At 36.9% G+C, this 110,189-nt stretch overlaps 9 protein-coding genes and 2 long non-coding RNA genes across 22 annotated transcripts in view; 10 read left to right on the top strand and 1 right to left on the bottom strand.

Annotated features, from left to right (window-relative positions):
* Nucleotides 1-5,472: 5,472 nt before the first annotated feature.
* On the top strand, nucleotides 5,473-7,290 carry LOC107560265 (beta-2-microglobulin). The gene is made up of 4 exons (XM_016244768.1): nucleotides 5,473-5,632; nucleotides 6,285-6,557; nucleotides 6,640-6,684; nucleotides 6,820-7,290. The coding sequence occupies exons 1-3, from the start codon at nucleotides 5,569-5,571 to the stop codon at nucleotides 6,651-6,653; spliced, it is 351 nt and encodes a 116-aa protein (XP_016100254.1). The 5' UTR covers nucleotides 5,473-5,568; the 3' UTR covers nucleotides 6,654-6,684; nucleotides 6,820-7,290.
* A 1,676-nt stretch (nucleotides 7,291-8,966) lies between these two features.
* Nucleotides 8,967-19,422, top strand: LOC107590877 (uncharacterized). The gene is made up of 24 exons (XM_016279852.1): nucleotides 8,967-9,144; nucleotides 10,020-10,202; nucleotides 11,267-11,310; nucleotides 11,525-11,591; nucleotides 11,777-11,928; nucleotides 12,611-12,675; nucleotides 12,768-12,879; nucleotides 12,970-13,088; nucleotides 13,176-13,374; nucleotides 13,611-13,673; nucleotides 14,192-14,359; nucleotides 14,436-14,889; nucleotides 15,015-15,086; nucleotides 15,473-15,516; nucleotides 15,731-15,797; nucleotides 15,983-16,134; nucleotides 16,817-16,881; nucleotides 16,974-17,085; nucleotides 17,176-17,294; nucleotides 17,382-17,580; nucleotides 17,817-17,879; nucleotides 18,398-18,565; nucleotides 18,642-19,095; nucleotides 19,221-19,422. The coding sequence occupies exons 1-24, from the start codon at nucleotides 9,030-9,032 to the stop codon at nucleotides 19,346-19,348; spliced, it is 3,384 nt and encodes a 1,127-aa protein (XP_016135338.1). The 5' UTR covers nucleotides 8,967-9,029; the 3' UTR covers nucleotides 19,349-19,422.
* A 2,507-nt stretch (nucleotides 19,423-21,929) lies between these two features.
* LOC107590792 (DNA helicase B-like) lies at nucleotides 21,930-23,113 on the top strand. The gene is made up of 2 exons (XM_016279734.1): nucleotides 21,930-22,356; nucleotides 22,909-23,113. Exons 1-2 carry the CDS (start codon nucleotides 21,930-21,932, stop codon nucleotides 23,094-23,096), a joined length of 615 nt encoding a protein of 204 aa, XP_016135220.1. The 3' UTR covers nucleotides 23,097-23,113.
* On the top strand, nucleotides 23,099-25,379 carry LOC107590698 (DNA helicase B-like). Its single transcript, XM_016279636.1, has 7 exons — nucleotides 23,099-23,127; nucleotides 23,205-23,400; nucleotides 23,619-23,879; nucleotides 24,362-24,771; nucleotides 24,824-24,878; nucleotides 24,978-25,155; nucleotides 25,234-25,379. The coding sequence occupies exons 1-7, from the start codon at nucleotides 23,099-23,101 to the stop codon at nucleotides 25,377-25,379; spliced, it is 1,275 nt and encodes a 424-aa protein (XP_016135122.1).
* Nucleotides 25,380-27,967: 2,588 nt separating this feature from the next.
* LOC107594815 (uncharacterized) lies at nucleotides 27,968-28,887 on the top strand. The gene is made up of 3 exons (XR_001610200.1): nucleotides 27,968-28,093; nucleotides 28,410-28,494; nucleotides 28,827-28,887. It is a non-coding gene; the product is annotated as an uncharacterized lncRNA (long non-coding RNA).
* Nucleotides 28,888-30,983: 2,096 nt separating this feature from the next.
* On the top strand, nucleotides 30,984-40,172 carry LOC107558247 (DNA helicase B-like). Of its 3 annotated transcripts, none has more exons than XM_016243640.1 (13): nucleotides 30,984-31,257; nucleotides 32,119-32,225; nucleotides 32,347-32,472; nucleotides 33,076-34,122; nucleotides 36,451-36,628; nucleotides 36,764-36,905; nucleotides 37,086-37,222; nucleotides 37,762-37,846; nucleotides 37,942-38,001; nucleotides 38,164-38,395; nucleotides 38,568-38,714; nucleotides 38,808-39,428; nucleotides 39,880-40,172. In XM_016243640.1, the coding sequence occupies exons 1-13, from the start codon at nucleotides 31,047-31,049 to the stop codon at nucleotides 40,006-40,008; spliced, it is 3,222 nt and encodes a 1,073-aa protein (XP_016099126.1). In that variant the 5' UTR covers nucleotides 30,984-31,046; the 3' UTR covers nucleotides 40,009-40,172. The 3 variants fall into 3 exon arrangements, with proteins under 3 accessions (XP_016099126.1, XP_016097705.1, XP_016098398.1); XM_016242219.1 differs by adding an exon at nucleotides 32,734-32,963 and having other exon boundaries at nucleotides 32,119-32,472; XM_016242912.1 differs by having other exon boundaries at nucleotides 32,119-32,472; nucleotides 33,194-34,122.
* Nucleotides 40,173-41,132: 960 nt separating this feature from the next.
* Nucleotides 41,133-47,693, top strand: LOC107594694 (deoxyribose-phosphate aldolase-like). 2 transcript variants are annotated; one of them, XM_016284872.1, is made up of 9 exons: nucleotides 41,133-41,268; nucleotides 41,716-41,813; nucleotides 41,891-42,038; nucleotides 43,025-43,120; nucleotides 43,244-43,378; nucleotides 43,576-43,704; nucleotides 46,992-47,104; nucleotides 47,185-47,334; nucleotides 47,575-47,693. In XM_016284872.1, exons 1-9 carry the CDS (start codon nucleotides 41,238-41,240, stop codon nucleotides 47,629-47,631), a joined length of 957 nt encoding a protein of 318 aa, XP_016140358.1. In that variant the 5' UTR covers nucleotides 41,133-41,237; the 3' UTR covers nucleotides 47,632-47,693. The 2 variants fall into 2 exon arrangements, with proteins under 2 accessions (XP_016140358.1, XP_016140426.1); XM_016284940.1 differs by lacking the exons at nucleotides 46,992-47,104; nucleotides 47,185-47,334; nucleotides 47,575-47,693 and adding an exon at nucleotides 45,090-45,511.
* A 9,507-nt stretch (nucleotides 47,694-57,200) lies between these two features.
* On the top strand, nucleotides 57,201-64,254 carry LOC107594635 (uncharacterized). Its single transcript, XR_001610182.1, has 3 exons — nucleotides 57,201-57,319; nucleotides 60,376-60,509; nucleotides 64,221-64,254. It is a non-coding gene; the product is annotated as an uncharacterized lncRNA (long non-coding RNA).
* Nucleotides 64,255-69,834: 5,580 nt separating this feature from the next.
* On the top strand, nucleotides 69,835-71,926 carry mgst1.2 (microsomal glutathione S-transferase 1.2). The gene is made up of 4 exons (XM_016284675.1): nucleotides 69,835-69,929; nucleotides 70,742-70,871; nucleotides 71,384-71,481; nucleotides 71,564-71,926. The coding sequence occupies exons 2-4, from the start codon at nucleotides 70,755-70,757 to the stop codon at nucleotides 71,808-71,810; spliced, it is 462 nt and encodes a 153-aa protein (XP_016140161.1). The 5' UTR covers nucleotides 69,835-69,929; nucleotides 70,742-70,754; the 3' UTR covers nucleotides 71,811-71,926.
* A 632-nt stretch (nucleotides 71,927-72,558) lies between these two features.
* On the top strand, nucleotides 72,559-75,155 carry LOC107555141 (microsomal glutathione S-transferase 1-like). Of its 3 annotated transcripts, none has more exons than XM_016239682.1 (4): nucleotides 72,559-72,712; nucleotides 73,916-74,052; nucleotides 74,172-74,266; nucleotides 74,364-75,155. In XM_016239682.1, exons 2-4 carry the CDS (start codon nucleotides 73,927-73,929, stop codon nucleotides 74,608-74,610), a joined length of 468 nt encoding a protein of 155 aa, XP_016095168.1. In that variant the 5' UTR covers nucleotides 72,559-72,712; nucleotides 73,916-73,926; the 3' UTR covers nucleotides 74,611-75,155. The 3 variants fall into 3 exon arrangements, with proteins under 3 accessions (XP_016095168.1, XP_016094429.1, XP_016093700.1); XM_016238943.1 differs by lacking the exon at nucleotides 72,559-72,712 and adding an exon at nucleotides 72,898-73,141 and having other exon boundaries at nucleotides 73,927-74,052; XM_016238214.1 differs by lacking the exon at nucleotides 72,559-72,712 and adding an exon at nucleotides 72,900-73,142.
* Nucleotides 75,156-95,608: 20,453 nt separating this feature from the next.
* Nucleotides 95,609-110,189, bottom strand: part of lmo3 (LIM domain only 3) — a 52,281-nt gene continuing 37,700 nt past the window's right edge. For 4 of the 7 annotated variants that reach the window (XM_016237134.1, XM_016236380.1, XM_016235655.1 and 1 more), the window contains exons 3-4: nucleotides 106,552-106,677; nucleotides 95,610-97,097 (exon numbers count right to left, since the gene is read on the bottom strand). In XM_016237134.1, coding sequence (XP_016092620.1) covers nucleotides 96,992-97,097; nucleotides 106,552-106,677 — 232 coding nt within the window. In that variant the 3' untranslated portion in view covers nucleotides 95,610-96,991. Of the gene's footprint in view, nucleotides 97,098-106,551; nucleotides 106,678-110,189 lie in introns of all 7 variants that reach the window. The other 3 variants (XM_016233476.1, XM_016232732.1, XM_016234927.1) reach the window with 2 other exon arrangements.

The raw sequence follows: 110,189 nt of genomic DNA, 5'->3' as shown, positions 1-110,189 counted from the left end.
TGTGTGTGAGCACATCTTCGTGTAGCCTATACTATGAAAAGATAAAACAGAGCATTTGAAAAGAATAGCTTGCAGGTTACAAAAGCCTAAATATGATTAGATCTGTGCACAATGTCATGATACATTACATAATCTAAGTACCAGTTACGTAGAGGTTTTAGATGCCGTAAGCAGTTTATTTATTTGTTTTTAATTTGCTGTGATTAATTTTTTAATATATGTTTTTATATAATTCATTAATCATGATTTAACTTTTTTAACTTATTGAAACTGTCATGGTTTTAATAATTTATCATATTTATTTATTCTTAAGATAATGAATAGCGTGTCCAGAATTGTAAACTTAGATAGATAGATAGATAGATAGATAGATAGATAGATAGATAGATAGATAGATAGATAGATAGATAGATAGATAGATAATTAAGAAATATGGTTTTAATTATAATTTAGTTTTTAATTTACTTGACTGAATTTTTATAATTTATTATAAAATGTATAATCATGATAATTCTTCATGACTTTACTATTAATATTTGTTATGTCACTATTTTTATAATTTATTAATTAAATTACTGTACTTTTAAAAATTGTTTTATAAATTTTTTTGTTATTTGTATTTATTAGTAGTAGTAGTAGTAGTAGTAGTAGTAGTAGTATATGTTTTGTATTTATTTATTTATTTTTGCAACAGATGGCTTTTATGTAAGGGATTATGTTCAGTCAGTCAGGGGTCTTATTTCATCCAGAAGGGGGTTATTTTGTAGTAACTGGCCAATTATACAGCTAATTACCAAATAAGTAAATATGAAATAGTGATTTAAGTTGAAATTATTTTATGTCATAAGAAAAAGAGTGTAGAGTGATACAGGAGTCATGAAACTATAGGAGATAAATACATAGTTCAGTGGTCACTGTATAAAAATATTGGCTGTGACTTACCAATCAGAATCAAGCTTTCCGCTGCATTTATATCAAAGACCGAAACACAAGGTCTTTTTTTTAGGCTAATATTCCCTTTCCTCCTCTCCCTCTTTCTTTCTTGTTCTTGGTCTCTGTGACTCATCTTGGTTTCATTTTGCCGCTCCCCTCCTCCACCCGCCACCCAACTCGCCTCCATTACAGCCTCCTCCTCAATGGGTCTATCTCTCTATTCACTCGCCTGTCTCATTCCTTCGCTCCCTCTCCTTTTCTTTCCTTCCTGGCTCTGTAAATGACCTCATTTTAATGAAGCACAGTCTTGGCGGGGAGACCAAACCACATGGCTGGAACCTCCCTCTCTCCGTCTCTCTAAACCACCCTGTACTCCAGAATCTGGCTTTCCTTCTCAACGTTAATAGAACCGAACGGGAAGTCTGGGAATTCTAGAGTAACTCCAAGAATTCCACGACAAATGTTTGATTGCTTTCCATCACTTATAGCAACAACACCACATGTAATAAAACTTTTTTGCGTGGCTCTAGCTACAACATTGTCCCATAAATTTGGAGACAATGTACACAGTCTGAGAATGAAAATCTGATTTAAACAACAGAAGGTTTTAGGATTTTGTAACCTTTAAAACAAGGAAACATAAAATAAAGAAGAGATATTTAAGACACACTAAGCAAATTTGTGACACCTATGCTCTTAAAAGTAACATTTCTTTGTTCTTATGCATTGATGATTCCACAAAAAAACCTTTAACATCCATGGAAACTTTCCATTGCATAAAAAGTTCTTAATAGTGGAATAAGAAAGGTTCAGAAAGGTTCTTTAGGGAACTCAAAATGGTTATTCTATTATATTGCTACAAACCCCCTTTTTTGAACCTTTAGTTTAAAAAGTGTAGAAACCCTGAAAATCTGATTTAAACAACAGAAGGTTTTAGGATTTTGTAACCTTTAAAACAAGGAAACATAAAATAAAGAAGAGATATTTAAGACACACTAAGCAAATTTGTGACACCTATGCTCTTAAAAGTAACATTTCTTTGTTCTTATGCATTGATGATTCCACAAAAAAACCTTTAACATCCATGGAAACTTTCCATTGCATAAAAAGTTCTTAATAGTGGAATAAGATTCTTCAGATTATTAAAATATTCTTCACACTAAGACAAAACGGTTCTTTTAAGAACTGCTCAGTGAAAGGTTCTTTAGGGAACTCAAAATGGTTATTCTATTATATTGCTACAAACCCCCTTTTTTGAACCTTTAGTTTAAAAAGTGTAGAAACCCTTTTTTTGTGGCTCTAGCTGCAACATTGTACCAGGTGACAGTGTATGATGGTGGGGTCTAAAATCTGAGAATGCAAAATCTATTATTCAAAACCTGAAAATTAGCAAAGTTTTGGGATTTTTTTTAACAAGGAAACACCATGACGTAAAATAAAGTTTGTGATAGCTACATTCTTAAAAATATAGTTTCTTTATTGGCAGGATAGTTCCACAAAAGATTCTTTATATTGGAAAAAGGTTCTTTAGTATGAATTAGGTTCTTTTAGAATATTCTTGACACTACAAAAAAAAGCTACTTTTAAGAAAGGTTCTTTGAAGAACCCAAAATGGTTCTTCTATTACATCGCTGCAAAAACTCCCTTTTAGAGCCTTTATTTTAAATAGTGCAAGAAGCCTAGATTACTTTTTTTTTGCACAGACAGACTGAAAGTACGCCTCTATTGTCAGTGCAAAGAGTAAAATCCCTCCTATAAAACCTGATGGTTTTGTTATGGTCTCTGTCTGCAGCCTTTATGAGGTTGTGAACGCTACCACATGCTTGCACAGCCGTCTCAGTAGGTTACACTGCAAACTCTCAAGATTTGTAGCGCACTCTAGATAGAGACATGAAAAATGAGACAGGTGCAAAATGAGTCAAAACAAGGTGGTGTTACGTTTGAGTGAACGTCTATCTGAGCATAGAGCCCTGACTTCCTCTGTTTGACAACAACTGAAGGTTGCTAATTGATCTTCAATTACAATTTAAGCGTTGTGTTGTATAGGAACATTAACTGAACATTGGACAGAGACTTTGATGGAGAAAAAAAAAAACTTTTATGATATTTATTATAGGAACATATGTCATATGACCAAGTCAGCCATTAGATTTTATAGCTTATGGTGAACTTGTTTTTAAGTTCTGGTGGTTCAAATCATATAAAAGTCTGTGATACCATGAGATAAATCAGTCTAAACATAAGGTATGTTCAGTAGCTGGCCCAAACCTCGAACTTTAGTTTTCACTGCCTGACTCAAGATTTAATTCTGTGCACGATTTTAGTTTCACCTTCAATGCTGGTACAATGCTGACAGCTAGTGGGAAAAAGTGTCCCATTGCAGGTTGCCCTATATTTTAAGATCTACAAAAGTACCAGTTTGAGGGTTTGACCACGGGGGAAAAAAACCTCACCAGATAATCAGATGAGGTTTGTATACAGTATTTCATTTTCGGTTTTAGATATAGAGGCAATATTGGGTAATAGTCATTGTTCTTGAGATTTACTTCCGTATATGTAATATGACGTACAATAAAAAATAAAAAAAATCCCAGGGCTTATCACATGATTTCCCAGAGATGTTGTTCAAGCCTTGGAATCTACTTTCGCTTTTTGTTTATACAGTGGCCCCAAATGTATGTAGACACTTAAGCCACAATCAAACAAAGATGAATTTAATTACATTAGATATAAGATATAAAACAATTGGCAAATTCACATAGGTGTCCTGTAGGGTAGCAGCCATATAATATAATGCTATAGTGGGGTAACCACAAGTATAATTCATCAAATCAGTTATGGACATGTTAAGTTTAGTTTAGCCACTAAGAAACTTGTGCTCTTGTGCTATTTTTCCTTAACATGAATGTCAGTTGATTTATGCATGATTTATCTGATGCAATGAGATATTTTTTGACTCACTGTATGCTAATTATTTATAAGAAGACTAAGTATCATTTGCAAAGATGACAAGTCATCTGAAATGTGCCCAGACTAGTCAATCTGCTTTGGTTTCATTCAAATGCACAAACAAATGAATGCACTGGGAAACATCCTTCATGTTTGAACTTAAAGTGAAAGCGCTTTCAAAGCAAACAGGACAAAAAGTGCATAAAGTAGAGTTTTATATTTTTTCCCAGCAGTTTAATACATTGGATTACAGATCTACACAAAGCACAGTGTCATAATATTGTGCTTAGTATCCATAGAGACTGAGATGAAGAATGTTGTGGCAGGGAATCCAGGCCAAGCCACAATTCATATAGCTTTAACGTTCCTATGGCTGATGCTTTATTTAGCTCTTTGTGTTTTTTACCAGGCTTTTACCACACTTTGCACCCCAAAAAGAAACTATTAATTGTTTTTGTTTACGTTGTCATGATGTCCACTGGTATGGAAACAGATTTCACACAGAAATTGCTAGGAAATGTCACAAATAATTAGAAACAAACTGCAAGCAACACATTAAATTAATGTGAAATGTGAAATTTTGAAGTAGAAAGACTGAATTTGTATTTTCTTGCAATCCAGTGCTGTAGTAATCTTTGTTTGAAAAATATGTTTACAGTGTATTGGGGAAAAGGCATCTGGAGCCCTTTGGAACATTAAAAGATATAGTTAAGTGATACAGTATAGCTTTTAATGTTCCAAGTGTTTTTTTTTTTTAATTGACCTATACCTTTAGTCTCGTTTGCTATATCTATGATGATTTCTGTACTATGCAGTTAATTTAAATAGCCCTGTGGTGTGAGAAATGTATTTTTAAAACTACGAATATATATATTAAAGTTAAAATGTTGCTTTTTGCGAGTATAGCATGTCACACTGCTATTTAACACAGTCCACTACCGCTAAAATAAATTTGACATATATTTGCCCATTTGCAAATTACATTACCTAATCTTTACTATTATGATAACAATTTACAATAATGTTCCATTTCCATTTGTTAACATTAGGTAACTACATTTGTTAACCTGAACTAACAATGAAAAATAATTGTAACGCATATATTAATCTTAGTTAGGCTAATATTAATTTCAACATTTACTTGTGCATTAAAAGTTAATATCTGTTAACATTATTTAATGGACCTGAGCTGACATGAACTAACAGTTGTATTTTTATTTACTAATGTTTAAAAAGATGAATAAATACTGTAACAAATGTATTGCTCGTTGTTAGATTATGTTAGTTAAATGTTAACTGATGGGACCTTATGGTAAAGTGTTACCACTATTATAAATATTGTTTTTCAATACTTTTGGTGATGTCAGTTTGCATACTGGTGGATTATGTTTATGAGAACAAAGATGAGGGAGGAGTCTTATTATTGTTTAGGTAATTTGGGGTATTTGCAAAGGGATTGTTTTCCACCAGACCTATGCCACAGTCTCCATAACCTCCCTATATCAAATCCACCTAGTAACAACTTGTAGCAATTTTGCTATTGGCTGCCTGTTATTTTGGAGGCTGTGCTGGTGTCTGTGGTGACAGTGCATTTAAGGTTACTGGTCGTTTTCTTTCGATATTAAACGCATTGGACCTGAGAGCCGAAGCATACTCTTCTTAAAACTCTGGACTAAATCATCAAAAATGAGAGCACTCATCACTTTTGCCCTGTTCTGTGTGCTGTACGTCACTGTACAAGGGAAAACATGTAAGTAATTCATAATGAATATGTAAATACTGTATGGTTTGTTTACTGTGTTGTGTTACTCTGTTGATTATTTCTGGTATGCATGAGAAGTTTCCCTCAGGAATTATCTAAGTACATAGATTTAAGTGCTAGCCTGTGTCTGTATCTATAGTAAAGTGATTTAATCAATATTTTTAAGGGTTGTTTCCTAGCATAAATTTGAAATTGTTTAAAAACAGTGCGTCATGTCACTTAAAGTAGTTTAATTTGTATTTAGAACCAAAGTTAGGTCTTATTGTAATTGAAAAGCCACAGTTTAAACATATTAATAGTCTTTATTTCATGGGCTTACAACTACAGTGACTAACATTGAGAAACATAATAAATCATCATTTGTATGTTACCTGCTGCTAAACACATTGTTTTTCTTTTTTATTAATTGCATAATCTGTTTTTCTGCGTGTGAGTGAGGAATTCTGATGCTATTTGTCTTTTGTTGGGGAAAATTCATGAATCGGAAAGCATTTCCCTCCCAGTTTCCTTTGTCTAGAGTCAAAAAGGATGAAATGCATTTTTATTTTTGTTATGTTTATCATATTTGAAATGTGTGTTACGATAATATTGATTTCCATGTTATCTTTGTAAACCAATATTTTCAATTCTATACTTTCAGCCAGTCCCAAGGTCCAGGTGTACAGCCATTTTCCTGGAGAGTATGGAAAGGAGAACACCCTAATCTGCCATGTCAGTGGCTTCCACCCTCCTGATATCACCATTGAACTGCTGAAGGATGGCGAGATTCTCCCAAATACCCAGCAGACTGACCTGGCCTTCGAAAAGGGCTGGCAGTTTCACCTTACCAAGAGCGTCACTTTCAAACCAGAGAGAGGACAGAACTACGCCTGCAGTGTTCGACACATGGCCAATAAAAATGTCTACTCTTGGGGTGAGTGCAATGTGTGTGTTTCTAGAAGATACCTTGTGGTTTGACACGGCATGTTTATTGAAGATCTCATGACTTTCCGCAGAGCCCAACATGTAAAGCTAAAACAGTCAAAGGCGGAGAAAGGATGGTAAGTGTTACCTTGTTTATTATTAATGGAAAAATATAGCCAAATACAAAAAAAAATGTTCTACCATTAAAATGTGGCATTTCAGAATGGTAAAGATGAATAAATGTGTTTTTTTCTTTCTTTCTTTTTCCTTAGGATAATTTCACATGTTTTGGAAATTTTCTATCATCTACAGAAACAAAAAAAATCCTGCTGTTCAATATTACAAACCTGATGTTGCTCAAGAAGCACTATTCATACAGCAATTCCGCAATTCATCGATTTGGGCTTTTTCTTGAGTTACCATCTTTTTCTTCATGAGTGTAAGGATAATTTAACCAAAATAGCTGCTACATGTTTTTGAATAAGTTTTGATCAGTTTCCGGGGTTCTTACACTGTTTCATTCCTCTCTGTGTAACTTCTGTGTAGTTTTCAGTAGTGGGCAATATCTCTGCCTATTTTGGGGCTTTATTTTGTAATTAAATACAAATTTCACAATCAATTCTCTCTTTAAAACAAATAAGACTATTGCAAACTGGGTATTTAATTAATATGGATCATTCAAATTTGACACCTTTCAGAGAAATGTCATTCTAAGTGTCGAAAATAAAGTTTAGAAAACCTAATGGAACAGTTGTGTTTATTTGCTTCAAATAGTCTGTACTAATATGCCTGCATTTTGAAGTTAAATCAACGTTATAGTGAGTTTCAGTTATTTGCCTAACCTAAAACATAAATGTCTGCCTAGCAACTGAGCAACTAAGGTGGTGATTGGATAAAAAAAAAAACAGGCGACAAGTAAGAGTTTCGCTTTTCTATGAGGCCATTAAAAAGGTAAAGTCCTCGAATTTTGCGTTATGTGGCGTTTTTTCCTTTTAGTATATTTCTTTTATGGCCTGAAGTACCAGAAAATATAAGCAGTTTGTTTCGCGCGCTGAGATAAAGTCACATGACTTCCCGAAAACGCTGTGACGGTGACACGCCTCTGATCATGCGCACAAGAGCACAATCTCTGGCACAACTGACATCAAGCGGTCATATTAATAACACAGATCATGCAACCATGAAGCTGAAATACCGTGAATCATACTGCTGAAAATCACCAGCTTTTGTCATTTTAGAGACATTTTGTAAATACATATATGTGTTTAATATCTGAGTGAATTAACTTTTATTGATGCACAGCTGTAGATTGTGTGAATGCACAGTATTAAAAATTAAAATGTATTTGTTTAGAGAATAGGGCGATCATCTACAGTTTGTCAAGTTAAAATATTAATTACATTTCTGTGTCATTGTCTTACTAAAAAGGTATATTAAGACTGATATTGACATTTTTAACAATTTCTGTTTAATTTATATTTTTATTTCCACTGGCTCTTTTAGATAAGCTACTAGCCTAATTATTTTTCACATTTTTTTTGCATTGAAGTCTTCTCTATTGCACATTGTAGAGCTGTAAATGAACTTGATCTCTGATTACAGTGAGAAGGATCGCCAGACCCTTAAAACATCTTTTACAGTTTACAGAGAATTGTCAATCACATATCAACTGTATCAATGTCGATACAACTGTATCATTGTATCAAAAGTCTCTTCACATATCAATTGCTTTTTTAGATTTTATGTTTACTTGTATGTATACTTAATTTTATTATTGCCTTTTATTTTACTATCCATTGTTATATACTAAATTAATAATACAAATGTATAATAAAATAGTTATTAAATAGGTTATTACATTAGTAATAAAATAGTAAATGATACAAGGATGTAATAATTATTTATTAATAAATTATTATTATTATTATTATTAAGTATATAATGTATTAATTTGCTAAATTAATAGCTGGATTGTGTGTGTGTGTGTGCCTACTTAACCATATTTTGGGGACAATTTTGTACCCAAAAGTGAGCAAAACCTGACAAAATCGCCAAAAAAACTCCATTTGGGGACGTCCTCATTTGTAAAACTCGTATAAAAATAAAGTAAACAAAGTTTTTTGAAATTGTAAGAATGCAGAACGTTTACTGTGAGGGGTAGGGGTGGGTTTAGGTTAAAAAGTGTATAACTATCTGTATATAAAAACAAGTCTATGTAATGTTCCCATTTAGATAGCTAAGTAAACGTGTGTGTGTGTTGTTTTGTTTTGTTGTATGGGCTGCAACCTTTCTCACACGAGCAAATACTCTGTTGAGGGTATTAGCCAAATAGTTAAGAGGAAGTAGGTGGGGTTTGGTCATTTCCGTGTTGTAGCAAGAGTTATCAACACAAGAGAGCACTGTAGAGTCATCAGTTCGAGAGGAATGAACCATATAAATCTAGTCCAACTTCACACACCTGTGTCGTCAAGACTAGCGAAACATGTCAGGTAAAATAGACACGCCGACGTTGCTCTTCGACGTCCCGCCGGTGCTGATGGAGTCTTTCTGTAGACTGATTGACAGCGGGGTCGACGGTCTAGGATGGAGAGCTTTAGGTAAAAAAACAAAACGCACTTTACCGTCATAACTGTACGACCGTTACCTGTGTAATGTCCCCATTTAGATAGCTAAGTAAACGTGTGTGTGTGTTGTTGTTTTGTTGTATGGGCTGCAACCTTTCTCACACGAGCAAATACTCTGTTGAGGGTATTAGCCAAATAGTTAAGAGGAAGTATGTGGGGTTTGGTCATTTCCGTGTTGTAGCAAGAGTTATCAACACAAGAGAGCACTGTAGAGTCATCAGTTCGAGAGGAATGAACCATATAAATCTAGTCCAACTTCACACACCTGTGTCGTCAAGACTAGCGAAACATGTCAGGTAAAATAGACACGCCGACGTTGCTCTTCGACGTCCCGCCGGTGCTGATGGAGTCTTTCTGTAGACTGATTGACAGCGGGGTCGACGGTCTAGGATGGAGAGCTTTAGGTAAAAAAACAAAACGCACTTTACCGTCATAACTGTACGACCGTTACCTGTTAAGTAAGTACCTCAACTGTGACTGTCTTATCAATTTGTCTATATTTATTCTCTTTGGGAATGTGTCAAACTTAAATAGCCGCCGGAAAATGCTGTTCAAGCGTCTTTTTTTTACATTGTAGTAATTAGCTGGTCCTGCCAGTACAATATGGTCATTAGTTGGTCCAGACTAGTAATTATCTGATCCAAGATGGTCTACCACCAACAAACCAGCTTCTAGTTTGTTAAGTACACCAAAGGTTGGTTTTCAGAACAAACTAATGATCAGCTTGGACCAGCTAGAAATCCAGGCAGCTTAAGATGGATTTTTTATTATTATTATTATTTATTTTTTTCTCTGTATTGGATCTTATGAGAAACATCGGATATTCATCCCCGTCTGATTCATTACAGCTACTCACATCCTTCCCAGTCAGCTGGAAGTGAGATGTACTGAAATGTATGTGGCTGCTGGGAAAAGTCCGACACAAGAGCTCATGTGGTTGTGGGCCCAGCAGAATAAAACAGTAGGGGATCTTTTGAAGGTTCTGGATGAGATGGGTCACACTCGAGCCAGGAGTCTTTTCCAATCGCAAGGTAACATCTTCATCTTAATCATAAGACTACTACAGTTATTGTAGTCTATAGTGGACAATCATTTGCTTAAGAAAAATAATTTGAAATGGCAAAAAAAATGTATAGTATAATTTATAGTTTTATTAGCGATAGTGTTAAGTAACTAATATATTGGCGGAATGTCTTGTAGGGATTGTTTAGATTTTACTGCCTACACAGCTTCCTCTTTTAAGTCATAGAAGCTTTCTATAGTATATAGCATTATTATAGTTGGAATATATATTTTATTTTAAAGAGGAACCTCTTAAACATAAATATGAAGTGAACTGTAAACTGAAGCAAAACAAAACATGCGATTTAAATAACCACAGCGGTGCATGTAAACCACACTGCAATTTTAACAATCATATCACCCACAAAACCGCAATCCATCAAAAGACAACATATTGTAACGGGGCTGACAAGACGTGTGGACAACAGATGTCCGGATCCATGTGCAAGCTTTTATTAAAGCAGAAGAGGCCAGAAACACAGGCAGGGTCGAACAATGGCAAACAGGTATATGGCGGGCAAGACAAGAATAATCCTAGGGCTAGCGTAGGTCAACGATCGGCGAACAGAATCAAAAGGGCAAGACTAGAGGGGATAAATCCAGGAAAACAGTCAAAGATCAGAAACCGGGAAAACAGACAAGGCAAGGCTGGGCTGGACTGGGCTGGGCTGGGCTGGGAAACTAACGAGGGCTCTGTAAAGTAGCTATCACTGCTTGCGATAAGCGCATACAATACTCGGCAGAGAATGGTTGTTTGAGTGAGTGTTAAATAGTGAGTGAGTAATATGAAACAGCTGTGTGCAATCAGTGCTGTGTGCAATCAGTGCAATGAATGATGGGATATGTAGTCCGGGATGATATGCAACAGTTTGTGTAGTGCGAGAGTCAATGTAATGGAAAGGGTGACCTCTGATGGTAAGCAGACGGAAGTTCATGGACCGGATTCATGACACGTATAATGAAACTGCTAGTGATGTTGCTTTGAAAGCACTGTATAACAAACCGTAACCAAACATATTTGATTTTTTTCTAGACTCATGCAAACTGAAGTCATCCTCACCCCCTCTCTTTGCCACGGTAATGTCTTTTTTGCTGCTGTTATCAACCTGCAGATTTTTAAAGCAGATGCTGGTCAGATGCTTGACTTTATTCTGGTTTAGGTGTGTTAGAAAGCAAGAAGAATGTGCACCCACAAACTGAGCAGTTTTGTTTTTGCTTATTTAGTCACATTGTGTTTATATATTATGTTTTCACATTTCAACTCTATCTGTATTTTTCATTTTCCAATCAGTATCTGCCAAACACTGAGAAGTCCTGTCAAATTTCAGCTCTTTATCCAGAGTCTGTGTCTGTTAAAGGTAATTCGTACAAGCGCATTTAAAATCGACCTTTCTTTGTCTTTGTGTCAGTTGGCATTATTGTACATGTAGCTGTAATTCAGTACTAACCATGTCTTTCTTTGTAGATATTAGGTAGAAAGTTTCATTTCTGTTTTGAGTGGTTTCATAAGGATTTGAGATTAAACCTTTTTTGTCCATTTCAGGTGAAAAACAGAAGTATTTCATCACATATTCTGACGTCAGAGAGGGAACGAGACATTTCCACCAGGACTTAAAAATAGGATCGAGCGTGTGCGCCGAGGTCTACTGCGGAAAATGGGGAAACAGGTCTTTTGTGGTGAAAGTTTTCAAACAGGTCATAATCTATTAATATCTCAAACTATTCCTCAAATCATCTTTTACAACTTGTGTACAGAGCAAGTATTGGCCTAGTGTTAATTTTCACACACCAGTTGGTTTTTTGTTGTTGTTGTTTTTTAGTATTTGTATTTGTATCTGATTACATTTAGTCCACAAGAAAAAAAATAGCTAAAATTATTGTGGATTATTTTAATAATAGGAGCTATTTTTTTCCTGTGGTCTAAATGTAAACATCTTTTATGTAAAATATCTTACTCAGGACAGTACTAAATAAAAAATAACAGGCATTTTGTATGATCTCTCTTATTTTGTTAAAATTATTCACATTTTCACAGATTCTGCAACTTTTGCATGCCACTGTATTATTATTATTATTACATTAATCTGCCATTCTATTATCGTGTGTTCTTTTCTGGCAATTGTTCTATTTTAAATTAATAATAAAATAATTTAATAAAAAATACAAGACAATAATAATAATGTACTAATCATTTACTAAATTGCTGGAAATTATTTTCACTATTTTTAAATTTAAATAATACAATTTTATTTGAATTATTTTAACAGATCTTTTGCTGTGAAAGTTTTTCAACAGGTCCGAACTAATTAATATCTGATTTCACATACACATATCATGATGTTTTGAAAAACACTGATCACATTTTTTATCTTAACAGGAAAACAAAGCTAATTGGAAGGCGTTGTGGGGAAAATTCACCAAAGAAATTGAAGTTCTACAACTGTAGGTTCAGTCTGTGCATGCTTTATCATAATCCAGTGACTTTTCGAATGGTGTTTGTCATTTTGTAATGGCTCTCATTTTTGTCTGCTTAGCTACCAGCATCCTAATATCTTGGAGTTATGGGGCAGCTTTTCAGAGGCAGATCGCTTCTGTTTAGTTTATCCGTACCTTCATAACGGATCATTGTTCCACAGGCTTCATGAGGTAAATCATCTGACAGCAGACTGTAACTTGTTTCATCATAGCAATCTAAAGTTGAAGTTTTCATAGTGCTTACTCTTGCTTTTGTTACAGGAAGTTCAGAGTTCTCTATCATGGCAGGAAAGGCTGAACATCATCAAAGGCACCGCAAAGGCAATCCACCATCTACACACTGCACAACCATGCGTAGTTATTTGTGGAAACATTACGAGGTGCCAGTGTGAAGCCAAATCTACAGATTATAGGTGCCCAGTGAAGATGGTGCATTGAAATGAGCTTGTTTTGTGTTGTGTTCACAGTTCAAACATACTCTTGGATGAGCACCTGCAGCCCAAGTTATCAGATTTTGGATTAGCTCATCTCAGACCGCACTCTGTCGATCAGAGCTGCACTATCGTCATTGATACAGCCTCCCATAGCAACCTTGGCTATCTCTCAGAGGAGTACATCCGCGATGGCAAGCTATCAATCAAACTTGACGTTTATAGCCTTGGGATGGTGAGTGCAGCATCCTGTTTAAAAAAATTATATTCCAGAGCCAGGTACAATTTAAGCTTTATGTCAGCATTTTAATGCCAATGATTCAATTCATTGATTCAGTTAAGTTCAAGCTGCAGATTACTGGCCATTAAAATTTATTTCTCATTTATTACTGGCCTGTCATGAATGGCCCAACATAATTCAAGTTCAATTTTTTTATTAAATTTCTTTACATTTTCCTTTTATGCTTGAAGGTTATATTAGAGACCTGTACAGGACAAAAGGTGAAACAGGAGTCAGCAAAAAATCTGTTTTTGGTAAGAATCATCTTAAGGGAAAAAAAAAAGTTTACTTTAGTAATTAGTTTGTAATTTTTGCTTTTGAAAGCCATACATGCTGTTCTTTCTATCCATCAAATAATGCTAAAAAGAATCTGCCACAGTTCCCACAGAAATATTTTGTGGCAGTACTGTTTTCAAAATGTATATCAAAGTAAAGATTTTACTCAAGCACCAAATCAGTATTAGAATGATTTCTGAAGGATGGTGTGACACTGAAGAATACAGGAGTAATGATGCTGAAAATTCAGCTTTGTTGTCACAGGAATAAATGACATTTTAAATGTATTAAAATAGAAATTGTTTTTAAAACTACTTGTTTTAAATTGTAATATAATTTAATTATCAATATTATCATTATTATTATTATTTATTTTCATTTGTATTTTGTAATTTTATTAATATTTGTGAAATTTTGAGTTCTGTGAATCTGTTAATATGATTCATATTTTAGATTACTATAATTGACTGACTAATGCCATTGCATTTTTTTTTAGAGAGACGTACTGCATTCAGAGTTTGAGGAAAAAAGCTCTGTGGATGCCTGTCTGCGGTTTTTAGATCCCAAAGTTGAGCACTGGCCTACTGCGGTGGCACTTTGTCTGCTTCGAATCGGACTAGAGTGCACAGGCAGCAAAATGCGAGTCAGGCCGAGCATGGAAATGGTTAGTAAATATTCTCATTTATGTAAACATAAATAGACATATCAACTGATAAAAACTTTATTTTATTCCTCTTCAGGTGCTTCAGAGACTAAACCAACTTCTTCCCATGCCTGCACTGCCCGAGGACCAGCCACACACTCTAGATGATACGATCCCTCTTCAGCGGCCATATAATGGCCTTAGTCAGCGTCTAAGCTTTCCCATTGAATTTGATGAAATGTACAGCCCACTGGAGGAACCGCTACCTCCCAGAGTTCCCAATCTGGCAGAGCCCTGCGAGTGCAGCCAGTCTGAGGTCACTTTCTTGAGTGTTGGAGATCCCAACTTGTCGCATTCCCTCAGGGAATGTCTTCAGGAAAATGACAGAGTGGTTTCAGCATCACAAAGTCTGCAGTCAGACTCTGCAGCTTGCCTGGACTTATATGGGAGCTGGCCTGTGGAGTGCAGCTGTAGCACTGGAACCGAAGTGCTGGGATGTGAGGACTGCTGTGCGAATGGCTTCAGTCAGTCTGTTTTATATGTAACTCTAGGCAAGTAGATTCAAGGCAGCATTCACAGCGAAATCTGTCTCGGAAGTGTCAAACGTCATTGTCAGCACAAACTAATTTATGTCCTAGCAGGTTCAGAATTAATATCCAGTATTTTTCTTTTTCAGACGTTGATGACCAGCCCTCTCAGAATAGCATCACGAATCCAGCAAAAGAACCGGGAAAACAGACAAGGCAAGGCTGGGCTGGACTGGGCTGGGCTGGGCTGGGAAACTAACGAGGGCTCTGTAAAGTAGCTATCACTGCTTGCGATAAGCGCATACAATACTCGGCAGAGAATGGTTGTTTGAGTGAGTGTTAAATAGTGAGTGAGTAATATGAAACAGCTGTGTGCAATCAGTGCTGTGTGCAATCAGTGCAATGAATGATGGGATATGTAGTCCGGGATGATATGCAACAGTTTGTGTAGTGCGAGAGTCAATGTAATGGAAAGGGTGACCTCTGATGGTAAGCAGACGGAAGTTCATGGACCGGATTCATGACACGTATAATGAAACTGCTAGTGATGTTGCTTTGAAAGCACTGTATAACAAACCGTAACCAAACATATTTGATTTTTTTCTAGACTCATGCAAACTGAAGTCATCCTCACCCCCTCTCTTTGCCACGGTAATGTCTTTTTTGCTGCTGTTATCAACCTGCAGATTTTTAAAGCAGATGCTGGTCAGATGCTTGACTTTATTCTGGTTTAGGTGTGTTAGAAAGCAAGAAGAATGTGCACCCACAAACTGAGCAGTTTTGTTTTTGCTTATTTAGTCACATTGTGTTTATATATTATGTTTTCACATTTCAACTCTATCTGTATTTTTCATTTTCCAATCAGTATCTGCCAAACACTGAGAAGTCCTGTCAAATTTCAGCTCTTTATCCAGAGTCTGTGTCTGTTAAAGGTAATTCGTACAAGCGCATTTAAAATCGACCTTTCTTTGTCTTTGTGTCAGTTGGCATTATTGTACATGTAGCTGTAATTCAGTACTAACCATGTCTTTCTTTGTAGATATTAGGTAGAAAGTTTCATTTCTGTTTTGAGTGGTTTCATAAGGATTTGAGATTAAACCTTTTTTGTCCATTTCAGGTGAAAAACAGAAGTATTTCATCACATATTCTGACGTCAGAGAGGGAACGAGACATTTCCACCAGGACTTAAAAATAGGATCGAGCGTGTGCGCCGAGGTCTACTGCGGAAAATGGGGAAACAGGTCTTTTGTGGTGAAAGTTTTCAAACAGGTCATAATCTATTAATATCTCAAACTATTCCTCAAATCATCTTTTACAACTTGTGTACAGAGCAAGTATTGGCCTAGTGTTAATTTTCACACACCAGTTGGTTTTTTGTTGTTGTTGTTTTTTAGTATTTGTATTTGTATCTGATTACATTTAGTCCACAAGAAAAAAAATAGCTAAAATTATTGTGGATTATTTTAATAATAGGAGCTATTTTTTTCCTGTGGTCTAAATGTAAACATCTTTTATGTAAAATATCTTACTCAGGACAGTACTAAATAAAAAATAACAGGCATTTTGTATGATCTCTCTTATTTTGTTAAAATTATTCACATTTTCACAGATTCTGCAACTTTTGCATGCCACTGTATTATTATTATTATTACATTAATCTGCCATTCTATTATCGTGTGTTCTTTTCTGGCAATTGTTCTATTTTAAATTAATAATAAAATAATTTAATAAAAAATACAAGACAATAATAATAATGTACTAATCATTTACTAAATTGCTGGAAATTATTTTCACTATTTTTAAATTTAAATAATACAATTTTATTTGAATTATTTTAACAGATCTTTTGCTGTGAAAGTTTTTCAACAGGTCCGAACTAATTAATATCTGATTTCACATACACATATCATGATGTTTTGAAAAACACTGATCACATTTTTTATCTTAACAGGAAAACAAAGCTAATTGGAAGGCGTTGTGGGGAAAATTCACCAAAGAAATTGAAGTTCTACAACTGTAGGTTCAGTCTGTGCATGCTTTATCATAATCCAGTGACTTTTCGAATGGTGTTTGTCATTTTGTAATGGCTCTCATTTTTGTCTGCTTAGCTACCAGCATCCTAATATCTTGGAGTTATGGGGCAGCTTTTCAGAGGCAGATCGCTTCTGTTTAGTTTATCCGTACCTTCATAACGGATCATTGTTCCACAGGCTTCATGAGGTAAATCATCTGACAGCAGACTGTAACTTGTTTCATCATAGCAATCTAAAGTTGAAGTTTTCATAGTGCTTACTCTTGCTTTTGTTACAGGAAGTTCAGAGTTCTCTATCATGGCAGGAAAGGCTGAACATCATCAAAGGCACCGCAAAGGCAATCCACCATCTACACACTGCACAACCATGCGTAGTTATTTGTGGAAACATTACGAGGTGCCAGTGTGAAGCCAAATCTACAGATTATAGGTGCCCAGTGAAGATGGTGCATTGAAATGAGCTTGTTTTGTGTTGTGTTCACAGTTCAAACATACTCTTGGATGAGCACCTGCAGCCCAAGTTATCAGATTTTGGATTAGCTCATCTCAGACCGCACTCTGTCGATCAGAGCTGCACTATCGTCATTGATACAGCCTCCCATAGCAACCTTGGCTATCTCTCAGAGGAGTACATCCGCGATGGCAAGCTATCAATCAAACTTGACGTTTATAGCCTTGGGATGGTGAGTGCAGCATCCTGTTTAAAAAAATTATATTCCAGAGCCAGGTACAATTTAAGCTTTATGTCAGCATTTTAATGCCAATGATTCAATTCATTGATTCAGTTAAGTTCAAGCTGCAGATTACTGGCCATTAAAATTTATTTCTCATTTATTACTGGCCTGTCATGAATGGCCCAACATAATTCAAGTTCAATTTTTTTATTAAATTTCTTTACATTTTCCTTTTATGCTTGAAGGTTATATTAGAGACCTGTACAGGACAAAAGGTGAAACAGGAGTCAGCAAAAAATCTGTTTTTGGTAAGAATCATCTTAAGGGAAAAAAAAAAGTTTACTTTAGTAATTAGTTTGTAATTTTTGCTTTTGAAAGCCATACATGCTGTTCTTTCTATCCATCAAATAATGCTAAAAAGAATCTGCCACAGTTCCCACAGAAATATTTTGTGGCAGTACTGTTTTCAAAATGTATATCAAAGTAAAGATTTTACTCAAGCACCAAATCAGTATTAGAATGATTTCTGAAGGATGGTGTGACACTGAAGAATACAGGAGTAATGATGCTGAAAATTCAGCTTTGTTGTCACAGGAATAAATGACATTTTAAATGTATTAAAATAGAAATTGTTTTTAAAACTACTTGTTTTAAATTGTAATATAATTTAATTATCAATATTATCATTATTATTATTATTTATTTTCATTTGTATTTTGTAATTTTATTAATATTTGTGAAATTTTGAGTTCTGTGAATCTGTTAATATGATTCATATTTTAGATTACTATAATTGACTGACTAATGCCATTGCATTTTTTTTTAGAGAGACGTACTGCATTCAGAGTTTGAGGAAAAAAGCTCTGTGGATGCCTGTCTGCGGTTTTTAGATCCCAAAGTTGAGCACTGGCCTACTGCGGTGGCACTTTGTCTGCTTCGAATCGGACTAGAGTGCACAGGCAGCAAAATGCGAGTCAGGCCGAGCATGGAAATGGTTAGTAAATATTCTCATTTATGTAAACATAAATAGACATATCAACTGATAAAAACTTTATTTTATTCCTCTTCAGGTGCTTCAGAGACTAAACCAACTTCTTCCCATGCCTGCACTGCCCGAGGACCAGCCACACACTCTAGATGATACGATCCCTCTTCAGCGGCCATATAATGGCCTTAGTCAGCGTCTAAGCTTTCCCATTGAATTTGATGAAATGTACAGCCCACTGGAGGAACCGCTACCTCCCAGAGTTCCCAATCTGGCAGAGCCCTGCGAGTGCAGCCAGTCTGAGGTCACTTTCTTGAGTGTTGGAGATCCCAACTTGTCGCATTCCCTCAGGGAATGTCTTCAGGAAAATGACAGAGTGGTTTCAGCATCACAAAGTCTGCAGTCAGACTCTGCAGCTTGCCTGGACTTATATGGGAGCTGGCCTGTGGAGTGCAGCTGTAGCACTGGAACCGAAGTGCTGGGATGTGAGGACTGCTGTGCGAATGGCTTCAGTCAGTCTGTTTTATATGTAACTCTAGGCAAGTAGATTCAAGGCAGCATTCACAGCGAAATCTGTCTCGGAAGTGTCAAACGTCATTGTCAGCACAAACTAATTTATGTCCTAGCAGGTTCAGAATTAATATCCAGTATTTTTCTTTTTCAGACGTTGATGACCAGCCCTCTCAGAATAGCATCACGAATCCAGCAAAAGAGAAAATAAAGAATAAAATTAATCTGTACAACCAGGGGTTAATAAAAACTGAAGAACTTCTTTCGCTTAAATCAGAGTGAATCAGCAAGGTTGGACATCTCGATTAAAAAAAAAAAATCAGCAGTGGGTAGTGTTGATGCTCATTTTGTATAAATGTTTTTTTTTTCTTCTTTTAAACATATTTGAAGATATTTTAACAGTATTTTTTTTACATATTTCAAATGAAAGTAGTTTAGAAATATACATAACTTATTCCTAAACTGAGTTTTTTAAATAAAAAAAATTAAAAAGAAGATTAAAAGTGGATGTGGGTGATGTTACATAAAAATCGTTTCTAAAAGAATATTAAAAATAATATTTTTTTACGCAGACTTACTACTACTGTCACTTTAAGAGGGTGGTGGTCATTTATAGTAGTTCATTTTAACATTACATATTTATAATTCATTAAAAGAGTGATTTTAAAGTCTAAAGATGAGCAGACACCATGTTAAAACATTTCATGTCCTCGCTACCTTATAGTGTCTACAAATCTATCAAGATCTCTATGTTTTAGACAGTGTTGGGGAAAGTTACTTTTAAAAGTAATGCATTACAATATTGCGTTACACCATAAAAAAGTAACTAATTACAGTACTTAGTTACTTTTTATGGAAAGTAATGCGTTACGTTACTTTTGGATTACTTTTTAATTCTGGACGGGGTTTGCTTGTTTGATTTTAAAATAAAAAAGTTCTATTTTTGGCAAATATAAAAGCCTTTTCACACCAAAAGTGAAATGAATAAGCCTCAGGCTGAAGGGAAAGTACATTTACGTCCGTACAGTAGAATGCAGAAGAAGACATTTCAACACACTTCAGCAATAAAAAAAAGACACAAATGTTTGTCTAGAGTAATTTTTTCTTATTAGTACGGTTGAACTGGATCATCGAAGGTCAGAAGCAAAGGCATTGGTTAATAGAATGGGATTAAATACATAAAGGATATTTGTGTTGTTTAACATTTAATTATTGCAGGTTTGCGACATAATTCTGAATTGCATTATTTTTATTCATTTTGAGGAATAATTCATCTGTGTTTTTTTTTGTAAGAGTGAGATGAATTAATGCATATTCATATTTATTTTGAACTACAGTAACATCTTCTGATTTCTCTCAACATGGGGACAGGAGAGCTGTCAATCAATAAATTGAAAAAAAAAGTCACTTGCGTTACTTATTTGAAAAAGTAACTCAGATATTCTCTTGTAAATTAAAAAGTAATGCGTTACTTTACTAGTTACTAGTTTAAAAAGTAATCTGATTACGTAACTTGCGTTACTTGTAATATATTACCCCCCCAACACTGGTTTTAGACGACTCTAGCAAGTATAATTAATTTGTGGAAACAAAAGGGGCTTTTGATATAATTTATGTGCGTACATATTTTAACCACATGAAAATAATGTACAATGTTCGTGACAATAAAAGAACCGAAAGAAATCACAATTCGTGTCTAATTGACCGAGTCTTTTATTTTGGAAAAATCTGATTATTGGGTGATGCAGTAATATCGTCATCTATAATAACCGCGAAATTAAAATCGAAACCCTCCTTTTCTGTGATTAGAGTTCAGGTTAGAATGTCGCCGCGTGAACTTACCCGGACCTGGGTCCATCCATGCTTCAGCCTGTTGTCCTCCCGCTGTTCCTTCCCAAATGAGCCCCCAAATGAGGTGGGGACTCACCTTCTCTCTCACTATCCGAGGCCAGAAGCACGGGCCGCTGACGAGGTCCTGTCGTGGGCCTACTTCTTCGGCGGCCCCCTCCTGGGCTGGCAGGCTGCATAGCCGTGGCCAGCAGGCTGTCAAACCCTGGCCAGTATCTCCCGATCAGCACGGGGACGGGAAGATCCTTCATGACCCCGACTTCCACCGGCCAGGCGCCGGGACACGCTGCGGGACGCTGATGAAGCTTCAATATTTATATTGTCTGCATGTCATGTGCAGGGCTGGGTAAATTATTTTGTGCATTAACTGCATTTGTTATATTGCTGCTTTAGAACTGCTTCATTTTTTAAAACTATGTGCAAACGCTGCAGGTTCCCTGCTGAAAAAAACAGCATATGCTGGTTAGGTAGGTTTTGAAGCATGGTTGCTGGTTTGAGCTGGTTTAAAGCTGGTCCTTAGCTGGTCCTGAGCTGGTTTAAGCTGGTCATGTGCTGGTCCTAAGCTGGTCCTAAGTAACTTGCTCCTGCTCAGGACCAGCACATGACCAGCTAAGGACCAGCTTAAACCTGCTCAAACCAGCAGCCATGCTTCAAAACCTACCTAAAAAGCATATGCTGCTTTTTTCAACAGGGTTGCCACGACCAAATAAAATAATAATTCGTTATAGCTAGCTATCTAGTTGAAAAGACTATCACAACTGTATCACAGTTTTAATTCTCTTTCTTTCATTTTAATACACTTTTATCGAAAAACTATTGAAAGTAGCCATTCTTTCCGTTGAGGGGGGAAGGAGGGGGGGGGGGGGGGGGGGGGGGGGGCACAAGTGTTGTGGGTTAGTAAACGGGTTAATATTGAAAGTAACAATGTTTAGTGATTGTAACGTTAAGAGTTTAAACTGTACACTTTTACAGGTAAAAGTAACTTAAATTTTACGCTGTTACTTGTAAAAGTATCATGCTGTTTCATCTCCTGAAAGAGGGACTAAACTGTTGCAATTGTACGCCATTATTTTCTTCTTTTGCAGTGTTATTAGTGGCTGGTAGCAGGACGTACAAGGTCACAGGCCAATTTCACCTTTGTGATCCATGGTGGAAGGTAACCTGCAGAGTTAACCGTGGCAGGCACAGGTTTTTTACCCTCTGCTCCAGCTATCCCTCCTATAGTCTCCGCACCAATCTGAGATCAGAGGGCCGGTCACTATCTCTTTTTCTTAAAGAGTGTGAGGCAAACCCTCTGTTTGTTAACATGTTTATGGAGTGGTTGCCCAATGACACAGACGTGGAGCCTGTCAATATGCTGGACGTCCTGAAGGATTTTGAAGTTTCAGCACCAGAGCATAAAGCTGTGGCTGAACAGCTCAAATCAAATGTCATTAACTCAGGTTGAACCACACATATCACCTACTTTCATAGCCCTAAAAACTATTTATTTCTTCCATTCAATAATTTCCTGAAGAACCACTCCAACCAATTACAACTAGGCAAAGCAAGAGCTGAATAAACAATGTTTAATGTCCAAAAACACATTGATTCTACAGACATAAAAATATATATATTACATTTTTTTTAATGAAATTATTTAATTGTTAATTACATTTAATAATACATTATTTGAAAATGTTATCAAAATAACATTATAAAATATATTTTATTATTTTTTTTATCATATTTTAATATTATAAGTATTAATTTGTAGTAAATTAATATCTATTACATTTATTTCAAATGGTTGAAAGGTGTATTGTTCACTTGTCATATGAACATCCAGTCATTGATGATACTGAATTAAGTTTCGTACACTCTAGTTACACAAAACAACTCTTGGTTCATTTCATGCCTGACATGACTGTAAGTAATGAGTAATTAGTTACAGTAAGTGATTTTAAAAATTATGTTACTGTGCTTGTCCCTGTTAATTTTGTCCTAAAACACAGTTGCTTGGACACGTGTGAGAGTTGCCAGCATGTACCCTCAAATCATGAAATACTTCCCAACATTGCTGCCAGGCCAGTTTATGGACATAATAAGCACTGGAAAGATGAAAAACACACAGGACACCACTGAAGAAACTCCACAGCAGCAGAGTAACAGACTTATTGGAGAATCTAGAGAAGTTAATTGAGAATGATATTTGGAAGTTGGGCTTCAGCTATGTAAGCGCATAGCTGTAATTATTTTGTTAAAATTATGTTACTGTGCTTGTCCCTGTTAATTTTGTCCTAAAACACAGTTGCTTGGACACGTGTGAGAGTTGCCAGCATGTACCCTCAAATCATGAAATACTTCCCAACATTGCTGCCAGGCCAGTTTATGGTGATAATAAGGACACCACTGAAGAAACTCCACAGCAGCAGAGTAACACAGACTTATTGGAGAATCTAGAGAAGTTAATTGAGAATGATATTTGGAAGTTGGGCTTCAGCTATGTAAGCGCATAGCTGTAATTATTTTGTTGTACATCCTAGAGCTTTCAAGCTTAACTCACCTTGGCACAATCTTTTAGTCTGTTCAGTCTAGCCTGTCGGTCTATTCAATGGCTTTCTTTCTTTAGTCTTTTGCTATTGCTGAAACGTTTTTAATTTTATCCATTGTTTGATATCTTTTTGATTTGACTGGCACTTCAGTGTTATCATATTTTCAACAGATCATGTTTAAAGAATTCCGTATGATCAGATGTGAAGCAAAGATGAAGTCCTTTGAGCTTTGTAATTTGCTCAGAAGAATCCCAGAGGTGCAGCAAAATGCCTTGCAATTGTATGAGAAACTGAAACACCACTGCAGAGAAACTGGAAGCACATACATTGAACAGAAGATGCTGCTGGAGAAGATGCAACAGTGGAAAATTGCATTTGAAGGGGCCTTGTTCCTAACCGAGCAAGAGGTGCTGATAAAGGAGAACAACAATGTAAGCGCATAGCTGTAATTATTTTGTTATTGTACATCCTAGAGCTTTCAAGCTTAACTCACCTTGGCACAATCTTTTAGTCTGTTCAGTCTAGCCTGTCGGTCTATTCAATGGCTTTCTTTCTTTAGTCTTTTGCTATTGCTGAAACGTTTTTAATTTTATCCATTGTTTGATATCTTTTTGATTTGACTGGCACTTCAGTGTTATCATATTTTCAACAGATCATGTTTAAAGAATTCCGTATGATCAGATGTGAAGCAAAGATGAAGTCCTTTGAGTTTTGTAATTTGCTCAGAAGAATCCCAGAGGTGCAGCAAAATGCCTTGCAATTGTATGAGAAACTGAAACACCACTGCAGAGAAACTGGAAGCACAAACATTGAACAGAAGATGCTGCTGGAGAAGATGCAACAGTGGAAAATTGCATTTGAAGGGGCCTTGTTCCTAACCGAGCAAGAGGTGCTGATAAAGGAGAACAACCAGGTGGCACTTCACAGCCTCTTCAGCTACGAAATAGACATTGCTGAATGCTTGAGGGCCCTGGTTGAGGGAGACCCCTGGAAGATCCACTTGGATGTGAGGAAAGTTCTTCAAAGAGCTGCGATGGAGAGACTAACGGGGAAGGCTTGTGACGCAAGAACATCGACCTCAGAACAAAATGACATGGAGCAGGGGGTTGGGTGCAAGCAAAAAGATGAAGCTCAGCCAGGTTCCTCAAGCATGGACCACAATGGAGGAATGGCATCCCACTGCGATTCTTCCCAGTCCCCAGTTTCTGAGACCATCATAAAAGGAGACGACTCATATTTTGACTCAAATGACTCCACCTACTCGGACATTGATCCCTCTACTACAGAGTTAGACCCTTATCAAGTGCGAGCAGCAAAAATTATGTGCGCCATGCAATGATGTGCATGATGTGCTCCTTACTGCTCCTACAGGAAGAGCTGCTTCACTTCTTACTAAGAGAACCGGTTTCACTGCTTATATCGTGCACCAGGTATTGCCAAATTATACAGTATCCAGTACAGACAAATAACATGGATACAATGGACTCCTGCATGATGTTCCTCCTTGTTAATTTGTCTTCTTTGTTCAGGTTTTATGGAGTTTCATGAATGCAAAAAAGGATCAAAGTGGAAATCCACAAGAATGGATGTTCTCGAAGGTGCGGGTGCTGATGGTGGAGGAGGGAAGCCTGGTGTCTGTTCAGATCCTTCACTCCATTCTCAGCATGCTTACCAAACACTCAAAACTCCAGAAGTTCATCATTTTAGGTAAAGGCAAATTGCATGTATGACAGACGATAGAAATAAACAGCTATTGAACTTGATTCATTTGTTTTATGTCTGCAGGAGATGTGCGGCAACTGCCCAGCATCGGGCCTGGAAGCACGCTGTGCGATCTGTTTGAAGGACTCCAGAAGGTCCGTTGGGCCATTGAGATGCGGACCAACCATCGTGCAGAATCTGAGCTCATCGTCAGAAATGCTGTACTGTGAGCAGATAGTTTGTACTCTGAAACTTTAAAGAGCTTTCCAGAAATGTGTGTATATAGCCTCTCCCAGCTTTGGTTCCTTAGTGGTTTGCAGACTGTTGTGTGTGTGTATATGTTTTTATGCAATATGAAAAAATGTTAATGCTAATTCTTGTTTAATAACAATGACCATTATTATACAATTATTATACAGACGGTTTTTGTTATTTCCACAAACTTTCAGCATCTCAGAGATGGGTAAAAGAATGTCTTACCATCCACTGGAGTTTGATGTCATTATTAAAATGACAAATCCCTCCACAGTGCCGTCTGACAAAGGGTTCAGCTTTTGTCCAAATTAGTGAGAAAAATGATGGTAAGTGAGCCGTTTACAACACATTATTGCATGACATGTTATAATTGGAACCTCCTTGTTAATTTGTCTTCTTTGTTCAGGTTTTATGGAGTTTCATGAATGCAAAAAAGGATCAAAGTGGAAATCCACAAGAATGGATGTTCTCGAAGGTGCGGGTGCTGATGGTGGAGGAGGGAAGCCTGGTGTCTGTTCAGATCCTTCACTCCATTCTCAGCATGCTTACCAAACACTCATAACTCCAGAAGTTCATCATTTTAGGTAAAGGCAAATTGCATGTATGACAGACGATAGAAATAAACAGCTATTGAACTTGATTCATTTGTTTTATGTCTGCAGGAGATGTGCGGCAACTGCCCAGCATCTGGCCTGGAAGCACGCTGTGCGATCTGTTTGAAGGACTCCAGAAGGTCCGTTGGGCCATTGAGATGCGGACCAACCATCGTGCAGAATCTGAGCTCATCGTCAGAAATGCTGTACTGTGAGCAGATAGTTTGTACTCTGAAACTTTAAAGAGCTTTCCAGAAATGTGTGTATATAGCCTCTCCCAGCTTTGGTTCCTTAGTGGTTTGCAGACTGTTGTGTGTGTATATGTTTTTATGCAATATGAACAAATGTTAATGCTAATTCTTGTTTAATAACAATGACCATTATTATACAATTATTATACAGACGGTTTTTGTTATTTCCACAAACTTTCAGCATCTCAGAGATGGGTAAAAGAATGTCTTACCATCCACTGGAGTTTGATGCCATTATTAAAATGACAAATCCCTCCACAGTGCCGTCTGACAAAGGGTTCAGCTTTTGTCCAAATTAGTGAGAAAAATGATGGTAAGTGAGCCGTTTACAACACATTATTGCATGACATGTTATAATTGGAATGGCATGAAATGTTTTGCACTCAGGTCATATATGCTACATACTGAAGAATTGTATGTAATTGTTTCCTGATAGATTTATACATTGTGCCTCAGATGCAAAACTAGTTTAGCCAATTGGAAGAGCTTACGTTGCCCATGAAGGAATTACGAATTAAATTATTTGTTGATTACTGTTGGAAAATGTTAAAGTTGTCTCCGCTCTAATGAGCGAATCTGGAATTGAAATATTTATTTGATGTGCATTGTAAATATGTTTTTGTGCTTAGCTCTCGAGGAAGCCATTGAATTCTTACTCGAGAAAGCTCCTGGACTCAAAGATCATAGATCATCACAGATTGTGGCATTTATGAGGTAAGACCTCATTCAAAGATTTGTAAATATAGTGATATTGAGGTTAAGATATTGAGGAAATCTTAAATCACATTAGACAGAATTAATTATTACATTTAATTCATTTTTGTTGCTCAAAGGGAAACATAAAACGTGGAAACAACCATATGTAAACAGTATGTTGCTCACTGATGAGGATTTTTAACACTGATCATCACTGCTCCAATTTCAAACACCCAATTTGGCTCACTTTGTTATTGCCTACAACTAAAAACTTGCATCACAACTAAGTGTAATTGGTCCTAAATGAGTGAGCTGTATGGTAACCTAGAATTATTGCTTTTGCTTACAGGAAGGACTGTCATGATGTTCCTCCTTGTTAATTTGTCTTCTTTGTTCAGGTTTTATGGAGTTTCATGAATGCAAAAAAGGATCAAAGTGGAAATCCACAAGAATGGATGTACTTGAAGGTGCGGGTGCTGATGGTGGAGGAGGGAAGCCTGGTGTCTGTTCAGATCCTTCACTCCATTCTCAGCATGCTTACCAAACACTCAAAACTCCAGAAGTTCATCATTTTAGGTAAAGGCAAATTGCATGTATGACAGACGATAGAAATAAACAGCTATTGAACTTGATTCATTTGTTTTATGTCTGCAGGAGATGTGCGGCAACTGCCCAGCATCGGGCCTGGAAGCACGCTGTGCGATCTGTTTGAAGGACTCCAGAAGGTCCGTTGGGCCATTGAGATGCGGACCAACCATCGTGCAGAATCTGAGCTCATCGTCAGAAATGCTGTACTGTGAGCAGATAGTTTGTACTCTGAAACTTTAAAGAGCTTTCCAGAAATGTGTGTATATAGCCTCTCCCAGCTTTGGTTCCTTAGTGGTTTGCAGACTGTTGTGTGTGTATATGTTTTTATGCAATATGAAAAAATGTTAATGCTAATTCTTGTTTAATAACAATGACCATTATTATACAATTATTATACAGACGGTTTTTGTTATTTCCACAAACTTTCAGCATCTCAGAGATGGGTAAAAGAATGTCTTACCATCCACTGGAGTTTGATGCCATTATTAAAATGACAAATCCCTCCACAGTGCCGTCTGACAAAGGGTTCAGCTTTTGTCCAAATTAGTGAGAAAAATGATGGTAAGTGAGCCGTTTACAACACATTATTGCATGACATGTTATAATTGGAATGGCATGAAATGTTTTGCACTCAGGTCATATATGCTACATACTGAAGAATTGTATGTAATTGTTTCCTGATAGATTTATACATTGTGCCTCAGATGCAAAACTAGTTTAGCCAATTGGAAGAGCTTACGTTGCCCATGAAGGAATTACGAATTAAATTATTTGTTGATTACTGTTGGAAAATGTTAAAGTTGTCTCCGCTCTAATGAGCGAATCTGGAATTGAAATATTTATTTGATGTGCATTGTAAATATGTTTTTGTGCTTAGCTCTCGAGGAAGCCATTGAATTCTTACTCGAGAAAGCTCCTGGACTCAAAGATCATAGATCATCACAGATTGTGGCATTTATGAGGTAAGACCTCATTCAAAGATTTGTAAATATAGTGATATTGAGGTTAAGATATTGAGGAAATCTTAAATCACATTAGACAGAATTAATTATTACATTTAATTCATTTTTGTTGCTCAAAGGGAAACATAAAACGTGGAAACAACCATATGTAAACAGTATGTTGCTCACTGATGAGGATTTTTAACACTGATCATCACTGCTCCAATTTCAAACACCCAATTTGGCTCACTTTGTTATTGCCTACAACTAAAAAACTTGCATCACAACTAAGTGTAATTGGTCCTAAATGAGTGAGCTGTATGGTAACCTAGAATTATTGCTTTTGCTTACAGGAAGGACTGTCAGGAGATCAATGAGCTTTGCTGCAATCATTATTCGCATCATTCTACAATGCAAGTAAAAACCTAATACTTCCACTTTTACTACCTTCATTTGTTCTCTTTTTAACTATGTATTTGATTTCCTTTTAGGACTCGCGAAAAAAAATTCAGTTTTTAAATGGGGGATAAAGTTTGCTGCTCAAAGAATGGCTACATCTCAGATAAAGATGATGAGAACATGCAAGAAGAGCCTGCATATGATGCTGCTGGAACTTCCCAAGATATTCCAAGTACCCAAAGAAAAAATTAACGGATGAAAGAGAACAGAGAAAGAATGTGCAACAGGGAAATTTTCTTCATTATAGCGGTGAAGTGTTTTGTGAAAAATGTCTTGATTTGATGCTTTATTGTGGTTTTGCAATGCCAAAAAGCCTTTTAATCTGAAATATCTGATATTAAAGTAAACTGACATTTGCTAGGACTTGAACTTGTGAACATTTAGAGCAACTACTTGAATTTGGTTGGTGCATTTTTTTTAATGATATTTTATAACCAATCACAGGATGTAACTGAGGTGGATATGGGAGCAAGATGCAAAACAAGGTACTTGACACTAGATGATAAAAACAGCCGTGTGGTGACTTCTAACTACAGTGAGCTACAGAGAGCGTGTAAACTGCGCCATGCTTGGGCAAGAACCATTCACACCTTTCAGGTTGTTACGGGGCTGACAAGATGTGAGACGTGCGGATCCATATGCAAGCTTTATTCACATCAGAGGAGGTCAGAAACACAGGCAGGGTCAAACAGGTATATGACGGGCAAGACACAAGAATAGTCCTAGGGCTAGCGTAGGTCAACGATAAGCAAACAGAATCAAAAGGGGCACGACTAGATGCGAGAGGCAATGAAAATGGAAAGGGTGACCTCTGATGGCTAGCAGACGGAAGTTCATGGACCGGATTCGTGACACAGCTGGCAGCATGTATACACTGCAGTGACGGTCAGAAGCGCACGTATGTGGTGGGTAGAGAGCGTAAGCTAAAAAGAGCCATCGTGAAAAAGATCACCCCTCCCAACACACGATTGCGAGGCCGTGTCAAGGAGATAGTTGCTCAGCAAGGTCCTAAAGACTCTTTCGCTCAATCTGACTGCAGACAGAGTCAAGTGGAGACCCCTGTGAATCATGGGCCTTCACAGTCCACACCAGGGGCCTCAAAGCGGCCTACTCAGTCAGACCCCTGCACTACACCGAGCAAACTTATGAAGGTAACAGAGTAAAACATCTGTAAATAATGAAAAGTACACTGATAATTGCTTTTAACATTCTGTGACCTGCTCTTGCTCTAGCAAACCACTTCAGAAGAGCCTCTGTTAGACAGCGCAAGCCCCAAATCTCACAGCGAGGAGCTTCCTTGAGAAGATAAGCATTCTCACAAGGAACTTGTATGGAGTTAATTATGAATGATTTTCAATTACAAAGCAGACAGAAAGGGTAGTGGCATCAACCAAAATCTGAGACCACACTGATTCAAGATCTAATTTAAACCTGGAAATACAAATATTCAGGAATTTGAAAAGCTATTAAAACAAATATGCTGTAAATTGAACGGAAGCTGTTTAAGATTCTGCACTATTTCTAATTCATGTCATTATATAACAAGTTTTCTATTTAGTATTGTTAACTTTCTGAAACTAGTTAGACTTAACAATGTGTTTGTATAATTGGTTGTTATTGACATTAGCAGTGCCAAATATTAATCATGCGATCAATGTGCTTTCTGTGTTTTTTTTAAAGTTTGAATTATGCCTTATTTCCTTTTTATTATTCATCAAGAACATATTACAATATCATGTATTGTTCTCACTTCTGCATCCTCATCTATTCTACCTTTTGACTGTAGACACTAATTGTTTTTGATGGCCTGTTTTGTTTTATTGTTACTTTAAGCCTGAAGCGTGTAATGGCATGTGCACGTCTAACATTTTAACGCAATTATCAATCCATACTGATTAGGAGTAGTTAAAATAATTTCTGACATATTTGATCTATACACTGGTATTTCACGCAATCTTTGATGATAGGTCTGTTGACGCAGCACGCAAACTGCGTGACTTATATTTTGGCGTGATGTGATTGGCTGTTGTTGACAGTGTCATGGGTCAAGAAATGAACCTCGAACTGCCGAAACCTAACGTTAACTTAACTGACTTTAGTCAGCACGAGTCGACATGGCGCTGCAGAGTCCCACCGCTGGATTTAAAACCATAACTGGTTACATTTTACCAGAACGTCACGCTGTACAGTCAAACCAAGAAGACGTTTCAGAAAGTGAAGAGGAAGAGGAGGGAATACAGCCCGAGTTTCTGGACATGAAAGAGATGGACTGTGTCTCATCTGGGGGAAACATGTTTAAGTCTTCCGTGTCAGCGTCAAAAGAAGGTAGAACAACACATTTACTTACAAACGTTTGTTACTCTTTGGTTGTGTTTTGGTTTTTGAGCAGATGAAACCGTTTTTGCAGCAGTATCACTAACCTAACAAGTAAACATAGTTGTGTATAGAAAATACATAAAACATGTTTACAGTTTACTTTGCTGGACATAACCATGTTTACATTTTTCAGGGTTATTTTACATTGTCATAAGAAACAAAGTATCAATTTTCGCACTTTCGGTGGTAATTTGGGAGCAAAAGTATTCATAAGTTATAATACAAATTTTATACTTTTTGCATTTTATATGATCTATTCGCGTGGACTGTTGCCTTGTATGACATTTTGTTTGTCACTTTCAAGCATGTTTGCTTAAGTTGTAATTTATTCTCTAAAATTGTTATTATATTTTCCTATATTGTAAAATAATTGTATTTAAAAGCTATAAAGTTTTATATTTTGAATTACCTGTGAACGCCAAAATGAGTATGGCACATCACTGACCTGCAAGTAGTGATATATTTATTTTTCATTTACATCGTTACAAGTAACAAAGTAAACCTATTTTGCAAACATAATCATATTTACAGGTTACAAGCAAAAGAAGCCAGTTATCGTATTTAATTTACAGATTGTTGTTAGTAAAAACAACCATGTTTAGTACAATTCACACTGTTATGTCTAATCAGTTTACACTGTTTCAATTAAAATCAACTTATTGTGTCTCACAGAAGTGAAGCTTATATGAAACACACACACTCTCTCTCTCTTTCTCTCTCTCTCTCACACACACACACACACACACACACACATAGTCTTTGTTTAGAGACCTAAATGCTTCATGCATGTCTTATCCTCTTCTTTTGCAGTGCCATTCATGGCTGGTAATAAGATGTACCAGGTTGAGGGCCGTTTTCCCCTCCAGGATCCCTGGTGGGAAGTAACCTGTACAATTCGCCAAGGCCTGCACAAAAATGTAGTCAAAGGCTTCCCCTTCTACAGGCTCCGCACTGATCTAGGATCAGAGGGCCGGTCACTTGTGTCTCTTTTTCTTACAGCATGTAAGGCACAACCTGACTTTGTTAACATGTTTATAGAGTGGTTGCCCAATGACAGACACGTGGACCCTGCCAATGTGCTGGACGTCCTGCAGGATTTTGAAGATTCATCTCCTGAGAATAAAGCTGTGGCTGAACAGCTCAAGTCAAAAGTCAATCACTCAGGTTGGAAAATGTATACCATGTTTGCTTATATAATTTGCATAACACATAAAACAAAGCTGTCTTTGAAGTGATTTTTGGTAGAATATTACATTTTGCAATATGCAATTCGAAAAATATGTTTTATCATAAAACAAAGGCACCGAAGACCCTGGGCACAGCCAGATCTGAAGTAACTTCCTAGACCTTAAAATAAACTTCTGCATGCATATTTAAGTATGAAAAGGTGAAACTGAAGTCATAACCACATCCTTGTTCTTTAAGTTTCTTGGACACATGTGAGAGTTGCCAGCTTGTACCCTGAAATCATGAAATACTTACCAACATTGCTGCCAGGCCAGTTTATGGACATAATAAACAAAGGAAGGATAGAACACATGCCGGAAACTTCCAAAAAAGATGATCCTACTACACAAGAACAGAACAATACAAATGTATTGGCCAAACTTGAGGAGCTCATTAAGACTGATGTTTGGAAGTTGGGCTTCAGTTATGTAAGATTGCTTCCTGGGATCCTGGTTGTTTGGTTTTAAATCGTAAGCTCACATTATTTCCTTCACTGTTTGGTATTGTTTAATATGAATATTTGTCAAACTTTTTCAACAGATCATGTTTAAAGAATTACACCTGATCCGGTGTGAAGCACAAATGGAGGCCTTCAAGCATTGTCATTTATTTTGGAGTATCCCGGTGGTGCAACGTAACGCTTTGCTGTTGTATACAGAACTGAAGAGACACTGCAGAGCGACTGGCAGCACATACGCTGACCGCGAGAAGCTGGAGAAGAAGATATCGCGTGAGACGGGACATCAGGGTGCCTGGGAAGCTTTAGGTTTTCTTGTGGAGCAGGGGGTTCTGATAAGAGAGGGCGACAGGGTGGCACTTCGGAACCTCTTTGGCTACGAGAAAGGCATTGCTGAATTCTTAAGGGCCCTGGTTGAGGGAGACCCCTGGAAGATCCACTTGGATGTGAGAGAGGTTCTTCGCGAAGCTCACCTGGATAGATTAAGGGCGAAGGCCCGTGAAAAACACAGTATGACTCGTTTGAGGATATCTAAGGCTGATGCAAAAACATCAGTCTCAGAAGCACAAAATGACATTGTTCAGGAGGTTGGGTTTGAGCAGATAGATCCTGCTTTTGCCCAGCCTGGTACTTTAAGCATGGTCCACAGTGGAGGAATGCCAACATGTAATTCTCCTCAGTCCTATGAATTTACAAAGCTCACTATTAAAGAGGAAAGTATAATTTCAGACTCCTCAAATGACTCCACCTACTTTGATATTGATCCCTCTACTATAGAGTTAGACCCTGATCAATTGCGAGCAGCAGAAATGATGTGCGCCAACCCGGTGACGGTTATCAGTGGGAAAGGGGGTTGTGGGAAAACCACAGTGGTCAGCCTGGTGTTTAAGGCGGCCATGGAGCAACAGACAAGTGACAGGGAAGAGGTGCTGAAGGCCTGTGAGGACTTTCAGAATGACTCTCAGGGCTCCAGTAATGGGCTTCTGTCAGATGTTCACGAGGAGAAAAAAGAAAGTGAAGGGAGTGACAGTGATGAAAAGCCTGTTGAAGTTCTCCTCACTGCTCCTACGGGGAGAGCTGCTTCACTTCTTACCAAGAGAACAGGTTTCACTGCTTATACTATGCACCAGGTATAGTCCGCCTAACCTAACATAACCATGGCCGGACTTACCATTGGGCTTGAGTGGGCTGCAGCCCGTGGGCCCCGCCTTTTAGGGGGCCCCGCCTTTGCCCGTTTACGTTTGTTTGATTTGTTCGTTATATGCCAGTCAGAATTCAGAAATTATTAGCCGCATTTCCACTGCGCATGCAAGATCTAAACGGGCCAGCCGGGGGCACAGCTTACAACTACGACCTTCGAGGCCACAATCAAACAGCATAAACTGGTATTTATGATTATTTCACAAAGAAGGACACACGTATTGAATCGCGTCTGCACCGATTGGTTTGTTATCACATAGCTACTTTAACCCTCATCCGTCCCTCAGGTCATTTTGACCCGCCACTGGAAAAGCATGGAATTTACGAAAAAACTGTGGATTTTTTTAATTTAATTTTGTCACACTTGAGCATGGAGCGCACAAAAAAAATATAGTCGATTCGAGAATTCTAAAAAAAAGTATTACACCCACAAGTATTACATTCATTTTGACCCGGCCATAGGAATGAATGGAACGTCCGAAAAAAACAGAATTTTTTCGTTTATTAGATTTTTTTGACTATACAAAATCTGACACAATCCAGAAAAGATGCATACCCAAACAAAGAGCAGAGACTGCAGAATGTCCTCAATGCACAAAAAACTCACATATCCGCACACACACTCCCATTGAAACACATTATAGCTTGTATGATGTTTCTGCTGGGAAATGACTGTCATTGTGAATTTTTTTTTGACTTAATATGCAAATGTTCATAAAAATATCCAGAATGTAATGTGAATAAAATAAAAAATCACCAAAAAACAAAACCTGCATAATTTTTTTTTTTAAATGGACCTTTCTGTAAGCTTTCTGGACCAAAAATAAAATTAGGGTCATTTTTGGCCTTAGGATCATTTTGATATAACTTTTGTTATAGGTTCAGGAGGGACGGATGAGTTAAACAGCTCCATTAAGCCTTTAGCCCCAAAGAGCGCACATTTATATGTTCACACCTCTTTTCTTTACAGAGGAGGATTCTATATTACTATATTAATGTTCCGCTAAATTATGCGATCATCTGATGAGTTTTGAGCGCTCTCTCTTATCTTACTGCCATTACACATAGTGGGGAAGAAATGTCATCAAAATGATTTTAAATTTAAAAAAAAATAGCAATTTAATGAGTTTTTATAACAAAGCTATGCCTATGATATAGGACTTAGCCTATCACACAAACGAGAGTCTTGTTTTTTTTCGAATATCTGCACGATCGCAAATGTACAATAAGCAACAACTTACAGAGTAACTTTCAGACACAAAATTCAGTTTTGCTCCGTCAGAAAGAAAATGGAACAAACAGCAGAACCGCTGTATCTCTGAACAACAGTGTTTTGTTCCTCAGCGTTACACGGACCAGCACATGATTCAATCAGGCTATAAGTACAGTCCTTTGCAAAGTTAAATGAATCAGCTTTTTAAAGGAATCGGTTGATTCAACTCACTCATTAAGACAGTCACTTGCTGCCACCTACTGTCGGTTGTGGTTTCATAATTAAAAAAGTATCATTTCATTTTTGCAATCATTTAATATTTCTACATTAAAATGTTATATTTAAACTTAACATTTATGCACAATCCATCTATGAATTTTGTTGATAGTGATTTCATTTGATTCATTCGACTAAAAATGTTATACTAGATACAATTTGATGATAACCTTACCTGACTTAATACACATTACATTTCAACACTTACACTACATAACATTTCATAACTTAATTTTACATAACTTCACATGACTTAATACATAACATTACATTTCAACTTAACATTTTAAAACAACTTTACATACAACTTTGTATTTCACAACTTTGCATAACATTTTATAACAATGTCTTAAACTTAACTTAAACACAACAACTTTACAATACATAGTATTTCACAACATTGTATGACTTAAACTTTACATAACATTTCAGAACTTAATGTTAATTATTGTATTACATTTGTTTTTACAGTGGAACATTTTATACCATAATGTTACATAAACATAACTTTACACTACATATTTCATGACATTACATGATTTAAACCACATTTACATTTACTTAACACAACTTTAGAGTATATGACATAACATTACACTTGTATGGGCTTTGTCGCTTTTGCTGTTTTAACATATCTTCAAATAATATATATTGTGCAAATAATATAAATGTTAATTTAATTTTAGCATCTTGTAACAATTGCTATAATTATTTTGTATTAGTTACATATATCACACACACACAATAAAAAAAATCCCCCTTCTTTCAGGTTTTATGGAGTTTCATGAACACAAAAAAAGATCCAAGTGGAAATCCACAATCATGGAAGTTCTCAAATGTGCGGGTGCTGGTGGTGGACGAGGGAAGCCTGGTGTCTGTTCAGATCCTTCACTCCATTCTCAGCATGCTTACCAAACACTCAGAACTCCAGAAGTTCATCATTTTGGGTAAAGGCAAATTGCATGCATAATACTTTCTTATTTAGGGCTTATATGCAGTGTGTTTTATCGACAACATTATTCTACAGCTTAAGTAACTTTTTGTATTACTATTAAACTAAGAAAAATATTTTGTGTCTGCAGGAGATGTGAGGCAACTGCCCAGCATCGAGCCTGGAAACACACTGTGTGATCTGTTTGAAGGTCTCAGGAAGATCCAGTGGGCCATTGAGATGCAGACCAACCATCGCGCAGAATCTGAGCTCATCGTCAGAAACTCTGGACTGTGAGCAGATAGTTTGTACTCTTAAATGTTTTATGGGGTTATACAAATTTATACAAACTTCCTGGTTTTAGTTCCTTAGTGGTTTGCAGACTGTTGTGTGTGTTTATGTAATATAAACAAATGTTATTTCTCAAACCTTAGTTTATTAATTATACTGTTGTTATTTCCATAAACTTTCAGCATCTCAGAGTTGGCTAAAAAAAGGCATTACAGTCCTCTGGAGTTTGATGCCACCATAAACATGATGAGACCTTCCAAAGTGCCATCGGACAAAAGGTTTATTTTTGTCAAAATCTATGGTGAAAATGATAGATTTGGTAAGTGAGCAGTTATGAAATATGTGAATTTTTTGTTGGATTTATTATTTTTATAACACTTAATTAATATAAGCTAGGAGCTGTTGAATGATGTGTGGTATTTACACTGTGACTGTGCCTCAGAAGGACATCCACTGCATCTGCAGTAAAGGTGTGAACCTAACAGCCCATACAATTAGAATAACAAAAGAAACACACTTTGGTTTCTGTATGTCTAGCATATTGCAGGTTTTCAATGGAGAGTTCCTGAAAATACACTTCCTGTCGTCTGTGACACATTCGACACTTTGTTTGGGTCATGATCAATCAATCCAGAAGATACACAGCCATCTTCAGTACATTTCAACCCCCACAAGCACAATTAGAGTTTGAATACAATGTTGAAGTACCAAATTAAAAAAGGAAACGATCTACTACTGTCCAATAACAAAAGCTCTTACTTGACATCATTGCATGCTTTGACATTTTTTAGTATTCACTACAATAAGCAAAAATAATTTTTTGTTTGATGCATGTTTAATCATATTTTTGCTGCACAGACCTCCAGGACGCCATTACATTCTTACTTAATGAAGCTCCTGGACTAGAGGGTGATAAATTGTCACAATTTGTGGCTTTCAGGAGGTAAGACAGATTTAGCTTTGTCACACTATGCTGAGATGTCAGTCTTTTTCAGCAAATGTTGATCTTGAAGTTAAAGTTATTCTAATTGTTCACAGGATGGACTGCGAGTTGATCAATGAGCTTTGTTGCAAGCATTATTCTAAACATATCACAAGGTGTGTAAATCGAAAAATTAGTTGTCTTAGAACTAAATAAGCAGGACACTTAATTTGACTTATATTTTTATTAATATTAACATTATTTATTTTTCACTGTTTCTGTCGGTTACATTTGCAGCGGAATATTTTGGTTTTAATATTCAGTTTCATTCATTTCAGGACTCCCAAAAACAAATTGAACTTTCAACCAAAGGATAAAGTTTGCTGCACTAAGAATGGCTACGTCACAGAACATGAGAAGAAAGAAGAAGGGACTTCCTTTGATACTGCCAGAGCTGTACATGATAGCACTAGATCTTCCCATGATAATGCCGGAAACCAGAGTCAAAATGAACAGATAAAAGAGAAGAAAGAGCGACTGTGCAATGGGGAAATTTTCTTTATTAAAGATGTACTGATGTTTAATTTATCAATTTATATATGCATTTATTAATAATCCCAAAATAATGGCGTGAGAAAATAGTATTTTTATGTTTCTAAATTCTAAATGCTTGGTTCTGAGTAAGTGCATGAGTAATTATTGATTAATTTAAATTGTTCTTGTTATTCTACACCAATCACAGGATGTGACTGAGGAGGAAAGCTGGAAAAAGACACGCTACCTGACACTAGATGATGATAACGGGCGTGTGGTGACTTTTAGCTACAGGGAGCTACAGAGAGAGTGTAAACTGCGCCATGCTTGGGCAAGAACCATTCACACCTTTCAGGTACTGATGCTTTTTGTTCATCCACAGCCCCGTTCACACCTGACATTAGGATTTGTCTTAGCTTCATGCAGCTAATTGGTTTTCTCACTTTAGGGCTCAGAGGCTGAAACTATTGTGTACATTCTTGGAGACAGCAGAGCTCAAAACTGGCAGCACGTATACACTGCAGTGACACGCGGCCAGAAACGCGTGTATGTGGTGGGTAGAGAGCGTGATCTAGAAGGAGCCATCAAGAGATGGATCACCCCTCGTAACACACGGTTGTGCCATTTCGTCACAAACGTAGTTTCCCAGCAAGGTCCGGAAGACTCTTTGACTCAGTCTGCCTGCAGTCAGAGTCAAGTAGAAACTCCTGTGAACCACAATTTCGGGCCTTCACAGTCCACACCAGTGGCCTTGCAAACCCCCAGTCGCCCACAGAAGCACTCCAGACCTTCATGCGCACAAAACCTCTACGAAAGTGGACAAAGCCATCCAACTTCAAATAGCTCTTTACAAGAGGATGTGGCATTCAGTCAAACCTACTCTTGGTCGCCTATGGACAGTTGCGCTGAGCCAAGCAAAGTGCAGAATGAAAATGCATCCGAATCATCCAATCATGTTGAAGATGCAACGCTGTTAGCGGCAGTCAGCTGTTCCTCGAATGAATGCAGTAGGGGCTCTAAACGGTTAATTCTTGTGGACACCTGCAGTACGCCGACTAAACTACCAAAGGTAACAGATGCACTAGGACATCTGGAAATGATCAACAAAAAATGTGCCATTATGTAACTGTGATCAAAAATACAATTTTACTGGATGTTTGAAAGATGAAGATCTCAGATCACAGAGTTCAAAGCTTTATTTGCTATGTGCACATTGGTGCAGTGGCATGATTGTGCAGTGACAAAGAAAAATATCCAATGTATTTACACAAATAAATGATTAAATAAGCAAATAAATAAAAAGTGCAAAAAGTTGCCCGTGTAATACCAATTCAATGTGCAGAAATAACCATTTTAATGGGATGATGTGTCAGATCTTTATGTTCATAATTATAAAACTCATTGAGAATTAATTTCAAAATATGCAATATAGAAAGTCCATATGATATTATTGGAAATGTAAGTCCTATTCTAAAGATTTTTAGCTGAATGTGCATAACATTCTGTGATCTCCTCTCCAGCAAACCACTTCTGAAGAGTCTCCTCTGGGCAGCTCGAGGCTGAAGCTTCTGTCCATTACCAGTCCCAGCTCCAAATCCAGCAGGCAGCTTTTCCCAGACAGTACATGTTCTCACAGGGAACAGCCTTAAGAGTGGTCAGTGCCAGACCCAACATGCCAAAGCTGGAAATAACTTTAATTAATGCGGGTTGTTTGGTTTTTCAGGATTTGTATGAGTAAGAGTTAGCTTTTTACGTAAGGATTAATTATGAATATTTTGCTAATTTAACTCTTCTGTTATCTAAAATGGTACTTTATTGTATAACAATAATCATAAGAAAAAAAAGCTAAGAGTAACGATATCCTATTAATGAACTCTTTATAATTAAAGAATGATAAAATATGAAATCTGAAGGGCCATTTTACCATACCTATCCAAGAAAATGTTATCATATGTTGATCAGATTTGTAATTGAAGTCATAACTTGTCCTTGTTTATTACCATGTTATTTAAAAACATTTTTATGTATTTATCTCATATATTACTGGCAAGCATGTTAAGGTACAAACATGTTATGCGGGATAAAAAAAATAAAAAAAAATCCCTTCTGTGTTTATATAATGTAAATCACAAATCTATCAGGGCCAGGGTAATGTTTTGATTCTAGGCCGAAGAGTCCAGGAGGCCTTAATATCTGTTAGGGTGCACTTTAAAATCTCATTAAGGTTTGATCGGTCATTGTATTGTTATTGTTGGCATAATTTCACTTTTTATTGAAAGCCTGAAGCATGTGACAGGTTTATTTCAAAAGCTCACTTAACAATAACAATAAACCAGACTGAACAGTAGCATTTTTTGTTTGTTTCTTTATTCAAGTTCAAATGCATGCTTGATCTATGTATATGAACCATTCACTCATGTTTCTCATCTTGTCCTTTAAACTTCATCCTATCTATCTTCCATCCAGCTTCCATTTCTTTGTTGGATATTAAACGTTTAAAATGTAAGTTCATTTCAAGCTACATGGGTAAATCATGGAAATGTTAGTTACTTTAGGAGTGTAAAAACAGCATATATATATATATATATATATATATATATATATATATATATATATATTTATCTCTCTTTTTAAAGGAATATCCCACTGCTCTAGTGTGATTTTCGAGCTTTCACACAGTATATACAAAAAACGTCACCATTCTACTTCTTGCGTAGCTGTGAAATGATTGGCTGAAAGTGTTCTGCGGCGACGTATCAGTAACGAGCAATCCCGGAAGACGTGCAGTATCGTCAAAGCTGTCGGTGTGCGGTGCTATTACTTGTCAACTCAACTCTATTGTTTTCAATTCATTGCATTCAGTAATTTATATTTCATCATGTCCGCTAGGAATCCAGGAATGCATCTTGGTGAGTCGTTTTAGATTGAATTCTATCGTATTAACATATTTTCCAAACACGTGGAAGTTACCATGTGATAGTGGGAGCATTTAATTAAACGGGACGAATTGGCAACAGACATGGGTGTAATGTAGTCTATACGCTGAACACTGAACATGTCAAGTGCAAAGTATATTCTTAGTGTTATGTGTAGTTAATTTTTAACTCCATCTGACCAGCTATGAACTCACTCACTCACTCAAACTTCTAGTGGCCTTTGTAGTTAATTTGAAATCTTATTCTGGATTTCTTTCTTCCTTCCATATATACAGTTGATTTAAAACTATATACAGATGAAATGCACTTAATGAATCTCACATGACTTATGTGTCTCGTGACTAACATTGAGCAGAGGGAAAAAACAAGACACAACTGACTTTAAAACGTCTTTTATTATTTATTCTGGCCTTGTTTTAGATCTGGAATGGGTGTCAAAAGTCAGAGTCAACACTCAGGCTGTTCTTAAACGAGCTCAGCAGATTCAGGGACACAAAGTTGCTAAAAAACAGTGGCAGGTAAACAGTTTACAGTTTCCTGATTTTGCTTTATGCCAGCTCAGATACATCTTTATTGACCTGCATTGTTATTGTAGGCTGCCTGGATGCTGAAGGCCGTCACATGCATTGATCTGACGACCCTCGCTGGTGACGATACACCTTCCAATGTCCATCGACTCTGTATGAAGGCCACACAGCCGATCCGTCATGATCTGCTGAAGAGCATGGACATGCACGACAAAGGTCTGTCAGAAAGGTGCCTCTGTCTGGAGGATTTTTTCATAATTTTGTCACATCACCCCTCTTGGTGCACTTGAATGACTGATTTCACATCTCTGTTACCTTCTGTTACTAATCTTGCAGTTTGCAATGTAAAATTAGATTTTTTTTCTCCCTTAAATGTAACTAAAAATGCATTTTAAACCATTTAAATCTATTAAACAAATTACTGTTAGAAGCATTTTAGATCATAATAACTGACAAAGCAATTCAGAAATTTGGATCCATGCAGATTACTAGTACATTTAATGATACTATATGATACAGCTTAATGACAAATAAAAAGATTCTCTCTCTCTCTCTCTCTCTCTCTCTCTCTCTCTATATATATAATACACTACTGTTTAAAAGTTTTCAATTTCAATTTTCAAATGAATGTTATGAATAATTTAAATCCACATATTAGAATGATTTCCATTGGATCATGTGACACTGGAGTAATGGCCGCTGAAAATTCAGCTTTGCATCCCATGAATTAAATTTTTTTTAAATTAAAATAGAAAACAGTTATTTTAAATTGTTACAATATACAATATTACACTTTTTCTGTGTTTTTAAATCACTAACAGTCTTACCATGCCTCAAACCTCTGAATGGGTATATATTTTTTATTTATGATATTATTTTATTTAATATATTATATTTTTTGTATTTATGGTTTTCAGTGTAAATAACATAGGCTTGTCACTGTAGATCCGCCCACAAGAGGGAGACAAAGCTCTTTTCACAGAAGTTGATTGACTGAAGAGATCAGAGACTTCCAACAATTTAAATTCTACTGTTTGCTAAATAAAACAATAGTATACAACATAATAAACATTAGACATTAACAGGAATTTTACATTTTCATGCTGTATTTTTATGTATTTAAAAAAAAATTGTCTTTACGTTAAATTCAATTTAGTTTTCTCCGACTTGAACACTGTGTGTGTGTATGTGCATGATTTCAGGAATCACGACTGCAGCAGTCTGTGTGTACCCATCACGGGTGGCTGATGCTGTGAAGTCTCTTAAAGCAGCTAACTCTAGTCTTCCTGTTGCATCTGGTAAGACATTTGACACTGCTTATCTTAAAACACGTTTAATTTCTTCTTCAGACATCTTCCCAGAGAGGGTGCAACCGCATTGTCTCACCTCACGCGCTCTTTTTCTCATTCTCTTTGCTTCAGTGGCCACTGGCTTCCCTGCTGGACAGACGCCATTGAAAACCCGTCTCGCGGAGGTACAGATGGCCGTGGAGGATGGTGCTACGGAGATCGATATTGTCATAAACCGGACTTTGGCACTCACTGGGCAGTGGGCAGGTGTGTGTAACAAGGGTACTAAAGGAATTCAGATACTACTCATACTAAAAAAAACTCCTTTTGCTGTTGGTTTAAACTGGTCTCTTCCAGACTGACATTGGCCATAACCATCAGCATGATTTTCTTTAGTTCTAGTTTGATAGTTGGTGAACATACAACTGGATGACAGTTAATGTTAGTCTCTATGATCTCCTCAGCCCTCTATGATGAGATCCGGCAGTTCAGAGAGGCCTGTGCAGATGCCCATATGAAGACCATCCTGGCAGTGGGAGAGCTGGGAACCTTCACAAACGTCTACAAGGCCAGTTTGGTGTCAATGATGGCAGGTGAGAACGTTAAACGTAGATCTCAGAAGTGCAATTTAGTTGTAAATTGCAGAAATGGGATTTCTGTAGGAAACTGCTTGCAGACGTACAGCCTTTAAATTAGAAACCATAAAAGATAGATGAATAATTATTTTACGTTGTCATTTTTAGTAAGTCATTATCAAGAGTTTTTCAAAAGTTTGTTTATTAATAGAATGTTAGAGGCCTGTCACATCTCTTTCACCGTCTTGTACCATGAGCATTTCGCGCCATTGCGCTTTGAGCTTGATTTGCTTCAATTATATTAATATTCCTTACAAAATATACGTCAAGGTCAGGGATCATGATTCAATGCATTTATATTTATTTAATATATTTTTTTTGTAATTTATATAATTTAAATGACCATTGTCTATTATGATTTTCTTTCTTTCTTTCTTTCTTTCTTTCTTTATGCCAAACAACTTGATAAGGTTTTCTTTTTTTCTATATTATGATATCAGTACAGTTGTATCAATCTGACATTTTTAACTTCATGCCAAGAAATATATAAATTTTAATTTTAATTCAGAGATGAAAAACATATTTTTTCTATTTTTTGTAACATTATCCATTATTCTGTAATTAAGGCTTTAGTTTTTTATTATAAAATATAGTTTAGTTAAATATTTATTTTTAACATAATTGTCTAACATATCATTTATGTAATATATAATTGTTTAAGTGATCATTATCCATTACTGTGTAATTACGGCTTTTATTATTTATTAATTTATTTTTTACCATATTGTTTAAATTTCTACCTTTTGTCAGAAGAACACAAAAATTAAATCTGCAAAAATGTCAACAATTCTGTGTTTTTCTGTCAATATGGGGTGCTGTGTGTACATTAATGAGGAAAAAAATGAACTTAAATGATTTTAGCAAATGGCTGCAATATAACAAAGAGTGAAAAATTTAAGGGGGTCTGAATACTTTCCGTACCCACTGTATATAAATTTTAATTTTAATTCAGAGATGAAAAACATATTTTTTCTATTTTTTGTAACATTATCCATTATTCTGTAATTAAGGCTTTAGTTTTTTATTATAAAATATAGTTTAGTTAAATATTTATTTTTAACATAATTGTCTAACATATCATTTATGTAATATATAATTGTTTAAGTGATCATTATCCATTACTGTGCTTTTATTATTTATTAATTTATTTTTTACCATATTGTTTAAATTTCTACCTTTTGTCAGAAGAACACAAAAATGTTTTGTGTGTCTGTGCAGTAACCGCATTCACCAGCAGGGACTGACTTCACAAGCTAACCAGTTAAATCTGACCTCCTTGTATGATCAATTCTAAGAGTAAGGCTTGCCTTAGCAAGTTTGATAGTTTGATCTTTTGCCCACAGCGTGGCGCCATTGCTCATCCATTCTGCTCTCCGCATCCAGATGTCCAAACACACACACACACACACACACACACACACAGAGCAGGCCAGTGACTGTATGCTTAAATAGCCATTGCACATTAAGCCGATTACTGTACCCAATTGTCAGCGGCTCTGATAGGGATCGTTATTAAAATGCATTGCTTTTGTCGCTGTGCTCATTCCTTAATCTCCCCTTGTTCCTATGAATTGCGTATGAGGTTTCTGAAATTGAATGATAATTTCACCTATTAATCTGCTACGCCGGAGCTATTTTACTCCCACGCTCTCCGGCAGTGTCCCCCCGCTCCGCCGCAAATGAATAGAGCTTCATTACTGTCGCCTGCGTTTAATAACCGTTATCCATTATCTTGTAATTAAGACTCCCCAGAACGAATCTCAAGGATTATGTCAGTTTGAGAGAGAGGGTGAGATATAGAGTGTTGGAGGAAAGGGGAAGGGGTGGAAAAAAGAGTGGAAAACACATAGAACGTATCTTTAATGAACTGGAAAATGTTCATCTTGTTCTGTGCGGTAATGAACAGTCATTAGACATGAGGAAGGGCAGGCGGGACTTGGGTGCTGGGGGTTAGAGCTGGTCCACAGTTTGTGCTTCATCCATTAGAAGCGTCATTTTATCTTCTATTTTTATCGGAACGCTGATAAACCGTAATTGGCTATGAAGGAGAAATGAAAGCTCTTGATGAACGAACGCACACCCTCTGCGCCCTGCCGACGGGAACATATGTTCTTGTCTAGCCTCCCCTGCCCTCGCGACTAATGTCCTGTCGGGGTGCAAAGATCTGACGCCTCTCTTAAGTTCTTGAATGGAGATGCTAAAAATGTGCAGGACTTTCTATTTTCAGAGCTCGTTGGAGTGAACTTTGACCTGTCCGTCTGAACAAAACAAGTGTCAGATGGAAGGAATAATTCAATTAGAATTACTAACCAGTGGAGTATGCGGATGCATTTTGACAATTAAAAAACATGTCATGTTCTAAGAAATTAACTTTTCACACTCGCAGTTTTTAAAATCGTATGTATAATTTTCATGAATACTGTCAGCTTGATGAAAATGTCATGTGGTGTAATCCTCAAGTAAAAATTAATAGCATTTTTTTTTTTTTTTTTTTTACAACTTGAATACATGTGATTGTATGCATCTTAATGATTATGTTCAAAAAGGTTTTTAAAACTATAAGGTCAAAATGATTAGCAATATGGTTAGTTCAGGTTGCTAGATGTCATGTGGTGCGACTCCTAAAATACAATGATATTTATCTCGAGATATTTCAAGAAACATGACCTTGAAAAATATCAAATTATTTTAATTAGATATAATGTTTTTTTCTTCTCAAGGTTTTAATTGTTTGGTTTTGATTTGCTTAGATAAATAGAATATTTTCCTTACAACTGGAATACATGTGTGTATATCTTTTTGATTATGTTCAAAAAGTTTTTTAAAAATATTTTTTGAGGTCATATATCAAATTTCGAGGTAGATATCATTGTTTTTGGGAGATCCATCACATGACATTTAGCAACCTGAATTAACCATATTGTGACAGATTCATAAAAAGGTCAAATTATTTGATATTATAAGACTTGTTGACCATTGTACGATATTATGCATGTATACACACACATGCACACCTTTTGGATGATTTGGACAAAGCTATTCAAATAATAATATTTTAATTATTAAATGAATCAAGATTTTAATAATTTTAATAAAGCTTTTAAATATATATACATCAATATAAATTTAGAAATTAAAATAATTGTCTAAATCTGCTTTTTTTGGCCTAAATAAGCATTAAAGTGGACCAGACCTCATGCCAGTAGTCAAAAGGTTTTGTGTCTCCTGTACTTTCTAACCACTAGGATCTGATTTCATCAAAACTTCAACTGGCAAGGAGACTGTCAATGCCACTTACCCCGTTGCCATAGTAATGGTGCGGGCCATCCGTGACTACTTCTTACGGACAGGCTATAAGGTAAAGGTCCCATTGTACCTTCAAATCACCTTATTTTACATAAATCATCCAGCCTGTTGACTGATGCATTTGTTCCTCAGGTGGGTTTCAAGCCTGCGGGAGGCATCCGTACGGCGCAGGAGTCTGTGGTGTGGCTGACCCTGATGAAGGAAGAGCTTGGAGACGAGTGGCTAAATCCTCACCTTTTCCGACTGGGAGCGAGTAGCCTGTTAGCAGACATCGAACGGCAGGTAATTAAACCAACACAGTGTTTCACACTCTCAAAGCTGCTCTATTCTGGCTTCAGATGTGAGAAACTGATAATTACCACCCATTATGGATGGAAACAGTCACTATTCAGGGAGTATGTGTTATGACCCTGGTCTCCTGTGGTGAATAGGATATAGATTAGCCCTTTTATTTATGTATAAATGAGATTATAAATCAGATTGATTTACTGAAGCTGAAGCGGTTTTTTTTTATTATTACAGATTTACCACTACGTGACTGGACGCTATCCTGCATTTCATGAACTTCCCATGGCCTGAATCTGTGAAACCAATGAAAACTGTTCAGATCAGCCAGTGATGTAATGGAAAGATGTCACACCTGTTTATCATATATCTATTAAAATACTGATATTCTGGTCTATAACTCCTCCCTGAACTTCCCGCTGCCCTGTATCTTGTTCTCTCATTGGCTGTAGGTCATCGCCGATGTGTTTTTCAGTCAGAAATCATTGCACACAGCGTGATTGTGAATCGCAGACAGCTCCAGATATTTAGCATGCCAAATATTTCGCGGGGGTCGGCGACGCATCGGCGATTCCCTCAGATCACGTCTTTGATAATTCACACTGCGTGATTGTCACTCGCGGGAAGTAGCACCGATTTGCCTCCGATGTCGGGCATTTGTCGGCGATTTCGCAAAGCCTGTCGGCGAGTGAAAAATCGGCTAAAATCGTGCAGTGTGAACTCGGCATAAGAGGTCAATTATAAAGAAAAGTCATATTGTCTTAAAGGGATAGTTCATAGAAAAGTGAAAATTCTGTCATCATTTACTCACAAGTTGTTCCAAACTTTTAAAGCCCCGTTCACACCAAGAACGATAACTATAAAGATAACGATATTAGCGTCCACACCAGCGAATGATATCGTCTGTTTATTCTAAGCACACATGCGTCTGCCGCTTTAAATTCTTGAGCTCGTTACAGCAGGATGGATTCTGATTGGCTGTCAGTGTTTTATCGTTCATCAGCTGGAAAAAAAATTATTTGAAAGTGATCAGATCGATATCGTTCCTCTGTATCATTATCATTATAGTTGTGGTGTGAACTGTGCTATTCTTTAATATTGAGAATGATTTTTAGAACTATATCTTTATCGTTATCTTTATAGTTATCGTGCTTGGTGTGAACGGGCCTTAAGAATTTTTTTCTTCTGTTGAACACAAAATAAGATATTTTGAAAAATGCTGGTAATCAAACAGTTTACAGTAGCCATTGACTTCCATAGTATGGAGAAAAAAATACAATGGAAGTCAATAGCTACCGTCAATTGGCTACCAGCATTCTTCAAAATAACTTTTTTTTTGTGTGTGTGTGTGTGTGTGTGTGTGTGTGTGTGTTCAACAGAAGAAAGTAACTCATACAGGTTTGGAACAGGTGGAGAGTGAGTAACTGATGACAGAATTTTCATTTCTGGGTGAACTACCCCTTTAAATGAAGTCCAGTATCTATCATAAACTAAGAATATATTTTATTATAATGTAAAAACTTGAGATATGAATGTCTTTTTCAAGTTATATTGTATATTTCAAACCCAAGAACATTTCTGGATTTCTGGATGACATGGTGCAACCTGAACCATCAGAAGTAAAAGTGCTCACTTTACGTCAGTGCAAAGGGCTCTTGCATCACTTTCTCATATCTGCGATTCCCAGCAGTAGTTGTTCCTCAGACAAGCGTACAGATCTCGTAAGCTGCATCTGGGGTTACGCTATCACTGTCCGAGGCTGATGTTATTTGACTTCCTCTGAGCTAATTTCATTAATCAAGAGCTGGATGTCAGAAGTGTGTGTTTGGGATTAATTAAGAGGGGTTAAGAGAGTTTAAATGATCAGATAAAGCTGTGTGCCAGTTAGAGCTTCGTTTGAAGACCGAGAACTTTTTTTTTTCTTCTCCCTCTTTCTTCCTTAATTAAGAGATCTCGGGCCATGCCCTTCACGGGGATGGAGGATAAATGACTGAATTAATTGTGGAATGGGGAATGAGCCCGAGAGGTGCGAGTGGGCAGCGAGAAGGAAACTTCCGTAAATTCAGTCCGAAAACTGGAGCACAAATAGATTTGTATTCACAGAGAAGCGATAAAAGCTATTCTCACAAAAGCTTGATAATACCTGCATAAGCACTATTGTAGGGCTGGTATTAGCATTCCTAAAAGATCCACAAAGCAGCGGGATCCAGAAAGAATCAGCTAATTAATGCTCAGAAAGAATTATTTAGAACTTGATTAAAGCCCAGATTTGAAAGGGAAAAAAGGAAGAAAAAAAATCCTATATATCCTTCTGTCCATTTATCTGTCCTTCTTTTCTTTTGTGTATCCACCCATCCATCCGTCTGTTCATCTGTCCATTTAGTTCTTTCTGTCCACGTATCTCTCAGCTCATCTGTCTGTCTATCTATCTATCCTGCTGTCTATCTTTGTCCTTTCGTCCATCCATCAGTCTGTCCATATATCTGTCTATCTCTCCGTTTGTATATCTGTCTGTCCTTCTGATCATATATCTGTCTATCCTTTTATCCATTCATCTGTCTGTCCATCTGTCCATTTTTCTATCTGTCTGTCTGTCTGTGTCTCACATGTTGATTGGCTGTGCAGCTGATTGTCAGCTGTGTGTTGTGCCTGTGTTTCATTAGCAGTGACTCTGGTAGTTTATGAGGCCACACTGGCAGGGCTGAGTAAGAGTGATGGAGCCCCGGCGCTCCGTCTGGCTCTCCCCACCTCCCTCAGGCCATGACAGATTAGCTTCACTTACATAAAGGCATGTAGATCATCTGCAATCTGGACCCGTGGCCCGTGCCACCAAGCAAGATAACGCTGAGGGATTGAGTTAGCCTTCAGATTGATTCTCCCCTCCACAGACAAACACTTCCTCTCCTTAGCTTTCTTCCCTGTTTTCCTTCTGGCTCTCGCGTCTCTTTTACTCAGTCACGTTCTCTCCTTTAGGCATCGTATCAGCTCCGGTTGTGCTTTGTATTTCAAGCTCATATATAATGTGTGTATGTTTTTCATCTTCGTCCTCCTCTCTACTGGTCCAATACAAAACAGCCCTTTAATCATGCATTCTAAGTCAAAATAAACTAATTTGACTAAATATGTGAAGAAATATGCTATTGTATATTATACAACATTTAAGTGCCATTAAGTTGTATCTAGAGCTGGTATACTGTAGTGTCAAAAAGGCCAATCTTGATATTTAAGGCAAATAAAATATGATAAAAATGCAATTTCAGAGTATTTTTTTATTCAATGAACAGAACTAACTTTTAAACATCTCTCTCTCTCTATATATATATATAGAAACATATTTCAAATTTATCAACTTGTATTTTGTTTCTGAGGTTTGTTTTATTGTACTCTTTGTATTGCCAGCAGTATTGTGAATGTACTGTTAATAGGCAATATATATCGCCCAGCCCTAGTTTCTGCCCAATATCACATTTTCTCTCTTTCTTTCACATCTTTATGAACACATCCATTTGTTCTAGTAGTCTAATTTGATTATGAGGTTATGCAGTGAATGAAATGTAAATGAACCCAGGAAACAGCTGAAATGCCAAAGGGAATGACTGAATTACATGTGAATTATTCATTAGAATATGTAGATCTACTGTTGAAGGCGCTGTTTTGCATTTGAAGTGTTTCATTACATTTGACATACAATCTGAGACAATTCTTAAAATCCCATAGAAACCTTGTATAGTAAAACTTTGTGGTTCACAACTGCATTCCCAATGGGGTCCAAAATTAACACTCACCAAGTGCCAAGTGTAAGTGAAAATTGGCTTTGGTGAGTAAATAAAACTTGCTTTCTAGTTGGCTGGTAACTCTGACATAATACATGTTTTAAGATTTGTAAGAACGCTAATCTGACCTTCGATGTGATTGATGTAAATCAAGAGACTTGTGACACTTGGAATAGCTCCCAAAATTATAATATGAGGACTAAACGAAATGATTCTATAAAATAAAATATAAAATTATAATATATAAAATTTTGCAAAATAATTGTTATAATTTATGAGCTTCTTTTTTCTTTCTTTTCTTTTGCGTTTTTATTTATTTACTTTATATTTTACTTATTTATTTATTGCTGTTTTGTTTATGGTACTTTGTTTTATTTCAGTTATGAGCCCTTTTTTAATGTTGTTTTTAGTTTTGTTTTTGTTGTGTTTTTATTTTTTGCTGTTATGTTTTGTTTTCATTGCAGTTATTTGAGCTTTTTTATTATTTATTTATTTATTATTTTTTTTGCTGTCAGTTTTCGTGGCAACATGTGGAATATTATTCCTTGCATGAAGCTTCCAAAATTATAATATAAGTTTATAATCTAAATTATGCAAAGTTGGTGTTGTTGCTGTTATTATTAAAATTATAATTATCTAGATCATTTATTATTTATAAAATTATTAGAAATAAATACATATTTATGAGTGTATTTGTGGACTGAAAATGGACCTTACTTTTCATCTCACTGGCAGCTGTGGCAAAAAAGTAAATCTGGACCCTGATTGCCGACATTATCAGTCCAGGTTATTACTAATAAACTAACGTACAAGGAGTCAATCTGTCATATAGTTTTGTGGTATATATTAGGTGGCCAGTGCAAATGCTCTGGTATACTGTGGCAGTAACCCGGTTTCTGAAACAATCTGACTCTGTCAGCTGGTCACCACTCACTCACTCACTCTCTGACAGATGTCTTTTTTCAGATTGATTGCTTTTCTGCTGTTTTATTCATAAATGTTTTTTCTTTCTCTTTGTTCCTTGAAGCAGTTGTGAAAAATTGTGTGCTCAGGGTGGTGTTTCCAGGCTAAAAAAAAATCATTTTTAATGTCATGAGAGTCACCTGTCAACTACATTCATCACAGGTCGGGATTTTGCGTGTTGGAGGTTTGTGTGTGTGCTTTTCACATATTACCCAGCGGCAACACCTGCCTAGCTCATAATCAATTGCTATGGAAACATGTTATTCTGTGTGATTAATAGCATACACACATCTTATGTTTCTCTCATTTGTCTGAGAGTTGCTCAAGGATGCTTAAACAGAAATATCCAGCGCTGTGCTGTGTTCATTCTGGTAGCGTGCCTTTGCTTATCATTGGCAAGTCATGTCTCGACTGCTGAATTTGAACATACTGAGAGACAAAAGAGAGCAAAACGACTGTAAAAGATCTGTGACAGGATGTCAGAAGTTGTCTTCGAAATGCAGCTGGTGAGATTATGAATAATTGATAGCATTTGTTGAGCTGACATATGACAGTGAAGCCTGACAGTTTTGTGTCAAAAGCATGTTAGCATGCTTGTTTTGACATTCTCGATTTTGGAGTTTGACAAAACCGATATTGTCCATTTATATGTGTATGGTGTGTGCGCAGTGTTGGGGAACCTGCTTTTGACAACTTAACTTTCTAAGATACATGCTATTCATAATCTAATATAGCTACAGTCAAGCTACTCTTATGCTGAAACTAGCTATAGCTATTGTTCTCCTGTAATCTTTCTTTTTTCTTTTTTGTATCCGCTTTGAAGATTCACGTTTTATTTTCATTTTGACAGCCTGAGCCTTTCTATCTGGGACACTTTTTTATTTTATACTATATTTTATTACATTAAATATTTAAAGTATATTTTCACATCAGTTAAATGTGCTCATCTAATTTTTATTTATTTATTTTTTTTGTGATCTGATCAGATCTACAAGAAAATTTGTCAACATTTCCAGGTTTAAATGAGATTGATTAAATTAGAATGAAAATATTTTGTTCAAAGTGGCAGATCTGCCAGAAAGGTTAAAAGGACAGCTATTTAAATGTTATTTTCATTTCCGTTATATGTGCTCCTTTATTTATTTGTTTGTTTATTTTATTTTATTTTTTATTTGGCATGTTATGATCTGCAAGAAAATCTGTCAGTATTTTCAAGGTGTAACTTTGATTTTAAATCTTCGATTTTTGTAGTCTCCAACTTAATATTTCCTTCAAAGCGGCAGATCTGCCAGAAAGGTTCAAAGGACAGCTAGAATGAATAATAGTTTGGAAAAATTAATCCTGCACATAAGAAAAGCTGTCCTTCAAGTACACAAAGAAATTCCTTTCAGCCACTGGAGAAACGATTTCTTTGGTTCACTTGGGGTTGAAGGTCATCAAAACTCGCATTTTGCACCTCATCAACGCAATGAAAGTGAACCAGGCGGAGAAGACAATTAATCCCTAATTATATTAATGATGCAATTAGAACATACACTAGCTTTTCCTGTGAAGGGGACGGAAACCGGTAGCGATAGCTGCTATCCGGGGACTTCACTAGTGTCAGCCTGGACCCTCTGATGCTGCTGTGATGCGCACAACAAAAGAGTCGCGGCTCGCACAGCACTGCTCGTGCAGGAGTGTCTTTTGTTGCGTGCAGTTGTCTTTGAATGTTGACCTTGGTACGGAGCTCCCTAGCGACCGAGTAGTGAAGGAATACATGTATACGAGATCAAACCTGCACTCGGGCCTCACCTGGCACTGGCAGTCTTGATGTCTGACTTTCTGAAGAGCCTTTGCTCCAGCCACACTTGTCAAACGCTGCTGCTGAAATTAACGAGGAAAAGTTAATTCGCTTTGATCTCTCTCAGATATTCAGAGGATAAATTATTTGTCATTGACAGATGAGCCAAGTATTTATAATCCATTAAAATGCTATACAGAGCTGACGAAATGGAAGGTGAATGGCTTTTACAAAGACTGACGTGAGTTTAACTGTTGGCATTTATCCAATATCAATAAATCCTCATTCAAGTAAAAGGTTATGTAAGCTGACAATAGAAAACTGTACCTAAAAGATGGAAAAGTTTGTTAAATGTTCTTTTAAGCTTTAATTAAGTGAAATAGACGTTTACTGTGAATCACAGCTAAAATATGTTGATGATTTTAATTGTATTCAGATTTTATGAAGCAAATCTTCCATATTGATCCTGACACATGATCAATTACTAGCTATTAGCTGGTTAGTCTCACTGGCTGTTGCTATATCATGTATGTTAGCATTAGCATCTACGTTATGTAAGGTCCTGCCCCGGCCAAAAATGTTTTCAGCTAATCAAAAGCTTTTCTTAACCAGTTAGCATTATGCCAAACTTGTGGGCTGTCGTGTTAGCTTTTTAAACAAACAAACTAGACCCATTGGAAAATGTTTTGCCTGTGGCGACATTTTTACAAATTGATATTGCATTGTCTCTTGCACATTTTGCAAAAAAAATTTTTGCAAGTGCAATGCTGTACCAGGTGAGATACTGAGCAAGTTTACAGTGTCAGAAAATCCATACATATATGGAGCTAGTTATGTGCTGCAAACATCAAAAATGTATTAGTTTACAAATCATTTGCTGTAAATGCTTTGAGGTCATAATATAGTATTGTACATGGAATTGCATGAAAACAAGTCTTTATTAATCAATAATCTGCCCCTGTAATTTGTTTGTGGTAAAAAATGATTGACTGAAAGATCAAGCTCCATTCGCAGATTACAACATTTGATGGATACTCCAAAAACATGGCGGTGATCTTTATTGATCGTCTTGGTTCTAATCAGAGAGTGTAATTATTGACTCCTGTGAGGCCGTTTGGGCAATTTTATAAATGCAGTTTTAAAATTCAGGTTTGCACATCATGAAATGTGGTTAAATTGGACCAATTTGACTATTTTAAAATGTAAATGTATACATCCAGGCTTTTGGGCAAACTTTTTCCAAAGTAAAATCAAACGAGACTAAAAAAGGTTCAGATTACACTCTTAAAGGGGTCCTATTATGCTCTTTTACAAAGTCTTGATTTTGGTTTGGGGGTGTACTAGAACATGCTCTCATGCGTGGTGGTTCGAAAAACGCATTATTTTTCACATAATTTACATTATTAAAATACCTTTCTCCCCATCCTGGCACAAACGGCTTGATTAGTTCCGGCTTTGATGAAGAAGGTCCGCCTTCCGAAAAACAAAATGTGTTGTGATTGGTTAGCTGTCCCAGTGCATTGTGATTGGCGAACAGCTTAGATGGTGTTTCAGTACTGCCACGCCCCTTGCGCCGTCTTTCAACAAAAGCTTTTTGGCGAATCCGGCACTGTACTCCCTCATGTTGTGGAAGCTGTCTTCAGTAAAATGCGCAGCACACAATAGCGAATTGGGGTTATAATGCTCAGGAACAGAGTTAAAAAATAAATTGCAACCACTGTTTCCTGACATCAGCTGCTTTCGGAAGCTCAAACAAAGACGTTTGGGCATGGAGGTGAAAAAAACTGCGTTTCAGGCGGTTGCACACCGGACGAGAAGTGCAGCGTCGCGCCACGTCTTTAAAATTAAAACACATTATTTTCTATGAGTGTAGGCACACCGGCAGGCGCCATTTGGCCCAGCTACGTCATGTTATACTTGTAAGAATTGTTCTAGACATGCCGAAAATTTTACGCTACAGCACAGCAGCTCTTCTTCTTCGTTTTCTCTGATGCACTAACTCTGCAGCAGCACTTCTTCTTCGTCGTCTCGTCTGATGCACTCACTCAACCAAGCTTTCTAACCACAACCTCGCCCCTCCCCACCCCCCAACCATTCGAATTTCTGTAGGCGGGAATTATTTGTAATGATATTCCAATGAGCCGCTTTGTTATATCACAAAGCCCGGAAAACAAACGCTGTAGTCCAAATTAGTCTTTCGTTGTAGTTCTTGAAAATTGATTTTTAAAAAACAAAATATCTCCCTATGGAGTGGACTTTGAGATTTGTAACTTTCTAGATCTTTTTTATGCCCAAACATTCACACTACACACTGACTAAAATTTAAAAAAGTGAAAAAGCATAATAGGACCCCTTTAAAAGTAAAGGTTCTTTATTGACATTGATGGTTCCATGAAGAACCTTTAACATCCATGGGATCTTTCCATTCCACATTAGGTTCTTTATAGTGGATTTTAAAAATGTTCTTCATTCAGAAAAAAATCTTTCTTTTAAGAACTGTTTACTGAAAAGTTCTTTGGGGAATCAAAATGGTTCGCTGTTAAAACCTCCACTTGGAAGCTTTATTTTTAAGAGTGTACTTTGGTAGAGAGGTTCTTCACATGAGCATCTGTATCTAGAGAAGCTCCTCGCTCTCAGTGGAGCTGCATTCGCACAGCCTGACTGCGGACAGGTTTCCCGAGGTGTTTTACCCCAGCTTTAATCTATATTAAATGATTAGTTTCACAAGATGAAAGCCTGTTGTTTGTTTAACAAAACTTTCCCAAGTACAGTCACTGCCTGAAGCCTGCCAAAGGTTGAAGATACAGAGAGAGAGAGAGTTTGCACAACCCAAACATGTTCTTCAGGCATTCTTGGTTCTAGAAATTGGCATCAGCGCTGCTCGTTCTTATATATTAAACATATGTAAGCATATATAAAAGCATTACTATATTCAAACCTGCCTACAAGGGGCAAATTTATCAGCAAGTCCTCTGCGTTGTTGACGGGTTAAAGGGACCTTTTCATTAGCTGTAATGCTGGGAAGAGATCTGCCGCCGTGTGGAAGATGGAATAATTGTTTGGAATGGGGATTCTCAGCGGACTCTTCTGAGCTTGTCAGCTGGTGTTTGAAGTATGCGCTGACATTGGGAAAAACTCAAGGGCAAGTCTTGAGCAGGAAACAGGCTCTCAAATGGAAAAGGGAGGGGAGCGAAAGAGAACAGAAGAGGAAAAACAAAGGCGACTTCACACAGCTTGTAAATGGCGTTTGTGTTTTAAGTTGCTTGTGTATGTTTGTATATGTGTGGAGAGAGTTGCTCCTTAACTTTTTTTATTAAATATGAGATACAACCATTTCCCTCAGAGACCCTCGGAAGGCTTAAGAACCTCAAGGATCCGGAAAAAAGACCTTGAGTTTTCCACTTTGAGAGTCAACCAACATGAAACAAAGTGAAGAAGGACTCCTCACTTAGTCTACACTCAGGTGTGTCTCTCTCTTCGTCTAAAAGTAAAGAAAGAAACCTTTGTACTTTTAGGAATTTGAATATGATATGAAACGCCACAGGGCCTGCAAACGTCCCTTCCTGGGGTGGGATTGTGTGCAGTTGTTGATTGTCTTGTTGTGTCCACAAAAGCGTGCTGTGGCCAGGAAGATGCCCTTCAGTTTGAGGTGGATGTATTTTTTTATTGTATAAAGTTCTATATAAATAAAGGTGACTATTTGTAGGTTGTTTTGAGTTGATCTTAGTTAAAGTTGTTGTTCGCAATAGCACAAGTTTTATTAACCATTGAGGTACAAGAGGCCGTGATATATTTAGAAAATAGTCAAAGGGTGTTTATGCCATGTAGGTATTACCGTAATTATGAGATGACTATTGATGTTCACAAACTTAGGAATAATTTGTTTCTAGGCTCATAATACCAAAATGGATCCATGTCCAACTTTGTTTGTGTTTTTATAATGTATTTTTAATGTATTTTTATTTTACAATATTTAAAAAATGATCTTGTATTGTATTTGTTATTATCTATAGCTAAATTATTGTAAATATCAAACAAAAATATGTAGAGGTAACTAATTATCTTTATGTGCTAACGAACAAAATAGGAAATTATTATTGGTCAATTATTATATAAAGTTGTACCTTGATAACAATAATAATAATACTAATACTACACACATAATAAAAACAAATAGAACAATTAAGGACACAAAATTTCACTTTAAACACAAAAGGTTATATACTAAAGCCAGTTTGAAACTTCAAACCTCATGTTGATAGCAGTGACAATTATTATTGGTTAATTATTATATAAATTTGCACCTTTATATATTTTTATATATAAAATGCGTGTATATATACACTATAAATGCCAGACCTTTTCTCTGCACTAACTTTTCCAATTAACCAAATGATTCCAAAATAATTTTCTGCTTTCCAAAACTTTTCTACTTTCCAAAACTCCCATTTCACACTATAACATTTTAATATCTATCTGTAAATAAAAAGAAATTATAACAAAAATGTAAAAATATATATATATTATTTAATATAAAAACGATGTCATATTCAAATCAATGAATCAATCAGTAAATCCTTTCCTGTTACAAAAATTTGTTAACACTAACTTGTTATTTGTAAATATCCAAGATTTGCAGACAAATGAATAATAGTTTTTTTCTCAGGGGAGGTTTGTATATACAGTGTCAAACACTCATTTTAGGCCACTCACAACACATGCTTGACACTGAAAGTCTGTGCACTCCAACCTGGAACAAGGGGATAAATTATAGCAAACAACAAAAAGTTACATGAAGTTTCCCTGGGTGTCCTTTTGACAGGCAGTGCACGGCATAAAATGGCACAGTGCAAAAAAAGAGGACAACCCACTAGACAACTAGACGAGAAAGAAAACAGTCATGAAGAAAACATGAGACTTGTATTCTCTTCCTCGACACATATTAAACCCGAGCGAGGCTGGAAACGATTAGACAAAATCTACTGTCGAGGGAAAATATACATAAAACTTTTTTTTTTCTATCAGTCAAAACTGTGACAGAATTGTCACAGTCTCCTTTGAAGTTAGTGTTGGAAGCCAACGAGGGACCTTGCAGGCGGGTAAATAAAAGAGGGAGTATTTCTCCCCCCCTTTCCTTCGCTGGTTAACAGGGCAGCCCCCGCTGATCAAAAGAACATTAGCTTTGATTAATCAATCAATGCCTTGGCGGCCCACTCCTTCTTGTCAATGACTGGGGCTGCCAGCGGTACACCGAATGGAGGTTAGCGTATGATCCAGACCCTTCCTTACGGCGTGGCAAACATCCGGCTGCCGTTCTCACGCTGTGATGCCTGCCGAAATCCCCCACAATCGATCTTTAGTCCCTTTTACGGATTTAATTTGTGAAGTCTTTCCTGCTAATGACTCTGTTTGAGGTGTATTCATTTTACCACCACAGACTTCATCCTATCTGCGCTTCCTCGTTTGAAGTCATTTGAAGTTTTATCGCTGCTATAGAGCCGAATAACAAGCAAAACATTACAGAATATTGAAACCAACTTTTGCAGTTTATAGACATTTTGACTTTTTTTTTTACAACAGTGGAGGTCCATCATTGGGTTATCTGAGTTGATTTGCTAATTGAAAATTGAAAATTTGTATTACATTGTTACGCCAGTAGGTGTACAACAGGTGACTGTCTTTATGAGTGAGTCGTTGACTTATTCACTCAACCAGTTTGTTAGAAAACACTGATTCATTTCAAAATGAAACAAATAACTGTATTTATGAGTGAATCATTGTATAATTCACTCAATCGATTTTAATTGGAATGAAACACTGTGTGTTGTTGCAATGGTTCTGCTTTGGTTTCATGGTTAATTATTTTTTTATTTGTGAAGCAAAAATACTGTAAATATTGTGTCTACAATGTAACTTAGTTGCTTTTATACAAAGTTCAATTAACAAGATCATATTTGCAATTATATTGAATATCAGCAAAGCCACTCTGCCTTGGGCTGTTGAACTTTAATGCTAATGTACTAATGTATAATATTTACTCAAATCTCTGAACAAGTAAACACATATCTAGCAGTTTTTATTAGTAAGATGAGCTAGTCAACACTATGACCAACCTTAAAAATCTTTCATATGTTTCACAACAAACCTTACTGGTTTCATTTCTAATGGCTTGATATGCTCTGCAAATGCAAATGTAATTTCATATGACAAGGAAAGTAAACTTTCTTTCCAGAGTTGTGGGGTGGGGGCTCCCAGTGGGGGACGGAGTGCTGAAGAAGCCCTGTTCCAATTCTGTCATTGTCAAAGTTTGACATAATAAGTGACTGTTCCCGTGCCTTTGTTGAGTGATACAACACAAGAGCAGGGTCCCAATTCCTCACTGTTAATTTTTTGTTGTTTAAAGGGAAAAACACAAGATGTCTATTCCTTTAAGGGATGCTCGGCAGTGCTTATGCTAAGTAATATAACAAACCTGTCGTGATGTCTGTTTGAGCACCTTTTATCTTTCCAAATCCACAGGAGGGCTCTACCTTTACCATGTTGGAGAGAAGCGGCATCTCTGAAATAATTTAAGTAGCCCTTTTTTGAAAGCCCAGACAAGTTAAGAGAATTCACATCTAAGATCAAAGCTGTACTGTTGCAGTGCCACTGGAGTAAGAATTGGCTCTCTATCTTTCTATGTTGTGATCAAGTGCTGTTTTTTGTGGTTAAAAGGCTGTGCAAGCTTTTCCTAGCGTTTAACTATAAAGTTGAGTGTGTCTACATGTTTACTGCCAGGTGTGTGAACAGCAAATTAAGTGTCAAGATATATATGATGTCCACTGATGGAAAGCAAGCATTTATTATGTACCAGCCAAGAGACTGATTTATCTCTAACACCAACATTAATGTAAAGTCAACAGTGGTCATTCATTCTGTTACTTAAAATTATTCAATACTTCAGCTGACTTTATAAAGAGTAAGTGATTAGTGCACTGAAAATGTTTAATTCTGAGTGAGAAGCAGCAAGTCCACCATTACTGTTTTCTTGCTGTAGCTGCTGGAGATACAATGTCAGCGCCAAAGAGGCATTAAAAGTGTTGTGTTTCGGGATGCACCAACAAACATAGGAGACCGCTAAGGACACGGTGATTAAATTCAATTTTCGAAGGAAATGTCTTGGAAAAAAATGGAAAAGTCCTAAATGTTTGTGCTAATCATTTTAAACCGGACTGCCTCACAAACGACGGTCAGTTCAGTGCTGGAGTTGTGCAAAGGTTGCTTCTGAAAGAGGGATCGATACCAACGCTTCATGCGTGAATGTCAGCTCCAGACAAAGTAAGCATCACGCATCATATTTTGTTTTCCAAAAGAGCTTCTTGGCACTCTGTAAGGCTGTGTGTGGTTATGAACGAATGAATGAAACAAACGCATTTGTCCGTGTTTCACTCATCTCGAATCAAACAGTGTCTCTTCCACGGCTCGGTATGCTTTCAACTTGTTTTTTTAGTCTCGAGCAAGACTATACAACATTCACATTACATGATTTGACTGATTTTTATGTAGAAAGGGCGACAGTGCACCGCATTAAAAGAAATTATCATTCATGTTTTCATAACCGCTGGCCAAATAAAAAAACGAAACTAAAATTAAATCATCGTTGAGAGCAAGGGGGCCCCCTGGTGTTTCTACGCAGCTATCGTATTTTGCATATAGGAAGGATCGGCTCTGCCTGTAGCTCTTGAAGCTCCACCCTCTTTTGAAAAGGGAGGCGGGAGCACCAGCTTATTTGCATTTAAAGGGACAAACACAAAAACAGCGCGTTTTGGCTCATACCCTAAAAATGGCATTTTCAACAAGCTATAAAAAATTATTTGTGCGGTATTTTGAGCTAAAACTACACATACACACTCTGGGGACATCAGAGACTTATTTGACATCTTTTAAAAAGGGGCATAATAGGTCACCTTTAAGTCGCAATTGCCTTTTTTCATGCTGTGCCAGAAACAAAACCCAGCATAACAGCAGTCTGTTTTACTTATGTGCTATTTCAAATCTTATATTTATATTTATTAATTTAGCAGATGCTTTTATCCAAAGCCACTTGTAGGATACAAGCAGAAGGAATAAACCAAGCGTGTAACACAACATAAGTAATTTTACCATAGTGTATTCCTGTAAGCTTTGGAGTAGTGCAGGACTAAGTGATTTTTTATTTATTTTTTTGTTAAGAAAAATAGTTCATAAAAAAGGTTTGTTGAGTGCTATCAGAATAGGTCTTCGGAAACTGTATGATAACATTGTGTGAAGAAAAGTCCAAAATTATTTGCAAATTTGCAGATATTTGCAGAATCTAGCACATGTTCCAGTCTAAAATACAACATAAGTAATTTTACCATAGTGTATTCCTGTAAGCTTTGGAGTAGTGCAGGACTAAGTGATTTTTTATTTATTTTTTTGTTAAGAAAAAATAGTTCATAAAAAAGGTTTGTTGAGTGCTATCAGAATAGGTCTTCGGAAACTGTATGATAACATTGTGTGAAGAAAAGTCCAAAATTATTTGCAGAATCTAGCACATGTTCCAGTCTAAAATAAAAAAAATGGCGTTTGCAACCAATGCCAATAGTGTATTTATTTATTTATTTACTGTGGCCTGTTCTTCACACAAAGCCATCGTATGACTTCAGATGTCATGAAGTATAGTGGATTAGTCATGCTAAGCCATTTATTATACAAAGCATCATTGCATTTAAATTACACATATTTATCAGTTTTTGCTTTTCCTGCATCGAACCAATGACCTCACACCATGCTAAACTGTTAGAGCTACAGAAAGAAATTATATTTCGACATAATTCCATTAATTATTGACAGAATTTTCACATTTAGGTGAACCGTTTCTTTAATAACACCCTGATATTTGTGTAAGATTCAGCCGAACACCATTGTGTGTAAGGTTGAAGACAAGAAAGTTATTTCGCTAGTTTCTTTATTCATCTCTTTTCATTCTTGACAGATAAATCTGCTGGGATTTTCTCTCTCTCTCTCTCTCTCTCTCTCTCTCTTTTTTCCTTACACAAGAACATCTCTAATTTCATCAGCTCTCCTGACTGACAAGCATCATTACGGATAAAATTATCTTGGTAATTATCCAGCCGAAAAGAGATTTATTTCCCTTTGTGAGGAGGTGAGCGGATCCATGGGGCCACGTAGTGATCTGCAGCGTGGAGACGCTTCGTTAAAATAAGCATCCTAATGAGACGAGCCCTCCTGCAGAGTGCCGAGGCCCAAGCGTTACACCTAGCAGGAACACTCGCTTTTGTTCAGATGTGCATTAAGTAAGCGTGACCACGGTATCGTCTGTGTTTGGAGGGTCACTTATACAGGAATTCACAGTACGTAATTATCTTAATTTCCCCCCCGGAGCCATATCCGATATGAGACCTTCCGCCCATAACTTCTCTGACGCAACTCACTCGTAGGCCTGTGTCACAGAAAGGTGTCAAGCTACTGTCGGAAATGTGAGATGATGAACCGAGAGTTCATTGACTGAAGTACTTTGAGGTATTTCGTTTTGCAAAACTTTGCCTGTAGTTGCAGTTTTGAAAATTTGAATATTAACTTGCTTGAAAGCCGTCTGTAGACTTATCAGTTAACATGCACTGGTTAACTGAATTTAAAACCTTCATAAACACTAACATTATGATTATTTCGAATGATAGAATTGTTTCTGTTTCTTAGTAAATCCCATGAATGTATGCTTTTGGCTGAAACATTTATCCAAAGTGATTTACAGATACATTTTATCAGTATGTGTTTCCTGGGATTCGAATCCACAACCCATTGCATCAGACTTATTTCGATAAAGTGCTTTTTGAAATATGTACATGATTTGTGTTGGTAATGTTTTCTGAAAGTGACACTTGAGTCTCCACTTAACTGTCGTTTGTGTGTTTGATTTTCATAATTGATCATTAGCAATTGTACAGGTTGACAAATTTTGTCATTAAACTCAGAGTTTAGGTGAAGCTGATGGGGAAACAAGCTCTTTACGATAATGAGCACCAGTGTTTGCTGTAATTAAGTGCAGAATAAGTGGCCTCTTTTCCTAATGGCTTTGCTAGTTAAGGGTCATTGTCGATGGATAGATTATTAAAGACTGAAATAACTTAACAGGCACCTACGGGAACTTTAGGAAAACTTCCAATAGTACACAAGATTCTTAACCAGAAGCCGTCATGTTTTTTCTGTGCTATTTCCTTCTGGTAACTTTAGGTGACATTGCTAGATGTTGGCAGTTGCAGTACAGATGGACTAAGGGGATCTCTAACATTAAGCAAGGTCTATCCATCCATCCATTTTCCATAACACTTTATCTTCTGCAGGGTTGCAGATGGGTTGGAGCCTATCCCAGTGTCTCCAATCCTGCTCCTGGCGATCGACTGTCCTGCAAAGTTCAGCTCCAATTCTAATTAAACACACCTGCCTTTAATTTTCAAGTGGTCATGAAGACCTTAATTAGATGCTTTAGGTGCGTTTGATTAGGGTTGGAGCTGAACTTTGCAGGATAGTCGATCGCCAGGAGCAGGATTGGACACCCTTGATCTAGATCGGGGTGGGCCAACTTGGCCCTTCCAGGCCACTTTCCTTCAGAGTTTAGCTCCAACCCTAATCAAACACACCTGAACACACCTGACAGCTAATCATTGTCTTCAAGACTACTAGAAGGCTACAGGCAGGTAAGTTTTATCAGGGTTGGATCAAATCTCTGCAGGAAAGTGGCCTGGAAGGGCCAAGTTTGCCCATCACTGATCTAGATGGTTCACTCCTATTACTATGAATGGGATAAACTGCAGCATGCAATATGGCGGAATAAATCATCAGCCAATCGCCAGTTGGTAAAATCTTCATGTCACTGCAGTTGCCATTAAGTTCCCGTTGCCATAGTAACAGTTATCCATGTAAATGTATAAACAATGTTCTCTAAAATGCTTACACTCTTCCATATATACTTTTTAGGAATGTAAAAATATATTTGCGTATGATGTTATAAGTTCTTTCCACATCTTTTCAGCAAATTTTGCCTTAAAGTAGTTTATTATTGGCTAAAGTTACATCTGCCAGTGACGAGTATAATTCAGGCTTCAGTGTCGCTTGCAACTGGACATGCACACTGGCTGTACCTGAAATGCTTGCATTTAAGTACTATTTTAGCATAAGAAACAAGGTTTTTCACCATTCAAGTAACTCGAGTTAGTCTTGCATGCCTAAAATAGCTGCCTGGAGGAATTGCAAATATGGCCGCAGAGTGACCTGATTTTCTTTGAAATGGACTTTGGTAGCATGGACATGGACAGTGGTCAGACATACTGTTTGGTAATCATTATGCAAAAATATTTAGCGTAATGCACAGCTGGCAAATCAGAATCAAGTATTCCAGAGAACCATGTAAAAAAACGTGTGTTTTTGGCGGCATAAAACTGTCAGTCCTATCAAAGCACGTCACCGTCACAAGCTGATTGCATGATGTGAAATTTATGGCGTACACATGCACCAAAGCAAGTATTTGTACATACTCAGCATTCTGCTTTTGAATGTCCAGGCACAGTGCATGTGACAGTGCTGGAAGAAATGTAGACGCCGCCTTGGGTCGATACAAAAATGTATGTGCTTGGAGCCTAGGAGGCATTCAGTAATGAAATCAATAGCTGTGCTTGGCTCCTAGCATTAAGATCATTGGTCTGGCTGCTATTTAGTCATCGTTATCCTACAACCCGGGTGCAAGTTGGCTACCTGTGAAAAATCAATAAAGTGACACCACAGTCTGCATCCCAATTATTGGTGAGACTGGTGAGAGATCAATTCATGTGTTGGCCATTAACAGGTCCTTTTGGGAAATCATACTGCATTATTTGTGTTCGGTTCTCTCGCATACAAGCGCTCTCCTTCCCTGCCTCACTCTAAAACAGCGAAATATACAAAGCAACAAGAGATTGTACAGCCAAAGACCTAGTTACCTTGTTTTGCTTTGCCTCATGCGACCCTCACATCAGTGATCTCACAATAACATGTATTATTAGGTTGTGTGCTATAACCTACCAGAGTTGCTGCAAAATGTCACTTAAAATAGAAACTTAGAATCTCATTTAGAAAGACATTAAATAACATCAAGCTGTAATTATTTGATTGCATGATTGATTTTTTTTGTGTGTGATTCTTTTAAAGGGAAGAAAGAAATGCTAGTTACAAAACGTTCTGACTAAATTGTGACAAGCAATGTGCAAAGTAGCAAAAAATAATTAATACTTTCAAACAGGTTTCCTGAACATTTCCTCATCTGGACAAACAGATATTCTGCTGGTCGGGATGCTCTGAGCTGTATCTGTGTTAAAGTCTAATCTGAACTCTAATAAAAAATAATTTTACATTAAAAATGATCTTGTCACCCTGAGATTTGTATATAAGGATATAATAATAATATGCTTTGTTGCCTTGCAAAAAAAACTGAGCAAATTCAAAAATCATGGAAAATTTTGTATTTAATCAAATGTTTTTTAAATAGATATTTACATCAAGTAAATAAATAAAAGGAAATCAATCAACCAATAAATCTTGGAAAATGTGATATTTATTCAATTGGTTTAAAATAGATATTACGTCACCCTAAAATTTGTATAAAAGGATATCATGTTTTGTTGCTTTTTCTAAATAAAATAAATAAGACCGTAACATTTAATCAAATGGGTTAAAATGGATATTTATTTTAATTTTAAATTGTGTTCATATAAACTAACTACCAAAGTCTGGGGTTGATAAGATTAAAAAAAAATTTTTGTTTTTAAATTTTTATCCTCACCAAAGCTGTATTTAAAAAAAATAAAATACAAATAGTCAAACAGTAATATTGTGAAATATTACTAAAATTTAAAATAAATAATTTTTCAGCAGCCATTACTCCAATCTTTAGTGTCACATGATCCTTCATAAATCATTCTAATATGTTGATTCTATTCTCAAGAAACATTTCTTATTATTATCAGTTGAAAACGACTGCTTAATATTTTTTTGTGGAAACCACCATGCATTCTTTTTTACAGTTTTTTTTGTCTTTTTATGAATAGAATGTTATAAATGTTATTTACTATCACTTTTGATTAATTTAATGCATCCTTGCTGAATAAAAGTATTAATTAAAAAAAATTGATAAAAAAGATCTTACTGACCTAAACTTTGAACAGTAGTGTGTTTATACTTACTGTAACATTGCTATGTATAAAAATGTGTTCAATTAATGCAAATGAAAGTTGCTTTGCCATTTACCAAACTGTATTGTAAAAGTTTTAAACGTTCAGACTTTGTTTTTAATGAAATACTTTGTATTTATTCTGAATTCATAATATGTACACCACTTAAAGATTACCCAGTTCAACCTGATAGAAATATTTCATATAATTGAAATTCATAAATGCAAAAGTGTTGAAGAGCCAAGAAGTTGTGCTTACACTAGGCAGCCGTCCAGTTTTCAAAGTCTCTCCACTTAAAGATTACCCAGTTCAACCTGATAGAAATATTTCATATGATTGAAATTCATAAATGCAAAAGTGTTGAAGAGCCAAGAAGTTGTGCTTACACTAGGCAGCCGTCCAGTTTTCAAAGTCTCTTTTTTTTTAATAAATGTGAAACTACTATTAAGTCTAAAGGAAAAGCATTAGCGTTCTTCAGTTGAGGTGCAAATCCAACACTAATGATATGTGTCTTGCAGCATTACTATTCTGATGGTGAGGTTGTTGACACCTGACACAGACCACACTCTTAAATCTCTGACTGCAGCACAACATCTTTAAATCCCTTGTCCCACGTTGATTGACATCTCTCATGTGCTTCTCTGGTAAAGTAGCACAGCCCTACATTTCTCCCTGGAATGGTAAACACGAGGTAAAACATATTACTAGGAGAAGCCAGCAAACGGCAGCGTGTCATTAGGAGAATATCTCATCGGTCCACATTCTTTATCAACTAGCTCTCTGTGCCACACTTTCTCGTGCAGCTCATGCATATGTAAAGACCAGAATATGTTCCAGCAGAGATAAGGATGTTGCTCGCACCTGCAATGCCTTACAAAAACACAAGCACAATGGCAACATGACGTGCAGCTGTTTAGCGTGACAGTGGTGTAATTGTAAGGAGGGAGAAGACGTCTTGCTCTTCACTCAGCTTGAGACAAGACTAACTTCTCGCTTCGAGATACTCTATGGAGGAAAATGACAGGAGCGGAGAATGACTAGATCTCTTTAGTGCCTACAATTACATGGCATGATGCCTTATGTGTGCAGTCAATAGAATAAGGCCTAACGAAGCAGATATTTTAAACACATGGCTATAAGATTAACAATTAGTTAAGTGGGAATGCACCATGCGGCGTTCAGCATAACACTGAAAACATCTGAGGTCAAAAAATGAGGCGCATTTATATAGAAGCTGAAGAACACAATATGTAGATTTGTTCAGTTGACAGGCTTTTTATCCTAAGCAACTTCAAAAACCACTCTCATGAAAACTGGTAATAATTTGTATTGTCAAAATCGTGACTTCAGTCATACGACTTATTTTATATGTTATTTTTTAAAGTTTCTTTTTCTCATAAAAAATCCTATAGCATCTCATGAGACTGGGTCAGAACCTGTAACTTTGCCATTGCTAGTGTCACAACAGCACTTTAAATTAATTTCTAGAAGCGTTTTGTGATATACTTGTGCTAAGTAAATCAATAATAAAGTGCCGAGTTATGACAGTGCTTAAGTTTAGATGTATTGTGTGATACAAATCATAACTTCAAAGCTTGAAAAGTTTAATTTTTAAATTGAAACAAAACTTCCCTCAGACCTTGTTTTGTTTACGTCTAGTATTAAGATCCATCTCAGTAAAATGGAAGCCACAGAATAAAACATTTAAAAAAAGTAATTGCAACTTTTTATCTCACAATTATGAGTTTATATCTCACAATGCTTACTATTTCCTCGTAATTCTGACTTTCTGAGAATTCTGAGTTTATATTTCAGAATTCTTTCTTTTTGTATGAATTCTGAGTTTACATCTCACTTTTATAGTTTGTTTCTGCCACAAATTAAAATAAATAAAATAAAAGGGTGTTTGTGAGTGTTTATCTCAGTTTTTTTTTCTTGCAATTGCAATTTTATAACTCACAATTCTGACATTTTTCTTTTTTCCAGTTTCTCAGAATTGCAAGAAAAATGTCAGAACTGTGAGATGAAAAGTAGACATTTTCATTTATTTATTTTTTTAAATCATGTGGCCGAAACAGGCTCCCATACAGTTGATCTGTATAAAAGTGGTCAGAAAAGTATATTTTGATTACATAGGGAATAAAACGTTCTTATAGTGTTACAGTGACTGTTCACAGGATCACACTTTTACTACCTGGGTAAAAAGCAGGTGAGATGATATTCCAGATAAACTGTGGGTTGAAGTCAAAATATTTGGCAACCCCCCTTCCTTGTTACAGAATCAGAATCAGAAAGAGCTTTATTGCCAAGTATGTTTGCACATACAAGGAATTTGTTGTAGTGCCACAAGCTTCCAGTACACGGAGGCAACAACAACACACAGATAATAAAAATAAGATGTGAATAAAATACACATGCATAAATATAAACCACAAAAAAAGAATAAATTGTATGTACAGGTGTGCTATAGATAGAATAGGAATAGAATAAAATAAAATAAAATAAAGTATAATGTGACAAACAGTCTTAGGAAGTCACCATAAAATGCAAGCTTGTACTTGCCAGCAGTGTTATGTACTGTAGAAGGAATCAGCAGTTTATTGTTTGATTTGGCTGGAAGACCTTACTGTACAGATCAAAAGAATCTCGGATTAATCAATTATCCTCAAGACTCCAAAGTATTAGCCTGTTGACATTACTACAACAAAGCAGTCAGGCTAGAAAGGAGCAATGGGCTGGCTCTGGTCCAAAGTAGGCTGTCCTATGTGAATTTACGCAATAACTAAACTCAACTATTTCCGATTTCAAGGCATTGACAAGCACTTGTTATTCGCAAGAGTCGTCAACCAGGTAAGCGAAGCATTTTCCCATGTTGCCATAATGTTGTTCCAGTATATCGCTGCATTTTGACTGGAAAGGGTGTAACAAGCTCCAAATTTAAATAATGCACACATTTGGTCAAAACTGCAAGCGAGTGACGCGAGCGAACTCAAATGAAGCTGCAATATATTGTAGTAGTTACAATATATATATATATATATTGTAGTAGTTACGCTCACTTGTGGTGTAAACAGGTTCAGTGTAAACTACTCAGTGTTTTTAAAATAACTTTGAAATAGTGCGTCGGTAATGATTTTATTCGATAAGGTGTGAAAATATGATCCTTGATAAGTACAGTGGTATTTCTTCAAGCTTACAACTGTTTGTTCAATAATAGCGACGACCTCTTCGTGAACGAATCGTTCTTTAGAGTCTGATCTTTTTTTAATGAATCGGTTGAACCGATTCACAAAACGACGAATTGTACCGAGTCTGATGGACAAGTTATTCAAAACTTGACTGTATGACATTTATCAACATACAAACGAATTGGTTTCAATTAACTGTAAAACAAAACGTGAATACGTGATGGCGTAGCCTAAAGGAACAGCTTCATTGTTTTATGAACCTGTTCCAAAGAACAGTTTCACATAAATTCTGAGTTCCCTGGTTCTTGATACTTTTGGTCAAGATTTCAAAGTAGAAACTTTTATTAGGCTACAGTGAATAAAAGAGAATCTTTTCCTACCTGAAAATAATAAGTGTGTTCGCATATGTCTTACTAATGTTATTATCGCCTTACTTTGCTTTTATTCTGTAATGTTCTGTGTTGTCCATGGTAGGAAATTTAGCAAAATGGCTAATCTGATGAACAATGACGTGTTCCTGGCCTTCTCCACATATGCCACCATTGTCATCCTCAAAATGATGTTCATGGCTCCTCTGACTGCATACTTCAGGATAACCAGAAAGGTGCCATTGGTTTAGAAAATTCAGTTTTATATAAACTGCAAAAAAGAAAAGTGACTTAAGACTGATTCATTCTGCATAATATTGAAATTAACCTGACCATTAAAATAAAGGCAGGAATATACATGCACTTAATGTAGAGCTATTTTTGTCAGTAGTCCTGTTGAAAATGGCACCCCTCCAATCAGATTAGGGGTATCTGGTCAAATGTACTGCAGTACTGGGCAGATTTGTCTTTTTGGCCTGTATAATAATAGTAAACATCCATTTTCTCCTATTGATTACATTTATTGGATTTTCACATTCAAAACTGGCACTTTGCCATGTTATTTACCAAAATGTAAAGACTAAAATTTGATTTATATTGCATCAATTATGTTTCACTATTCAGGATACATAATAATGTGTTTTATTGCAACAAGGATCATGATTGCTAAAAATAAATGAATAGAAGTCAAGGTTTTATATTATTGCTTCTCCGTATTATATTTAATGTCTTTCTGTTCATCATGCAGGCCTTTTCAAACTGGGAGGACACTGCGATGGGCAAAAAAGAACCAGAGGAGCGAAAGAAGATGCTTCAGACCAATCCTGATGTAGAACGTGTCCGAAGGTATTAGCAAAGTTCTTGTCTATCCTTGTTTAACCTGTTAAGTGGGAATATTCTCTGTGATTCTTGCAATTTTGAATGACAGGTGCCATCAAAATGACATAGAGAACATCGTTCCCTTTGTGGTGATTGGTCTTCTGTATGCATTCACGGGGCCAGACCTCTCCACAGCTCTGCTGCACTTCCGAGTGTTTGTGGGCTCACGTTTCATCCACACGGTATCTTACGTTTTGGCTTTGCCCCAGCCTAGCAGAGGTCTGTCCTGGGTGGTGGGAATGATCACAACTTTCTCAATGGCCTACAGGGTGCTCACCACAGCACTCCTTCTCTAAAGACACCATAGATCTGCAGAACAGAAGAGGCCTGTTTTATATCTTTTTATCATCCCTGGTGTTATATTTTCTCATTAGACTGTATGCAATTCCTAATAAAATCTGTCCCAACATGTCATCTGTATTTTTGATGAATTTTCAGTGACCAGTTAACAGTCAACAAGTCGTTGTCACAGTGACTCAGCATTAAAAAGAGGGTTGCTATCAGGCTTTTTTAGGATGCATTCCAAGTGCTCAAACCTGCTTTTCTCCATTGTTTAAACGGGACCTTTTTATTTGAGGTTTTAACATATCTATTGCAGTCTAATCTAATCTGCTTGAGGGTGCAAAGAACAGTTTGGGAGACATTACAAAATCAAGTCAAAGTTTATTTATGAAGTGCATTTTTGACGTTTTGTGTGTTTCATATTGGATTCATTGTTTACATTTACCATTTTAAAACTGTTTAAAAGTCTATTAAATAGACTATAACATGGCACAACTTACTCATGTAGTGTGACAAGATACACCAATACTGTTGCATGTTGTTACAAAAGAGTGTCAGTCAACTATTTTTTTTCCTGGGCCGTATTTTTTTAAATAGCTTTAAGATTTGTGCTTAAAGAGTTAACTAAGTCACCCTGATAAATAGTAATACAAATGTGATAACTAGCATTTACATTACGTTAATCGCATTTGAGACAAGATTGGCCACTGCACTCACCATTTATATGTAATAAGTTCATGCATTTCTTGAGAATCGAACTCATAACCTTAGCGTTTACTCTTGGTATAAATGTAAACAAACTGTACCAAAACAAAAAAAAGTTGCATTAGTATAACAGTTTATGGCCGTTCGACACGCCCACCATCTCAGGTTAGTTCAGGAGTGAAACGCTGTGAAACCGAGTGGCGTCAAAAAGGGTGAGTAAAGCATCCCAACGCTAATATTTCAACTTTTTTCCTGGGCCGTATTTTTTAAAATAGCTTTAAGATTTGTGCTTAAAGAGTTAACTAAGTCACCCTGATAAATAGTAATACAAATGTGATAACTAGCATTTACATTACGTTAATCGCATTTGAGACAAGATTGGCCACTGCACTCACCATTTATATGTAATAAGTTCATGCATTTCTTGAGAATCGAACTCATAACCTTAGCGTTGCTAGTAATATGCGCTACTGTTGGAACTACAGCAACGTGTCCGAGGAACTCTTGGTATAAATGTAAACAAACTGTACCAAAACAAAAAAAAGTTGCATTAGTAGAACAGTTTATGGCCGTTCGACACGCCCACCATCTCAGGTTAGTTCAGGAGTGAAACGCTGTGAAACCGAGTGGCGTCAAAAAGGGTGAGTAAAGCATCACAACGCTAATATTTCAACTTAGACTTCACTTTAACTTCTTGCTCTTGTACGTTTGTTTGTTTCTTGTCAATATTAAGGCTATATGAAGTGCATTGGCATACATTTTTGACATTCCAAAGAGACCGCCTTCGGCGTCCTAAGTTCGCTCTGCTCTATTGTTTCCATTATACTCGTATATATAATATATTATAACAAACAAATCGACACATGTTTGCGCAAACTATATTTGATGTAACAATATTAAACATCCAAAATATAAAATCATTTATATTGTGCTACATTAACAATATTAAATGAGATAATTTGCTCTGTTTATGTACCTTAGCTGTTCTAAATCCAACTTTAAAAGGACAAACTGCTATACGCCGGTTTTATAGAAATATTTGCTTACGTATAACTGTCTTTGTGGTATTTTTTTAATCCATTTTCGGTAAAGACAATTCTGTAAATACCACATCGTTTTTAATTTGGTGCTTGGCTGTGATACTGAGAAGATGCTGGAAAATCCAGTTTAAACTGGCAGCTGTTTTGGAACATGGTTTTTAACTAGTCCAAGCTGGTATAAATTGGACAAATTTATTTGGTAAGGCAATAGGAGGGGTGATATAAGATATTTTCTATCATATTAACCAGTAATGTTGCTTTTGTAAGATTTTCTATATCAAAATATAACGAAAGAATGACAAATACTGTTAACTTTAGACTTTTGATGTATTTATGTGTGCCTTTTGTTGTTTCCCCACTTGTACTCACTGCAGTTTGAATAAAGATGGCAGAAGTTGTGCACATGATTGACAGCGAGGTTTTCCTGGCCTTCTCCACATATGCAACCATAGCCGTCCTCAAAATGATGCTCATGAGCCTCATGACCTCATACTTTCGCTTGACAAAACAGGTACGCTACTTATTGCACTCAATTTACTGCTTATGCAACCTGCATTATATATTTTTTCAGCGTTTTTCAATGGGCTGTCAAGCACTTATTTTTCCCAGATTTAATGGCTCCTCTTTTAGGTTTTTTCAAACTTGGAGGACACCGCCTTAGTGAAGACCACAGAAGACAGGAAGAAGCTGGTCAGGGTGGATCCGGATGTGGAAAGAGTGCGACGGTAAACATATAAATGGTTTTATGACAAGATCACTGGGTGAGCGATGAAGGTGCTACTGTTGTTGTCTCTTTCTAATGCCATTACTCTTGAATCACAGGTGCCATCTGAATGACCTGGAAAACATTGTTCCCTTTGTGGTGATTGGTCTTCTGTATGCACTCACGGGGCCTGATCTCTCCATGGCTCTGTTGCACTTCCGGGTGTTTGTGGGGTCACGTTTCATCCACACAGTGGCCTATATGATGGCTCTGCCCCAGCCTACCAGAGCTCTGGCCTTTGGTGTGGGGCTGTTCATAACTTTTTCTATGGCTTACCGGGTGCTCACCACAGCTCTTTTTCTCTAATGGATGGCATTCACTTAATTTGAAACAATTTCATTTTAATTGACATGCCTTTTGCAGTCTTGTGTCAAAGAAAATGCATCGAGGAACCAATTATAATGCTGTTTTTGTGTCACTTTGTTTTAATTTGCTCATTTGTGGTGCATTTTCTATTGGCTTTCAGTACCACAGTCCCATGAATGCTTTTTATAGTGTGAATGAAACCAAAAATACGGCTTTACACTGCTGATAATATTGAATTAATGTAGTAATCTTTAACTCCTGACACACATTTGAGGATGAGACTACAGCTTTGACTCGTACTGTACACTAAACAGACATTTGTTTTTTGTTACTTATTAATCACGATAAGATGTTAAGCAACAACTTTGGATTGTATTTAATAACTTTGGAGTGTCAGTTATTTAGGCCTATGTAGGTTTGTGTGCTTTTAACAGTTTCACAGTAGTTGCAAAGACAAGCAAAGGAAAATAAAGCATCAATGAATGGCAACAGAAAGTTTATTAATGGATTTAATAGTTTAAAAATAAAAATGAGAATGTTTCTGACAAGTGCTTGCAGTGCTTTTAATGTTGCAAGTGTGCAAGAAACTAGTGCTCGTTGTTCCACTAGAGGGAGCTATTTGAAAGCCCAAGTGTTACCAATGTTAGCCCAATGTTTGTCTAATGCACACGGAGCACCTCTTTATTTGTTTCTAATGCACCCTTGGCATGCAGACACAAAATAACTTATTCCTGTGACTGATTCTATCTGACCGTATTCTGCCTCAGTAGATAAACTGAACTGTTTTATACAGCCTCGCTGCTAACGTTAGCAGATGTTTGGTAAAAATAGCCCTGCTTAACAGTACAAGGATTGCTATCTTATTATTCATGCTTCACTTATTATCTTGCTATGTTGTGAATAGCTTAATTGCTAATTTCATGCAACTTCGAACAGTCACTGTAACATAATTAACCTTAGATACATTAAAATGGATCTTTCAGTGTTTTTACTATTAAGTGTTTCAGCTTTATAAGATGATTTTGAAGTCATAAAATCTAAGGTCACTTTGTTTCAAACAAATTCAGGACCTCCATTCAGCTGTGACCAATCAAATCTTCTAGAAACAACTCTTCAACTTTGATGCCAAGCAAGAATATCTGAAATTCTGAACTACATGAATGAAATGGAAGGTAAGTGAAAATATGAATTAACCTATCTGTGTTTAAGACTGTCAAAGTGTTACAGGAATTCAGTTTTACACTGTCAGACAACTTTGGAACCTTGGTTGTCACTGACTTTAATTTTGTGACATTTCTAAGTGAAATGGCATATCGAACAAGAAAACATATAGGGTGGAATTTGATCTTTTGGTTGTTGATTGGATGATTATGATAAGTGAATGTTGTATGAGTCCTTTCACAAGAATAGAAAGTCATTTTGATTAAAAATGAGCTTGCACTGATTTATCGTTCACAGTAAGACCAGCAATGTGCATTAAAAAACAGAATCAAATTTGATTGTCAGACTTTCAATGGACAAGCTCTCTGAAATGAGACCAAGGGCTCCAAAACTAGTTAAACAAACCTGTGTATCCTTCAGCTGCTTCGTCCTTCTCTTTAACCAGCCCTCTCATGGTGTCACAGTAAATACTACTACTTAGCCTTAAGGTCGCCACGGCTGGCGATGCATATGCCCCGTTAAGGCTTTTTCTCATTTGTTTTGGGTCTGTGCCCAGCTCCAGGGTGTGCAATATTTCAGTCAAGCCAAGCATTTTACAGGCTGGCCAGATGAAGAACAGCTAAACCTTGCTCTGTGATCAATAATGACTGATCCGCCCACAAGGGGCTCTCTCTCCACTGGGGGAAAGCAGGGGTCTGGTCTATCCAAGAAGATTTTTTTGGTGGAAACTCAAAGCTCTTGGAGTCAACCTTGAAGTTGTTCTTTAGATGGATGTTCAGTAAACAAAGTGGAGACTGACATGTGCTTGAAAAAGGCATTAGTGGTCTATATTTATTGATAGACAGATGCTGTAACAGTGTATTTCTCCTACGCTGTTTCTATATTACAACAGACGTCATATATTTCTTAGATCTTCCCACTGCTTTATTGTAAGGCTCGTTAACTGTACAGCCGCTTAATTAGGCAGCACTTCAAAGTCATGGCGTGGGCCAGTATCAAGGTTCAGAAGAGATTTATATCACACAATGGCTCCACGGGTCCTGAAAAATTAATGAACGCTTAGCCGGGATCCGACTTATAGGCGACACGGCGCAATATAAATCAATTTGAGTTTGAGCCTTGCAATCCGGAACCGACTGTATCTGCTGGACTAGACGTTTTTAGAGCATTTTTGGAGCTGCATCAGCCGTAATGCGGACGAAATAGGTCAGGGGCAAGATGTGAATGCACGGTCTTGTGACCTTTCTTCAATGACGGCATGCTTTCTTTCTTGCACAAACTAACGACTTGTGAGTTTATGTGAAGTAATTATGGGTGCAGAGATCAGCCATAATCACATTGAGACTGTAGCGAACGCAGGTCAGTACCATATGTTTGACTCCTTTCTCAGCCCGAGAACAGATTCAGTGGAATGCGAACATAATAGGACTAACTAATGCCTTTCGCATTGCTGCTCTCTTCTCTGCCCTTAATCTCTACCGAAGCCCATTACTGAGCTCAGAGAATTGCAGCAAACTTGCCGTTTTTTTTTTTTTTTTTACATTTGTCAGTGCCATTTATACACAGGAAGTCATATTACCTCATGTGGGGTAAAACTCACATTGAAGTGGCCACTTGAAGGGGCAAATAAATCTACCTAAAATGCTCAGTGAAGCAAATGCCCTGTGTTGACTCAATGATTTCAGCATATTTATCTCAGCGTTATGCCTTATAGATGGCCTGTAGGCCAAAAGCCATGAGGAAGTGGTGCTTCAGCTAACATTTAAGCAGAAGCATCATTTCAGCGCTTGTGTTAACAGCAGAAATGCAGCCGCAAGTATAGAATTTCAGTGCTGAGCCTATTTTTGCAGCACGTCGGACAAAGAATAACCTGAAAATGCACTTGAAACCTGACTTATGAAGCAATTTAAGAGCTCATTGCTCTCCTATTGTTTGAAAAAAGATGTATGGTCATATACACTTTCTATTCAGTAAGTCTGCCTGAATCTGGATGATAAATGATAAGTTCTTTGCTTTGTTTTATTTTATATAAGAAGGTGTAACATTAAAATATATTAAGGTGCACATAAACAGACACAAAACTCAAGTACATACGGAGAGGGGTTCTAGCAGACCAATCACAGCGCTTGCGGTCCGTGTAGAATTGACGTGCTGTTAGATTACTGGAGAGGTGCATGTCAGGCTACGGCGTAGGGTGTGCGTCTATGCGTAGGCTACGGCGTAGGTTCGATGCAGAAGTATAAATTGGACTAAACTTTGCAGATCTCAAACAGCAACGTTACAGACTAACTAAAGTTGAAAAAGCATAATATTAGCCCTTTAAGCTATTTATAGCTACACTTTGGGGTTTGGGTTCTATTCTGTCTCGATTAATTACGAAATGTGGCAGCTTTGCTCATATAAATTATATTTAATGATGATCAAGTTTTCAATAGCACGGTTATTTTCATAATTTAATTGAGAATGCATTTTCAAATACAACACAATTCCTGAGTTTGAATTGAGATACCAAACCGATGCAGAACTGGAATTCAAATTTGAATGTAATGAAGCAGACTTAAAATTAACTTTATTTAACTGTTATTTTTGACTAAAAGCAAAGTTTGCCAAAAGTTTGTTTTTAGAAACATGTTGGCTGAAGAAAGCATGATTTGAAAGTTGTTGGGGAAATTAAAAAAAAAAAAGTTTTAAGTTTCGTGTGCCATGCAGGAGTGTGTATTTAATATAAATGTCATCATATTTAATAAAATAACTTATCAGACTGAAAGACTTCATTCAATTGTAATTCAGTAAATTCCTCTTCCTGTCATTCAATTTATAGTCCATTTTAACTTCCTGTGGGGTGTGGTTAATTCAGTTTAAATTCCAACTTATAAATTCAGTTTCAGCCAACTCTTTAATTCTGAAGTTATCAAAACCCTGTGCAATTGCTCATTCCTGATAACCATTTTATCATTCATGAATGATGAATTTACAAGTTTTAAAAAAACTAAATTCTGTTCTTGTAGTTACTCTGCCGCTTTGTTTACAAGTGCAGTTTGAAACAGGCCTTATAGAAGAAATGATTCAACTCACCTCGAATCCCATAATAACAGTCACTAAGGCAACGCCCTGACCCAAACTACTCTGAGCATTGGAAAGCGTGACCTTTACACGTGTTTCAGTAGGAGATTTTGAGTGTTGGAGCTAGGGGACTGTTAGACTCAGCTGGGGTCAGCAGATATCCTATGCTGATCTTAGTGATTGGATCGCAGGTGATTACCATAAGCAATTTAAATTATATTGATTTATCCTCTCGCCTGCTGTAATTGAACACCGTGACCAAACCCCTGCACCCTTTTCCCTTTCTCCTTTTCCTCTTTTCACTTGAAAATGCATTTGGCGGCCTGAGGAGCGCCCATAAAGAGGAAAGGATCTGGCCTTGAAGGGCCAATCAATTGGCTGTTTGCCACAGCAACAATGGAATTGTTCAATTAATATCCTATCTCTGGTTAATTTAGCTGCTTAGCATCCCAGCCCCCTTCACATTATACACCGGGAATATCGAGGTTGCAGTGGGACTTGCTCCAATTTGAATGCAAACGTCCTCCATGTTTCTCATCTGGACAAGAATAATAGAAGAAAATGTTGTTTCCTGAGAGCTTCCTGCCAGATAACCCCCCTAGTGTAATAACCTTGGGAGTTAATCAACTTCTTTTAGCAAACGCCTAATTTGAACGATAATTATAATTTGGCATTTAGATAACATTGACTAAGCACTTGATTGAGGCAACAGGACAAAAAAACAGGCCTAATGGCAATTCTTCCCATGAAAGCACCCTCAAATAAGTTTCGTATCTACAATATTCCCTCGCGCTCTTATGCGGAGCTATATTTGGTGCTCGGATCAATTAATGAATGGAAAAACTCCACCTGGGAGACACGCTCGTGCGTTCTCCATTTTTCACCCACCTTTCCAGCACCTCGGGAGTGTGCGCAAATTTCTTGTTTTAATATTTTAGCACTCTGACTTAAGCTTTGGAGTTCTCTGCAGGTAGCGTACTAGATCATTCTGACATTTCAAAGTACTGAAACCTTTGGAATAAAGTGTTTTTTATTTCATTCTATTAACATAATTTATGTTTGTCAGAGATCCCACCTCTGTGGAAGTCAAGTAGGGAGGGGTCTTGCCATAATTCATCGTCACATGGCTCTCTGTGTGTTCACGTATGTGTGTGTGTGAGACACATGATAGCGACTGTGCAACATTCGACTTCATTACTTGGGCCTGAAACATTGATGAGGCTGAGAATAGACTCAGCCGTCACCATTTGGAGTTTGGTATCATGAAAAGATCAAGCGCTTTTTCCCACTCAGACAGAAAGTTGATGTGATGTCATCTCAAATTAAGAACAATCACAGTCAAAGATTAAACCCAATGACCCCTAGAAAGCTGACAGAGGTTAGCACATTAACACCTTTACGAAATGACCCTCCTCCGTCGATCGGTAGAAAATTTGCATTCTATTTAATTAAATAGATTTCTGTACTTCTTAAAGCAAAGACATTTGAGTATAAGCTAAAGTTAATGTTTGAGCATTTTCCTAAAACATTTTGAAAGTATCTAGGCCACGTGAATACCATATTTGATAATTACTAATAAAGTGTTTTAAGGGACTGTTGCGAGATCCACAGTTCAGGTTTATGCTTGTTTTTTTTTTAAATTTGGGATAGGGAGCTCTGAATAGTTAAGGTAGTTAATGATGATTGGAACGAGATTGAGAATGCGAGCCAAACTAAAACCTGAATTTTGATTTATTTGACAATATTGTTGTATTGATTACAGCGTATAGATTCTTAGCGCAGTTTTGTGTGGTTCCATTCAGTCAGTTCTCCTGTATATGCAGTAGACCTTCAATACTCTTGTTTCATGACCCCATTGGGCATACACCCATCACATCTGAGTCCTTGTGCTGTTAAAATGGCAAAAGATTCAACTGATTTACCTTCTCAACTACTTAAAATGCTTTAATGTGCGTGCTTATAATGTCGCTGTTCTTGAGAGCGTCTTACAAAAGTTGTTTCCTCTGTGGGTGAATCTGGACTTTCAAAGTTCCAGTGAAACAGTATGTTGCGTGCTGCAGCGAAGGTGCAATGGGATTGTCTCTCAGCATCACTTTGGCTGCACCTTCATGAGGCCATGATCAGAGACCGAGCTGAAGCCAGTCAGAGGCCCCGGTTTGGAGCTTCGCTGCCTTCTGAAGGAAAATCAATAACCTGGAGGCAAGCTAATTAACTGAAAATCATTTAACCCTGTCTCAGCAATACATAAAAATGTGGCTGCTATGAGGAGCAGAGTTAATAATGGATAAATCTGCCCGGTTTTATGAAAGAAATAAAAGCTGCTTCAGAGGCTGTGAGGGACCTGAAGGAGATGGCTCAATCACTCTGGAAATATCATTCAAATCTGTCCTGTCAAAAACTCACGATGGGAATAATACCAGACACAACTGATCCGAGATGTCATAATAGAAGTGAAATTGATGCTGTCCGGCTCTGTCAATTATAGCCATGGACCATAATAGACTGCATGTTACAAAGGTGTTGCAGCATTGTATGTGCGTCTTTTCAGAAGAATACACAGTCCTCTCAAACCTTTACAGTCTGGCTGATAAGCTGGGAAGCTCACATTTTGAACCTGTGGTGCAGATGTTTGAGTTCTTCCTGACTTGACAAATAATTGTGGTTTTAGCATCACCGTCCATTACCATCGCAAGTCCAGGGAGTCGAAGCCACAGCCTAAAAAGTCCAAACAAAGATTTATTTGGTCTTCGTATACCTCGCTTTTGTTCACCCTGTGGCGTTCACCAATCAATAATTGAACAGACCGAGGATAATAGCTTCTACGCACACAGCGCTATTTCTGAACATGCAGGAACACGGGAGAAACTCGTCTGGAGGTGAAATAAATTGCTGCTTGAATTCCAAATGCAGCCTGAAGGATAGAGAACTTCAGAACGACTAGTGTATTAATGTTTGGCAGCACATTTTTAAGCATTAGAGACAAAAAGAAAATTCCATATTTATTTCTTTTGAGGACTGTTGGATATGTCTGAAAATCAAAACTGTCATTACCTGTCAAGAAAAGTAGGTAGTTTACTGCATCATTTTCACCCATGACAAAAACAAAAAACAAAACAACAGAAAACATTTAATAGAATTGTGACACTCAAGACATAACATTTCTAGACAAGTATGATCTACAATAATTATTTTTCTTGAGAACATTTAAGCACAACCTTCAACCCTGTTGCTCAAGTTCTTATAAAACTAAATATTTTTTACCCTTGATTTATGAGAAATGTAATTAAAAAAACTCTGTTTTTAGTTTTCTTTCATATCATTATTTTTGCTTATTTAAAGTTTATTGCTAAAAATCTAGTTTACACTATTTAAGACTTTTAAGCCCAATGTTTAGGCCCATTTTTTCTATTTGTGTAAGAAGCTTATCAGCATTTGTTGCAGTAGTATGAACTTGAAGATGTAAAGACAATAACCTGACAATAACTTGAGTACTATTGGGATTTCAGTGTTTCAATAAAGTGTGTGAACCCTTATTTTTTGGTACTTCTGCACAAACATGGTTAAAACAATATGTTGGTGTTATTTGTTTAATTTGATTCTAGTTGTAGGACCTCAATGTAGGTCAAATGTATGCAGAAATACAGAAAGTTCCCAACTTTAATGGTGCCTTGAGTTGTCTGGAGTTCAGTGATGTGGTTCAGATCTGGCTTGGGAGATTTTGATCCAAACAATGGCAGAAGTCCTCTAGAGACAAATAGGGATGAACTCCGTGAGCAGACATGCAGGTGATAACTGAACACCATTAAGTGCGCAGCCTGCAAAAACCTCCATGAGCTGTGAAAAAGCTCCATTACTTTAGGGTAAAGAGGGGTGAAATGCAGAAAGGTACTTTTCTGCTGGGAGCAGGCCTTAATGTGGTGCAAATGGGCAAGAGTGCATTGTCACCTCCAGACTTAATGCACTACCATTCCGGCTTAACAGAAGCAGTGCTCTTATTGCCCATACATGCCTGCTTTGTTACCAATGACACCGAGCAACGCTTCCAAAGAATGGATTGTGTAACCCATCAAGTCTTTCAAAAATACTTGGGGGTGTATTTGAGCTATTTTGAACTCATTTTCATAGAGCTAATGGTTCAGTGCGCATGCCAGTTGTTAAATCGCAGCAGGCTTTCCACCCAATTATGACTTTGTTTACAAAGCATCACAAAATTGTTGCTCAAAAGGAAACGTGGTGGATTCACTCTCATTGGTCCAGCCCGTCAGTCATCTAAACCAATTGTCGCAGCAAGGGTACATGGTCTAGATTACTCTAGATGTCTGGCCTCTCCAGCTAAAACATCTCTGCTGAGACCAAGAGCAGATTCCCGGGCAGAAGGAAGAAGAAAGAGAGAGAGGGTAGTTACATGAGTGCTTATTACTTCTCACAAACCTTGGCAGCAAGTCCCAGACGCAGGGCAGCAGATTAATTTTTGACGACGCAATCGATTGCGAGAGACTTTTTTTATCCCCTTCCTCTCATCCCCGTAACACAGACACGTCTAATTTGTTGCTTATCTTACGCCAACTTTGAGCATTGTTAAATCATACCTTTCAGCTGTTTAATATCGCTTGTTGCCTCCCAAACACTTGATATTTTACCGGCAAGCCTCAAAAAAGGGAGATGGAGAACGTGGAATCAAGACGCCCAGGGTGCGATTCGGATCGTTCTCATCTTAATATGGCCTCCACCTCCCGCTCTGAGTGTCTTTCATGACGTAGGTGCTTGTGTGAAATGCTGATGTGGAGTCTTTCCCTCTTTACACCGACTCTCTCCTTCAGGTCTTTCTTCTCCCCGTTCTCCCTCCTGGCAATAGATCCGATCTCCTCAGGGGAAATCATTACATGGCATCATTACCATTCCAACACTTTCATCCACCAGCCCTTGTTTCAAGCCCTCATCATTTGATTAAGTTTAGGGAGGAGAGTGGTTGTGGTGGGGGAATAAAATGGCCAAACTAATAAATAGCTCCTGGAGGGCTCATTTTAAGATTGGGGTGCTCGTAGGATACAGAGAATTCAGTATGGTCCAGAGGGATGCTCTTTCCTTCCACGTGGTGCTTGTTTTTGTGTGGAGAGCTGTGATTGTGGGTGGAGATTCGGCCTAGCAGATGTTCCGCGACTCCTTGGTCTATTTGCAATGGAAATGAGTGTTGTGGGCTGCTTCACGGAGGTCATTTGTGTCTGATATTTACAGTTATCCAACTTCGTTTCCATCAAGCACAACAAGAGATGTTAGAAACTTGACTTTCACATTTTCTGAAGAAAATTGGTGTTTGCCTGTGTGAAAATCATGATTCATTATCGGGATTTTAGAGTGGTTGTGTAGTATCTAAGAGGTTCTGAATAGTTTTAACGCTAGTTCGCACTCAGCACATTTTTGTTGTTTAAAAACGCAAGACGCAAGGCAGTGAAATGTAAAAAATACAAAGGGCCAAAGACATTTTTTGTAAAAGTTGAACTACTTTTAACACAGTGTTAAGTGCAAGACATTGCAAAAGATGCAAGATCCAAGCGCAATGGTCAAACACCGCAGTCTAGCACGTTTACATTGAAAAGCCATGGAAAAGCAGCACAGTGGAAAACAAAAACAAGTTCTTTGTGAATGACCCTTTAGTGTGTCACTATGGGGTTCTAGGTGGTTGCTAGGGTGTACCGTCAATTCTGGATTTCCATCCAAAAGTCAGTTTCTAAACATTCAACTAAAGTCAATGTAAAATAGCATTAAATATGTTATGCACATAAATTCTGTGTCCATTTACATTACTTTAATATGCATTTTGCTGAAAGTATGAATTTTTGCAAGATTTTCTGTGGATTGAGACTTTTAATGAGAGTCTAATTTAGGATTTTAGACAGAAACTCAGCATACGATAGTCTTGTCTTTAGAAATGGCATGTGTTCTTTCAATGTAAAGGTGCGGCCACATTATTGACATTTTGCTAAATTTTGTGGGAAAAAAGGTCCATTGTCAATGTTGCAATGATGCATGAAGTCCAGCTTGGCAAGAAGTCACTTTCAAACCAAGCTGCTTTCTGTTGGTTAACGTGGCTAATTTGTGTGACCAATTTGAACACAAGCAAAATCTGTGTGGCGATCTTTTCGTACTCAAGCGAAACTCCAAATCGCATGGATTCCTATTGAAATGACTGGATTTTGGTCATGCAATTTCCAGAGAAATGTGGCTGCACCTTAACAGCACACCTATTATTCATGTCTGTAGAACCAAATATGTGATGAATTCTTGCTTAATTTTTATATTTTGTTCATTCTTTTTTTTTTTTTTTACTTTTGTTCAAATTCCTAATCCCAAGTTAAATTAGTGACAGAACGTTGGAACTCCATGAAACTCCATTTGCTGAACATTTGTTCAGTCTGTTGTGACAACTTTTGTTGTTTTATGCTGTCCAGGTATTCTCTGAATTGCTCTTGTGCATAGTTTTCTAGGAGGTGCTCGAAGGTGACGTGGAGAGACAGGAAATAACTGTGTGCTTTATTTTCCCAAGCCTGCAGTGGGCTGGCAATAGTAAAGCTTTCAGACAACCATCCAAGAACTAATCACTCACATTTAGAATTCGCTCGGAGGTTCAGAGCAAGCGACACACACACTTTCTCTCTCCATCTCTCTACTGCTCTCTTTGCCCAACCCACGTATCTGACCCAAGACCAGAAAGCACAGCAGGAGTGTGGGCGTACTTTTCCAGCTTCATCCAGAGGTCACGGGTCACCAGTCGAGGAGGAAAACAGACGTCTTTTATCGCCATTTACTAATATAAACACATTTAACCGGCAAATAAACAAACAGCGGAGATGAGCGGACAGCAGCGTCCTTTATTTTGCACATTTCGTGATTTGAAGGAATGAAAGTTCTTCAGAATTCCCTTGCTGTATTCCTGCTCGAAAAACATTGTCAAAATCGGTTGTTTTTGTTGCGCCTACTTTTTTTTCTTGATGTTAGCTTACAATCTCTGATCGGTTAGTGATGGGTCCCCAGTCTCAAGTCCAGTGTAAAACTAAAGTCTCGTCAGGTATTACAGCCGTCATACGATGGTGGGCAGTAATTACACGGCTTTGCTGCTCTGCAGTGTCAAAACGGATGCCGTGGATTGGCAGGGTCTCCTGGGTGCCCATTAGTAACGTGGCTCACTTGTCTGATTATCTTTCTTCTCATATTCTTTCTTTTTGCTTGCTCTGTGGACACAAGGTATAGAATGCTTACTGCAAGACTTCTCAACCTTTTTTGGTCACCATTTTTATATTTCAAAAGTCTTGCGAGTCGCGACTACAACCACATAAAATTTGGCTTTGAAAAATGTGAGACACGAACAGCGCAATGGGGAATAAACGAGACAAGTCTCCTAGACATGTATTTATTTTTTTACTTTTATTAGTAAAACTTGAGCTTGAGCACTGTGTTTTTAGAATGCTGTGTCACGCATGAGATGCTGTAAAAGACAAGAAACGATTGCAATGGTCAAACACGTTTGTGCAGCATGTGTTTACAACAAAATGAAAAAATAACAAAGTGAAATGGAAAAACACCAACTCTTAATAAACATTTTATGCAGAAAATTTCAGAAAAAGTGTAATCAAATAAAATAATTATAATACAAAAATAATTATTGTTGTTAGAAATTAGCTTATATATATATACATAATATTAATAATGAATTATTATTATTAATGCAGACATTTGGAAATCTTGTCTACAAAAGATAGTTTATGACCTGCCAGATATAGTTCATGACCTGCATCTCTGGTGACCCCAGAGTTGAGAACCTCTGGCTTATTTTGTTTGTTAGGACTGACTTTGTAATACGAGTCCATGCTTAGTAGTAGAATTTGGTTTACGTTGCTCAACCTTACACCTGTTAAAATCACAGCAGTGGTATGCAGAAATCCTTGGGCGCAAACATAACCTTCACAGATGTGGTAGTGCACAAGCACTCCTCCAGTAAATGAGGCCATAAAAGCCAGGAGTCCAATTATGCACCTGAAATAAAGCTCTCATCCTCCGAAGGCTTTGGTTTGACGCTCAAGGCCACACGTATGTGCCGGCCCATGTCTTCAAGCGCTAATGCCAGACAGATCAACATTCTTCTCATATCGCTCATCGGGTAACTCACTGTGTTGCTCGAGAAATCACAAGCCCATCTGCCACAAATAAGTCTCGGTGGAGGGTTTGCGCTTGTTTCTAAGGTTGCTCGAGATGAGGTAGTGCTGTTCTTATCTCACCGGACTTCAGTTTAACGGGCTTTAGTCAGTTCCCATAGCAGTGCAGCAATGTTTGATTACTCTTAAATCACCCGCTGAGAAAACCCGGAGCTCAGCTCTCTCTGTTGACGCAGCCATTACAGCCTGGCAAAATAAGATGTTTCAAGTCGTTACGCCTGTCCTGAGTACATAAGCTCAAGGTAGGGACGGTAGAAAATTGCCTTGAATAATCTCAAATATTTGCTTTGAAAGGGTTTGTGAGGGTGTTGTCAGCAGCTACGTGTGTCTCGCACCCCCTGCTGAATACAATCATCTCTCCAATTTAGTATAAATTAGGTCAAATAGGAATAGCCCGTCATAAACGGCTAGAGCTATTCTCAGCTCCAGCTGTGTAGATGTACTAGAAAGAAGGTGTTAACTAAGACACTGAGATAGCTATTAGTGCTGCTCTGCATGACTAGATTACATGCAATCTTCATTTAAATTCCACAAATCTGGGTCTTTACAACTCAAGGTCTGCAATAACACACTGATGTATGTTTGCTGACTTGAGGTGTAGATCCCGGCCTGTGGTTTACTAAGTGTTGTTCTAAACTGGGGGCCACTAAGAGGTGTAAAGTATACAAATATTACATAAATAGAAAAGTACAATACTTATGATAGAAAATTGTAATGATAAATAGGTAAAATAAATCAAATGTCTTGCACGCCTTTGGCTTTATATATGTATATATGTATCTTTTATATTTCGTGAAACTTTGTGAATGTTTATTTAGCCTTTAAACTGTATGCTTCATGTTGTCACATGACCTTATTATGTGCATGCTTAATTTTGGAAATGGCATCCAGTTATCATCTTGGAAATGAAAGGATAATTAGCATTTTAATCATTTAAATAAACAAATAAATAAAAACAAACAAAAAAAGTGTTTGTAGTAATTTATATTATACAAAATACTCTTTACTGGATTATTGTAATTATTTTTAAAGTACTCAATGCAAAAACATGCATAATGTTTATTTATAATATAATATATATTCGAGTTCTCTGAAATGAGGCAGCAAAGTCCCATCTGCATATATATATGTGTGTGTGTGTGTGTATATATGTGTGTGTGTGTGTTATATTGAGTGTACCAATGAATTCAATGAAGAACCTTTGTATAAAAGGTTCTTTAAAGTGAAAAGGGTTCTTCAGTTTATTCAAATGTTCTTCCCTTTAAGAAATTTAAACAGATGGTTCTTTTAAGAACTATTCTGAAAGGTTCTTTTGGGACCCCAAAATGATTCTTCTGGCATCACAGCAAAACCCCTTTTGGAACCTATTTTTAAGAGTGTACATGCATACAAAAAATTCACAAATGCATACTATGCACTACAGAAATAGCAGAGCAGCTATTTCAAACACATTCTTGTTGTTTTGTTCTCAAATGTGTGTGTTTGTTTGAGTGTGTTTGTGTGAGTTTCCTTATATCTCCATTTGTCTGGCATGTACATTTCAGAGTCATTGCTGGGCCTCCCTCCTGCACCAACCCTAGTCCATCTGGTATAGGTTAGTGTGCCACATGAAAAGGGAGAACTTCACAGGGCCTGCGAACTCCGAATCTCTCTCAGTTCGTTTGGCGGCACTGTGCTATCCAGAGCACATTACTGATAATGGCAGGCCGCCTTTGGAGATCCGTCTGTGTCGATAACGCGTCTCGCATTCTTTAAATAACAGATCACAGATCAGCTGAATGAGGCGCATGGAATAAATTGCCAGTGACATTTAAGGTGAAATAACTAGCATTCTTCCCGCCTAACAGCGTATGATGAGCCACTTATGTGCATCTGCGGAGTTGAGATTGACGCGAGGATGGAGAGGCATGTTTGTATGTGTGCGCAAGCTTGGGTTTTTGTGGTGTGTGCATCTTCATTACAGACCCCTGACAGGCATTTTGTCATGTACCATGTGCATAGATTATTGTGTTAATGTTGATGGTAATGGTTTAAGCAGTGATAACAGAATCACAAATGATTCGTCTGATCTATGGTTTTGCTCAAAATCCGTCTGAAAAGCAAAAACTCACAAAAAACTAAAGTTTTCTCCATCTGTTTGTGGACTTTAATGTAACAGATGTTTAATGTTCAGATAATGACACCAATTCCAAGAAGTTTTCTCGTCATTCTGTGTAAAGTATCAGCAAGTAAAACACTGCTAGTGTTGTTTAAGTGAATTTTAAGGATATTTCAACTGTAAAGCAAGGCAAAAAAAGCACCTTTGTAACATATGTCTTAAAAATGTTTATTTGATATCGATTTTCCTGATATACTTCATAAATTGTGCTTGGTAACAGGTGCATATTTAGGCTAAAGATAGCATTTTTAGCTTAAGTTAAATGTTGACAGTTTAAATCAACTGGTGCATGTTTAGGCTAAAAATAGCATTTAGCTTAGCATAATCTAAATGTTACAGTTTACATTAGTTTAATTATTTCTGCTGCTCAAATTGCTTGATGTAGAAAACACCTTCTTTTACTGATTGTATGTGGATGCTATGAGGCAGAAAATATATTGTTTGTAGCTTTCTATGTTGCTAAATGATGCTAAAGCCTAATTTCTCACATAAACAGCTTTACAGGCCCTATTCTATACAAATACCTGAGACGCACCATAAAGAACAAAGACAAACCATGTATTGTAGTAAAATTATATTTATTAATTCATGTTGGATTTATCATTTCTAATTAATTTTTTTGTTAAGCTGTATAAAGGAACAAAGCATGCGAGTGTCCTCATTTTTGCTCGCCCTTTTCTTATAAAGGGATCTACATAGATCAGATTTGACCAATTTTTTGCAGCTTGTCTGAACAAAAAGGCTAGCAAAATCCAGATTTGTAAGTGTGAAGTGTGATTAGGTATGTGTTTTAAACTCTGAGTACAGTGATTACCATTATCCAGACCCAATTACAATGTCTTTATCAGGTTTTTGTTTTTGAGTAAGACAGTGTCATTGTGTTTAGCCAATACCAGCTAATGATCCGCTAATCAGGAATGGGAAAAGTGCTCATTGAGCATCCTTACTAGCCGTTGGCTAATCTATCCAAGGGCTGTTTTCCACTGGGTAGCGTACACTCGAATTGGACCAAAAAATCTTAAGTCCATTATCGGTGCAATAAAGAGCTAATGACCCAATGACGGGAATATATTTGCTGTGGCACCCATCTATACGAAGAGGCCGAAGGATAAGGAGTCATTAAGGCAGCGTTATCTGGTCCAGATAGCATTGGCATGTCTACGCAGATCATTATTTTCGCCCCTGGAGCCATTTGCCAAATGAGAAGAGCCGTATGAGCAGAGCGGCCGCTCAGACTCGGCGGTCAGCTGCGGTGTGGAGGGGGAGCCGCTAACGATACGTGCCCTGGCAGCTAATTCTCTTTCTAAATGCCCCTAATGACTATTTTATGAAAGGATCTTACATTTTATTATTTGCTTTTGCTTTAGTCAGCTTGCTGTTTGTTAGAGGTTTGAGGACGAGATGCTTCTACACACACACACACACACACACACACACACACACACATCATCTTTTATTCTTTTGTCGAGGACTGGTTTAAAACAAACGCCCCTGTGAATAGCCCTGATGAAACAATAACAGCTTTAAATAAGACAGTTTGTGCTGTCTCCCTCAGTGCTTTCAGAGTGTTCTTTCTCTCTGACGTGATGGAAAAATGTATGTACATAGAAATACAGCAATGTAAGCTGATGAGTTCTGACAGAGGAACAAAAACCCACATTTGATGCTATTGTATGCTATTAAGACAGGTAGCAAATAGCTTTTTGGTGCATCTGACTCTATTCGGTTTATTTTTTAATTATTCATTTTTTCATCTGAACATTAGAACACAAGATCAAGTTTACAGACCTGATCAAATCCACATCCAGCAATTGAAATTTAATTCATTCATTCATTGAATTTTAAAATCTGATCCAAATCATATTCACCAACTAAAATCTGATTTAAATTTTATTGATTGATTGATTTTCAAGATCTGATCCAAATCACATCCAGCAAATAAAATGTGAATAAAATGTTTATTTTTAAATATTAATTAAATAATTTATTTATTCATCTGAACATTTTACTTATTTAGTTTATTTTGTATATTTTAATTAAATTTCAAGACCTCATTTATTAATGTATTATTTATTTTATTTTAAGACCTGATCCAAATAACATTCAACAATTGAAATTTGATTACGATTATTTTTTTTTTATTATTTGAAGACCAAATCTAACAGTTGAAATCGGATTATTTAAATTTCAAGACCTGACCCAAACTATGTCTAACAACTGAAATCTGATGAAAATTTTATTTAAACAATTTTGGAATTGAGTTTTTTTTGTTTGTTTTTTTTGTTCAGAATGTAACATTCAAGTAGTGCCCTACAAAGTGTGCTCAATCTGTGTGCGAACAGACTCATTTGTTTCTACCTTTCTTTATATGTTGTAGCCAATGTGATATTCATCAACAGATGATATGGTGCTTTTCTAAATTGTATTGTGCACGATTGTGTTGCACTATATAGTACTTTTGTTGTGTAAATATATATTTGAATGACCACCGTGTTACCGCTAACAGTATGGTTTCATTAAATCTTCCTTCAAACACTTCAACATATGAGACAATTACGGTAAATTAGCGGAGTAGATCCCCCATTTCCCGTCGACTGGATTGTTATCTAGCAAGGTTTCAGAGTCGTCTCTGCTTTTTATGGAAGGACTTAACAGCTTGAGTCTAATCAAAGACATTTTTCCCTCTGTGTTTCAGACTAAAGAAATTCAATTAGTTTAATTGGTCTGCTTATTATAGGTTGTAATGTGATGTGAGTGCCGCTGTTGTCAAACTTCACAGGCTACTTTAAACAGCCTCCTTAATTAGATGGAGAACTTTAATCTCAGTGTTTCAATTGTACAGTGAAGAGAATCTTCAAGCAATATTCTGGCTTTGCTTGCAAAGCAAATGACAAAAGCTTTTAAATAGCTCAAGTGTGGGCCTTCCTTACATACTTTTATAGGTTTATAGGCAGACAATATTGGAGGTTTTCGTCACACAACTCTCTGGAATACATAATTTTGATCAAATGTTTGTGTAATGACCATTAATATGTATCTGATTATTGTCTCAAGCAGCTGATTTCCTACATACAGTTGCTATGATAGTTTCATGTCATTTTGTGGTTGATTTTTTTAAATTTTATTTAAAAAAATTCTTCTGATTTATTTAAATTGTTTATTATTTATTGAATTTTTTTTCCGAACAGAAGATAGGATTAAAAATGTACTGATGTATTTATTTATTTATTGCATTTTAAGACTGGATCCAAGTCACATCCAACAATTAAACTCTGATTAAAATTTCTATTTCTTTTAAAAATATTTATCTGATTAAAATAGCATTTTATTTATTTAGTTAGTTATGTTTGTTACTCAATATGAAGTTCTTGTTTATACATTTATTGAATAAAAGCCCTATTACACTTGCAGTTGTGCTGTTGTTCGGAGTCTCAGCACAATATTGACTGTATTCAAAACTGCACTCTGTGTGCATTACATTGTCTAAATACCCTTACAGGGTAAAATTATTTTGTGTTGGGTTCTTAATCACCAAGGTCAAATTTTGACTGGGTGTCTACTTTTATACCTCACTTAAATTTGTTTTAGCTAAAGCGGAGTAACTTGCTGTTAAACACGCAGCTGTTTTTAGCTGGACTGGTGGATCCATTTATTTCTCTCTTGCCCTTTTTTCCTTCCCACAGACTGAAGGGGTGGAAAATTTTGAGGGGCAGTGACAACAAAATGGATGACAAAATGACAAATTGCACTTATGATCAATCACAGTTGATTGATTTTCAAGATCTGATCCAAATCACATCCAGCAAATAAAATGTGAATAAAATGTTTATTTTTAAATATTAATTAAATAATTTATTTATTCATCTGAACATTTTACTTATTTAGTTTATTTTGTATATTTTAATTAAATTTCAAGACCTCATTTATTAATGTATTATTTATTTTATTTTAAGACCTGATCCAAATAACATTCAACAATTGAAATTTGATTACGATTATTTTTTTTTTATTATTTGAAGACCAAATCTAACAGTTGAAATCGGATTATTTAAATTTCAAGACCTGACCCAAACTATGTCTAACAACTGAAATCTGATGAAAATTTTATTTAAACAATTTTGGAATTGAGTTTTTTTTGTTTGTTTTTTTTGTTCAGAATGTAACATTCAAGTAGTGCCCTACAAAGTGTGCTCAATCTGTGTGCGAACAGACTCATTTGTTTCTACCTTTCTTTATATGTTGTAGCCAATGTGATATTCATCAACAGATGATATGGTGCTTTTCTAAATTGTATTGTGCACGATTGTGTTGCACTATATAGTACTTTTGTTGTGTAAATATATATTTGAATGACCACCGTGTTACCGCTAACAGTATGGTTTCATTAAATCTTCCTTCAAACACTTCAACATATGAGACAATTACGGTAAATTAGCGGAGTAGATCCCCCATTTCCCGTCGACTGGATTGTTATCTAGCAAGGTTTCAGAGTCGTCTCTGCTTTTTATGGAAGGACTTAACAGCTTGAGTCTAATCAAAGACATTTTTCCCTCTGTGTTTCAGACTAAAGAAATTCAATTAGTTTAATTGGTCTGCTTATTATAGGTTGTAATGTGATGTGAGTGCCGCTGTTGTCAAACTTCACAGGCTACTTTAAACAGCCTCCTTAATTAGATGGAGAACTTTAATCTCAGTGTTTCAATTGTACAGTGAAGAGAATCTTCAAGCAATATTCTGGCTTTGCTTGCAAAGCAAATGACAAAAGCTTTTAAATAGCTCAAGTGTGGGCCTTCCTTACATACTTTTATAGGTTTATAGGCAGACAATATTGGAGGTTTTCGTCACACAACTCTCTGGAATACATAATTTTGATCAAATGTTTGTGTAATGACCATTAATATGTATCTGATTATTGTCTCAAGCAGCTGATTTCCTACATACAGTTGCTATGATAGTTTCATGTCATTTTGTGGTTGATTTTTTTAAATTTTATTTAAAAAAATTCTTCTGATTTATTTAAATTGTTTATTATTTATTGAATTTTTTTTCCGAACAGAAGATAGGATTAAAAATGTACTGATGTATTTATTTATTTATTGCATTTTAAGACTGGATCCAAGTCACATCCAACAATTAAACTCTGATTAAAATTTCTATTTCTTTTAAAAATATTTATCTGATTAAAATAGCATTTTATTTATTTAGTTAGTTATGTTTGTTACTCAATATGAAGTTCTTGTTTATACATTTATTGAATAAAAGCCCTATTACACTTGCAGTTGTGCTGTTGTTCGGAGTCTCCGCACAATATTGACTGTATTCAAAACTGCACTCTGTGTGCATTACATTGTCTAAATACCCTTACAGGGTAAAATTATTTTGTGTTGGGTTCTTAATCACCAAGGTCAAGGTTAATTTTGACTGGGTGTCTACTTTTATACCTCACTTAAATTTGTTTTAGCTAAAGCGGAGTAACTTGCTGTTAAACACGCAGCTGTTTTTAGCTGGACTGGTGGATCCATTTATTTCTCTCTTGCCCTTTTTTCCTTCCCACAGACTGAAGGGGTGGAAAATTTTGAGGGGCAGTGACAACAAAATGGATGACAAAATGACAAATTGCACTTATGATCAATCACAGAACCGGAAGTGCAGCATGGTCTGGTGGATAGGCTAATGGAGTGGAGACCTGAAGGTTCACCATTGGCTGCTCGGCATCTACAGTTGTGCCCTTGAGCGAGGCACTTAACCCAAATTGCTTCAGTAAACACTCCGTCTTAGAAATGACAGTGTATGCAAACTGGCCCATCAGCTTTCTTCACAGAGAGAGCGAGAAAGAGAGAAAAGAGAGACAGATCTATCCTCTAAATGGCATAAATTTTGGTATACCTTGACTTTTTTAGTGGCATAAATCTCATATTTGTTATTGTGAGAAAACTATTACATATGTTCTAATCAACTATCATCTAACCTGAAGGTAACATAGCATGAAAAAGTTAGCATGATGTCTCTCCTTAAAATGGGGATTTTGACCAGTTCCACCTCGGGTATCTTCATCATCTTGACTTTATCCTAAAATTAAAAAAAGTTAAAACCAGTAACATCATTTGGTCCCATTGCAAAATCTCAAGTTCAACTATTACACAAATTATATGAAAAAAGAAATTAAGTTTTTTTTTTTAAGAAAACATTTTTCTTTTTTTAATTTAATAAAATTTTTAATTTGACATTTTCATTTTATTATTTTTGGTAACGAGGAAAAAGTATTTCATATTCTATTTTGTACCCTTTTGTGGAAAGTGCCAAATGCTTTTTGTGAAAAAACAAAGAGGACACAAAGAAAGCCATCAGACAGTGCGAACACAATAAAACTGTATTACATTTGTGCTTAAAATGATTACAGTACAGTATGTACACATCCTAAAAATAAACATTTCATGCTGAATAACACATAAAAAGAAAATCCATATACAATAGCAAGCAAAAAGGAATATGTACAACCACCATATACAAATTAGGTTTGTCCTCATATTTTCTAGGCTATGCCCTCGGTTTCCAAAGGTAATCATAGCCCATAAAAGGATTATCAACGTAGTAGGCTACAGTAGTGATTTGCGCTTGCATGTTGCCTTGAGTTGATAGTAAACAAAACCCGGTAAAGGCAAATCCTTCAACCAGGTATTCACGTGCTCCAGTAATGCCTAGTTTATGCAACCTGATTGTGTTTAAAGAGGATTATGTCAGCTGATCAACATGGGCCGCACAAAAAAAGTCCAAAATCTCTGGAGGAGATGCTTGGTGACTGAGCAGGGATTCAGTTCAGGTATAAACATGTCAGGAACTGAGCCTTGTTAAGCGCAATGACAAAAATCCTATTAAATAAATACAGTGAAGAAATCAACAAACCCATCACTTCCCAACCCATTACACACGTGCCAAACCCAAATGTTCAAAGAGTTTGCATTTGACCACAGGGGTCTTTTAGGTATAAAACAGGGTGAAAGAAGTTTTTCAAAACGTCACTAAAGAAATCCCACCACATGTTGAAGATGTCGAAGCCCAAAGATCTGTTAGAAAGCTAACACCATGTCTTAACCAGGTGCGATTTTGCAAAGTTGTCCTAAACAGCCAGGACATTTCGTCTATATCTGTGGCATTGTTCTGGGTAGCTCCGCCTACCATGAAATATCATTGGTTCTCGTAACTGTACATTAAACATCAAATATCTTTTGATTGGCTGTTTGTGTTTATTCCAAATAACTTGTCACTGGAAACGTAATTAAGACACAATGTAAACGAAAAAGAAATAGAAAAAGAAAGGACAATGAGGAAACCCATTCAACCTGAGATCTTATGTTGACATGGCTCCTTTTCACATGGCTCCTTTTCTTCTCGCAAACTCACTTTAAATTTTTTTTTACATTGTGGTCTTCACCCTGTAAAGCAAGCGACATAGAATTGCAATTTGGACTTGGGGTTGTACTTTGTGTGTGTTTAAGTTCACAAAAGTCGGGCCATTGAGATGTCTCGTCTTCATTCATGTCCCGTTAGGCAGCGTCATTAAAACCGAACCACAGACTTGGTCCGTCTTCGAACATTCTTCCACTTACCAAAAACGTCTCTATGGCTAATCTGTACAGAACACCGTCCCTTATTTGGGCTCTTCATATATACAATGCAATGGAGACAGGGGCTGGAGAGGACACTAGTGCTTTTTGTGTCTGATTGCATGTCCCCTTCAAGTCCTCTCGCAGCTCTTTCTCCTCCTGTGAGCGGCGGGGTCATGGGGTGGTCAGCGGACCTGCGGCGCGTAGCCCTCCTTCATCAGTCCTTCCTCGTAGTCTGTCTGGCACAGGATCATGTTGTTCTTCAGGAAGAACTTGTCTCCGACGCAGAACCTGCATGGAGGCGAAACGAGAAACAGAAACATGGCGTTTACATAACTCGAGAGAGACGCAGAAGGACTCATTACTAGCTAAAGTTGCAGGCTTCCCCACAGAGCCGCATCCCGCCCCCTCAAATATTAGCGTACGTTATCCTGCGGACACGTCGCTCGATCTGGAAAGAGTATCTCCAGAGTGCACCTAGCATCTTCTTCACCTGCAGCTGTTTCATAAATATACCCCATAGATGGAGCGCAGGCTTTAGCGCTGCCTGACGGGCCACTGTCTCACTTGACCTTTTGGAAAGTAGATTATGTTGGTCAGGCAGAAGAGAGAGACAAAGAAGGCGGCAGAGAGGGAACAAGAGCGAGAGCGAGCGTTCTGTGTGTTTAGCCGTCCTGAGGGCCACTTATCTTGCCTGCAGCGAGAGTTCGACAAGGTTGGAGCGCCAGCGAGTGCTCGTGTCTACTGGCCGAATGTCTGCTGGTACCATTTTAACGATTAAAAGTTTGTATTGGGAATGCAATGTTAGGCAAACAGAGTTTAGCTCCATCCCTAATCAAACACACCTGAACAAAGCTAATCAAAGTCTTCAGGATTACTAGAAAGTTACTGGCATTAAAGGAATAGTCCGAGTTTATCCTAAGTTAAAGTCAGTTTTTGATTTTTCTGTGAATTATTCAGCAATGCATACATTTAATTTTGTAAAATTAGTTTTGACCACATACATTTTCAAAATATCATGCTTCGATCTTCTGGTGAATTGATAGACTTCTCTCTGGTGATGAGAGAAGAGAAGAGAAAAAGGTACAAAAGCTGTCACTGGCACGGGACCTTTTCAAAAGGTACACTTTTTTTACCCCTAAAGGTAACATGTAAGTTCATATTAGTACCTTAGTACCTAAAGTCTACATATTAGTACCTAAATGGTACATATAAGTACATTTTGAAAGGCCCAGTGACAGGTTTCATACCCTGTACCTTACTTATAATCGACTGCAAGCTTGCATCCAATCAAAACCAAACCGTGAACTGAAGTTCCTGCCCTACATTTATCTGTTTCACTCTGATGTACACCAAAATATCGAAGAAACTACAGTGTAACTACAGAAGTTACATAATGACTTTAAGCTTGAGGGCTTTGTGGCATAACTGTCGATTACCAAAGAAAGTAATTTATACTTGTCCATCGTTTTCTTAAAAAAAAAAAACATAAATCAAGGTTACAGTGAGGCACTTACAATGGAAGTGAATGGGGCCAATTGGTAACACTTTCTGATAGTCCACTTTAGACTTTCTACTTCTAAGTAACTTACATGTCAAATACCACTCATTAGAGTATTAGTAGACTGTCTGCTTAGTATCTGCTAACACTTTATTTTGATGGTTCGCCAACAGAATTTCTACTGACTACAAGTAACTTAAATATATAAGTATGTCAACTTATTCTACTAACCCTAACCTAACAGTCTACTAATACTCTAATGAGAGTTAGTTGACACGCAATTGCTAATTATTGTGAATCAGAGTTAGTTGACCTTTAGTTGTCTAGAATGTCTAAAGTGGACTATTGTAATAAAATGTAACCTGAGAATGTTTGCAGGATTTAAAAGCAGAAATGTGAACCTCATTTTATAAAGGCACAATTTTTCTGTTAAGACGTGTACTATTTGACCTGTAATGATGTTTAATAATTTAAGTCATTTTAGGGTTTTAGGCTGTACATTGTCATGGCAACAAAGTTATTAATTGGATGTTTACACAAAAGGTTAGTAAGTGATTTTTTAAAACTAAAACCATTTAACTAAAATCAATCTTTATGGATTAGCCTCAATGCCTCACTGTGACTAAATAAAAAAAAATTTTTTGGAGGAACATTTATTTTTTGTGGTAATCAACATTATGCTAATTTGTTTTGAACATACAATATTCCTTCAAACATCTTCAGGAGGGGTCGAATATGATCGTTTGAGCCTTTACCCTTTCCATCATTATTGAATATAATGAGCAAGCGCTACAATACTTTGTAAATGGCTTCCTCCCTCGCACATACTCACTTTGGAAAACTTTTTTTATTTGTTATACACGGCAATGTCAAGCGGGAAGCCGCAGCCATTAGTTTGGTCCAAGTATCAACAAGTAATATCCATTAATCGCGCTTGTTGACACGGTGATTAACACAAAGCAGAGGTGTGCTTAATGTAATGGTGTCATTCACTCCAATAAAAACGTCCTGTTTAAATGACACATTCTTGCCAGGAATCCATTAGTGTCTGTTTTCTCTGACATCCTGGCCCTCTCCACCTCCTCTTCTGAGCACCTCCATCTCACTCGTTCGTTCTCTCGCTTTCTCGGCTAATAGGATCTCTCTGTGTTTATTTACAGCCTGTGTTTTCTGTTTCCTCTTAGCCTCATCGCCGCCCCGTTTCGCTGCGCCAAATTGTTTCTGCTTGGTGAAATGTCAACAGCGTTTGTGACATCTGTGTGCCAATTATGATGAGGATATTGCAGTCAGCCCATCAGAGGTAGCGGTAATAAATGCTCTTGCGCTACCCTCCGTTTTTCTGCTTGTGCAGTCATTACCGATCGCCACATGTTTCTGAGCACCTACATTACCCTTAGCTTGATGCATCCTCCTCGCCCTCCCCTTTCAATCTCTCACCCCAGATGAGTTCAACTTCAGATTGCTTTAATTGCTTTTTAGTATTTCCCATCAAGTGGAGGAGAAAAAAAGTAAATGCATTTGATAGTCTTTGCTCAGGTATGACCATAAATTTGGGGCTTTTCATGTTTAAAAAAAAAAAATTAAGGCTACCATTTTAAGATATGAATTGAGTGTGATTTAATTATAAAGAAAATAATGTGATGAAAAAAACGAATGCAGTTAATCATGCTCCTGACCCATATGTAAATTACATTTACAAAATACTATCTGAGCACTGTAATTGATTTTCTGGATTTTTTTTTCTCATTTTGTCTCTCATAGTTGAGGTATACCTATGATGAAAATTACAGGCCTCTCTCATCTTTTTAAGTGGGAGAACTTGCACAATTGGTGGCTGACTAAATACTTTTTTTTTTTACAGTATTTATTGTGATTTACTGAATTTTGGTTTGGCCAATTTTTTTAAAGTAAATGAACATGAATTAACAATAGTATATTTAGAAATGAACATTAACCTATAGATTGATAAATGCTGTAAAAAATAGTTTGTTGTTAGTTCATGATACCTAATGCTTTAAATAATGTTAGGAAATGTAACCTTATTATAAAGTGTATTTTCCCTACATCTGAACAATTTAAAAAGTACCCCCTTATTTTTTGCTTTATTTCTGTCCTTGTTTTTTAAAAATTAGTATTTAATTTACAGTATTACTAAAATAAAATAAATAAAAATCTTTAAATTCTCTTCATTTTCTAAGCGAAACCTTTATAGATATATGCAATGAAATGCAATTTTATTTGATGAATTAATTGGCATATTATTCTAATTAAATAATTACATTTTAATTGATTGTCAGCCCTATATTTTTAATTAACAATGGCTTTACATTCTTCTAGTTTTTTTGCTTATATTCCCATTCTTTCATTTGTACGTCGTTCCCTCTCTCTACCTCTGTCCTTTTCCTCAGGTGTGACAGTAATGATGAATATGTCTATTGAGACCCATCTTGTTAAAGAAAAGATGGCTTCCAAGGCAGTGGACTTAATGATGTATGGCTTCGTCAGCTATTTGCCTCTGAGGTCTGTGTTAACTAGAGTAGTAACATTCCTCTTCTGTGAAATAACATGTTGGAGCTGAGTGGAGGAGAGAGGACTTGAAAGAGTGAGGGAAAAGAGAGAGGAAATGAATCACGGAGGGAGGTCTGTAGACCGAGAGAAAGAAAGTGAACGTCATCGGATGTGAACGAGACATTATCCGACAGAATTGAGTGGATCTACCTCAGTGTCTGCAATGCAACCGCATGGTTTCTTCTAACGAATGACGACTACAACTGAGCTTTGCAGACGTCTCTGAGGGGACGAGACCGTCGTCTATGGCGTAGTTTAGTTACTGCAGTCCCTAAGCACGTGCAGCCCAATTTGGCTCTGGATTTCCAGACTTTTCCGACAAAGACAGTGACCCATACCAGTGACCTCCCTGCCCTCCCACCCAGGCCTTCTCCGGAACTCCCATGGGGCTCATCACTGGGAACTGGGACTCCTGAGGTTGGCTGATGAGGCCTGAGCGGACGACAGGCTCATCGATTAGCTGTCCCTTTAGGGCTGATCTGTGGCTAACGGCCGGCTAGAGCCTCAAAACCATACAAACACACTGTGCTCGCGCTCACCGCCGTGACTGTTGCCACGATCCCTGTTAACCAAGCTGAGGATATAACCTCAAGCCAGGTGAGCAAATTTATATCCAACCCATGAATAATCACGCCAGATTAATTCTGGCTGCGCGGAATGATGGGATACTTTTACAGAAGACATGTAATGTCATGAAAATCTGAAAGTAGTGTTGTTAACTACAACTATTAAAAATGGCTGTGCTTGAATTAAAGATTAAATAAAATATAAATTTTATTTTGCTAGTCAGTCTTTAAAGGCAGGAAAAACCAAACAGTCACAAGCTTCAAAAGTGAGAGATTTCAACAAAGTCATTCATCTAAGTAAAGAAGAGTGACTTGTCCTCTTAAAAGATTCGTTACCATATTATGTGGAAGCTTCTGGTTTTCATATACGTGAGCCAGACATAGTTCAGTACTCTCTTTGTGGAAATCAAGCTAATCACGGGTGGTATTTAATGGTGCTTTTGTGTGGCCTGACTAATGAAACGACTCTGTAGGAGATGATGGCCTTGCTGATGTGTGTGGAGAAAAGGAGGGGTGTCCCAGCTGTATTAAAAACTTGATTGTAATAATTTAAGCATCAAACGGTTATGTCGGGACATTACTGACCCTCATGGAGAAGCATAATTATACAGTGTGACCTCTACCGACCCGATAGCCTGCTCCCAGCATCAGAATGCCTGTCCCACATCACTGACGGCGAGGAGAGCATTTTCTAAGATGGATTAGATGGCTCTTTTAAAGGCCACAGCCTATTTAATATTGTTTGAAGAGGGGAAATGAGAAGGGTGAAAGCAGGGTGGGATGTATATGCAAGTAGAAAGAAGGGAAATAGACGAAAAAAGGGAAAAGCTAAGTTCAAGGCAATGGAAGTAACAAAACAACCCTTATTTAAAAAAAAAAAAGGAGGCGGGGCATTCTTATTCTAGCGAGCGTTTGCTTGGACAAAAATCTTTTAGTGCAGGATGAGTCATCAGTGTTTTTGACTGTAAATACTACAGTTAATTTTGTTCAAGGTTTTGGTATATATTAGCATACAGACAGCCTGGAAGCTAAGATAGATGGAATAAAAGCCATAAAACTCTATTTTTGATTAAATGTATTATTTTCTTTCAAGCACTAAGTGCATAGAACAAAACAAACAGGAAAAATGAAATCAGGCCCAATTGGTTAGTGAAAACAATAATGTGCAATGTGTTTCTCCTTCCATCAAAGGCTCTTGAGACAGTCTTGCTGTTTGTGTTGCTGTTTATCAAAGAGCATCACTGGACTGAGGCTGTACTCGGGTAATGCGGCGAGCTGTCACAATGACAGACGCATCATGAAAAGCCCTGCCGCCCTTTTCTCTTTCGGAGGAGTCCATCAACATTTGCGAGGCTTTCTCGAAAGGCACTGACAGAACAACAAAGTGTCTGAGACGTGTTGGGTGGCGGGTGTCTGTGGAGATAATGTCTCGTCAGCTTGTTGACAAATGAATTTTCTCTTGGTCAAATGGGGGGTATTTGCATATCAGACTGTTGATGCGGTGCTCTCTTGGGTAGTGTTTAGACCATAGGAGATCCGATGCAGGAAGTTCTTTATAATGTATAGATCTATTTGTTGAGTTTAGTCAGGATAAAAACAGCTTTAAGTGGTTTGTATATGTATAGTGGGCCTAATGCGTATTTAGACATTTAAAAGATATGTATGCATTTCAATTAGTTAGAAAACATATTGGTTAACTTAATTGGTTACTTAATTAGTAATCAAAGTAGCATCAAACAACTGTTGACCTATATTTAATTTCTGTTTAAATATATTTATATTTATTGAAATAGAATATAATTTATTCCTGTGATGGCAAAGCTGAATTTTCAGCATTTGTTACTCCAGTCTTCAGTGTCACATGATCCTTCAGAAATCATTATAATATACTGATTTGGTGTGCAAGAAACATTTTGTATTATCAATGTTCAAAACTATTGTGCTACTTAATGTTTTTGTGGAAATCATGATACAGTTTTTTTCTGGAGTATTTGATGAATAGAAAGTTGAAAAGAAAAAAGTATTTATTTGAAAAAGAAATCTTTTGCAGCAGTATAAATGTCTTTGCTGTCACTTTTAATCAATTTAATGCATCCTTGCAGAATAAAAGTATTAATTTCTTTCAAAAAATCTCACTGTCCCCAAACTGAACAGAATAAACGATCTCATTTTTTATTTTTTATGTAGTGCAATACATTTTTAAGCATGGCGTAAGAATCCGTATACTTTTTAGGACTGCTGAATGTGAGTTTGTTGCGAAGGACACCTATGTACATCCAACTCACCGCCAAAACATCCAAAAATGTCAATAAACTGACAGGAAATTCAAGCTTCAGTCTGAGATATGGGCAATTAGCACAGGCTCTGTGCTATAAATCTTGTGGTGAACATCAGTGAAATTGTGATGGGCGAATGAAAGATGCATAGATGCCTGTCAGAGCGTGTAAAGCAGACTGACGCAGATTTTATTAAACCGGCTTGATCGGCTGGCCTAATGTAAAAAGAAAGATTTGCCTGCCTCTAAATGGGCTGTAATGCCGGGTGAGCGGGTGGACCTGTCTGTGACTCTGCTGATGAAGATTAGCTGACTTCTTAGATTAGGTGAGCGTGGTTCGTGCAGTCAAGTGAAGTGGCAAGACAATAACCCAGTGTTAATTGAGCGTAACCGGATCCTGCAATCTGCCCCTCTCATGTGTACTGCTCTCTGGCACCTGTGTGTTTATATGAAGCAGGTATTTAATGAATAGCCCGTGCTGAGGTTTCTTCTTTACTTGGCCATGTTCTAAGACAAATGGCCTCTTCTTCTTAGAGTGAATGAGAACAAATAACACAATTTGCCCAAAGTAATGAAGAAAACCGCAGGCTACAGAATATTTAAGTGTTAAATTGCTGGTTTTGATAGTGAACCACAGAAATAAGCAATTTATTTTGACATGAAAAGGCATTTTAAGACGATTCTTTTTTAACATGGATAGAAACATTTGTGAAAAAACGCAATGTGGTCCTCCCATGACATGAGAGACTGCAACAAAAAGGATATATGCAAATATTCAAGATTAGGGGTGATGGAATGTGATACAAAAACATAATAATCTATACTATTCAGAATATAAGTAAATTCAATACAATTAAATGTAGTAGAAAAGTACTTGTTTACTTTTAAAACCTAACATGATCAGCAGTGGTTGTAGTTTAGAGGTTAAACTGTCCGAAGTCATTAGTGTAAACTAGGGCTGTGCGATATGGACAAAAAAAACCTATTGCGATTTCTTTGATCAATTTTGCGATTTCGATTTTAATCACGATTTTGACACACACAGACATGTTTTACAGTCAGTCATTAATGCATTCAGTGTGAATTTGAAACATATTTCCAAAAGGAAACCAATTAGAGCTTTATTTAGAAGCTGTAACATGTCTCTAGAACAGACATAAGGCAAAATAATCACTAAGTAAAGGTGTAACAAAATGTCTCTAGAATAGACATATGGCAGAAAAAAAAAAATCCCATGTCCAGGGAATTTTTTTTGCCATGCATTGGTCATAGAGATCTTTGTGGCATTGTGGATGTTGAACTAGATTTGTTGCGCCAAGTTCACACGTACTCCATCTGCAGTGCGTATACAGCCTATGTGTATGCGGCGCAGAAGCAGCACAGACTCATTTTGCTTTCGCACAGGACGCGTTTGCAGTCCGTTCCTGATCCGCGGCTGTTTACCACAAACACAACATTTATCCATTATTTTAATTCTAATCCAAACATTGTTTCTGAAAATGCTTTTTCAGCATTATGATTCTCTTTTATCACAGTACAGTAATACAATCTTTCATAGACATATTCACGTTTAAACTCAATAAATATAACTTTGTTTAACTACCACCACGAGTGCCATCTATTATTGCCTTGTTTATCTAAAAGTGCACTTTTCCTTGTTTTAAATCTAGCCAAACAGCCATCTGTTGACTGTGAAACAGTAGACTTTAATTATATGCATTTATGGTGTAATTACTAAATTTCCGTGTCAATCAATGTTAATTTTTACCGCGAATAATGCGCTGTCACTTTAATTCAGCGTATGCAGCACAGCAGAAATAGACTCCGTGCAGAAACGATCGCAGCATGACTGCTGCAGATGCACCGCTCCTGAAGCGCACTGCTGGACCGCAATCGCGTGCAGTGTGAACGCTCTGATCCGTTAACATGGGCGCGGAAAAAATACGCACCACAGACGGAGTGTGTGAACCTGGCGTTACGTTTGTATGCTCGCCCGGTCTGTTCTTTTCTCGTGCTCCATTTAGGCGTGCTGCATTCTGATTGGTTCGGATAGCGTACTGCGGGAGGTCGGGGGTGTGGAAAATCGTGCTATAAAGCGATTTAGAAATCGCGGAAGCTCAAGTCGCGATTTTATGACGATTTCGATTAACCACACAGCCCTAGTTTAAAACCTCAGATCGATTTGATATTGACAGTTATTTTGTTCCTGTTCATCACTGTGTCCTTGAGCAAGGCATGATGCTTGAGGGTGAGATGTACTATAAACCTCTTTGGATACAAGAGTGTCTATTATTTGTGACACAAATGGGCTTGTGGTTCAGAGGTTGTTGGTAACAATCACTAGAAATTGCGAATGATGGCGGTTCAATAGTTGAATATAACTGTGCCAGCAATCGTAAGGTTCAAACCCCTGAAGGGCGATTCATGTGCTGGAGAGTTATCCCCTAAATCACTGTTTTGCCCTTGAGCAATGTACTTCTTGCTCTAGGAAGACTGTACTTGTAGTAAACACACTGATATAATTTGGATAAGAAAACATCTGCCCAAACTGTCTTTCTGTGGTAGGGTGGTGGGCTTAAATCCGAAGGTCATTTATCAAAACCTAGAAGGCTTGATTCATGAACCGGTGAATTGCTGGAATTTCCTATCGCCATTTTGCCCTTGAGCAAGACACGATATAGGGGTTAATGGGGACCGTCCTTGTAGTAAATGTACTATGAGATGCTTTGGATTCAAGACAGCCTTTGAGTTTTAAGAGGCTCAGCACATCTGCACAGAGATACATATGTTTAAGTACTTCAAAATGTTGAAAAAACTGAGTATGATTTGACTAACCTCTGGTTACACAGCTGGCAGGCGAAGCAATCCAGATGATAGACATTCTCCTTGGCTCTCATGACCATCTCAAATGCTGGAATGAGTTTGCTGCAAGCCGCACAGTTCCCAGTCACGCCGAACAACCTGATAGATAGAAAAATTTGTGAAGTTTTAGGGTCAGAACCATTGGATAAACCATATCATTAAGATTGAAATGGGACTGTAAGGGTGATTCATGAACAAATGAATCTTGTGAAACAGTTCTTTATAGTGAATCAAAGATAAACAGAACAACAAGTGTAGTTCAATTCACAAGTGACTTTTATGAACCGGTTCTTTTAAGAGAATCAAAAACATACAAAGCATCCAGTTTAGTCTGATTCACAAACAAATGACTCCTATGAAAGGTTCTTTCTAGTGAATCAAAGATATAAAGAACAACCTGCGTAGTACAGTTCACACTTGACTCTTGTGAACCCTGTTTTTTTTCAGTAAATCAAAAACATACAAAGCCACCAGTGTAATCCGATTCACAAACAATGTCTCTTATGAACCTGTTCTTTCTAGTAAATCAAAGACATACAAAGCAAACAGTATAGTTGGATACACAAGCAAATGACTCCAATGAACTGGTTCTATTTAGTGAATCAAAAACAGCGTAGTCCAGTTCACAAACAAATTATTTAATGAACTGGTTCTTTTCAGTGAGACAAAAACTCAAAAATAACCAGTGTAGTCTGATTCACAAACAAATTACTCTTATGAGTCTGCCTTTAATGAATCATCTTTTTCATTCTAATTTATAGGGGTTTATTACACAAGTTTATAATTTTATATACATTATTATGGTGTTTTACTCAAGACCGATTAACAAAATGAATCAAACTGAACCAAGAGCTTGTGAATAGAATAAAAAAACTATAACGATACCAAGACTCCGCCGATATTTACCATAATGTGTTATTTTACGATATTTAAGGCTCAAAAAGACAAAAACACGTAAGTGGAGTGCGATGTGACCATCATGGAGATGTCCAGGCCGGATGAGGGTAGCGATACAGAGCCGCTGCCCAGGGACGAGCCTATTATTTTCCAGCCCGCTCGCGGGACATTACAGAGAGGATTCATTAGGGATTCATGGCTGTTACTCCACTGTGACCTAGACCGAGTAAAGGGGGGAAGGGGGAAAATAAATATCTGATAACGAAATCATATAACAAAATAACCTATTAGGCGGACTTCTTCGGGCACTTTTATCCGTCGTTGTTAAAATGATAAAACTGCATGCCACTCTCTAGCTCTGTAAGAGATCGCAATCTGATAAATGATCTCAGGGCCTGGGATTTGCAGGGTTGTTTATTAACCTTCAGAAACTATGTTTCCCACAGGCAAATAAAAAAGAGCTGAGCAGATATATTGTACTCTCATGAATACCTACAAAATTAAGGGCTACTGTCAACACACCTTGAGTTGATGAAGGATATCTCCAATAGCTTTCCAGGTATGAGGAGAAAGGAAACGAGAGTTCATCCTGTGGATTGGTGCTGATTTAATGAAAGGAATTATACCTTTTTCTTTGAGCTGTCTAAAAATAGACACGTTCGTGATATCACGTCTCCACTATTTTCAGAAAAGTGCATAGCCAGAAGGCCTCAGCATGAAAGAGATTAAATGATGAGGCATATTTTTTCCACTAGCAACTTTATATATTATATAATTATTAGCTAAATTATATATCAAAGATCTAAATGCAAATATAAAAAGGATGATAGATTCACTGTATGATAACTCACTTATATAAGGAAAATGATTATGGCGCATGTGTTTATTTGCATGTTCTGAAAAGAAAAGATGCATTAATGCACACGCCAGATTTCACCTGATGAATGATAGATGATATCCATATGAAAAAATGATGCTTGAAGGTCTTTTTGTCATCATGTTGAATCAAACTAATATTGGGTTTGCCACTCTAGCGAGCTGTGAGCTCAAAATGTCTCGTCTCGTGCAAATTTAAAGTAACCAATACCTTTCCTGGAATTGGACAGTCATGCCTTTTTGCTTTGAGCATTTGAGGACAGAGGTCTGTGCTTCGCAAATACACAAAGCACTGAGTGAAGACAACTGCTCTCACCTGAGAATCTGGCCGTGTATTACATGCGCTACACAGGGAAAAGATCTGTTTTTATTTAAAGAACCGACTGTATTTTTTCTGTGGAATGGATTGTGATCCATCAGAAACTAGATATAAGTGGAGTTTCTTGATGTACAATGTTCTTTGGGGAATTTGTTTTGCAGCTTCATTCTGACTGCTGTTTTTAGCTATTCCCATGTTTCAAAACTGACAGATTTACTCTTGGCTCACATTTTCACATAGCACATTAATATACTCCTTTATTTTTGAGTTTCGAGTTGAGTTAGATCTTGTGAAAAGGGAGAGTCTTGAGAATTGACTGAAATGGTTTTCAAGCCAGCCTATTTATGCATCTGAACTCGTCTTCGATATATAAACACTGTACATCTTGTATTAAACACTAGATTAAAAATGTTTGATACAAGTTCAGCTCTATTTACAGCTTTTGTGGCATAATGTTGATCAGCAAAGAAAATAATTTTGAGTCATCCTTCAATTATTTTTAATAAAAACACAACATTTTTAAAAGTACTTATTCATTTTTCAGTAAAGCAGTTATTATTTGTACATTTTTAATTTTACATTTTTTTTTAATACTTTATATGAATGACCTTAATGTACACTGAAGGTACACTGGATGTATGTATATATACGTATGTATGTCAGATGTTTTCTAAAAAAAACATATTTTTAACAAATACTGCACCAAGGCTACATATATTTATGATCTTTTATTTATGATCAAAAATATAGTAAAAGCAGTAATATTGTGAAATGTTAACTCTTTTCTATTTTATTATATTATACATTTAATATATTATAAAATATAATATTATTATTTATTTATTTATTTGTTTGTTGGGAATTTTCATTTATTTCATTAATTTTCAGCAGCCATTACTCCAGTCTTCACATGAACACATGATTTATTTGTAGAATTATCTGTAGAAACATTAAAATATTATGTTACATTAAAATGTATCTGTATTGTCACTTTTTTATCAGTTTTATGCATCCTTTCTGAATAAAAGTATAAATTTTTTTCAACCCTTCTCCTGTAAGTTGCTGCTGCCCCAGTCTCTGTTATTCCAGAAGGATATGCTTCTTTCAGAATGCCATTGGTTGTGGTTTGGGTGGTTCTGGCCTATCGTTTGTGTTGGGGGGGTTATTATTGCTGCCCTCCCTGCTCATTCATGACAGGCTGCATGGATGGGCAGGGAGGTTTTTGCCCAGAACAGAACCATACCGCCAAACCAAACTTTATGCTAAGTATCTATCATTTTGACGATAGTGGTCCTGACAGAATTACGATTATCACAATTTACCTTGAATGATGTTATATCATTGTTTGAAGCAACTACATGCCATATTTTTATATAAAAATACACAAGCTGAAAACACTCAAACTGAAAAGCTTTTATTGCTGTTCTATAGTATTAAGCCTCAAATGTCAACTCTACATTGAATTGGTTTCTTCTTTAAATAATAAAAAAAGTTAAAATATGCATGGCATTATATACAT

Source organism: Sinocyclocheilus grahami, unplaced genomic scaffold (genome assembly GCF_001515645.1).
Source record: "Sinocyclocheilus grahami isolate Dianchi unplaced genomic scaffold, SAMN03320097.WGS_v1.1 scaffold1.1, whole genome shotgun sequence".
NCBI lineage: Eukaryota > Metazoa > Chordata > Actinopteri > Cypriniformes > Cyprinidae > Sinocyclocheilus > Sinocyclocheilus grahami.
Note: the sequence above shows the minus strand (reverse complement) of the source record. Positions and strands in the feature narration are given on the sequence as shown.

What these genes read in the sequence shown, in the direction of transcription:
- LOC107558247 (XM_016242219.1), top strand. Translation starts at nt 31,047, where the DNA reads ATGGCGCTGCAGAGTCCCACCGCTGGATTTAAAACCATAACTGGTTAC. An exon ending in GGAAGTTGGGCTTCAGTTAT is followed by an intron (nt 32,964 to 33,075) that starts GTAAGATTGCTT and finishes CTTTTTCAACAG; the next exon opens with ATCATGTTTAAAGAATTACA. An exon ending in TGGTGAAAATGATAGATTTG is followed by an intron (nt 37,223 to 37,761) that starts GTAAGTGAGCAG and finishes TTTGCTGCACAG; the next exon opens with ACCTCCAGGACGCCATTACA.
- LOC107560265 (XM_016244768.1), top strand. Translation starts at nt 5,569, where the DNA reads ATGAGAGCACTCATCACTTTTGCCCTGTTCTGTGTGCTGTACGTCACT. An exon ending in CACTGTACAAGGGAAAACAT is followed by an intron (nt 5,633 to 6,284) that starts GTAAGTAATTCA and finishes CTATACTTTCAG; the next exon opens with CCAGTCCCAAGGTCCAGGTG.
- LOC107590792 (XM_016279734.1), top strand. Translation starts at nt 21,930, where the DNA reads ATGCTGTTTCATCTCCTGAAAGAGGGACTAAACTGTTGCAATTGTACG. An exon ending in ATCAAATGTCATTAACTCAG is followed by an intron (nt 22,357 to 22,908) that starts GTTGAACCACAC and finishes CCTAAAACACAG; the next exon opens with TTGCTTGGACACGTGTGAGA.
- LOC107555141 (XM_016239682.1), top strand. Translation starts at nt 73,927, where the DNA reads ATGGCAGAAGTTGTGCACATGATTGACAGCGAGGTTTTCCTGGCCTTC. An exon ending in ACTTTCGCTTGACAAAACAG is followed by an intron (nt 74,053 to 74,171) that starts GTACGCTACTTA and finishes CTCCTCTTTTAG; the next exon opens with GTTTTTTCAAACTTGGAGGA. An exon ending in GATGTGGAAAGAGTGCGACG is followed by an intron (nt 74,267 to 74,363) that starts GTAAACATATAA and finishes CTTGAATCACAG; the next exon opens with GTGCCATCTGAATGACCTGG.
- mgst1.2 (XM_016284675.1), top strand. Translation starts at nt 70,755, where the DNA reads ATGGCTAATCTGATGAACAATGACGTGTTCCTGGCCTTCTCCACATAT. An exon ending in ACTTCAGGATAACCAGAAAG is followed by an intron (nt 70,872 to 71,383) that starts GTGCCATTGGTT and finishes TTCATCATGCAG; the next exon opens with GCCTTTTCAAACTGGGAGGA. An exon ending in GATGTAGAACGTGTCCGAAG is followed by an intron (nt 71,482 to 71,563) that starts GTATTAGCAAAG and finishes TTTGAATGACAG; the next exon opens with GTGCCATCAAAATGACATAG.
- LOC107594694 (XM_016284872.1), top strand. Translation starts at nt 41,238, where the DNA reads ATGTCCGCTAGGAATCCAGGAATGCATCTTG. An exon ending in TAGTCTTCCTGTTGCATCTG is followed by an intron (nt 43,121 to 43,243) that starts GTAAGACATTTG and finishes TCTTTGCTTCAG; the next exon opens with TGGCCACTGGCTTCCCTGCT. An exon ending in TAGCAGACATCGAACGGCAG is followed by an intron (nt 47,335 to 47,574) that starts GTAATTAAACCA and finishes TTATTATTACAG; the next exon opens with ATTTACCACTACGTGACTGG.
- LOC107590877 (XM_016279852.1), top strand. Translation starts at nt 9,030, where the DNA reads ATGTCAGGTAAAATAGACACGCCGACGTTGCTCTTCGACGTCCCGCCG. An exon ending in TGTTCCACAGGCTTCATGAG is followed by an intron (nt 12,880 to 12,969) that starts GTAAATCATCTG and finishes CTTTTGTTACAG; the next exon opens with GAAGTTCAGAGTTCTCTATC. An exon ending in AGAGTCTGTGTCTGTTAAAG is followed by an intron (nt 15,798 to 15,982) that starts GTAATTCGTACA and finishes TGTCCATTTCAG; the next exon opens with GTGAAAAACAGAAGTATTTC.
- LOC107590698 (XM_016279636.1), top strand. Translation starts at nt 23,099, where the DNA reads ATGATATTTGGAAGTTGGGCTTCAGCTAT. An exon ending in GTGCGAGCAGCAAAAATTAT is followed by an intron (nt 24,772 to 24,823) that starts GTGCGCCATGCA and finishes TCCTACAGGAAG; the next exon opens with AGCTGCTTCACTTCTTACTA. An exon ending in CCAGAAGTTCATCATTTTAG is followed by an intron (nt 25,156 to 25,233) that starts GTAAAGGCAAAT and finishes TTATGTCTGCAG; the next exon opens with GAGATGTGCGGCAACTGCCC.